At 32.0% G+C, this 144,179-nt stretch overlaps 2 protein-coding genes across 6 annotated transcripts; one reads left to right on the forward strand and one right to left on the reverse strand.

Moving 5' to 3' along the window:
• Positions 1-5,709: 5,709 nt before the first annotated feature.
• On the reverse strand, positions 5,710-89,020 carry LOC139499559 (FMRFamide receptor-like). 4 transcript variants are annotated; one of them, XR_011658212.1, is made up of 3 exons: positions 88,775-89,020; positions 65,563-65,698; positions 5,710-7,478 (listed from the first exon to the last, which is right to left on the reverse strand). XR_011658212.1 is itself a non-coding variant. In XM_071288288.1 (2 exons), the coding sequence occupies exon 2, from the start codon at positions 7,432-7,434 to the stop codon at positions 6,358-6,360; it is 1,077 nt and encodes a 358-aa protein (XP_071144389.1). In that variant the 5' UTR covers positions 7,435-7,478; positions 88,775-88,886; the 3' UTR covers positions 5,710-6,357. The 4 variants fall into 4 exon arrangements, 3 of the variants coding, with proteins under 3 accessions (XP_071144389.1, XP_071144388.1, XP_071144390.1); XM_071288288.1 differs by lacking the exon at positions 65,563-65,698 and having other exon boundaries at positions 88,775-88,886; XM_071288287.1 differs by lacking the exons at positions 65,563-65,698; positions 88,775-89,020 and adding an exon at positions 84,916-85,047.
• LOC139499558 (uncharacterized) lies at positions 54,274-61,453 on the forward strand. Of its 2 annotated transcripts, XM_071288285.1 has the most exons (5): positions 54,274-54,724; positions 57,037-57,164; positions 57,483-57,549; positions 58,154-58,224; positions 59,330-61,453. In XM_071288285.1, exon 5 carries the CDS (start codon positions 59,342-59,344, stop codon positions 61,067-61,069), a length of 1,728 nt encoding a protein of 575 aa, XP_071144386.1. In that variant the 5' UTR covers positions 54,274-54,724; positions 57,037-57,164; positions 57,483-57,549; positions 58,154-58,224; positions 59,330-59,341; the 3' UTR covers positions 61,070-61,453. The 2 variants fall into 2 exon arrangements, with proteins under 2 accessions (XP_071144386.1, XP_071144387.1); XM_071288286.1 differs by lacking the exon at positions 54,274-54,724 and having other exon boundaries at positions 58,157-58,224.
• Positions 89,021-144,179: the final 55,159 nt, after the last annotated feature.

Here is a 144,179-nt window from a genome sequence, read left to right on the forward strand (position 1 = left end):
GGCAGAAATCAAATATAATAAAATAATAATAAAATCACAAAATGACCGAACTCAAAGGAAAGTTAAAAACGGAAAATCCTTGATAAAATTCAAACACATCAAACGAATGAATAAAAACTGTCATATTCTAGACTTGGTACAGTCATTTTCTTATTTAGGAAAGAATATATTTCAAATAATGGACCAAAGTAGCATTTTCCATAAGCTTAAGCTATATATAGATGAATGTCAATGTCAATGCGATCAAAGCAAGATTTGAAAGTTATTGTGAAAACAGCCTATTCTAGAGGTGGCGTGAATCAGATGTGAATACTAAAAAAATCCAAAGATCTTTTAGAGTACATACAATCTAACTCTCTTTCATCTTGCAATAGTATTAAAACATTTGACTTTTCTACACTGTACACTAGTATTCCACATTCCAAACTATGAAAAAAATTGAAAAAGTTGGCATTGCTTTGTTTCATAAAAAAAATGGCCAACGTAGGTACAAGTATCTTGTTTTGGGGAGGGATAAATACTATTTTGTAAAGGATCACTCTGATTTAAACAAAAAATTCTCTGAATCTGACATTATCAAGATGCTTGATTTCTTGATTGACGATTTATTTGTTACGTTCGAGGGACGTGTTTTTCAAAAGACTGTCGGCATTTTAACGGGAACCAATTGTGTCCCTTTTCTTGCCGACTTGTTTCTTTATTATTATGAGGCTGGTTTCATACAGGAACCTCTTAAGAAGAAAGATAAGAAGTTACCAATATCCTTTAACTTTAATTTCCGCTATATATATGATGTTCTCATACTAAAAAAATCAAAATTTGGTGACTGTTGAGTGCATCTGTCCAATTGAACTAAAGATAAACGATACAACAGACACAGTTAAGTCGGCTTATATCTTGACTTTCATATAAAAATTGACAATGAGGGTCAGTTGAAAACAAAACTTTACGACAAAAGAGATGAGTTCAGATAACAAATTGTGAACTTTTCAATTCTAAGTAGCAACATTCCAACAGCACCTGCATATGGGGTATATATCTCTCAATTGAAACGATATTCCCGTATTTGTATTTCCTATCATGATTTTCTTGATAGAGAGTTGCTGTTTTCAAGGAAGCTATTTAACCCAAAATTCCAAATGTCGAAGTTAAAATCATCCCTTCGTAAATTTTACGGACGCCATCACGAGTTGGTTGACCGTTATTGCATAACCGTTTCACAGATGATATCGGATATGTTCCTTACATCGTAACTACAATCCCCTTCCCTTTCATGAATGTGACCTACCGAATTTGGCTATTTACCGGATTTGTTATAACATGAGCAACACGACGGGTGCCACATTTTCCCCAGGATCTGCTTGCCTTACCGGAGCAACTGAGTTTAACCCCAGTTGTTTGGTGGGGGGGGGGGGGGGGTTCGTGTTGCGTATTCTGTAGTTTTCGATGTTGTGTCATGTGTACTTTTGTTTGTCTGGTTGTCTTTTTCATTTTTAGCCATGGCGTTGTCAGTTTATTTTCGATTGATGAGCTTGACTGTCTTTCTGTATCTTTCGTCCCTCTTTGATGGAGAGGTTAAACGCAACTATTCCATTGAACTGGAAATAACGAACACAATATATATTGTTAGGTCTGTCTTATATGTTACTTATCAATGAATATTTCGGGTTAGTTGAGAATAAAACTTCACGACGAAAAAAACCCAGTTTTTCTAAAGTGGTTACAATATATCATCATTTCAGCAGTGCTTGCATTTGGAGTATATAATTCTCACCTAATGATTCATTTCATCGCATGCAATTCTGATCTTTTGTTATGTTTGTCTGTTTGTCTTTTTCATTTTTAGCCATGGCGTTGTCAGTTTATTTTCGATTGATGAGTTGACTGTCCCTTTGATATGTTTTGTCCCTCTGTTATGAGCATGATTTTGATAGATAATTACGTACAAAAAAGTAATAAACCAAAGGTTCATAGTATTAAAGTTGAAGTCATCTCTTCGATAGATTTACGGACGTCTTGATTAGATGCTTAACCTTTATCGAATATCTTTTTTCACATTAAATTATGTCAAATACCGTAACTACGTACTATCATATCCCGTCCGTTTTTTTCTTGAGTGTGACTTGTCATATTGAAATGAAATGTATTGCCATTTAAGGGCAATTACTATTATACAGAGTTTATTTATTCAAATTGACTATATCGAAAAAGATACCAAACGGACAATCAAAGTCATAAGTGGATTACAAACAAACTTAAGCTGTTAATTCCAGTGTCATTTGGTATCTTGTGGAGTTGTCTCATTGGTAATCATAACACATCTTCTTTTTTTAAAAAAATACTACCAAGTCAAAAATAAAAAAAATGATCAAAATAAACATCATTTTACAAAACATAACATGGAAACCTAACGACTGAGTAACATGAATCCCACCAAAGACATAGATGAAGAGTAGGCATATTATACTTATACTGAACTCATTGTGTTACTCATCTTGTTCGGTGAGAAGTCTTATTCGCTGATGTTACATATGAGTAAAAGCGGACATAATTATGTGTGACTCACATGTTATAACTATATTGTGATGTCCTTTTGGTACTGTCGTAAACTCATGAGATGTGTCGGTTTATATTCTGTGGTTTACATTTTGTGATGTACATTTTGTGATGTGCTTTTATTTTATTTAACTATGTTTTTCTCTATCCTGAGTATTATTGCGTTTATTTGTCGTGTATTCCTGTAACATAAAGTTGTAAATAAAGCGGTATTCTAATATTGCCATATCAGCCAGAGGATTGGTTAGTCATAAAATCAGGTTCAACCCACCATTTTGTTTTTCTTTAAACATTTTGTACCAAGTCAGGAATAAAGCAGGTGTTACCAAATTGTCCAGTTCTGTGTATGTTTCTCTAGATCTAAGAAACACATTTGAAAGCCAAAAATGTATATAAGTTATCAAAGACATGCGGAGCTATGTCATCATACTGGAAAAAAAATATATTCAGTCCATCTACAGGAAAACGATGCCTGATGGAATATGTGATGGCTTTCAAAATTGTCTTTTTGATCTAGAGAAAAACACGACAGACATTACTAAATTTTAAAGAGGTATTCTCATTTATACTGGGTTTGTTCTATTTGCTGATGCTTATGGTATAGTTAATAAAAGGACTAATTATGTGAAAATGAAAAAAGATACGTAACAAAAACATTTCCTCGGCCAAGACAAATAAGACGTTTACAACCTTAGTATTTTTAGTGAACGGCTTTATGAATAATCTTTTGAAAGTATTTTTATAACTATTGTATCCAAATGTTGATTTTTGTTGTTGTACAATTGCTTTATTTAATAAAAAAAGTGATGCCTTTCGAACGTGTTATGTCTGTTGGAAGTGTAAAAGTTTCAAAATTTTCCTATTACAATCTCGAACATCGATTGAGAAGGAACAACTACTAACCAATGCGTTTCAACTTCCAAAAGAAGGAGACTAATTTCTGAAACAGGGTAAAAGTTTTCTGCCATATATTAACCACTCGCAATACAAATCCACTTCATTAAATGTCACAAAAAGAGGATATGACTCAATTGATAACGATTGGAACTAACTAGTAGGTAAGGACCGCAAAAGAACTATTCACTAGTAAGTTGAGACACCGACACATCGTATTGATCAATCAATTCTTTATGTTGATAGAGGCACATTTGATTTCGTAGCAGTTTCATTCCATCTGTCCTTTGTTGGTATTTACAAATCTCAATTGATTTCAATGAAAACGATGCAATCTCAATTTTAACATTATGATTTTTTCCAACCTAAGCAATAGAATACCAGCTTCACCTGAGTAAGGAGTATACATTTGTCAACTCATACGATATGCACAAATGATGCAAGAGTCGGCGATGCTACTAAGACTGTTTGAATCGTCATAGATTTTTTGTACAAAGAATTAATGAGCCAGGGTATTGTCTAAGCACATCTCGGCAATTTCCTTAAAAAAAATCATCGGGATGAACTCAAACCTGAGAAATAAATATTCAGTGTGCTCTTCGCAGATAAAATATGAATGTCTTGAGTTAAAAATAGGTACTGAAGGTGTGCATCCTTTTAATTTGTCTTGATTTATAGATTATAGGTACTGAAGGTGTGGATCCTTTTAATTTGTATTGAGTTTTTGATTCTAGGTACTGGAGGTGTGTATCTTTTTATTTTGCTTTAGGTTCATTATTATGTGTATTTTTGCTTCTGTGTTGCTTTTTTTGTCTTATCACTTTTAACGTAACTTGGTTATTATACATCCTGTCATCGGGATTTTGATGTATTAACTTTGCGCGTTCCTGGTTAATGTGGGACCAGTGTCGAAATTTCGACATAAAGGGTTTTTACAGTGTTGTTTTTGATCACCTGTAAATCTATATTTACCGTTTTCAGAACTTGATCCAGAAAGTTTATACACTATAAACAGGACGAATGGGGCGTACTATCAACGACTTAAACTATTACTTGTTGCATTTTTAGTTGTGTAATACATGTATGTCTGTGATTTATGTTTTCACGGTTTTGACTACTGGATTACTTTGATCTATTACGTCCGTTCGCCATTGGTGCCTAACACAGTTTTGCGAATATATCCGAATTATAAGCAGTATTATGTATTAAGATATTATGTCAGTTTCGGTTGTTTTACCACATTTTGTCGATATAACGGAAGTAAAAACATATGATATACAAGTCGGTGGTTTAGCCAGCTGTAAGATATAATTCAACCTTTTTTATTTTATTTTCAATGCCTGTACCAAGCGAGTAAAATTACGATTGTTTTCACTTTGATTAATAACGTATGCTCTGTAGATTTGTTTATGAATTTCCACTTTTTGAATTTGACTTGGTATTTTTGATATGTTTTAACTCTAACGCGTTAACAATATATGGACTTCGAAGATAAGCTCCTTATACAAGAAATTCCACTTTAGAGGTATGAGGAATCGGTATTTAATTTAAATACTAACACAAACTCGCCGAAGACTCATTTTTGTCCATCATTTATATCCACCCTTTTTCACATAAGACAATGCTTGTACCAAGTCAGGAATATGATAGTTGTTATCTATTTGCTCATTTGATTAGAGACTTGGACTAACGTTGCCGCAGTTTGTACTTTTTCGGACATTTTGCTGTTCGACTATGGGCATGGTTCAAACTATTAAATTTAAGCAACACTGATAAATCTTACCTAATCGGTAAGTCAAGACGGTCACTACCTAACAGTGGACGGGCTCCATATAAGAGCAGACGAATAAACATTAAAAGGAAAATCACAATACAAGTACATTCATCTTTGGGAACTGTGTTTTGTACATTTGAACATTTGCATTACCCTGTTTTTGGTTACAAAATTCACGATTGTCATAGCATCAATATATCTGATTACCAAAATGTACTATAAAAATAATAAGGACATGATTTACTCTCAGATGTAACACCTGTCTCATATTATTTTTGATAATTTCTGTTGTTATTTCATTATATAATAAATTAATGAAAGGATTGAATGGTACATTTGATAAGTATCACTAGTGAGCTATACTTTACAGTAGCAGAATCAATTTAATCAGAACTGACCTTTTATCTGAATGGTATACGAGGACGGAAGTACATTACGCATATCGACTATAACCAACGTTAAAACATAAATCACAAAACACTCTAAAGCATTAACATATATATTTAGAAATAAATAAAAGCAACCCAATATTTTAAGTTATAATTTACAATAATAAATATTTATCACAGAACCCGGGCAATTGAAATATTTACATTTTAGATAAACATGATGAAAGCTGAGAAAAAAATATGGTGTTGTACGTTTTCAATAAATTGAAAGAGGTTGACAATTTTATTACCCATCGTCATATTTGACATTTGATAAAACAGACAAAGAAATGATTAAATGGTTAAATGGTGAATATTCGATGAAGAGCATACTAAGGATTATGTGGTGTTTTGATATTGTTCGTTAACATGAGGGATTGTGCATCATTTATCATTTACCCGTGATCTAAGAATCTTGGCAGAGTCGATTTTTTCTTGAGACAACTTGTCTTTATAGAAATTTTGTATCAAAGGCAATCAATCTTTGTCTTGAAATATTTAACATTTCAAAATTGTTAACATTTCATTTACTTAAAAAGGCGTTTAAAGTTTAACCAAATGATAATTGTGCTCTACAAGAGCAAATTTAACATAAACGAACATATTCTTTCGTGGTATCATAAATGTTTGTTCTTTTTGTTCTTGATTTTAGTTCGGGCGGATTTTTGCAATATCACTTTTAATGGGTAATATTTATAACAAAAATCAAACAGCACTACCTCTTTTTGATCTATGCATTGCTGTAGACTCCGAAAGGCGTCTGTAAGTTTCTTCCTCGAGTTCAGTCTTTTTCTTCTTCAAATGAGCACAGAATAAGGCCTCGAAATTTTTAACAAATGTTCTGCTAAATAAACAATAAATAACAAAGTTCACAGCTGCATTCAGTGCTAAAAGTGTATCGGAGTATTCTCGTATTCCCTTAACTAGAAAATCTTCCTCCTCGTGGTAACCATATCCAAAAAATGTCGTCATTATGGCATCTGGTGTGATACAGAGAATGAACGTTACCATGACGACAACCATCATAATTGTAACTCGGTGACGTGCACTGTTCCGTTTATTCGCTCTAGATTTTCGAATTGAATTTATTATACACGTATTCAGAGTTATGAGGATTAATAAAGGAATATTACATCGTAAGAAATTCTGAACCCAATTATACGCAGAAGCAAATGTTTCATTTTGCCATAATGCTGTTATTTCAACAAAGTATTGAGTTGAATTAGTATCCTGATCAACTACTAATATAGTTTTATATCTCATGGCAGAAGGAATAGCGACACAAGTCATTACAAAATAAATCAATGCACTTGTCGTTATAGCCCTAGATCTACTACAGATTAGTCTGGCTCTCACGGGATGACAGACCATTATATATCGTTCGGCAGCAACTGCCACTGTCAACCAAGAGGAAATACATGCCGACATGTTGAAAATAAAATGTGCATACGGATATATATAACCAAAGGCTTTGTTTGCTTCCGCTTTGTGAGTTTTAGACAGAAGAGTTACGGAGAAGTAAATAATGTCATTAAGTAATTTTACGCTGTCTGAAACAGCCAGTGCACTTAGAAAGGCATTTGTAGATGTCAACATGTTTTTCTTTGATAGAACGATTAAAGTGATCATGTTGGCTAATATTCCCGGTATACATATTGTCGGATATAATATAAGTCCTGTAATGAACTGCGATGTTTCGTAGAATTCTTTGTATTTCAAATCAGGCGCCTTTCCTAATGGCAAGCAATTCGTTACGTTATTTTCAGAAACTGATAGCTGCATTATCTCTTTTATTGCCGGTGTAGCCTTTGGGTTTAATATTCCATCTGAAAATAAAAATACGAGAAATATTAAATCCTGCAGATTTTGCTTCTTAATTGTTTTTTTTTATGTCATTAACAAGACTTCTGAAATATTAAATTCTATAGAGTTTGCATTTTAATTGTTTTTTCTGTCATAAACAAGACTTTTGAAATATCTAATGTGACAAAGGCAAATCTAAAACATAAACACGTTATTTCATCTAATGATGTAAATTGGTAAAACTTATTGATTTTCTTTGAAATGAAGGAGAATAGAAGTGTTTGGCGGTACATACTAATTGCAGTATTTAGAATAATGATTATAATGTTTCTTTACATTTAATGGAAATAACAACATCATTTATAGAGCAAGACGTTACACAATCTTGTCATTAAGAACAAAGGATAAATGAAGATAATTGTACATTGTATCAATGGAAACTTTGATGAATATAATATAATTGATAAACCCAGAGAGCTTACAGAAATATAATTGAATAGCTTCAGACATTGGACAATTATTTATAAATAGAAAACGCATAATAACAGAAGCATTGATCAAAGTCCCTTTGGTATTTTGCATGGTTAATGAGTATACGACCACAAAATAAGTCGTCCAAGTAGTTTATTTGCGAAAAAGGCGGTATATATATTCAATAAAGTACAAATACAAATTTATGAATTTCATTCGGTTTTCTGGATTGTTTAGCAATAGGTATATTTGAAAGCCAATAATGTTAAAGAACCATAACAGTTAACGAGCTGTAGTACGAAAAAGCGCTCACAATTTTCATCGAGAGTCATATGAGGTAACCCTTTGTAAGATAACACTTCTTATCAAGTGTGTGCGTCGAGCGCTTTTCTGACTTCATCTTCATAAAAAATGCACAAACTAAAAAAAATGCAAAGCCAAGTCTGTATAAACTGTATTCACGCTAAGAGTGATATGACAAAAAAAAAAGAAAAATGAAAAACACAACGTCGTTAAAATTTTACTTTTAGCAGTAACAAAATACATTCATCCAAGAATATACATTGTATTTAATAATGGAAATAGTTAACATAAATACATCTATTTGACTACAATACGTATGAAATAAGCCTCGATCATAGACACGTTATAGGGGTTATATTATTTGGATGAAAGAAAACAAAATTGCAAAAGTGTAAGAAAATGAATTCATTATTTACAAAATAAATGTATAAAAATAAAAGAATAAAAATTAAATAAGAAAGCTTCTTTTTGTAGTATACAATTAAATACATTGTGTATGAGATAAATTAAAGTTTTTCAAAGTTAAAGAAAATATGTATTTTTTTGTTTATCAATTAATAAGCTTATTTTTAAAGATTGATTTTTACTATTAGAGACACTGTCATGCGGACGATATATTATTGCCATATTTAATACGCAGGTCTCGTGTTAAACAGGAAATCAATCTTTTAGCACTGAGATAAATAAAATATACTTTTCCACTCTACTCCAACTAATCAAGTATATTGCGGTACGAACTGTCTGTCTGGTATGGATTGAAATATCTTATTAAGTTGAAATAATATTGCTATATTTAAAAGACGTTTATTGCCCAAAGACGTTATATCATACACCGATCTTAAGATAACTTTAAACATTCGATAGTAGTTCAGTTCACCCGATTCACCCAATTTCATTTGTTGCATAATCAAAGACATTGGCAATGCTCTAAATTATTTTAAAGCTTAGACCTCACTATTGTAGTCAGTTAAACCTCTAACTAAACGTACATAATTGTTTAATCTCTTACCAAACGTTCAGAATTGTTTAATCTCTAACCAAACGTACATAATTGTTTAATCTTTAATCAAACACATAGAATAGAACATTATATTTACATTAACCGTTTATTATAATTTTATGTACTATCTTTGGACAATTATTATTAATTTTATAACATTGGAAAATCAAAATTCTCACATGATACAAGATGTTCATCTGACCACGGGTGAACACATGAATCGTTTCGAGCTGTTACCTCTACAGGAAACAAGATATGTATTGTGTCTCGGCGAATGCCTCACAAGTGACACTATGTATAGCGTCGTATATACCACATTGGACAATATATATATTGTATCCCGTCATATTGACCATAACGTAGAACTAATGTATTGTATAGAATTTAGCTGGAGACATAATGAGTATTGTTTCGTGTCGCCACAGGTGGTACTATAAATATATTTAGATTCGCGTCGTTTGCGCAAAAGGGGACAACACATGTATCGTATCGCAATATTTGCACCACAAAGAATCAGAAATGTATCGTATCGAGTTGTATACGTCACAGGGGAACAACAAATAAATCGAGCCGCATCGTTACCCCCTCAGAATACTATGTATTGTATCACATCGTTGACGGAACACCATACATATCGTACTGCATTAAATACGCCATAGGGAAAAGGTATGAACCGTGAATGGGCAAGATGTCCAAGTACATGAAAGCTTTAATATTATTTCAAATGAATATAAAAAAGATTTGGTATAATTTCGAATGAAACAATTTTTCACGAGAGACCCAATTACATTAACTTAGCAACTATTTTAAAGTCACCGTTAACCCTTCACCAATGTTCAAACCGATACTAATATAGCAAGATTTAAAACGCCTCGAAACGACGATGTAAATTAAACATTTTCAATATATTTAAGATCTTAGTGGTTTTGTTTCGTTTACACTTTATCTAAAAGGTTAAATTAAAATAAAGTATGCATTAAACATTGTTAAGTGCTGCTTCTGTATCAATTTAAAATTACCATATTGAACAGCATTGCACAGACTTTTCAAACACTAAGGGTATTTAGTCTAAGTCTAATCAGTCGGATATTGATAGTTGAATAGAGAATGATGTCTAGACATGTGATATGCACAGTAATATGTATAAATTGTCTATTATTGGTAGTATTAGTCCGTTCTTCTATGTTGTAAATGGTGAAAGTAGTTAGTGGTCATGCTAACCTTTAATAGACAATATTGTCCTCAGTATTAAAATTGAGAAAGAAAATGAGGAATGTGTCAAAGCGACAACAACCCGACCATAGAGCAGACAGCAACCGAAGGCCACCAATGGGTCTTCAATATACAATGTAGCGAGAAACTCCCGCACTTTGTGATATAATACTATGTTTGAAATATAATACTATGTTGATACAAACATTGAAAGAAGTTTTCAATCCAAAAATGTTTTTTCTCTAGAAATAACAGTATCAATAAATTAGTTTCCTTTTATTGAATATTTGAAGTCTCAAAGTGTTCATGCTGGGTGATTACAGTTACCGTTATATTTCAAAAATAAAATTTGTACGAAGAAAGGAGCTCAACTCTTCGTCCAATATATCGGATTATTGATATTTTATAGATCTTTATACCTTTATCCTTTCCCTTTAAAAACAGAAGAAAACCCAATCTGTAAACAATATACATGTACAGGAATAGACGAAAAAACACAACATGAGAGCAATGTGATCTTGCGTGATCCTGCTGATAATCGTTAATGTACTACCGATATTGACTATCACCCCGTACAAAGAATAAATGCTAATAAATAAACGATTCAATATATACCAATGAGTTTTGTCAACCTTGACAATATCTTAATAATACGGTCAATGCATCACTTATACATTTTGTAAATATGCATATAATTCCAGAGATTTCTTTTGATTACTTATACCCAGGAAGTGCAATGAACGCGTCTACTTGTTTCATTAAAGATTTGTCAATATTTAGTTCTGATGAAAATAGACAAGAATCCATAGGATTTCCAACTGTTGTCAGTCAAAACAGAAAACCAATAGCGGATTAAACTTTCATGTGATCTGGAGGTGGTGTCTATTATGTTAGTTTTTTTTAACTTTTCAATCCAATTTCTCCATATTTTTTATTTATTTTGACCCGTATTCTCTTTTCGTCATATGTCAGCATTACCTAAATAAAGAACACAATCATGTGCTCTAAACCCCATGTATATAGACCTTTGTTCTTCGTATTGCTTCGAAAGGTACAACTCTATTTGATTTTCTAGAAATGATTTTAAAATGCGGGTTTAAAACTTAAAACAATAAACATTTCTGTTTAACGTGTGTGACAACATCAAACTCAACCTTTTTAAGATTTATAGGATGAAAACTTAAGCTCATAATCTTATTGTTTAACATTTGTGACAACATAAAATTCAAACTTTCAAAGACGTATAGAACGAAAACTAAGACAATAAATATTTCTGTTTAACATTCGTGACAACATAATTCTCAACCTTTTAAGGAGGTATAGGATGAAACTTAAGCTAACAATCTTTTTGTTTAAAATTTGTGACAATATAAACTTCAACCTTTTAAGGATTTATAGGACGAAAACTAAGACAATAAACTTTTCTGTTTACCGTTTGTGTCAACATCAATCTCAGCCTTTTAGGGATTTATAGGATGAATCTTAGTGTTAATGTCTTCTTCAATATATCTAAATCGAAATAACTAGTACGTGTCATAAAACTGTCCTAGGCCATGCTTCCATCGATAACATTTGATTAAAGTAACGTTACGACCGACAACGTTTTAATAAGGTTATCAACATACATTGTTATATTATATAAACTTTTTTTGCAGTTTAATTGAAGTCAAGACGAGGCTGACACGAAGTGACAATCAGAAAAGAGAATTAATGACAAATCAAAGTACATACAAACATAAGTAGTGATAGATACAGTTTTCGTCAGTCTTTAGTTGATTTGTTTCATATATATTACGTAAAGTATGTTTAGTGACTTTTCTCTTTTTTGAAACCCCCTAACACACACTCCTTTTTTTTGCAGCCTGGATATGGTAGGGGTAATATAGTTACCAATTTGTGTTCCGCCGTTTGAAGTCATAATTGTTTAACATAAACTAAAAAAATACGTTACAATGAATATAATTTTGTACAAAAGACTTACCAGAGACGCTCATAACATGATTGGTAAGGAGACTATCCACCGAACATCAAATGAAAAAGTAAAATAACAAAAATACTGAACTCCGACGAAAATTCAGAAAGTCCGTAATCAAATGGCAAAATAGAATAATAAAACACATCAAACGAATTGACAACAACTGTCATATTCCTGACTTGGTACAGGAAGTGCACATGAGCAATAATAAACAACCGCACGTAATTTCAAATATGTATGATGTAATATGTGAATAACCTCAGAGAGTCTTGTCTTAAAAACGTGTTTTTTTTCTAACTTACATGACTGTGTATGCCGATTTCAATTTTAATGTTGGGCAGATATCTATTTCAAATTATAACACAAAAATGTCAATATCATCGCAGGATTCCGTCTGCAGACAAAAAACAATAGCAAAATTAAGGAATAACAAAATAATCATTTTATGATTAAAATAAACTTTGATTTCAATACTATTGGATGTTTCCTGTCTAATTTTATTTGTCAAAAATAGATCATGCTAAATTAAGGATGGTATGAGTTCATATTAGCAAATTGAGCTGTATATGTCACGTGGTATGCTATCGTCAATTTGTTTTCATTCTTGTTACTAGTACCTACCATACAGTAATATAGAAATAAGACCTTGCTATCTTTTCGTTCTTTTCATACTATTAATTATCTGTCTAATATAGATAAAGAGGATTACAGCGCAGATCTCTTTAAGATTTTATAATGGTCAAAGTCCCAACATAATGTTCAGCCTTTAGTAAGACAAAAACGACTCGGTGTGAAATGTATTATGCTATATATCAAATAAAAGATGTATTTAAAATAACTTATGACGATTTGGTGCTTGTTGCTTTTTATAATCTTGGTGTTTGTTGTGTAGTCTTTTTCTCTTTGTACGAATGAAGTGACTTCTTTTTGGTTCGTACATAATTTATCTAAGCCAGCGCCACTAGTTAATGGCGTTTGCAGTGGTATTATGTTAGATTTTTGTTGCTCATACTTTTTGATATGTGTAGTGCTTTATGAACTGTTTGATGTGTGTTTTTTTAAAGTGGAACAGGGAGTCCGAATATATGATCCCATACGAAATTCAATTGGGAAAATAGTATTTGTAAAAAAGGGAATGTCTTACCCAAAAATACTCTCTCTTTGAATCCGCCACTGCATGAAAATACTGCTTATTGCACCCTTAGTAACTTCTCAATCAATTTAAAATGAATAATTTGGGACTTCTCTTACTTTGTCCCTTTGGTATTTTCTCATTCATTTCAACCGGAATAGTTCGGGACTTCTCATACTGTGCTCCCTTTTAATCGTGTTGTTCAATTTAAAGGTAATTATTCTGGACTTCTTTAACTTTGTTCCCTTGGTATCTTCTAAATCAATTAAACGGAATCGTTCGGGACTTCTCTTGATCCCCCCTTACTATATTATCATTCAATTTAAAAGAAATCATTCGACACTGCTCTCACTTTATCATAACGGTCTTTAAATGTAATTATCCTCTGCGTATCTAAGGCAATTTCATTAAATGAAAAAGTCTAACATAGAATATTCTAGTTGACAAAACCTTAATCTATTTTCTAACACAATTCATACAATTTAAATATAAGATGTAAATTAGTATTCAGTTCTTGTCAACAAAGAATCTGGTACCTTTAGTATTCACTACATAAAGTTAAATTTATGGATGTAAAATATCAGTTTGTTTAACGAAATGTTAACATTTATCAATCAATGCAGACTTTACAAAATTACTGTAGAAACTCCCAGATAGTTTATTTGTGAAATTATTCAATCAGTGAATTTCAAAGCGAACAAAGGCTTGGAGATTAGAATAAATGTCGAAAACTTGAAAGAGAGAGATTAAGTAATACTAAAGAAAGGACCATTCCTTCTCATCAACATATGAAACGAAAAACGATTTATTTTCACCGAATTTTGTAAACGTTTCATCAAGAAACCATTCACTAAAATATAAAAAAAGTAGAAAGTAATTATTGAATATGGCTTACGCTCTTTAGAAATTTGAATTGCTATTTCAAAACTATTAACCGAAAGCGTGCAAAAGGTTACAAAAAAGAAAGAAAGGGGAATGAAACGGAGATTTCACGGAAATGAAAAAGATGAAACAATTTGTTGTAAAACTTTTCTAATTATCAACAAACAGCATGTGACCATCAGAAGATATACAGACATAAAAGAAACCGAATGGTCAGACGATACCAAACATATGTGCGTGTTAACCTTATGATTACTTAACTACGGGAGTTATCTATATATTTTGGTATGCTTCATGTAAAAATGACAGATGACGATTGGTCAATACGAGGGAGTGCATATACTTTTATCCCATGGCTTCTATTATTATTCCTTCTACTGTTCCGCTTGATTAAATGTTATGCTTCATTTAATACGGATAGTTTCTACTTATTGGAAATTGAATAGACGGTAGAATCAGAGAATTCAAATAATAAATTTAATAACATAAAGCTGAGAGGGTGCTCGAGCAGATTGTTACCCAGAAAAAACATTGTCAACCTTGTCTCCATCAAACGAAATCAATGCGATGTTAACCGATTAAATGTTGTGTGCAGTCATAAGAATCGAGGTCAAATAGTTTAATATTTTTCAATTTTAAAGTTAATTTTCTAGCTGATTTGTTTTACAAGTTACAGAACAGTATTAACCCAATAAACCAGCTGTTCCCTATCTTTACATTACACAATGAAGATAGAATGGAAGGACAAACTATGTTTAATATGAACGTTAACCCTACAAAAATGTCTTCAAAATTGAAACTCTCTTTTTAATTGGTTTTTCGACAAATTGAATCACATTTAAATGCCGTTCTCAAATTATATATTGTATATTCGTTTTTATTCAAGACTTTTATGTATTATTTATCACTTGACAATGTAATAATTATATTAGAAATAAGTAACTTTTTTATAATTATTATAACCTAAAAGATGTTATTTGTTTGTTTATGGTCTATAGAAATGTCGTCCGGAATTTTATTATGACAATGTCCAGACTTGCTAGAGGAAGTAACCTCATATCCATGATTTACACTTAAAATCATAATTTAGAAATACATCAGGACTGTAAACAAGAGAAGCAGATAAAAGAATTTTGTTGATTTTTTTTTCATGATCATCATTCTTAAACGGCGAGTTTTTAAGTTATATGTACACACATTGGTCACTTTTAATTTGAAAGACACTGATTTGCAAATCCACGCCGCCTCTCCTTAGAATTACCGTGTCATGTTTATAACCATGGGATTTAATAAACTTATTACTTTTCTGCTGTTATTATTAAATATATTTTGCAATTTGAAAAACATGGGATTGTCAATATTCAATGGGACAGGGCAATCCCATGGGATTTTGACTAAAGTGTTTACAACTGCATGATTATGAAAGACGCAAAAACAAATCACTTGTCTCGTTCAAATTTGATTATGTAAACATAGTGCATCAAAATAAATAAAGCATTTCACGATGCTCGTGTGTCTGAAGAAGTTTTCTTGATAAACATTCACCAGGAAAGCTAACACAAAATCATTGTGAGAACCAATGAAGGTTAAACTTGAAAATACGAAGATGTGATATGATTGCCAATAGGGAAACTCTCTACCAGAGACCAAATGTCAAGAAAATTAAAACATATAGGTTATAGTGCGACCTTCGACAATGAGCAAACCCATTACCTGAATTCCTTGGGATCTTTATCACCACAAGTGTATACACAGAAAAGCCAAATGCATCATCTGTCAGGTTTAAGGCAACCACTTGATATATGACAATCTGCTAGAATTTCCAATTTTTGGAGGTTCATAAATGATATTTCTATAAAAGGATTCATTTCGTTCACACCTAACGATTAGTAAGGACGTACATAGTTAAGAAGCCTTTCCCAAATTTGATTGAAAAGCTGAAACTTAAAAACATAAAACACTTTTAAAAAAAGCTATATTTCATGACATTATCAAAGAAAATAAGTATTTGAATACTGTGAATTTGTGTACAACATAATTCTTTTATACATTTCTTTTCTTTTCTTTTCAGTTTTGTTGAAGGAATCAGCCTTAGATTGGGGGGAGGATATAGCTTATTTAATCTTTTAACTATTGGAAGTGTGATAAGGTCTTTTGTTCTACCTTAGATACAAATGTTTGAATTATTTTTTTTTTTTTTTTTTTTTACTTTTGTTAGAAATATCTAACGTTCCCAACAATTATCTAAAACCTTTTAGGGTTGCAATGATACGGGTGCCACATGTGGAGCAGGATCTGCTTACCCTTCCGGAGCACCTGAGATCACCCCTAGTTTTTGGTGGGGTTCGTGTTGTTTATTCTTTAGTTTTCTATGTTGTGTCATGTGTACTATTGTTTTTCTGTTTGTCTTTTTCATTTTTAGCCATGACGTTGTCAGTTTGTTTTAGATTTATGAGTTTGACTGTCCCTTTGGTATCTTTCGTCCCTCTTTATAGCAGTAAGATATGCACAATTTATGCACTTGACACATCGTATTGTTACAATGTTATGCCTCCTCGGGACACGTACGTTCACGCGTACATTCGAATCATGAAATGAATAATACTCATTTTTTTATTTCAATTTCAATTTTATGGCGATGTCATGTGCGTTGCTATTCATATTTAACAATATAGTTATGGGTTTTAGGTGTCAAAAAGAATCATTGCTCTCGTACTATGCACTTTTTAGGTAATTATAACTGAAAGTACAACACTTGCGTACAAGAAAACTCTCAATGGCTGTTAAAATATCTTTAACTTGTAAACACCGACGCGATAACAAATTTAAAAATTCGGTTAAAAATAAAAATTCAATTTTCCCAGAGAATGAACTAAATGTCATTGTCAGAAGTGATAAATTGATCAAAACAATGTGCTTTTATCGTGCAAAATAACATAAAAATATTACCTGTGCAACAGTCGTGATGTTTTGTAATAATTTAGTTTTTATTACAGTCACGTAATCGGTGATTTAAATCATAGACTTGAAATTTGGATTCTCCAATTAGCAAGCGGCATTTGAGAGTAAGAGAATGGACTGGTCGAGTCATGTCAGAATACTGTTTTAGGAGAGTGATTTTTTCTCGCGTCCTGTAACTTTGTAAACAAGCACGTTTAAAATCCAACTCTGAGGGTCGGTATAGAAGAAAGCAGGGTTTATTTTCATATTACATTATCAAGTGATAGTCTTAAATGTACATTTAATTTGCAACTGGACATTAAACAGCCCAATCTCCATCTCTCCATCTCTGTTGTGTAAGGTTCGAACAACAATGTCATGATTGTGTACAATAAAGAATAAAATTGTCAACATACCAAAACGGAATCACGGGATGCGCACTGTGAATTGTAAAAAATGAAAATGGTCTTTAACAATTTTGCACTACCAATGTCTTAGAAACAAAATAAAATGTTGTTTTTTTTACTTTCACTATTTCAATGCGGTCAGTTTTTATGGGTTGAGGAGTGCCCAGTGAAAACCACCGACTGAAAATTCTAGTAAATTTAGATTGGAGTTTAGCTTGGTTCGAACTCACAACCTCAGTATTGACTGGCTAGTGATTACAGTAGTATAACTACTTCGACCACTTGCATTGGCCACAGAAGCCCCCGTCAAGTCAAAGAAGCATACAATATAGACCTACATTTTAAATTGTCTCTAATATAGATATACACGTGTTAGTCATATGACTTTGAGGAGTCTGTAATTGATGAAACATGTCACATGTATAATTTTACTATTTTCTCCCTAAGATAATGACACAATGGTTCCAATAGTCTTGTACATGAATGAAACTACCTGTATTGTCAATAACTCATTCAAGCAAATACGTATGTGTGTACTACACTAAAATATTATTAGAATTAAAATGCGCTCGAAGGTTACTTGCGTTTTATTTTCAATTTGAAAAAGGTTAATCATTTCTCTAGGCACGTAATAAAATGTCTAAACCTACACAGATTCTTCAAAATAGAAATGACAAATATAAAATATAGCAATGCATCGATTTACATTTTTTGTAATACGGATTAAATTTATTAACAGATTAGTCATTAACTGATAATTGATTTTTTTTAGACAAAAAATGTTAATGAATCACGACAATAAGCTAAGTTTCTCGTGTCTTTCATAAACATATAATTAATAACGCCCGCTCTTCTGAAGCCATTTACAAGACATAAGATGCACCTGTACCCATGCACTATTTAAGTTATAAATACTCATCTACAGAATCGTCTCATGGTAGTCAAGAAGTACTTCATGTTCCGTAATTATGATATCTCTAATCTCTATTCCAATACGACTTAAGAGAGGATGACTAACTTAATAGGTTTAATTTTTCAAATATTTCGTGCAGTATAGCACCGCACTTTAAAAGATAGATATAACGATATACCATAGACTTGTGTATCTTAAATGATATAAGTTCTATTTAATCAAAACAACTAAAAAAACGTATCACAGGTTGAGTAATTGTTCTGCTATCATTTTAAAATTGTTTTTTATTCCTTTTAAATTAAATTTCCAATTGCATGTACCTCCATTGAAGCAACGTTAGTTGATATGTAAAGCATAATGAACACACTATCTATGAGACTTTGATTAAAAAATAATTGATGCCAGCTATACTTTATTGTAGTTATAACATGGGTAGGCATTATATTCGTGATTATTTTTGCCAGAGCGATAGCAAGGGCTAAAATAACACGAATATAATGCCTACCCATGTTAAAACTATAATAAAGTATAGCTTGCATCAATTATTTCGATTCTGATTAGGACAATTACGGTAATTTCTATGTTCGCTGTGTACATAAGTGTACCGTATTTGTGAAGGCTCTTCCATCTACCTTCCTGTCGATTTTTATCCAACTAGTTCAAACCAGTTTAATTTCGCAAAGTTGTATTTCCAAAATTCAAAATTGAAACAGAAAATTAACAAATTAATTTATTAAATAAAACAATATTTGTGTCACAATATAACAGAAAAGCTATATTACAACAGTCTTTTCCTTTGAGGTCAATTTCTGACACGCACATTTTCAAGTCAGTTGTCAATGGCGGTGGACGCACAAGGAGAATCGGGTAGGTCTATATTTACTAAATCAATCGTAAATAGTCCGCCGGTTAATATTGTAGCATTGGTAAATATGTTCATATCTGATAGAGGATTCCTTGATAAAGTTGTGCTGACATTCGAGACTTGGCAGGAGGGGCCCTTTGACAGAGATCCATTTATACTTGCGGTGGCTACACCTTGTAAAGTTGATCAAAGCCAAAGGGCACGCCTTTGTACATCTGACGATTTCAAATGCTGTATTACATGATGATTAAAATTAATACTAGGTGACAATCTTGTTGCATTTGTAAAATGGATTGGAAACCTTGGTGGTATATTGGTAATTACGACTATTTTTTTTTATAGGAGAATGGGGTTCGATTCCCTGCTGGGGTCAATCCATTTTATCAGAAATATGAAACAATTTTGTCATTTCAGTACAACAGTAACTAGATATCATTGAGATGGGAGCCATCTCTGTGGGCCCCGCTGTGAATAATGTGCATTAAAAAATTGTATCTTTACCATAGGACATGGGTTTGTCAACTGAAACCAAAGTTTTTGACCTTGACCTTTGACCTAGGAAGTTGCACATAAATTATGACACACCCTTTGGTGTTGGTTTATATACATGTCAAGTATAAACTTTGAAATGATAACGGTTCTCAAGATATAGAGCGGACACGATCTTTACCATAGGACATGGGGTTGTCAACTGAAACCAAAGTTTTGACCTTGAACTTTGCCCTAGGCAGTCGTTCATAAATTATGACACACCCTCTGGTGCTGGGTCATATACATGTCAAGTATAAACTTTGAAATCATAACGGTTCTCAAGATAAAGAGCGGACACGATCTTCACCACAGGACACAGGGTTGTCAACTGAAACCAAAATTTTTTTACCTTGACCTTTGACCTAGGAAGTTGTACATACATCATGACACGCCCTCTTGTGGTGGTTAATACACATGTAAAGTATAAAGTATAAAATCATAATGGTTCCATAGATATGGAGCGGACACGAAGTGTTACGGACGGATGGACGGACAGACGGACAGACTGATCACTATAGGGCGACCCGCCTTTGGCGGGGCCCTAATAATAACCTATACTTTATTTTATATTTTATAGTCGGAACATATGTTTCAATGAAATTATTATATACAATTGACATGCCTTTTTAACGGGAGAGATGAAACGTGTTTTTCAGAGGGAGGGGTTTTGAAATAAGAACAGCCAACACGAACGTTGTTGTATCTAGGTCAAATATGTCAATTACGAATTGTAACACATTGTTGCCATTGTAAAAGTATTACTAACAAAATGTGTATCATTTTAGTGTTTGAAAGTGTTTTAATTTAAGGAAATACATTAAATGCATACCAATTTGACGAAATTCATTTTTCTGCCGTAGTCAATATACACATGTGCAAACTAATTTTATTGGATAATAAAGTATGGTTTCTTTACAAAGCTAAAAAAGCACGTCATATTAGAATTGGTAATAAAGCATAGGTATTCTTTTCTTTTCGAGATATCATCACGTTAATGAGACATCAAACAAGTTAATTGGACAGCAGCACAGTAATGCGATAGCAACACAGAAACAAAACAGCGATACGTCAATGAGACACCAAAACAAGTCAATTGGACAGCAGCACAGTAATGCGATAGCAACACAGAAACAAAACAGCGATACGTCAATGAGATATCAAACAAGTCAATTGGACAGCAGCACATTAATGCGATAGCAACACAGAAACAAAATAGCGATACGTCAATGAGATATCAGTATGTCAATGAGACATCACCACTTCAATGAGACAGAAACACGTCAATGATACAAGACAGCAACATGTTAATCAGACACCACCTTGTCAATGAGATAACAGTAAATCAATTAAATGAAGAAAAAAAACGTTGCAGTTTTCGGACTTGCTTGCTCTTATGTGAATATTACACGTTTTTTGGGAATCTAAATACTAGATACTTAAGATGAGACAATAATACTCTGTAAACATGAGACCAAGTGATCAATATTTCAGCTTGGTACAGTGTAAATGATTTTATGATATATGAATTGCCTTATATCGTTGACTATAAAAAGTAGCAAGATTCTTTTTTTTTTAAATGGGTTGTATTTTATTGCTTTATATACATACATGTAAACAATGGAACACATATTCACAATAAAGCTGTCGCAGGAAAACAATGTTTCAAAACTTGTGCCTGGTTTATAGATTTTCCTCTCACATGATAATGAAACTTACACGACATAAACACGTGTATGTCATGTGACTTTTGGGACTTTTTAATTGACGAAACATGTTACATGTATTATATTACTACGTTCTCCGATATAATAAAACAACGGTTTCAATATCATTGTGCATGCATGATATATCCTGTTTGATTAATCATTAATTCCGGAAAAACAATTCAACGTGTAGTACATTCATATATTTTTAGAATGTATATAACCTGTAAGGATCTTCTGGGTTTTTTTTCAATTTTAAAACGGTTAATCATCTCTCCAGGCAAATAATAAAATGTCTAAACCTACACAGGCTCAGAATAGAAATAACAACTATAAAACAAAGCAATGCATGCATATACATTTTATGACTACTTTGCTATATGGATTAAAGATGTAAACAGATTTGTCATTAACTGGGAATTGAAATATTTTTTTGACCAAAAATGTGAATGAATCACGACAATAGTTTTTGACATATCGACTCGTGTCTGTCAGAAACATATAATCAATAACGCCCGCCCTTCTGATGCCATTAAAGAAGATGCGCCTGTAACCATGCACTATTTAAATTATAAATAAGCATCTACAGGATCGTCATTCTACATGTTAGTCTAGAAATACTTCATGTTCCGTAATTACGTAGTCGCTTTTCCTGTACGAATAAGGGGAGATTAACTAACTTATTAGGTTTAATTTACCGAATATTTCGTGCAGTATAGCACCAAACTATAACACTTATTCGCTCTAAATGTATGCCTACAATTTGGCTACGTAGGGTAGGAGTCATATTACAGATATAACTATCTATCGTATATCGGAACTTTGTTTTAAAATGGTTTTTTTTTAAATTCCAGTTTCCATTTGCATAAACTATTGTAGCAATGCTTGTTGATACACAAAGCTTAATGAACACTATCTTCGAGACTTTAAATCGTAATAAACCATTGCTTTACATTTTGTAATATTTCCTATTCACCCTGGTCATTTGGTTTTATTGCGCACGCACAGTTTCGTGTATGTTTCTATCAAAGTGTAAGTACTGCATTATTACAACATCAACCAAATTATGTATCAAGTTTTATGACTAAACCTACTCAGATTCAAACTGCTCAGCTGTAATGAGCAATTAAATTTCCAATACTTTCTCCGTGCGTAAATTTGATTTCAAACCAAGCCAACATACATACTGTAAATTATTAAAAAAAAATACAATTTAGATAAAACGAATATTCTATGAAATTCTTATGTAATTTTACATCCTATTCACAGCATGCAGTTTAAAATTGAACTGCATCGGTCATTTGTCACGTGGTAGCATTTAATTTCCGATTGGACGTTAACCAATCCTAAATCAATCACTGTACTTTGATTATCATGATTTTAATTTATATTGTACTATTGATTGTTTTCAAAATTTTCATTGCGAGGTCCATATAGCCAACAAAACGATACGGGTTTATCTCATTGTTGCAAGCCGTTTGTATGCCTATATTTTTTTAACATATATTTTAATCGACTTTTGGTGGATATATGTCTCTTAAGGGTTGCTAAAAAATTGGTCGTTTATACATTATTAAAACACAATGAATATTTTATGTAAATGCAAATGGTTTCTCTTTTAAGCACTGTGTTACATCATGTACATGTCGTTATTATACATAGATATGTGAGTTACTTAAGCTAGCAATTTAAACCCTTTTAGACATCACATCCTCCGATTTAAATCTTTACTTAATACTGTAGTTACAATTCAATTAATTTAAAGTTGAGTCAAATAAACAAAAACATATAAAGCGCGGACTACATACAGTTTTAACATATACATTACGTAGTCTTATATGACTCTGAGTATTGATATACATATGTTTGTAATTTACCTTAACGAACTCAGCAATTGATGAGCAATGCTACATGTATCATTTAGTACTTTTTCCCAACGAGATAAAAAATAAAAATTGTTTCAATAGCATGTATGATATTACTTGTTTTATCAATTATCCATTCAAGCAAAATAATTCTTTTCTCAAGGCTCGCCATAAAAATGTATAAACCTACACATATTCAAAATAGAAATTACAACTATAAAATAAAGCATTGCATGGATATACAATTTATGAATATTTTATTTTACTGATAAAAGATATAAACAGATTTGCCATTTATTGAGAATTACGGGACATGATAATGAATATCGACATCAAGCTTAGTCTCGGTTTAACGAATTATGTCTTTTAATCGAAAAAAAAATTCATCAATTAGAGCGCCCTTATGACGGCATTTCCAGATAGAAGGCTCTCCTCAATCCCTGCACTATCAATGTGTCAAGCTTACCATCTACTGTGTCGCATTCTGTAGAGAGTCTAGAATTATTTTAGTTCCGGATACGACTTAAGGGTGGATGATAAACTTTTTAGATGTTAATTTCTAGAATAGTTTATGGTGCAGAATACCATCAAAAAGTAAAATCACAAATATACTGAAATTCAATCGGAAAGTCCCTAATTACATGGCAAAATCAAATAACAAAACACATCAAACAAATAGACAACAATTGTCATATTCCTGACTTGGTACAGGCATTTTCAAATGTAGAAAATTATTGGTTGAACCTGGTTTTATAGCGCTAAACCTCTCACTTTGTACGACAGTCTCATCAAATCCGTTTTATTTACAACGATGCGTAAAACAAAACACACATAATTAATAAAACAAAAGTCAAAATAAGGGTACAGACAAAATTTATTTTAGTCATTCACTCAACATGTTTGCCTACAATTTGGACAGGTGTTGATGGAAGTCACATGATATATATAACGAACTATCCTCTCTCGGAACTTGCATATTTTAAATAACACAAGTTTTACAGAAGTAAAACTATACTTACACGTTTGAAACTATTTTATGTACAGGTATTAAAGGTTGCGTTCATGTCTTGCGTTTATCTTTAAATGATTTAATAAAATTCAATTTCCAATTGCATTCACAACTATAAAAGCAAAATGTAGTTAATATTGTAAGCTTTATAAACACGCTATCTATGAGATGATTAGTCGTAATAAACCATTGGTATTCTTTGCCTAATATTTCCTATTAAACCCAATCCCTCGGTTTTATTGCACACGCACTATAACATGCATGTTTCTATCAAAGCTTTGTTATTGCTTTATTGTTGTATTCAGCGGACACATATATCAAGTCTTATAACAAAACCTACTTACATTTAAAATGATTCACAGGGATCGGCAATTGAATTTTCAACACTTAAATACATGCTTCATTTCAATATCAAATCACGTCATCAAAAATACACTGAATGATAAAAAGAAACGCACTTTTAATCTCATTTATTTTTCGAAATTTGAAGAACAAATACTTTACAAATATACAATATATTAACCAATTTATAAAACCAGTCCTCAAAAGTCGACGATTTTTAAGAATGACCTAAAGGAAATGACACCTGACACAGAAAAACACAAATGAGACGGCATCGCGACCAGGTGACAGGAACACGTCATGAGACAGCAACATGCCAACGAAAGACTACACATGCCAATGAGACGGCAACACGTCAATGACACATCACAACGTTAATGAAATATCAACACGTCAAAAAAAAACTGCCACACGTCATACTACAGCAACACGGCAACGAGAGAGCAACCATGTCAATGAGACGGCAACTGATCAATGAAAAAGCAACACCAAATCGTCACTAAAACGTCAAAGGAGTGATTTGTTTAAACATGACATACCGATTCCAATATAGTTTCTTACTTTTGAGGAATTAAGTATCATTTGTTATATCACAAAATGTATCTAATTTGTGTATGGATATTTATTTAACTATAGTTTAAATGTTATTTATTTGCCTTTCTTTTAACTTCTTTTTCCAATGTAAAAATGTCACGTGTTTACTTGAATAATAAAATTAACGGTACCAATTTTCTTGCACCAGATGCGCATTTCGACAATACATGTCTCTTCAGTGATGCTCGTGGCCAAAATATCTGAAATCCAAAGCTTGAATCAACACCAATTTAACAATTCTTAAGTCTGGTATCGTGTACACAATTTCATTATATATGGGAAATACATTGCTTTATATCATTGACTAGAATGGGATTTCAATATTTTTGTTTTTAGGTAGGCAATATTTCATCACATCATATACAAACATATAAACAATGGAAAAAATATTTATCATAAAGCTGTCGCAAAAAACAAGTGCGCACTAAAACATGTGACTAGTTGACAAATACCATATGTTAAACCAGATTAATTCTAAACATAATATCATTTTATGTTAAAGTATATTTAATTATTTTTAATTACATTTTGTTATCCTTTATACGTTTTTGTTGTTTAGTAAATATGTTTAGAAATGTAATACACTGCGTTTGGTGGTGGAGATTTTTTTTTTATTTGCAGGCATATAACATCTGTTTATTTTGTATAGCATAGATATTCGAGTTTTCTCGGCGCTTTCTACTACAATAACTGACTGAAATTTGATTAGAAGAGAAATGAATGCATACGACAATACCAAATATATATGATTAAGATTTAAAGATTAAAAGTTCAAAAAATTCTAATGACTGCATAACTTTGTCATCTCCGCTCCTGTTATCTATAACATAATTCGTTCAGCCCACACTCTTGTTAAATTTGTCAAGGCACCTTAAGTTAAATTTTGATAGCATTTTTACAACTTTGTCTCGCTGTTTTGGTTTGAAAAGTTAATTTTTACAATTGAGCTTCTTATGATAATTGTCACGTTAGCAGTAACAAAGAATATCGTAAACTTAAAATGTTTCACTGAAAGAACCCATTAAAATTGTAAACTTCATTTACAAGAAGGTAAATTAAATTTAGAAACACAAATTATAAATTGAAAAACAAATATGACCATGTTTTCCGTTAAAAGAAGACTTCATTGATGTTCGCTGTCATAGACGTAGTAAATGTACCAAATCCATCTCATTAGTCGCGCGCATGGACACCAAATACATCTCATTAGTCGTGCGTATGGACACAAAACCCATCTCATTAGTCGTGCGTATGGACATCAAATCAATCTCATTAGTCGTGCGTATGGACACAAAACCCATCTCATTAGTCGTGCGCATGGACATCAAATCCATCTCATTAGTCGCGCGTATGGACACCAAATCCATCTCATTTGTCGTGCGTATGGACACCAATCCATCTCATTAGTCGCGCGTATGGACATAAAATCTATCTCATTAGTCGCGCGTATGGACACCAGATCCATCTCATTAGTCGTGCGCATGGACACCAAATCCATCGCATTATTCGTGCGTATGGACGACACATAAATGCTTGATGTAATTTAAAATGATTTGAAATTCAAGAACTACAAAAAACAAAATATTCCTTATAGTATAATCAAACATGATATAAGTAAATATATTAATCATTATAAGAACACTTTTTTATCTTTTATTTTGCGTTTTTTTTCTCTCTTTCTCACATTGTGTATAATTGCCTCTATTGACATATATCTTTGAGCAAATGAAATAGTTTTTAACTTAAGCAAATGTCACGATGGACAGATTAAAAGAGATTCATTGTAACATTTATGTATGAGAAAAATTTCCTGAGAGAGAGGAAACTTTTATAGGGACTTAAACGAATGAACAGTTAAAAGAAAAAAACTTAATGTCAAACGAATGTAAGATATTTCAAATCCATAAAAGCACAAAACCTTTATCGAAAATATATCGCACTTGATATTAATAGACATTTACAATTTGCGTAACACCAAACCTCGCTTTATTCTTTGCTTTCATTTGCATAGTGTCTGAACTAAATCAGAACCGTCACAGCCGTTCACTAATTGTTCAAATTAACGTCATTTCAAGGATGTTTTTACCAGTGTACCATGACGTTATGAAGTTGTTATGTTTAAGTTGATAACAATACATTTGCAACAAAGTTGTGTTTTTTAAATCCACATTAATACACTACCAACAGGAAAGACAAACATTACCAGCAAACAAAAAGTACAAAGGATTTAATACAAAACTATTACTTAATAATGCATTTATTTTAGCTATATAAAAATGTGAAGTATTCAGCAATAAGCATTGCTCTATTTAAACGTTAAGGCAATATTACTTTGACTTTTTTATTTTTCTTAAATTAGCAATTTAATATTCGTAACATATAAGTATATTTGAAGCTGATAATATTAAGGGACCTTGTATAGTATGGAATAATGTCTAAAGCTGTATTTGTAAGCAGTGTATTTAATATTCTACGCCAAGATGGAACCACAAATTGGTTGCTAAACTGAATTATTATAACTAATGATTTTTTTAGTTTATCAGCCTCGTAATGAATTCATAATTCTGCTTTTAACATTAATTTGAATCATTTTTCCTTTTTTAAGAGAGATCATGTAAATACTCAACGACACATGACTTCTAAATTCACAACATTAAAACACTTGGTCTACGCTGCGTAATTTGAGAGACGGCACCAAACATCAATCTATTAAAAGTCCCAGATTAAAAGGTTTGTTTTTCTGTCATAAATCAGATTTTGAAATAACTAATGTGACAATGGCAAGACTTAATCATTAACACGTTATTACATCTAATGATTGAGATTGGTAAAACTTATGGTTTTCCTTTGAAATGAAAGATAATAGTAGATTTGGCGGGAAGGAGAATTGAAGTATTTTGCGGTACATACTAATTGCAATATTTAGTATAACGATTATAATGTTTCTTTACATCTTATTGAAATAATAACATCATATATAGAGCAAGAACTTACACAATCTTGTCATAAAGTACAAAGGATAAATGAGGATAATTGTACATTGTATCAATAGAAACTTTTATGAATACATATAATTGATGAACCCAGATAGCGTACAGAAATATAATTGAATAGCGTCATTGAACAATTATTTATAAATAGAAAACGCATAATTACAGAAGCATTGAACAAAGTCCCAACGGTATTTTGCATGGTCAATGAGTATACAACCACAAAATAAGTCGTCCAGGTATTCTTTTTGTGACAAAGGCGGTGTATATATTTAAAGTACAAATAAATAAAATTTTATGAATCTCATTCACCGGAAAGCGCTTTTCTAGACTTTTTAGCATAAGTTTATATTTAAAAGCCAATAATGTAAAAGACCCATAACAGATAACAAGCTGTAGTATAAAAAGCGCTCAGAACTTTCATCGAGATCCATATTAGGTCAACCTTTGTAAGATTAAACTTGCTATTAAGGATATGCGTCGGAAACGCTTTTCTTAGTTCATCTTCATAAGAAATGCATAAACCAAAACATGTCAAAGCTTATTATGTATAAGCTGTATACACTTGAAAAGTTATATTAAAAAAAAAAGAAAATAAAAACACAACGTCTTTAAATTTTTTAAATAGAAATAGAATACATTCATCCAAGAATATACATTGTATTTAATGATGGAAATGGTTAACATAAATACATCTATTTGACTACAATACGAATGAAATAAGCCTCGTTCATACATACTTTATCGGAGCTTAATTATTTGAATGAAAGAAAATAAAATTGCAAAGATGTCAAAAAATGAATTTATTGATTTAAAAAAAATGAATAAATATAGAAGCATAAAAAGTAAATACCATAGATGTATATAGAAAGGAGTATAAAGCGTCTGTTTGTACTCTTAAACAGAATATTTTTTTTTTAGATAAATAAGAAAATCAAAGACAATGTATTTGTTTTTATTGAGTAACAAGCTTGTGTTTAAGGATTGATAGTTACTATTAGAGAAACTGTCATGCGGACGATATCTTATTATCGTAACTAATAAGTAGGTCTCGTGTAAAACAGGAAATCAATCTTTTAGCACTGAGATAAATGAAATATACATGTATTCTCTACTTCAACTAATCAAGCTTATAATGGTACGAACTGTCTCTCTGGTTTGGATACGATTGTAGTGAAATTTCTTATTAATATGAAATAATATTGGTATATTTAAAAGTCGTTTATGTTATAGATAATGCATATTTTAAGGTTTTTCTTTTCGTAGAACACACCGAGGGGTGTCAGGATTGATCAAATGAAAGACCGACCGGAGGGAGGTCCTTCTTTGAACAATCCTGACACCCCGAGTTGTGTTCTACGACAAGAAAAACCTTAAAATATGCATCATCTGACTTATATACCGTCAAAAAATATTAATTTTATAAAGATTTGAAAAATTAAGTATCATATTTTACCGACAACACTAAAGTGGGATATTTCTTTCTAATGCGTTCAGGTTTTAATACTCCCTACGGCTCATTTAGAATGTGAAATAAAACTCACTTAATAATTTAGATATAAACCTTTTAATAATTATTATCCATACACAATAAAAATATTACTGTTACTGCATGAAGTAAGACACAAATGTATTGTTACCATCCGATAACGGTAAATGACAAATACAAGACACATTGTAAGTAATTTATTAAATCACTATGCTTATAGAAAAGGGGGAGGGGTATGGTTTTTTTCCTATTTGTTATGTTATTTCTATCGCGGAAAAGGGGTTATTATTTTAACAATTCTACTTGAATCGAATGAAAAAATCAGAAAGATTGTCTTTTGAATAGCAATACATTTTATTAAAAAATAATCAGTATATAACTATATACCCTCCGCACCCGACCCTTTCGTGAGTTACGTTAATGTTGTTCAATAGAATATAAGATTATCTTATAAGTTGATCATTTGACAGAGTAAAAGGTATACATAAATTTTAAAAAGTTAAGAACTGACACGAAGACGAATTTAAATACATGTAGGTCACAGTGTGATTTTCTATTCAGGGTGTATCGTTCTGAACATGCATGAAATATTTGCCACTGGACGTTAAGCAAGCAACTAAAAATCAATCAACCTATTTATTTTGACTCAATAAGATTTTCAAAATCTTACACACGAATATGTTGAATCTGTTTTATTTTATGAAAGTCTACATTAAAATTCATCTGACATATATGATAATGTTTCTTTATTGTAGCGATAATTTAACAAAACATCACGTTATTTGTTTCTAGAATTAAAATGCAGGACTACAATGACGGTTTTCTTTTACACCTATCATCGATTGAACTGTAAAAAGTAAATTTCCAAATCGGCAAAAAACTATTAGACGAATAAAGTTTTGAAGTAAATCATAGATTGTATGTTTATCAAGGAAAAATAATGCCCTCACACTGGTCATTATTTTATGCCTTGGAGCATATATCATTGAAACATGGTATCGTCCGGGTTGATTCTGAAAAAGAATGACCTGTCGTTCTGAAAGAAAATAACTCCTTCTAGGTATATAATGCCTGAATAAGCTATATCACACACCGATATTTAGATGACTTTAAAGATTCAATAGTAGTTCAGTTCACCTGATTCACTCAATGTTTCTCAATTTATTTGTTGAATAATCAAAGACATTGGTAATACTCTGTAATATTTCATAGCTTAGACCTCACAATGATAGTCAGTTTGATCTCCAACCAAACGTACATCATTGTTTAATTTTTAACCAAACATACAGAATTGAACAGTATATTTACATTAACTGTTTATTATCAATAAATGTACTATCTGTGGACAATTTTTTTAAATTCTAAAACATTGAAAAATCAAAATTTCTCACAGGAAACAAACTGTTCATCATATAAACAACGGCGAGGAACAAATGTATCGTTTTGAGCTGTATCCTCTACAGGAGACGAGATTATGTATGCCTCACAGTGACACTATGTATACAGTTGAGCGTCGTATGTGCCACAAAGGACAATAAATATATCTTAAATGCGCCATTGGGAACGAGATATGAACCGTGTCGCATTGAATGGACAAGATGTCCCCGGCATGAAAGCTTTAATCTGATTTCAAATGTGTATAAAAAAGAAAATTTGGTATAATTTTCAATAAAAATAATTGTTTACAAGAAGATGAATGACATTAACTTAGCAACTCATTTAAGGCCATCGTTAACACTTCACCAATGTTAATATGGCAAGATTTAAAACGCCTCGAAACGAGAAATGTTAATTTAACATGTTCAATATATTTCAGATCTAAGTGGTTTTGTTTTGTTTACATTTTATCTAAAAGGTAAAATTTAGATAAAGTTTGCATTAAACATTGTTAATTGTGGTTCTGTATCAATTTAAAATTACCATATTGAACAGCTTAGCACAGATTTTCAAACACTAAGGGTATTTAGTCTAATCAGTCTTTTTTGTTGTAAATGTTGAAAGAAGTAAGTGGTTATGCCTACATATTGTACCTTTAAGAATAATGGACACTATTGTCCTCAGCATTACTATGTTTGAAATATAATACTATCTTAATACAAACATAGATAGAACTAATTGATCCAAAAATGCATTTTCTCCAAAAATATCTGTTGCAATAAATTAGTTTCCTTCCATTAAATATTTGAAGACTGATATATTCTTTTTCTGGATAAAGATAGCTACTATTATTTTTCAAAATGAAATTTGTTGGACGAAAGGAGCCCAGTATTTCGGATTATCGATATTTTATAAATCTTTATACCTTTATCCTTTTTCTTTTCCTTTAAATGCAGACGAAAACCAAATATGCAAATAATTTACAGAAATAGAATAAGGAGCACAACAGGAGAGCTACGTGATCCTACGTGATTCTACTGACAATCGTTAATGTACTACCGATATTGACTACCCCCCCCCCCCCCGTACAAAGAATAAAATGCTAATAAATAAAGGATTCAATCTAGATCAATAAGTTTTGTCAACCATGACAATATTTAAATAATGCGATATTGATATGCATCGCGTACAAAGAATAAAATGCTGCTAAACACAGGATTCAATCAATACCAAATAGCTTTGTCAACCTTGCAATATCTAAATAATCCGGTCAATGCATCACTTTGACATTTTGTAAACATGCATATAATACAAAAGTTTCTCCTTTAATTACTTATACCCAGGAAGTACACTGAACGCATCTACTTGTTTCATGAAAGATTTGTCAATATTTTAGTTCTGATTAAAACAGACAAGAATCCTATAAGATTCCAACTGTGGCCGGACAAAACAGAAAAAAAACCAAAAGCGGAATAAACTTTCATCTGGATCTGGATGTTTGTATTTCATTTTTGTTTTCATTAACGTTTTAAACCTGTTTCTCTATATTCTTCATTCATTTTGACCCGTATTCTATATTCTTCATATGCCAGTATTACATAAATAAAGAACACACTCATGTGATTTAAAGTTGTAGCTCTATTTTCTCTATTTTGGTTTTTGCAGTTGTTCATTTTATTTGGTATTTGACCATTAGTCTTTATAATGTAAACCCCATGTATATAGACCCTCGTTCGACGTATTGTTCCCAAATGCAAATTGCAACTCTATTTGATTTTCTAGAAATGCTTTCACAATCTGGGTTTAAAACTTAAAACAATAAACTTTTCTGTTTAACGTTTGTGACAACATAAAATTCAACCTTTTTAATATTAATAGGATGAAAACTTAAGCTCACAAACTTTTTGTTTAACATTTGGGACAACAAAAATCTTAACCTTTTACGGTTTTATTGGACAAGCACTTAATCTTAGTGTTAATGTCTTCTGCAATATATCAAGTAAATCGGAATGACAAGTACGTGTCATAAAACTGACCGAGGTCATGCTTTCATCAATAACATTTGATTAAAATATCGTTACGACAGGCAAGGTTTTAATAAGATTATCGACATACATTGTTATCTCATATAAACCATTTTGCAGTTTAATTGAAGTCAAAACAAGGCTGACACGACGTGACAGTCAGAAAAGAGAATTAATGACAAATGAACGTACATATAGACATAAGTAGTGATAAATACAGTTTACATCATTGCATATTTGTTTCATATATAGATAAAGTAATAGATCGTTGTGATTTTTGTTTACCGTCTATCCTCTTCCGATGTAAGATGGTAGGGGTAACATGGTTTCCAATTTGTGCTTCCGTTCTACCGCCCAATTTGACGTTTTAATTGTTTACCATGTACTAGTAATACATTTTTGTACAAAATACTCGATCTAATAACAAAAAACAAATGAATATGCATTGGAAGGGTTAGAATTAGGGGGGAGGGGGGTGTTCTCAAAACAAAATAAAAATATGGGTATGTGATATATTTGCCTATGAAACAACTAGCCACCAAACTTCTAATGAAGAAGAAGAAGTAAGCAATAACAGAGAACCGTATGTCATTTTATATACGTATGCAATTACATGTGAATAAACCAAGAGTCTTGTCCTGTTTAAACGTGGGTATTGTGTAATTAACACAACTGTTTCAGGACAGATATAAAAATGATAGGCAGATGTATATTTCAAATTATTACGCAACAATGTCAATATCATCGCAGCATTCCGTCTGCAGACAAGACATCAATAGCAAGAATAACAATATAATCATTTCATGATTAGTATACACTTGGATTTCATTACAAGTCAATTTTTTCTGTCTATTTTAATTTGTCAAAAATAGATCGTGCTAAATTGAGGGTGGTATGAGTTCATATAAGCAAGTTGAGTATTTTATGTCACGCGGTGTAAATTTTTTGTTCGTTCTTGATTCTAGTATCTACTTTACCTTTTTTTTTTAAAGTCCTTGCTATCTGTTCGTTCTTTTCATACTATTAATTATTTAGCTAATGTAGATAAAAGGGATCACAACGTAAATATCTTAAAGATTTAAAGATGGAAAAGTCCCATCGTAATGTTAGTAAGACAAAAACGACTCGGTGGAGGGTGTCTTATGCTGTATTTTAAATTCTAGATGCATGTCTGACAACTTGTGATGATTTGTAGCTTGTTCATGTTGTTGCTCTTTATAATATTGGTATTTTTTGTTGTTGGGTTGCGTACTTGTCGACGTATACCTACATGTTTCTTTATTATAAAAATAGATTTAAAGAAAACAAATCCTTTTGTGTAGTTTTCTCTCGTAGAACAAATGAATTGATTGCATTTTGGACGGTATAGAAATCTATTAGTCAAACGACTGTTGGTCCAGCGACACTAGTTAATGGATGTTGGTATTGGTATAAGGTTTGATTCGTGTTGCTCATTCTATATTTTCATGTGTAGTGTTTTATAAACTGTTTGTCATAGGATTGTTTGTATTTAAAAGTGGAAGAGGGAGTCCAATCATACGTTCCCATACGAAATTTATTTGGGAAAATATTAGTTGTCAAAAACCAAAAGGGGGTTTTCTCACCCCAGAAAATCTCACTCTTTGGACCCGCCACTGCTTGACAATACTATTTATTGCACCCTTGGTACCTTTTCAATCAATTTAAAATGAATCATTCAGGACTTCTTTTACTTTGCTACCTTGGTATCTTCAAATTCAATTCAAAAGGAATCATTCGGGTTTTCTCTAACTTTGCTCCCTTGATATCTTCTTAATAAATTAAAATGAATATTTCGGGGCTTCTCTTAATTTTCCACCTAACTATATTCTCAATATATTTACAAGAAATCATTCGACACTGTTCTAACATTATCATAACGGTCTTAAAATTTAAGTATTCTAGGCAATTTCATTAAATGAAAAAGTCTAACATAGAATATTCTAGTTGACAAAACCTTAATCTATTTTCTAACACAATTCATACAATTTAAATTTTAGATGTAATTTAGTATTTAGTTCTTGTCACCAAAAAACCTGGAACCTTTAGTATTCACAATATAAAGTTAAATTTATGGATGTAAAAGATCAGTTTGTTTAACGAAATGTTAACATTGATCAATCAATTCAGACTATACAAAATTATTTTAGAAATTCCGAGATAGTTCATTTGTGAAATGATTCAATCAGAGAATTTCAAAGCGAACAAAGGCTTGGAGATCAGAATTAATGTCGAACACTTGAAAGAGAGATTAAGTAATACTAAAGAAAGGACCATTCCTTTTTCAGCAAAATAGAAAACGAAAAACGATTTATTTTCACCGAAGGTTGTAAACGTTTCATCAAGGAACCATTCACTAAAATATAAAAAAAAGTAGAAGTCATTATTCAATATGGCCTAGGCTCTTTAGAAATTTAAATTGCTATTTAACCTACAACGTGCAAAACCTTACTAAAAAGATGGAACAGGGATTGAAACGAATATTTCGAGGAAATGAAAAAGATGAAAACAATGTGTTGTGACAGCACTAGTGATGTTATTATAGTCAACAAACAACACGTGACCTTCGGAAGATATAAAGACGTAAACGAAACCGCATGGTCAGACGATACTTCATGTAAAAAGCCAGATGCTGATTGGTCAATACAAGGGTGTTCATATACCTTTACTTTACAGATGTGCGAGTTTACCAAATGATTACTTAACTATGGGGTTATATATGTATAGGTAGACTTCATGTAAAAATGTCAAATGATGATTGGTCAATACGAGGGAGTTCATATACTTTTATCCCATAGCTTAATTCCTTTCACTGCGACGTTTCATAATATTTTACGCTCTATTAAATACGGATAATTTTCTACTATAAATTTGAAATTGAATAGACGATATTTACAGAAAAATTCAGAACGAAAAATTTAATAACAAAAAACTGAGAGGTTGCTCGAGCAGATTGTTACCTCAAGAAAGAACCTTTTCAACCTTGTCTTCACCTAGAAAAAGCAATGCGATGCTAACTTTTTAAAGGTTGTTAATTGGCTAGCTAATTTAATTTGCAAGTTACAGAACAGTATTAAGCCATTAAACCAGCTGTTCCTGGTACCATTGATAACTATTTACACTACTGGGTCTATGCCACTGCTGGTGGACGTTTCGTCCCCGAGGGCATCACCAGCCCAGTAGTCAACACTTCGGTGTTGACATGAATATCAATAATGTGGTCATTTTTAGAAATTTCCTGTTTACAAAACTTTGAATTTTTCGAAAAACTAAGGATTTTCTTATCCCAGGCATAGATTACCCTAGATGTATTTGGCACAACTTTTTGGAATTTTGGATACTTAATGCTCTTCAACTTTGTACTTGTTTGGCTTTATAAATATTTTGATATGAGCGTCACTGATGAGTTGTATGTAGACGAAACGCGCGTCTGGCGTACTATAATTTATAATCCTGGTACCTTTGATAACTATTCCATACCTAACAATTAACACAATGGAGAAACAGTTGTAGTACGCTTAATTATAACGAAAACCCCAAAGAAATATCTTCAAAATTGTAACTCTCTTTTCATTCGTTTATCGACAAATTGAATCACAGCCAATGCACATTGAAATGATTGTATATTAGTTTTTATTTAAGACTTTTATCAAATTGAGAATTGAAATGGGGAATATCTAAAAGAGAAAACAACCTGAACGAAAACCAGATGAACAGTTGAAGGCCATTAATATCGAACAATGTATCATATAGAGTCGAACGCCCCACATGTTATCTTTTATATATAGATTCGCCTCGTTTGCGCAACAGTGGACACTATAATAACAGGCGACTTAATATGTATCGTTTCGTCATAGGCGCCACATAGAACCAGAAAAGCTTTTATATTGAGTTTTATGCGCCACAGTGGAACAAACATAAATCGAATCGCGCCGTTAACCCCCCCCCCCCCTTTTAAGAATACTATGTATCGTTTCGCGTCGTTAGCGTTACCCCATGCACATCGTATTGCATTACATGCGCAATTTATAAAAAAGTATTAATCGTGTCGCATTAAATAGACAAAATGAAATCTTCAATATTATTTCAGATCTGTTAAACGAATGAAAAGATGTGGTATAATTTCCAGAAATAAACTTTTTACAAAAGACGGTATTAACAAATTTAAGGTCAACGTACGTCCTTCACCAATGTTAAACGTATATCACTACGCAAGATGTAAAACACCTCGAAACGACAAATGTTTATAAAATAAGATCAATATATTTCAGAACTCAGTGGTTTTGTTTCGATAACACTTTATCTAAAAGGTTAAATTTAAATAAGGTTTGCATTAAACATTGCCAAGAACTTCTTCTGTGTCAATTTAAAATCACCATATTGAACAGCTTAGCACAGATTTTCAATTACAAGGGGTATTGAGTCTAATTAGTTGGATATTGATGGTTAAAAATACATTGGTGTCTAGACATTTAACAATGTTTAATGTGTACAGTAATATGCATAAATTGTCACTTATGGCTAGTATTAATCCGTATTTCGCTGTTGTAATGTTGCAAGTAGCTAGTGGTTATGCTTACCTTCACGTAAAATAGAAAAACTTATCAATCCAAAAATTCATTTTCTTGAAAAATAACTGTATCAATAACTTAGTTTTCTTTCGTTTAAATATTTGTGGCCTTGCATTTTCATTCTGGACGATTACATTCACCGTTGTTTTTCAAAACAAAAAAAAAAGGTGAAAAAAAAACCAGCTCCTTTTCCATGATATCGGTTTATCAATACCTTATACGTTTACCCTTTCATTAAAACAAATAAACGAAAACTGGTCGTGAAAGTAAACTACAGGAATAGAATAGAACACCGCATGATATCTACGTGATCGTACTGACAATAGTTAATGTACTACCGTTATTAATTATTATTCCGTACAAAGAATAAAATGCTAATAAATAAACGATTCAATCTATACAAATGAGTTTTGTCAACCTTGACAATATTGAAATAATCCGGTCAATGCATCACTTAGACATTTTGTAAATATGCATATTATAATTCTAAAGTTTGTCTTTTGAATACTTATACACAGGAAGTACACTAAATGCGTCTACTTGTTTAAGGACAGATTTGTCAATATTTTAGTTCTAATTAAAAATAGAATGACACTTTAGCTAACAATCTTTTTGTTAAAGTCATAAGAAGCCTCAAATTAAAAAAAAAATGCATATGTCTTTATAACTCAATGGATAGTTTTCATTATAAAGCTTATGTACATATACTTTTTCCTGAAGAAAATTCTTCAATTTGTTCATATTTAGAAGAAGATTTTCCGTATGTAAAGTGACCTCAGTGTGACCCATCTCGTAAAATACGCAATACGCATGGATGTCCTTAAAATAAACTAGTATATGATTGTACATGTTAAACACGTGCTCAATATCCATGCTTTTTTGTTGTTTGTTGACGAACTTTACTTCATATTTTCACAACAGCACTGACAGATTAAAAAAAGGATTAACGATTACACAAAATCTATGCGAAAAAAATGATAAAATCGTGCACAGAAGACTAAGTTTATGCTGTTTGTATGCATTGGTTCAAGAATTGGAATAACATTATGTGTCACACCGGTCACTCGTTTCATATGACTTTAAACATTTGACAACATAACATTCAACCTTTCAAAGACGTATGGAACGAAAACTAAGACAATAAAATTTCTGTTTAACATTCGTGACTTCATAATTGTAAACCTTTTAAAGATGTATAGGATGAAACTTAAGCTAACAATCTTCTTGTTCAACATTTGCGACAACATAAAATTCAACCTTTTATAGACAAAAACTAAGACAATAAATATTTCTGTTTAACGTTTGTGACAAAAAAAAATCTCAAACTTTTAAGATTTTATAGAATGAACACTTAATCTTAGTGTTAATGTCTTCTGCAATATATATTAAACGAAATGACTAGTACGTGTCATAATACTGTCCGCGGTCATGCCTCCATCAATAACATTGATTAAAATAACGTTACAACCGGCAATGTTTTAATAGGATTATCGACATACATCGTTATATTTTGTAAACCCTTTTGTTGTTTAATTTGAGGTAAGATAAGGCTGACACGAAGTGACTATCAGAAAAGCGAATCAATGACAAATCAAAGTACATACAGACATCAGTAGGGATAGATACAGTTTAAATCATCGTTTAATTGTTCCATATATATGAAATAATGGATCATTGTGTTTATTTGTTTTTGTTTTGTTTTACCCCTTCTCCTTTTTAACATTAGATGGTAGAGGTGACGTGGTTTCAAATGTGTGCTTCCTTTCCACCGTCCCGTTTAGAGTTATAGTTGTTTAACTCAACCTATAATATATATTTAGCAGGAATAACATTTTGTACAAAAGATTCATCAGTGACGCTCGAAAAAAAATTATTAAAAAAGACCACATAAATATGCTTTGTAAGGTTTGGACTAAGGAGTGTTTTTATTTTCTCAAAACAAAATAAAAATAAGGAGATGTAGTATGATTGTCAATAGCCAAACTTCAAATGAAGTGCATATAAGCAATAATGGACAACACACGTCATTTCAGATATGTATTCAATAATACTTGAATAACAGCAGAGTCTTGTCCTTCTTCAACGTGGATAATTTGTATCTACTACAACTACTGCGCAGATTTAAAATTTAATGTTGGGCAGATGTATATTTAAGATAATTACGCAACAATGTCAATATCATCGCAGGATTCCGTCTACAGACAAGAAAAACAATACCAAAATTAAGGAATAACAATATAATCATTTCATGATTAGAATACACTTGGATTTCAATACAAGTCCGATGTTTTTGTCTATTTTAATTTGTCAAAAAATAGATCATGCTGAGTAAAGGATGGTATGAGTTCATTTCAGCAAGTTGAGTATTTTATGTCGTTCATTTATTTTTTTCATTCTTGTAACTAGTATCTACTGAACTGAAAAAAGAGGTCTTATCCCGGTTAACCTCCTTCTTTGGATCCGCCACTGCATGTAAATACTGTTAAGTGCACCCTGGGTACCTTTTAAATCCATTTAAAATGAATAATTCGGGACTTCTTTAACTTTACCCCTTGGTATCTTCTTATTCATTTCAAAAGGAATTATTTGGGACTTCTCTAATTTTACTCATTTTGAATCATGTTGTCAATTTAAATGCAATCATTCTTGACTTCTCTAATTTGGTGTCTTTAAACTCAATGTAAAAGAAATCATTCGGGTTTTCTCTAACTTTGTTCCCTTGGTATATTTTTAATCAATTAAAAGGAATCTTTCGGGACTTCCCATAATTTTCCACCTAACTATATTCTCAATATATTTAAAAGAAATCAGTCGACACTGCTCTAGTTTATCACAACGGTCTTTAAATTTAAATATCCTATGCGTATCTAAGGTAATTTCATTAAATGGAAAAAGCAGTCTAACATAGAATATTTTAGTTGACAAAACCTTAATCTATTTTCTAACACAATTAATGCAATTTAAATTTAAAATGTAATTTAATATACAGTTCTTGTCACCAAGAGAATCTGGAACCTTTAGTATTCACAATGTAAAGTTAAATTTGTGGATGTAAAGGATCAGTTTGTTTAACGAAATGTTAACATTTACCAATCAATTCAGACTACAATAAATTATTGTAGAAATTCCGAGATAGTTCGTTTGTGAAATCATGCAATCAGAAAATTTCAAAGCGAACAAAGGCTAGAAGACCAGAATAAATGTCGAAAACTTGAAAGAGAGAGATTAAGTAATACTATAGAAAGGAACATTCCTTCTCAGCAAAATAGGAAACGAAAAACGATTGATGTTCACTGAATGATGTAAAATGAGTTTCATCAAGGAATCATTCAAAAATATATAAAATGCGGAAAAGTAATTATTGAATATGGCGTTTATTTTCTTTAGAAATTTAAATTGCTATTTCAAAACTATTAACCTAAAACGTGCTTAACGTTACTAAACAAAAAGAAAGGGGACTGATACGAATATTTCTAGGAAAAAATATGGAAACAATTTGTTGTGACAGCAAAAGTGGTGTTGTTTTAGTCAACAAACAGCATGTGACCATCGGGAGATAAAGACACGCGTAAAAGAAACCAAATGATTTCGTAACTATGGGGGTTATCAGTGTATACATGTATTGGTATACTTTATGTAAAATTGCCAGAAGTTGATTGGTCAATACGAAGGAGTTCATATAATTTTATCCCATGGTTTATATTATAATTACTTTCACTGTATGTGACGCTTGATTAAAATTGTTGCGCTTTATTAAATACGGATAGTTGTCTACTTTTTTGAAATTGAATGGAAGAAAGTACCAGAAAAATCAGAATGAAAATTTTTTATAACATAAAGCTTAGAGGGTGCTCGAGCAGATCGTTACACCAGAGTAAACATTGTCTTCATTAAACAAAACAAAAATGCGAAGTTTACCGATCAAAGGTTGTATGCATCAAGGTCAAATAGTTTAATATTTTACTATTTTCAAGTTCATTTTCTAGCAGATACATTTTACAAGTTACAGAACAGTATTTACCCAATAAACCAGCTGTTCCCTATCTTGACATTACACAATGGAGATACAGTTGACGGACAAACTATGTTTAATTATAACGTTAATCCTGAAGAAATGTCTTCAAAATTGTAACTCTCCTTAAAATTGTTTTATCGACAAATTGAATCACAGCCAATACACATTGAAATGCCATTCACAAATTTATATGGTATATTAGTTTTTATTTAATACTTTTAATACATGTATTCTCAATCATTTTACAATGTTCTAAATAAACAATAGATAAGTAATTTTTTCACATTTTTATAATCTAAAAGATGTTGTTTGCTTATTCATGGAGTCCATATAAATGCCGTAAATAATTTTATTATGGCTATGTCCAGACTTGCTAGATAATCATATATCTATGATTTGCGCTTAAAATCTTATGTAGAAATACATCGGGACTGTAAACAAGAGAAACAAATAAAATGAGTTAAGCTGATTGTTATTTCATGATCCTGATTCTTAAACGGCGAGTGTTTAAGTTAGATGTACAAACACAGGACACTTTTAATTTCCAAATACTTATTTGCAAATCTGCCGCCGCCTCTCCTTAGAATTACCATGTCATATTTATAACCAAAATGTGTATAACTACATGGGATTTAAACAAAATATTACTTTTCTGCTATTATTATTAAATATACTCTTTCAAATTGATTTAGAAAAACATGGGATTGCCCATTATCCCATGGGATTTTGACTTAAGTGCTTTTATGAAAGACAGAAAAACAAATCACTTTTTTCGTTCCAATTGCATTTCACAGTGCTCATTTGTCAAACGATTTTTCTTGATAAACATTCACCAGGAACGCTAAAACAAAACTATTGTGAGAACCAAGGAAGGTTATACATAAAATTAAGAAGATATGGTGTATGATTGCCAATAAGGAAACTCTCTACCAGTGAATGAATGGCAAGGAAGTTAACAACTAGAGGTCACAGTGCGACCTTCGACAATGAACAAAGCCCATACCTGAATTCCTTGGAATATTATGACCACAAGTGTATACACAGAAAAGTCAAATGCATCATCTGTCAGGTTTAAGGCAACCATTTGATATATGGCAATCTGCTAGAAGTTCCAATTATTTGGAGATTAATAAGTTATATTTCCATAAAATGATTCATTTCGTTCACACCTAACGGGTGTACGGACGTATATAATTTAGAAGCCTTTCCCAAATTTGATTGAAAAGCGGAAACTTAAAAACGTAAAACACTTTTAATAACGATATTTCATGACATTGTCAAAGAAAATCAGTATTTTTATATTGTGAATTTCTGTACAACATAATTCTTTTATACATTTCTTTTCTGTTCTTTTCATTTTTGTTGAAGGAATCAGTCTTAGAATGGGGGAGGGTATAGCATATTTAATCTTAAACTATTGGACGTGTGGCAAGTTCTTTTGTTCTACCTTTGAGACAAATGTTTAAATAATTTGTTTTTTTATTGTTTTTTTCTAATCTTTTTTTAGGAATATTTAACGTTCCCAACAATTAAAAAGACCATTTATTATTGCAAAATTACCAATAACAGCAGTTAGATATGCACATTTTACGCATTTGACACATCGTCTAGTTACAAAGTTAAGCCTCATCGGGATACGTACGTACATGACGTTAATTATCACTGTACTAGTATACATATTTTTTAAGGACGCCTATGGGTGCTGGAGTTTCTTGCTACATCGAAGACCAATTTTAAATTCTATGGCGATATCATGTGCGTTGCTTTCCAGATTTAACACTATTATTAGCTATCGGTTTTAGGTGTTAAAAAGAATCATTGCTCCCGCACTGTGCACTTTATAGGTTATTATAACTGAAAGTACAACACTTTCGTTCAGGAAATCTCTCAACGGCTGTTAAAATGTCTTTAATTTGTAAAAAACCGACGCCATAACAAACTTAAAATTCGATTAAAAATCAAAATTCAATTTTCCCGGAGAATGAACTAAATGTCATTGTTAGAAGGGATAGATTAAACAAAACGATGCAGTTTAATCGTGCAAAATAACATAAAAGAAATATTACCTGTGCAACAGTCGTGATGTTTTGTAATAATTCAGTTTTTATTACTTTAAATTATTAAGTTTCTGCATTTTTTTCAATTTCATCAGTAGAACGGCATTTTTTTTTCAGCGCCAGACTAAAGGCATCAATGTAGTTCGGTCAGTCACGTAAAAGCCGATCCAAATCATAGACTTGAAATTTGGATTCTCCAATTAGCAAGCGGCATGTGAGAGAAAGAGAATGGACTGGTCGAGTCATAGTCAGAATAGTGTTTTCGGAGAGTGATGTTTTCTCGCGTTCTGTAACTTTGTTAACTAGCACGTTTAAAATCCAACTCAGAGGGTCGGTATAGTACAAAGCAGGGTTTATTTTCATAATCATTATCATGTTCTAGTCCTAAATGTACATTTAATTTGCAACTGGACATTAAACAGGACAATCTCCATCTCTCCATCTAATGTTCGAACAGCAATGTCATGAGTGTGTACATAAAATAATAAAATTGTCAACGCACCAAAACGGAAATTATGGGATGCGCACGGTGAATTGTAAAAAATAAAAATGGTCTTTAACAATTTTGCACTACTTATGTCTTAGAAACAAAATAAAAACCACCGACTGAAACTCACAACCTCAGTATTGACTGGCTAATGATTACAGTAGTATAACTACTTCGGCCACTTGCATTGGCCACCGAAGCCCCCGTCAAGTCAAAGACGCATTCAATATACAGTTGTATTGGTCTCTGAAATATACTGTATATATATATATATACACGTGTTTGTCTACAATGTATAGTTTATTTATCTCTGAATATAGATATAAACGTGTTTTTCATGTGACTTTGAGGAGTCTGTAATTGATGAAACATATCGCATGTATAATTTTACTATTTCCCCCCAAGATAATAACAACTATGAAATATATATATCTATATATACACGTGTTTGTCTACAATGTATAGTTTATTTATCTCTGAATATAGATATACACGTGTTTGTCATGTGACTTTGAGGAGTCTGTAATTGATGAAACATATCACATGTATAATTTTACTATTTCCCCCAAAGATAATGACAACTATGAAATATATATATCTATATATACACGTGTTTGTCTACAATGTATAGTTTATTTATCTCGGAATATAGATATACACATGTTTGTCATGTGACTTTGAGGAGTCTGTAATTGATGAAACATATCACATGCATAATTTTACTATTTCCCCCCCAAGATAATAACACAATGTTTCCAATAGTTTTGTACATGAATGAAACTACCTGTATCATTAATTATTCATTCAGGCAAATAGTTATGTCTGTATTACATTGAAATATAATTAGAATTGGTTTGCCTTGGAAGGTTTATTGCGTTTTATTTTCAATTTGAACAAAAAGTTAATCATCTCTCCAGGCACTTAATAAAATGTCTAAACCTTCAAAGGTTCAGAATAGAAATGACAACTATAAAATATAGCAATGCATGCATTTACATTTTAGGACTACTTTGTTATATGGATTAAAGATATAAACATATTTGTCATTAAAAGAGGGACGAAAGATACCAAAGGGACAGTCAAACTCATAAATCTAAAACAAACTGACAACACCATGGCTAAAAATGAAAAAGACAAACAGAAAAACAATATTACACATGACACAACATAGAAAACTAAAGAATAAACAACACGAACCCCACCAAAAACTAGGGGTGATCTCAGGTGCTCCGGAATGGTAAGCAGATCCTGCTCCACATGTGGCACTCGTCCTGTTGCTTGTGTGATTACAAATCCGGTAAATAGTCTAATTCGGTAGGTCACATTCATAAAAGGGAAGGGGATTGTAGTTACGACGTAAGGAACATATCCAATATAATGGCGTCCGTAAAATTTACGAAGGGATGATTTCAACTTCACCCTTTGGAACTCTTGGTTAAAATAGCTTCCTTGTTAGCAGTGACCCTCTATCAAGAAAATCATGATAGGAAATGCAAGCACGGGAACATCGTATCAATTGGGAGATATATACCCCGTATGCAGGTGCTGCTGGAATGTTGCTACTTAGAAATTGAAAGTTCACAATTGGAAAGCTGAAATCATCTCTTTTGTCGTAAAGTTTTGATTTCAACTGACCCCCATTGTCAATTGCTAGATGTAAGTCAAGATATGAAGCCGACTTAACTGTATCTGTAGTATCCCTCATCTCCAATTCGATGGGATAGATGAGTTCCACATAGTCACCAAATTTTGAATTGTTTAGTGAAAGAACGTCATCTATATAGCGGAAAGTAGAGTAAAAGGATATTGCTAACTTCTTATCTTTCTTCCTAAGAAGTTCCTGCATGGAGTCAGCCTCACTATACTAAAGAAACAAGTCGGCAAGTAGAGGGGCATAGTTTGTTCCCATTGGGATGCCGACAGTTTGTTGAAAAACACGTCCTCCGAACGTAACAAATATGTTGTCAATCAAGAAATCAAGCATCTTGTTAATATCGGTTTCAGAGAATTTTTTGTTTGTATCAGAGTGATTCTTCACAAAGTATGATTTATTCCTCCCTAAGACAAGATACTTGTATCTACGTTGGCCATTCTTTTTTATGAAGCAAAGTTATACCAACTCTTTTAATTTGTTATTAAGTGAGAACTGAAGGATTTTTTTCTGACAAAAATTGTAAATGAATCACGACAATAGTCTAAGTCTCGACTTATCGAATCGTGTCTTTCTGTACATGTAACATATAATCAATAACGCCCGCCCTTCTGACGCCATTTACCAGAAAGAAGATGCGCCTGTACCCATTTACTATCTAAATTATGAATAAACATCTACAGGATCACAGGATCGTCATTCTACAGGGTAGTTTAGAAATACTTCATGTTCCGTAGTTACGTAATCTAAATTCCCGTATGACTAAAGGGAGGGTGACCAACTTTATTTACCGAATATTTAGTGCAGTATAGCACCAAACTATAACAGCCTTTCGCTTAAAATGTATGCCCACATTTTGGCTATGTTGTATAGAAGTCATATTACAGATATAACAATCTAACGTATCTCGGACCTTGCGATTTTCAATGACTTATGATAAGTTTTACAAAAGTATATGCAAAACAACTAGAAATTTTGCAACTGTTGCACATAGCAACGGTTTCGTTAATGTCCTGCTTTTGTTTTTTAAATGGTTTTTCAAATCCATTCTCCATTTGCATAAACCACCATTGTAGCAATGGTAGTTGATATTGAAAGTGTAATGACACACTATCTATGAGACTTTGAGTCGTACTAAAACACTGCTATACTTTTCTTAATATATCCTATTTATCTCAATCCTTCAGTTTTATTGCGCACGTACATTTTCGTTTATGTTTCTATCAAAGTGTTGGTAAGGCTTTATTACAGCATCAAGTAAATTATGAATCAACTTGTATGAGAAAACCTACTCAGATTTAAAATGCTTAGCTGGAATGGACAATTAAATTTTCAATACTTAACTCAATGCGTAAATTCAATTTCAAATCAAGCCGTCCTACGTACTGTAAAACAATATAACAAAAACGCAATTTAGATTAAAAGAATGTTCTTTGAAATTCTGTAGAACAAAATATGTACTGAGTATGTAAATCATATAATCAATTTATGATAACATATTTAGAAAATCGTCGATTTTGAAGAACATCATCAAACAAGTCAATTGGACAGCAACTTATTAATCCGAGAACAAAACGGAAACGAGACAGCAATACGTATTTATAACAGCTACCCCAAACAGATATTAACGTGTCAACGGGATATTATAATGTCAATGAGACAGAAACACACCAATGAGACAAAACAGCAACATGTCTTTCATACACCTACTCGTGAAAGAGCCAACAACAAATAAATGACACGAAAACACGTTAATGAGACAGCAACTGATCAATGTAACAACAACACAACGAAACCAATATAATACATATCTTTTGAGGATTGATTCGTAATCAGAAAACATAATAATCTTTTTGTATGGCAATTTTATTTATCTATAATAATAGTTTAAATGCATTTAATTTTTATTTGCTCTTATGTGAACATTGCATTTTTTTTTCTGAAACAAGATAATTTAGATTAGACAACAATACTTGGTCAGTGTAATCAATTTCATGATATATTAATTGCCTTATATCGTTGACTAGAACAAAATAGCAAGCTCCCTTTTTTCTTTTTTTTTTTTTTTTTTTATAAAAATTGGTTATATTTTATGGGTTCGTATAAACACATGTAAAAATGGAGAACATATTAATCGTGCAGCTGTCTCAAGAAAACAAGAATGTTTACTGGTTTATAGACCTTGAAATTGATAAACCATGTAATGGATTAAATATGCTACATGTAATTTTTACTACTTTCCTCTCACATGATAAAGAAACAGTGGTTTTAATATCCTTACACGAGATATACACGTGTTTACCATGTGACTTTGAAGACTCTGTAATACAGGATAAATGTGACATGTATTATTTTATTACTTTTTCCGCGATAATGAAACAGTGGTTTCAATAACTTTGAAAATGAACAGAATTACCTGTATATTCAATAATTCATTCAGGCAAATTAGTTATTTGTGTATAACATTCATATATTTTAGAATTTATATGCCTTGGAAGGCTTCTTGCGTTTTTTTTTCAATTTAAAAAAGGTTGATCATTTCTCAAGGCTCGAAATGAAATATTTAAACCTACATATCTACAAATGAAAGAATTGCTTGGATATACATTTTATGAATATTTTATTATATTGATAAAAAGTATATAAACAAATTTGCCATTTATTGAGAATTACGGGATTTTTTTGACAAAATTTGTTAATGAATCACGACTATAAGCTTATTCTCGACTTATCGAAAATGTCTTTTAATCGAAAAAATGTCATCAATAAGCATGCCACCATGACGCCATTCTCCTATTAAAGGTTCGCTTTAATCCATGCACAAGTAAAGTATAAAGCATCGCAGGGTCGCATTCTGCAGGGTAGTCTAGACATAAGGTATGTCCCGGCGTACGACTGATGGGAGAATGACCAACTTATTAGATTTTAATATCCCAAATATTTCGCGCAGTGTACCATTAAACTTTTTTTCAGCTTTTCATTCGACATGATAGATGTAACGTACGACCATATCTCGAAACTTATTTTAAATGACTTCAGTTTTACCAAAGTAAAACTATACATTTATGTACTTACAAGTTTGAAACAGTTTTTTTGTACATGTATTAAAGGTTGCGTAAATGTCTTGCGTTTATCTTCAAATGATTTTATCAAATTTGATTTCCAATTACATGCATTACTATAAGAGTAAATGTAGTTAATATTGTAAGCTTATTGAACACACTATCTGTGAGACTTTTAGTATTCTTTGCTTAATATTCTCTACTAAGCCCAATCCTTAGATTTTATTGCACACACACTGTGACGTGCATGTTTCTATCAAAGCTTTGTTATGGTTTTATTGTTGTATTCAACGTAAACATGAATCAAATTGTATAACAAAACCTATTCAGATTTAAAATGCCTAGCTGGAATGGGCAATTGAATTTTCAACACTGTAGTGCTTCATTTAAATTTCAAACCACGTCATTTCACATACAATGATTAATAAAAAGAAGCGCACTTTAAATGACATGAACAACTTTTTAATACAAAGAAAAGGTACTAAACACAGACCTTTTGGTGACCTTCTGTTGTTGTCTTTTCTATGGTTGGGTTGTTGTCTCTTTGACACATTCCCAATTTCCATTCTCAATTGTATTTACATACATTTTTATAATCAATTTATTAAGAGAGTAAAAAAGGTTGTCGTTTTTTTTAGATTGAGCAAAAAAGATGAAACATGAGACAGACATACGTCAATGAGGGAAAAACACGTCATTAGGACAGCAACATGTCTATGAGACAGCAACAAGTCATTGAGACAGCAATATGTCATTAAAAGAAGGACACGTCAATGTGACGGCAACACGTCAATAAGACAGCAACTGATCAATGTACCAGGACATCAAAACATATGTGAGACAGCAACTACATGATCCATGTAACAGTACCTTACTGATACCATTATAATCTCTAGTTTTTGAGAAATGAGGTTTTATTTATTATAACACAAAATTGATTTATTTGTCCATGAAAATATATTTAACTATAGCTTTCAACGTCTTGTTTTATTGTGAGAATGTCACGTGTTTACTTGAATAAAAGATACTGTTGGTGAAAAACACTTGAGCAGTTCTTAAGTCTTGTACACTGTACATACTTTAATGCGTTGCCCTTGACCCTTTGTCTAGAATAGGATTTAAATAGTATTTGTTTTAGATTGGCAATGTTTCATCACTTTATATGAAACCTATGAACAATGGTGAAAATATGTGTCATGACGCTGTCGCAGGAAACAAGTGTGTACTATAACATGTGACTGATTGATAAATAACATATGTTCTGCCAGATTAAATCAACAAATGATATCATACTATGAAAAAAGGATATTTAATTATTTGTCTTTACATCCTTGTATTCTTTATAAATTATACGTTATTTCTGTTTAGTAAATATATAGTAATAACATACACTGCGGTCGCTAGTGGAGATATATTTTTGCAAACAGCCATATCAAATTAAAGCATATATATTCGAGTGTTCTCGGTCGCTTTCGACTACTAGAACTGACTGAAATTTAATGAGAGGAGTAATAAATGCATAAGAGAATCCCAAATCTATATGATTAAGATGCATGCATAACTTTATCATCTCCGGTCCTGGTATCTATCACATAGTTCGTTCAACCCACACTCTTGTTTTCTTTGTAGAGGCATCTTCAACAAGATTGTAATAACATTTTTACAATTTTGTCTCGCTGTTTTGGTTTGAAAAGTTATTTTTTACAATTTGGCTTCTTATGATAATATTCACGTAAGCATGTTAACAAAACATATCTTAAAACTAAACGTTCTACTGAAAGAACCCATTAAAATTGTAAAATTCATTTACTTGAAGGAAAATCAAATTTTAAAACACGAATTACAAATTGAAAAACAAATATAACCATGTTTGCCGTTCAATGAGGACTTCATTGATATTTGCTGTCATAGAGGTAGTAAATGTAGCAAATCGTTCTCACTAGTCGCGCGCATGGACACCAAATCCATCTCATTAGTCGCGCGCATGGACACCAAATCCATATCATAAGTCGGGCGCGTGGACACCAAATCCATCTCATTAGTTGTGCGCATGGACACCAAATCCATCTCATTAGTCATGCGCATGGACACCAAATCCATCTCATTAGTCGTGCGTATGGACACCACATCCATCTCATTAGTCGTGCGCATGGACACCAAATCCATCTCATTAGTCGTGCGCATGGACACCAAATCCATCTCATTAGTCGTGCTCATGGACACCAAATCCATCTCATTAGTCGTGCTTATGGACACCAAATCCATCTCATTAGTCGTGCGTATGGACACCACATCCATCTCATTAGTCGTGCGTATGGACACCAAATCCGTCTCATTAATCGTGCGTATGAACACCACATCCATCTCATTAGTCGTGCTTATGGACACCAAATCCATCTCATTAGTCGTGCGTATGGACACCACATCCATCTCATTAGTCGTGCGTATGGACACCAAATCCGTCTCATTAATCGTGCGTATGAACACCACATCCATCTCATTAGTCGTGCTTATGGACACCAAATCCATCTCAGTAGTCATGCGTATGGACACCAAATCCATCTCATTAGTCATGCGCATAGACACCAAATCCATCTCATTAGTCGTGCGTATGGACACCAAATCCATCTCATTAGTCGTGCGTATGGACACCAAATCCATCTCATTAGTTGTGCGCATCGACACCTAAAACATCGCATAAGTCATGCGTATGGACACTAAATCCATCGCATTAGTCGTTCACAGGGACACCAAATCCATCTCATTAGTCGTGCGTATAGACGACACATAAATACTGTATGTCATTAAAAATGTTTTGAAATTTAAAAAGAACGGGATTTCAATATTGTATTTTTTAGATAAGCAATATTTTATCACATCATATAAAAGCATATAAACAATGGTAAAAGAACTTATCATAAAGCTGTCGCAAAAAAACAAGTGTGCACTAAAACATGTGACTAGTTGACAAATAACATATGTTAAACCAGATTAATTCTAAAAATGAAATCATATGTTAAAGTATATTCAATTATTTCTCTTTACATTTTGTTATCCTTTATAAGTTATTTTTGTTTAGTAAATATTTAGAAATGTATAACATTGCGTTTTCTGGTGGAGATTTTTTTTTTATTTGCAGGCATATAACATCTTTTTATTTTGTATAGCATATATATTCGAGTGTTCTCGGCGCTTTCTACTTTAATAACTGACTGAAATTTGAATAGAGGAGAAATGAATGCATACGACAATCCCAAATATATATCATTAAGATTTTAAAATTAAAAGTTCAAAATAATTCTTATGTATGCATAACCTTGTCATCTCCGCTCCTGTTATCTATAACATAATTCGTTCAGCCCAAACTCTTGTTAAATTTGTTAAGGCACCTTAAGTAAAATTTTAATAACATTTTTACAACTTTGTCTCGCTGTTTTGGTTTGAAAGTTAATTTTCACAATTGAGCTTCTTATGATAATAGTCACGCTAGCAGTTAACAAAACATATCATAAACTTAAAATGTTTTACTGAAAGAACTCATTAAAACTTTATTTCATTTACTAGAAGGAAAATCAAATTTTAAAACACGAATTACAAATTGAAAAACATATATAACCATGTTTTCCGTTAAACGGGGACTTCATTGATATTTGCTGTTATAGACAAAGTAAATGTACCAAATCGTTCTCATTAGTCGCGCGCATGGACACCAAATCCATCTCATTAGTCGTGCGTATGGACACCAAATCCATCTCATTAGTCGTGTGTATGGACACCAAATCCAGCTCATTAGTCATGTGTATGGACACCAAATCCATCTCATTAGTCGTGTGTATGGACACCAAATCCATCTCATTAGTCGTGCGTATGGACACCAAATCCATCTCATTAGTCGTGCGTATGGACACCAAATCCATCTCATTAGTCGTGTGTATGGACACCAAATCCATCTCATTAGTCGTGTGTATGGACACCAAATCCATCTCATTAGTCGTGTGTATGGACACCAAATCCATCTCATTAGTCGTGCGTATGGACACCAAATCCATCTCATTAGTCGTGTGTATGGACACCAAATCCAGCTCATTAGTCGTGCGTATGGACACCAAATCCATCTCATTAGTCGTGCGCATGGACTACAAATCTATCTCATTAGTCATGCGTATGGACACCAAATCCATCTCATTAGTCGTGCGCATGGACACCAAATCCATCTCATTAGTCGTGCGTATAGACGACACATAAATACTTTATGTCATTAAAAATGTTTTGAAATTCAAAAAGAACGGGATTTCAATATTATATTTTTTATAACATCATATAAAAACATATAAACAATGGAAAAAGAACTTATCATAAAGCTGTCGCAAAAAAAACAAGTGTGCACTAAAACATGTGACTAGTTGACAAATAATATATATTAAACCAGATTAATTCTAAAAATGAAATCATATGTTAAAGTATATTCAATTATTTCTCTTTACATTTTGTTATCCTTTATAAGTTATTTTTGTTTAGTAAATATTTAGAAATGTATAACATTGCGTTTTCTGGTGGAGATTTTTTTTTATTTGCAGGCATATAACATCTTTTTATTTTGTATAGCATATATATTCGAGTGTTCTCGGCGCTTTCTACTTTAATAACTGACTGAAATTTGAATAGAGGAGAAATGAATGCATACGACAATCCCAAATATATATGATTAAGATTTTAAGATTAAAAATTCAAAATAATTCTTATGTATGCATAACCTTGTCATCTCCGCTCCTGTTATCTATAACATAATTCGTTCAGCCCAAACTCTTGTTAAATTTGTATAGGCACCTTAAGTAAAATTTTGATAACATTTTTACAACTTTGTCTCGCTGTTTTGGTTAAGAAAAGTTAATTTTCACAATTGAGCTTCTTATGATAATAGTCACGCTAGCAGTTAAAGGGAAAATTCGCAAAAAAAAAATTTTTTGATATTATGTTCATGCTACATAAATAAGCATATTTTCAAAATATTAAAGGTTTATTCGTATAGATGAGTGAGTTATTCGATTTTTAAATCAGACAAACAATTCTCGACAAATCGCCATCTTGACCGGATTTCGATACTAATAACCACGTGACATCTAATTACCAAAAAGTTCTAGTTCATGGCATGACATGTCCGTTAATTAATCAGTGTAAAAATGACTTGTCAAGCGTATGGATGTTCTACTAGACCGAGTAATGGAAAAAGCCTACATAGTTTCCCCGACCCAGTGAAAAAGAAAGAATTGTGCCAGACTTGGATCTACAACCTAAACTTACAAGAAGCAAGCTTTACAAGTACCAAGAACAAGGTTGTGTGTGAGGACCATTTTGAAACATCTTGTTTCGAAGGAAATATGATGGTAATTATAACTTTTTTCTTGGTACATGTACTTATATCTAAAGTTATTTTATAGATAGTTATTGCTTCTCTGTTGTATGTCTTATTAATTTGTAAAGCTTTTTTGCCGGTTCATGTTCAAGTGATCTCAAGTGCATTAGTATAGAATAATTCCGACTTAGATTATTAAAATAAAAAGTATGAGAAGCAGACAATTTCATAAAGTCAAGTATTGCTAAGATTGATCAGAATATTAAAAAAAATATTACAAGAAATATTCAGCGTGCGATGCCTTATATATACATTTTGTATACATAGTCCGGTTTAGAGCTGTAAATGACAGATGATCGTAAATCGGTTTTGGCTCTTGTTTATTTAAAATTATATTTTCGTTCTGAGATATAGTATCCAAGTAATATTAAAAGTTTAGACTTTAACAATGTAAAGTAGTATCAATATTGGAAAGTCCGCGGATACTTATTTTGGATAAATTATAAACTAGATTTATGCTCTCATTTAGATTTTTAAATTTAGTAAATTTGAGATGCTTTTCCGATTTTTTTTTTAAATGTTTTTTTGGGTTTATCCCCTAACTTGACCAATTTTTAAAAATTAAAAAATTTAAGGTAATTTGCATGGCTTTATTATTGCCAGGGTAGTGTCAATGTGACACATGCGGGTATTCTAACGGTCAACTTCCTGGCCGGTTTGTGTTAATTTATTACACAATGAATAAGGTACATGAATCACGTGTGTGATCGCAGGTGAACCAGGTGTGCACATGTGAAATTTATGAAATATGCCATACCAATAAACTGTCCATGATATACATCCTGTATTCAGCTATGTGTCACGATTCTGATAGTTGTATATAACATATTTGTATAAAGGGATAACACATTAATCAAAGTTGTTTCCCGCGGTGCCACATTTGAAGTTCAGACTTCTTTAAGCTTATCCCCCCCCCCTTCAAAATACGAATATAACATCCACCAGTCTCAATTACAGACCATCTTGTTCAGATTGTGCTATCTAGAAATTCGGAAAATTTGGAAATAGATAAACATATGACGTGCAGGATAGAAACCCCAAACTCCATGACCCGTAAAATGTAGGACAGAAAGTCACAGTCACACGGCAGGACAAAAAAGTCATAATAAAGTTTTGAGATTATTTTTCGTTGATCAAGAACACACTAAAAAAAAACTGAAAAATTTATTTAAAAAGCAACTTTTAAATTGATTTTTTTGCAATAAATATTAACAATGTCAAATATTTGTTATGAAAACAATATTTCAACATGAAGAGGCTTGATCCTTAAATGGCTTCATGGTGTCAAGAAATATATCCTTTGCACCATTAAAAACTAATAAATTTGGATTTTTTTGGGGGCTTATGAACAATATCCTAAACTTTAAAATGAATAAATATTATGAAAGAATATATTTTAAGATCTTTCTTTTATAAATTGAATAATTACAAAGAAACGATATGTGACTTGATATGTGACTTTTTGTCCTATCAAATTTGTGACTTTTTGTCTTTTGACTTTCTGTCCGTACAACATATGCCAAAATTAAAGAGTCGTTTAGAAATTGTACAGTATAGGCCAAAATTTAAGAGTAATTAAGAATATGTATAGGCCTAACCCCCCTGTTAGTGTACACTTCTTTTTTCAATTTTACTTTTATTAATATTTCAGCACCTTATCTTCCGTTTTCTATAATCTTTTGCCCCGTTTTTTTTAATCAGAACATCCCGTTATACCCTCACAGTTGGAAAGGGATCAACAAATTAACTTGTATTGTGCGAACAATTTTTTTTAGTTTTTCAACCATGGCTATCAATCAAATTATTTTGTTCAAATTAACAGTAAAATACAGATTTTCAGAATATTAATTTTACGTTACTTGATAAGATATTCTGTAAATTATTCAGAATAATTTTGTGTTATTCAAATTATATGAAAATGATCAATATCACAGCTGCACACCCTTCTACGAAAATGTTGAATTGCCCCTACCACACACACACTTTCCTCCGATCTTCGGAAGTCAAATTAAGCTATGACTTTATTTTCACTCTTCTATAACATGTAGAAATGTTTTCAGCGACCTCGAACTGGTCCGGAACATTGCTCCAGGCAAATCCAGAGGCGGATTTAGGGGGGCGGGGCGCCCCCTATTTTGGGGGGAAATGATTGCTTATATAGGGAATCATTGAAGCGTGACTGGAGCGGACCCCCTCTTAGGTCAGTCAGTGGGCCCCCACTTATGAAAAATTTCTGGATCCGCCACTGAAATCCGCCACTAAAGTTCATTCTTTTTATTTCAGGGCAGGTTGCTAGGCTTCACATCTAAGCTCAGAAGACTAAAGTCAGACGCAGTACCTACAGTGTTTGCTTTTGACCAAAACTGCAGAGTATACAGCAACCAACAAACAAGAAAAAGGTGTTGAACGAGGTAAAACAACTGAGGCTTCTCTTTTTGTACTTATAATATTTTTAATAGTTATTGCTGATAAATGTTCAAATAAATGTATTTTAAAATCCAAAATGTTAACAAAGGGTAATTTAAAGAATTTGTGTTTCCATAATTCGTTTACTGCAAAAATATATATTCTAGTTGAGTGCGTGTTGACACATCTTTCGGAAATATTTGTTTTATATATATATATATATATTGAAGCTGAAAATAAGAACGAACCTGGCCCATAGATTTTTCAGCGCAACTACGAACATACGATTGCATTTCCTTATACTGTTCATTATTTTCTTTCAGATACATGTACCAAACAACAATGGGATCATAGATAACCAACAGAAATCAGTTTTGATAGAAAGTAAAGGTAAGCATAATCTTTCAAATATTGAAATATCAGATAAGATCATTCCCTGTGGACTGCGACTCATCCTTTTGGTCCCTCCATTTTCACTTGCTGTATTAAAATTATAACTTTGCGATATATTCCTATACATAACCGACAACCTCTTTATTTTGATTTAAAAAAATGCAGTTCCGCTTTTCATATGCATGTTGTCAGCTCGGGGTCCCCCCTGAAAAAAAAAGAAATGATATCGACGAAGTTTGATTGCAACTATAGAAAAAAGCAATTTTGTATCAAAGATATCATTGAAATATTGGCCACTGCACCTTGTCCGTTCAATGAATACTAACCCTTACTTCGCAGATAATGAGTGCGAATCTAGACTCCTATGAAAAAGTATAAGATCTGAGACCAATAGTCAATACACTTTGAAAAGTTAATCTTCGTGTCCTTTATTTTGCTGTTTGATATTGTTCCGGTGTCAGTTCTAATAAAATTAGTCTAAAAATGCACCCAACCCCTTAATGATAAGCTCATCTTTTATTATTGTTTATAAGTGTAATCTTTTTAGGAAGTTCTCAAATGTGTTTTATTCTATTTCTTAATACAGACAAATTTATTTCAGAAGACTGCAACATTCCACTAAAAAAGAAAAAGCATATTCTGAAAGCTGAAGAGGGAAATGGAAGGGGATTGGTAAGCATTCTTTATTAACACTAGCAAATATATCATAGATATTGGGTAAGGATAGGGACACTATAATCAGTAGCTGGTCTTTATTCATACTTATAACGCTTCTATATATATAATTAAAAAGGAAGATGTGGTACGATTGCCAATGACACAACTCTCCACAGAAGACATAAATGGCACAGACATTAACAAATATAGGTCACCGTACGGTCTTCTACAATGAGCAAACCCCATACCGCATAGTCAGCTAAAAAAGGCCCAGAAATGACAATGTAAAACAATTCAAACGAGAAAAAACTAATGGCCTTATTTATTCGAGAAAAAAAAAACCAACCAAATATGTAACACATAAACAAACGACAACCACTGAATTACAGGCTCCTGGCTTGGGACAGGCACATACATACATGCACCCTTACTCTCTTCATTTTATTTCACTACCAAGTTAGAAAGGACAACAAAGAACAGCAAACTCTGATAATATTAGACTATGTTAGTGTTTCACTGTTCCGACAAGAACAATTAAGTCTCAGTGACCTACATTTCAAATTATTGTATGAGATTTCAGTAAAATCAATGAGTTTCATGTTCTTTCATATCCAATAGTTTATATGTAAATCCGTCTGTGTTAAGATTGACTCATGGCTGATCGTTGTCATGTTTATGTGTACAGTAAACAGGATGTTTTATTATCTACACGAAACTCATTTTAGTTATTTCTAAATGGAACACTTGGCTTTAATCCTATAAGAAATCCAGTATCCCAGTATTTCATTATTGTTTAGTAATTGAAAGACAGTTATATACAAAAATGTACAAACAATTCACTATCCCAGTGTGGAAGGAGCTTGTTACAAAAATATAATTGTATCCCCCTTTCGCAATTTTTGGACAAAGGAAAAATTTAAAAGAAAGATCACAACTGACTGTTAGACTATTCTAGATTCGCAATGTTTAGAGAAACTTTTATCTCGAATTCAGGATTTTAATTACTTCATCCGCCCCAACCCTCAATTGTAAACTCCTTCGTCACTGAACCCTGAATCTATACTCAACTGTACAATCTAAATTTAAATGGTCAATTTAATTCCCCCATTTTTTTTTTTAGTTAAAACCCATAATGGTTGACGTCGGGGTTCAGACTTTATCACCACAACAACTTCAGACAGATCTCAGTACATCATCGACAGACCACAGCTACTTTCAGACGGCCTTATTGACACAACCACTGGATACAGCTTTTATCAGTTCCCCCCAGAAAGACCCGAATGCATCTGATGAGTCTAAGCCTTCGCCACCACCTAGTCCCGAGAAGCCTGACAGTGACTACTCTTATATACCAAGTGATGAATCCCATGAGTCCAATCAGTCCACCTCTTCCGACTCCTCACAACAAATCAGCACAGAACCAAAGTGTTTGGCTTTTGAGAGCTCCATGAGGTCATTGTTTACACGAGTCGTATGCTCAGAATGTGGAGTTGCAGTTTCTGCGGACGAATCCATGATAACCTACAATGGGACATCAATGAAAGTAAAATTCCTCTGCATGGAAGGTCATCAGACATTTTGGGAATCCCAGCCTTTAGTAAACAGCAAACCAGCTGGTAATTTGATGGTGGCAACAGCAATAGTCCTGTCCGGTGAAACATTCACAAGAATATCCCATTTTGCAGATATCCTTTCGCTGAAGTTCATTGGACCTACCCAATTCTACAGTATACAGAAGCACATAACCATCCCTGCAATTGACCAATTTTACCACATGCAAAGAGACGTTATTCTCCAGCAACTACAGGGTAAGCAGCTCATACTTGGTGGAGATGGACGCTGCGACAGTCCCGGCTTTTCAGCCAAGTATTGCACGTATACCTTCATGGACACAAAGACGGGAGTTATTCCCGATTTCAACTTAGTTCAAGTTTCAGAAACAACATCATCCAACAAGATGGAGTTGATAGGCTTCCAGCGGTCCCTAGCTAGCATAGAAGCAGCAAATCTAAATGTCGGAGTGATTGTAACAGACAGACATGTACAGATTCGCCGGGCAATGAAAACAGACCACAGCGACAAAGCCCACCAGTTTGATGTTTGGCATATGTCAAAGTCCATAAAGAAAAAAATCCTAGCAATCAAGCCGAAAAAACTTCTTGCCGAAATCAAGCCATGGATACCATCCATCTGCAACCACATTTGGTGGTGCTCCAGGCAGGCTGACGGTAACCCAGACAAGATGGAAGAGACTTGGAAAAGCCTGCTGTTCCATATCTCAAACAGACACTCCTTTCCAGGAAAGATCATCACTAAATGTGGACATCCCCCACTGACTGAAGATGCACTAAGAAAGAAGAAATGGTTAAACAAAGACAGCCAATCTTATGCAGCGTTGGAAAAAGTCCTTACAGACAAACTTATCATTCGGGACATAAGTCATCTTGATCTTTTCTGTCACACTGGGGCCTTAGAGACTTACCACTCCATGATGCTAAAGTATTGTCCGAAACGACTAGAATTTGAATATGCCTCTATGGTGGCCCGAACACAGCTTGCAGTTGTAGACAACAACCTGAACATTGGACGGCGACAGAAGACGAATGCTAACGGGGAGCTATCCTTTTCTACAAGATGTCCAAAAAGCACCGGCAGATGGACTGCACGTAAAGTTTATGAAAAAAAAGACTACGGCTTTAAATCAGATATTCTTCAGTGCGCAGTCACAAGTCAAATGGAGGGAATCAAGAAGAAAACGACACATCAGCTTAAGTCGCTCTCCTTGCCAGCAAACATAAGTAAGGACCCTGCACCGTGTAAAGAGGACTTGGTGGACGACCACAGATCACGTTTCTCCTAAATTGAATTTGTATATCGGACACTTACCTACACTTCATATGTTGATTATTTTTTGTATTGAAGTTTTACAATTTCTATAGAGAGAGAGAGAGAGAGAGAGAGCCTGGCTGGTTTTCGATTGGATATCAGATTTTCTTATAATATCTCTGCATAATGATATTTCAGAGACAATGAGAGAGAGAGACAGAAAGACAGAAGAAGAGAGAGAGCGGAATATTTTGTTAATATTTTCTTTTTAAGTTTCTGTATAGTTTAAATGGATTTATCATTATTGTTTTATATACAAAGTTCATTATATTATACCGATTATGTCATGGTCTGTTATTGTGTAATGTTATTCCGCCTGTTTTTATTGTGTAAATAAGAATAAATCTGTATAAAGATATTACACTTTTTTAGTCTTAATCAGATACTAAAAGCAATTATACATCTATGTTTTCGATTATATAAAAAAAAAGAAGATGTGGTATATGATAGCCAAGGAGACAACTCTCTACACGAGACCAAAATGACACAGAAATTAATAACTATAGATCACCGTACGACCATCCAATACAAGCATAGCCCTACCCCAAAGTCAGCTTATTGACAATATAAAACAATTCAAACGAAATTTAAAAAAAAAAAGCCTAATTTCTTTTAAACGAAATAAATTTATGAACGAAAAACAAATAGGTAACACATTAACAAACGACAACCACTGAATTACAGACCACCGATTTGGAACAGGCACATACATAGATAATGTTAAACATGTCAGTTGGATCCCAATCCTTCCATAACCTTGTACAGCGGTGTAACAGTACAACATAAGAACGAACTAAACAAACCAGTTCAAAAAGGCTTAACTCGTCAGATGGATAAAATTACAAATACTATAAATACAAGTGGAAGTTTTCGTTTTGGCAATTTGAGAGTAAATGATGTATCAAACGTTCAAGAATATGCGTGTAATATGTGTCACTGGATAAAAAAAAATCATCCTCAACACCTATTTCCGTATCGGACTTCCCCTTTCAGTGACCTGCAAATTTAAAAGATGATACACTTTCTAAGATTTATACCTCCAACAACGACCCACTGCTCTACATGTGTTACTAACAGCCTAAGATAGCAATTCTTTTGTTAGGTCAATTCTCTTTCGTACAATACCAGAAAACATGGAAAATAAGTTCTCTAAATTTTTACTCTGGAATTATTACCATTTTTTCGTGCGACAAACTTTATTTCTGGAGATGAGCAGACATGGGCGGAAAACAATAAAAAGACAGGTTTAATATTTGTTCATTCATTTAACATGTATAATATGAATAGCATTTAGTACACTTCGGTCTATACAAATGCAGAATATACCATGAGGGTTTGATTCGGTCAAAAGATATAAGAGATCTGACAAATAGATTATCACTTCGATATTGCAAGACACCCATTTATAACTTTGTACTTTACACATCAAACTTTCGCAAAAAGATCAGTCATTTGATAAAATAAGAAGTTGTGGTTTGTTTACTTGGGAGACACGCACCCAAATGAAGTGGACTAAAGCAGATATAAAAATCACGGTATGGCCTTCAACAGTGAACAAAAGTAAAAGTATATACTTGTATCTTCTATTACCAGAACAGAAAATGGAAATGAATGTTATTTTTGTGCATAACTACATATTATGAACTGAAATCAATGTAAATGTGAACATGAAAGAATTAAAGCAGACATACATATATTTTATCGATACATTTAAAAAAGAATATTCAGCCTCAAATCTAGCATATGTATATTTTACAACTATTCTGAATCAGACGTGTCACTTTCACATTCTTTGAAGCCTTCATAAACACCATCTTGTGACGGAAATGCTTCCCTGATAATGTTAACAACACAAGCTGGAATAGTCACTCTGTTTCTCTTGCTAAGTGGTTGCCCTTTTCTGACCCAACAAACAAACTGACGATAAGCCATTAGTCGGCTTTGGCTGTGCGTTAGTACGTCTGGAGCTCTCCCTCTATGGCGCTTGTACCTCAAAAAACTTATATAGCTGGTTTCAAGAACAACCGGGTTCAGACAAACTGTTCTGAAATCGATATTGTCACTAATGCATTCACCCAATTCAATATTACCATCAAGGAGAGAAAAATCGTGGCAACAAAGACATTCCGTCAATAACGGCATAACTATGCATTTAGTACACGAACACCAATCTGTGTTAAACTGTCGAGGGTTGCTAAGGATATCTTGATTTCTGGAACTTTCTGCAGCTTCCATGTCATGGAGCTCTTCTTCAGTATACTCTGGCTCTAGAGCGTACCCAAATTGACCATACTCGTCAAAATCTGCCTCTCTTGACGGACTGGAACCACTGTTAGTACTATCATTCTCCGAACAAGACATTTTTAGTTAAGAGTTTATGATTAATTTTTGGACCATATATACACTGTCCTATAAAAACAAGCACGCACAAGTCAAAAGAAAAATATATGTGAGTAAAAGTTAATTGAATCATCAAAGTTACTATCCTTTGGTCTCGAATGTTTGTTAACTAATTAATGTGTTTTTATGGGCAAGCGCAAATCCTCATCCAAATAATAAAACCTATATGTAATAATCCCTTCCTACCACACCGAGATTAAATGCCAAGCGGTAGACATATTTCAGGTACTGATTAAGTAATTAAATGAACAATAGATAGCAATAATTAATCATAAATGTCCAAAGATTTAAAAACAAAAGTATTTTTTCTTTATTCGTACATATTATATTCCGCTTCGGTGGAGTTATTTTCAGATAGTTTCATTTATTTATTAATAAATGGCTTTCAAAAGTCTAAATGTAAGTGTTCTCGTACATTTTTTTGCCTAATAAAGACAATCAAAATGCTTTGGTAAAGTTTTTTCTAGGTTCATCTTTTTATGAGACATACATCAAGGACAAGAAATGTATATCATTTTATTCTGACACATAAATTAAGTTTCCCGTCTTTAACCGAAAATTGTTTATTTCTTAGTAAATTAACTTATTTGAATTCAAATAAATAATAGCACCAAATATAATTAAATAATTCCACGGCAATCTATTTTTATTTGTTACCAACTGGAATATGTATTTTAAATGTGTTTATTAAATGCTCCCTTGTTATATACATAATCCACTGATCCGAATAGACAGTCACACCTGGCAAGGTGTGCCCTAGAGGCGTGGTTAATACCGATTAAGCGCAAATAACAATTTACCTTTCACCAAGCCATCTACGAGTTTTGCCACAGAACCGTGAATACACACATCGTATAAACCTCGTCAGAGCAGAGATAGAAAAAGGTGAATAATAGTACACCAAAATATTGTTTTTACAGATTATTATACTTAAATTTGTTCACCTTATCAGTCCGAAAATGCATTAATTAAAAATAAATTTATAATTTTTTGTGTTGTCTACAAAAATAAATCGAATATATAAGTTTAACATAGGAAATTTATCTCATGAATGTGTACAATTACACGTCTGTGCGTTTTATCTTCTTATTATCGGATGGTTATTAGATAAAGCATAAGTCATTGGCGCGCTTACGTTTACGTTAAAATATGATTAATAAACAAGACTTTTAATGATTATTTTTTAAATCCCGGCATGCAAAAACCAGGAGAAAACGTCACGACCTACAGGAAGTAGTTAATATTTTTTCATTAATTATTGAATTTCTCCTTTATTACTGCATATATATCGATAAAACTTTGTGAATATATATATTATGTCATAATGAACATATTTAAACCATAAGTAAAAAATCGCGAATTTTCCCTTTAACAAAACATATCATAAACTTAAAATGTTTTACTGAAAGAACTCATTAAAACTTTATTTCATTTACTAGAAGGAAAATCAAATTTTAAAACACGAATTACAAATTGAAAAACAAATATAACCATGTTTTCCGTTAAATGAGGACTTCATTGATATTTGCTGTCATAGAGATAGTAAATGTACCAAATCGTTCTCATTAGTCGCGCGCATGGACACCACATCCATCTCATTAGTCGCGTGTATGGACATCAAATCCATCTCATTAGTCGTGCGTATGGACGACACATAAATACTTTATGTCGTTAAAAATGTTTTAAAATTACACACTAACAAAAGACAAAAGATGCCTCTTAGTATAAATCAAACATGATTTATGTAAATATATTTATCATTATAAGAAAACTTTTTTTATTTTGTGTTTTGTTTTTCCTCTCTTTTGCACATTGACATATATCTTTTAGCAAATGGAATTGTTATAAACTTAAGCAAATGTCACGATGGACGGATTAAAAGAAAATTCAATGTTATATCTATTAATGAGAAAGTTTTCCTGAAAGACAGGAAACTTTGCTAGGGACTTAAACGAATGAACAGTTAACAGAAAACTTAATGTCAAGCGAAAAACAGATATATCAAATCCTTAAAAGCACAAAACCTTTATCGAAAATATATCACACTTGATATTAATAGACACTTACAATTTGCGTGACGCAAAACCTCGCTGTTTCCCTTCCATACAATTGAAAAATGTGTGAACTAAATCAAAACCTTCACAGTCGTTCACTTATTTTTAAATCAACGTCTTTTGAATGATGTTTTACCAGTATACCATGACTGAAATTGTATCAATGGAAACTCTTATGAATGTAATATAACTTATAAACCCAGATAGCCTACAGAAATATAATTGAATAGCCTCAGACATTGGATAATCATTTATAAATAGAAAACGCATAATTACAGAAGCATTAATCAAAGTCCCAGCGGTATTTTGTTTCGTTAATGAGTGTAAAAGTACTCACAACATTTTCCTGACAGTCATTCTTCGGCAAGGGCGATATATGGAAAGTAAAAATAACACTGTATATGTACATTTAATGTTATGCACCCAACAACGCTTTTCTGGATTTACCTGCATCTTGAACGATAACAGCCGAACATTTGAAAGCCAAGGATATAAAAGAACCGTTTCAGTTAATGAGCTGTATTATAAAAAAATAAATTACATTTAAATCTATCTTAAGTCAACTTTTTTTAATGTGCTCGTCCGAAGCGCAAATACAAAATTGCAATTTTACTTTCAGTTTTTTTTCAAAGCCAAACAGTTATAAGCATGTTTTGCCATAATATTGCTAATTTGTGTTTCATGTATGAGTTTAAACGACCCTTTGGGCTAATATGACATGTATATTACTATGAATTATGACTCTATTCTACTCTTTTGTCTAATATTTTCATTTTGTTCGTCTGCAATTTGGTTCAAAAGTACTGGAAAAGAAAATTTCAAAGGGAAGTCCCTAATTAAACAGCAAATCAAAAGTTCAAACACATCAAACGAATGCGTGGATTACAACTTCTCATATACCTGACTTGCTTTAGACATTTGGTAGCATACTAAACCACTCTCAGGAAAGGACTATACCACTTCTTTTTATATTCTTATATTAAATACTTTGTATGTATATTAGATATATAAGTATTTCTAAAAGTTAAAGACAATATATTTTTGTTTATTGAGTTACAAGCTCGTTTTAAAGGATTGATGTTAACTATTAGAGAAACTGTCATTCGGACGATATCTTATTATAGTATCCAATACGCAGGTCTCGTGTTAAACAGGAAATCAATCTTTTAGCACTGAGATAAAAAAAAACTTTTACACTCTACTTAAACTTATTAAGTTTATTACGGTACGAACTGTCTGTCTGATATGGAATCGTTTGTATAGAAATTTCTTATAAAGATGAAATAATATTGCTATATTTACAGGTCGTGTATTGAATGAAGAAGTTATATCATATACCGATGTTAAGATAAGTTTAAAGATTCTATGGTAGTTCAGGTCACCGGATTCACTCAATTTCATTTGTTGAATAATCAAAGACATTGTTATGCTCTGTATTATTTCATAGCTTAGACCTTGCTATGATAGTCATTTGAATCTCTATTCAAACGTACATAATTGTTTAATCTTTACCTAAACGTACAGAATTGTTTAATCTTTAACCAAACGTATATAATTGAACAGTATATTAACATTTACCGTTTATTATCAATAAATGTACTATCTGTGAATTTTTTCATCAATTTTTATAACATTGAAAAATCATAGAATTTAACACAATTCAGCGGCGAATAAACCACAACATATAACACATATATCGTTTCCAGCTGTATCCCATTGACGAAACACCTATGTATTGTTTTGCGCATGCCTTACATTTGACACTATATATAAAGACGAGTCGTTTGCGAAACAGGAGACAAGATATTAACCACACCATGTCTTATTAGCCACAGCGCAGAACAAAGATATCGTATCGAGTTGTAAATTCTACAGGAGACCAGATATGTATTGTGTCTCGGCGAATGTCTCACAGGTGACACTATGTATATAGTATAGAGTAGTATGTGCCACAACGGACAAGATCTATATCGTATTCCGTCATATAAACCACAACGTAGAACGAATGTATAGTATAGAGTTGAATGCATAAGAGGAGATATAATGTGTTCCGTGTCGTATCACACGCCCCACAGGTGAGACTATATATATAAATTGGCGTCGTGTGCGCAACAGGGAACAGCATATGTATCGTAGTGCGTCTTTTGCGCCACATATAACCAGAAATGTATCGTATCGAGATGTATGCATCACAGGGGACCCAACATAAATCGAATCGCGTCGTATAACCCCACACATCGTTTTGCATTAAATGCGCCATTTAGAAAAAGTTATGAACCGCGTCGCATTAAATGGACCTAAAGGAACACACTTCCTATATACAAAGTGATAGGACCTGTCGCTTTGATAGGTATTTTTTCAAGCTTGAACACATGTTTATAGGTCGGAAAAACTATTAGAAATATATGATAAGGTCGATTAAGTTTCCATAACTTCGTCTGTTATCTTTCTTGATGTTCCCGGTTGTGTTGTATCAACAAATTTTCTCTCTTTTGGCAATTTGGTATTCCACTGTTGCATTACACACCAAACAAAATCCAAACAATATCGGAAAAGGTAACATTTTTACCTCCGTTAAATATGAAAAGGTAAACATTTTTACCTCCGTTATATATGAAAAGGTAAACATTTTTTCCTCCGTTATATATGAAAAGGTAACATTTTTACCTCCGTTATATATGAAAAGGTAAACATTTTTACCTCCGTTATATATGAAAAGAAAAACATGTTTACCTCCGTTATATATGAAAAGGTATTATTTTTACCTCCGTTATATATGAAAAGGTAAACATTTTTATCTCCGTTATATATGAATAGGTATTATGTTTACCTCCGTTATATATGAAAAGGTAACATGTTTACCTCCGTTATATATGAAAAGAAAAACATGTCTACCTCCGTTATATATGAAAAGGTATTATTTTTACCCCCGTTATATATGAAAAGGTATTATTTTTACCTCCGTTATATATGAAAAGGTAAACATTTTCATATCCGTTATATATGAATAGGTAACTTGTTAACCTCCGTTATATATGAAAAGGTAACATGTTTACCTCCGTTATATGTGAAAAGGTAAACATTTTTACCTCCGTTATATGTGAAAAGGTAAATATTTTTATCTGCGTTATATATGAAAAGGTAAATATTTTTAAATCTTATTTATTATATGAAGGGGGTAACAAGAACCCAGCCACACCCCCTGTCAAGTAAGTATTGGAATGCAAGATTTAAAACGCCTCGAAATGCCTCGAAACGACAAATGGAAATTAAACAAGTTCATTTTTTGTCAGAACTTACTGGTTTTGTTTCGTTTCAATTTATCTAAAAGGTTAAATTTAAATAAAGTTTGCATTACAAATTGTTAAGTGCTGCTTCTGTATCAATTGAAAATTATCATATTAAACAGCTTAGCACAGATTTTCAAACACTAAGGGTATTTAGTCTAATCAGTCGGATATTAATGGTTGAAAAGATTGGTGTCTAGACATGCTATATGCACAGTAATATGTATAAATTGTCTATTATGGATAGGATTACTCCGTGCTTCTATATTGTAAATGTTGAAAGTAATTAGTCATATGCCTTCTTATTGTACCTTTAAGTATAATGGACAAAATTGTCCTCAATATTTAAAAGTTTGAAAAAATATACAAACATTGAAGGGACTTATCGATTCAAATATTGAGTTTTGGCTGAGAAAAGCTCTTTCAATATATTAGTGTCCTTCCATTAAATCTTTGAAGACTTGTAATTGTTGTTCTGGATAAAGACAGCTACCATTAATTTTAAAAATAGAATTTGTTGGAAGAAAGAATACTAACTCTTCGTCCAATATATTGGATTATAGATGCTTTATAGATGCTTTATACCTTTATCCTCCCTTTAAAAACAAACGAAACCCCAATGCGTAAACAATATATAGAAATATGATAAGGATCACAACAGGAGAGCTACGTGATCATACGTTATCCTACGTGATTCTACTGACAATCGTTAATGTATTGGGGATATTTATATGCATCGCGTACAAAGAATAAAATGCTACTAAACACACGATTCAATCAAGACCAAATGGTTTTGTCAACCTTGCAATATCTAAATAATCAGGTCAATGCATCACTTAGACATTTTGTAAATATGCATATAATTTTAAAGTTTGTCTTTTGAATACTCATGCACAGGAAGTACACTGAATACGTCTGCATGTTTCAGGAAAGTGTTGTCAATATTTTAGTTCTGATTAAAACAGAGAAGAATCCTACAAAATGTCCAACTGTGGCCAGTCAAAACAGAAAAACCAATTGCGGATTAAATTTTCATGAGGATCTGGAAAGGGGGAGGGAGGAGTCTATTATTTTTGTTTTCTTTTACTATTTTTACCAGTTTATCTTTATTCTTTATTTATTTTGACCCACATTCTCTTTTCGCAATATACCAGCACACCATGAATAAAGAATACCATTATGTGCTCTTAAGGTTGTAGCTCTTTAGTCTTTTTTTGCAGATGTCCATTTTATTTGGTATTGGACCATTAGTCTCTATTATGTAAACCCTATGTATATAGACCCTCGTTCGTCGTATTGTTTTCAAATGTAAATTGCAACTCTGTTTGATTTTCGAGAAATGCTTTCAAAATCCGGGTTGAAAACTTCAGACAATAATTTTTTTGTGTGTGACAAAATAAAAAAGATTTATAGGATAAAAACTGAAGCGCACAATTTTCATGTTTAACATTTATGACAACAAAAATCTCAACTTTTTTATACATGAAAACTAAGACAATAAATATTTCTGTTTAACATTTGTGACAACCTTTTAAGGTTTTATAGGACAAACAATTAATCTTGGTGTTACTGTCTTCTGCAATAAATCTAAATCGAAACAAATAGTACGTGTCATAAAACTGTCCTCGGTCATGTCTCCATCAATAACATTTGATTAAAATAACGTTACGACCGACAATGTTTTAATAGTATTATCGACATACATTGTTAAACCTTATAAACCATTTGGAAATCTTGGTTTAATAGCTTCCTTGTGAGAAGCAACCCTCTATCAAGAAAATCATGATAGGAAATGCAAGCACGGGAATATCGTATCAATTGGAGATATATACCCCGTATGCAGGTGCTACTGGAATGTTGCTTCTTAGAAATGAAAAGTTCACAATTGGAAAGCTGAAATTATCTCTTTTGTCGTAAAGGTTTGTTTTCAACCGACCCTCATTGTCAATTTCTAGATGTAAGTCAAGATATGAAGCTGACTAAACTGTATCTGTAGTATCCTTTATCTCTAGTTTGATGGGATACATGCGTTCCACATAGTCACCAAATTCTGAATATTTAGAAAAAAGAACATCATCTATATAGCGGAAAGTAGAGTTTAAGGATATTGCTAACTTCTTGTCTTTCTTCCTAAGAAGTTCCTGCATGAAGTCAGCCTAATAATAAAGAAACAAGTCGGCAAGTAGAGGGGCACAGTTTGTTCCCATTAGAATGCCAACACTCTGTTGAAAAACACGTCCTCCGAACGTAACAACTGTGTTGGCAATCAAGAAATCAAGCGTCTTGATAATATCAGTTTCAGAGAAGTTTTGTTTGAATCAGATGATCCTTTACAAAGTAGGATTTATCCCTCTCTAAGACAAGATACTTGTATTTACGTTGGCCATTCTTTTTTATGAAGCAAAGCAATACCAACTCTTTCAATTTGTCTTTTAGTTTGGAATATGGAATACTAGTGTAAATAGTTTAAGTTATATGTACAAATACTGGACACTTTTAATTTCCAAACACTTATTTGCAAATCTGCCGCCGCCATTACCATGTCATGTTTATAACCAAAATGTGTATAACTACATGGGATTTAAAAAAAATTATTACTTTTCTGCTATATTCATTAAATATACTCTTTCAAATTGATTTTGTAAAACATGGGATTGCCCATTATCCCATTGGATTTTGACTCAAGTGTTTACAACAAATTATGAAAGACAGAAAAACAAATCACTTGTTTCGTTCAAATTGCATCTCACAGTCCTCTTGTGTCAAAAGATTTTTTCTGGAAAAACATTCACCAGAACGCTAAAATAAAACTATTGTGAGAACCAAGAAAGGTTATACATAAAATTAAGAAGATATGGTGTATGATTACCAATAAAGAAACTCTCTACCAGAGATTGAAAGGCAAGGAAGTTAATAACTATAGGTCACAGTGCGACCTTCGACAATGAACAAAGCCCATACCTGAATTCCTTGGGATATTTATGACCACAAGTGTATACACAGAAAAGCCAAATGCATCATCTGTCGGGTTTAAGGCAACCGTTTGATATTTAAGAATTGAATGCTTCTTTTTGTAACTTCATTGGGGTGTAAAAGCGTTGACCGAAGTACATTTTGTATGAAGCGCGGAAGCGCTTCATTCTAAAAATGTGCGCACGGTCAACGCTTTTACAACCCTATGAAGTTACAAAAAGAAGCATTCAATACTTATAATTACATTTTTTTAGCTAGGATCATGAAAACACGAAATTTGTCATTTTTTTTTTTCATTTAGTTCACCTGTGCGCTTTTTTATGAGACATCGTGTTATCATAAATGACAAGTTTTATTGGGTAATGCAATTGCTTAAGGAATAACACTTGATGTGCAGTTAGCCAATCAGAATAACGTATTGTGATGAAACATACATGTAATTATATGACAATGTGCTAGAAGTTCCAATTATTGGAGATTTATAAGTGATATTTCCATAAAATGATTCATTTCGTTCACACCTAAAGAGTGTAAGGACGTACATAATTTAGAAACCTTTCCCAAATTTGATTGAAAAGCGGAAACTTAAAAACGTAAAACACTTTTAAAAACGATATTTCATGACATTGTCAAAGAAACTCAGTATTTTTATATTGTGAATTTCTGTACAACATAATTCTTTTATACATTTCTTTTCTATTCTTTTCATTTTTGTTAAAGGAATCAGCCTTAGAATGGGGGAGGGTATAGCATATTTAAATTTAAACTATTGGACGTGTGGCAAGTTCTTTTGTTCTACCTTTGAGACAAACGTTTAAATAATTTGTTTTTTTATTGTTTTTTTCTAATCTTTTTTAGGAATATTTAACGTTCCCAACAATTAAAAAAACCTTTTATTATTGCAAAATTACCAATAATAGCAGTTAGATCTGCACATTTTACGCATTTGACACATCGTCTAGTTACAAAGTTAAGCCTCCTCGGGACACGTACGTATATGACGTTAATTATCACTGTACTAGTATACATATTTTTTTAAGGAGGCCTCTGGGTGCGGGAGTTTCTCGCTACATTGAAGACCCATTGGTGGCTTTCGGTTGTTGTCTACTCTATGGTTGGGTTGTTGTCGTTTTGACACATTCCCAATTTCCTTTCTCAATTTTATTTGTATGTTTAAATTTTATGGCGATTTCATGTGCGTTGCTTTTTATATTTAACACTATTATTAGTTATCGGTTTTAGGTGTAAAAAAGAATCATTGCTCTCGCACTGTGAGGTAATTATAACTGAAAGTAAAACTCTTTCGTACATGAAAACTCTCAACGGCTGTTAAAATGTCTTTAACTTGTAAAAAACCGACGCCATAACAAATTTAAAAGTCGATTAAAAATAAAAATTCAATTTTTCCCGGCGAATGAACTAAATGTCATTGTTAAAAGTGATAAATTGAACAAAATGATGTAGTTTAATCGTGCAAAATAACATAAAAGAAATATTACCTGTGCAACAGTCGTGATGTTTTGTAATAATTCAGTTTTTATTACTTTATATTATTGACTTTCTTCAATTTTTTTCAATTTCATCAGTGGGACGGCATTTTTTTTTCGCCGCCAGATTAAAGGCATCAAGGTAGTTCGGTCAGTCACGTAAAAGCCGATCCAAATCATAGACTTGCAATTTGGATTCTCCAATTAACAAACGACATGTGAGAGAAAGAGAATGGACCAGTCGATTCAGAAGAGTGTTTTCGGAGAGTGATGTTTTCTCGCGTCCTGTAACTTTGTACGTTTAAAATCCAACTCAGATGGTTAGTATAGTTCAAATCAGGGTTTATTTTCATATTCATTATCATTTTCTAGTTCTAAATGTGCATTTAATTTGCAACTGGACATTAAACAGCACAATCTCTACTTTCCATCTAATGTTCGAAGGGATGCAAACGGTGAATTGTAAAAATAAAAATGGTCTTTAACAATTTTGCACTACTTATGTCTTAGAAACAAAATAAAAACCACCGACTGAAACTTGCAACCTCAGTATTGACTGGCTAGTGATTACAGTAGTATAACTAATTCGACCACTTGCATTGACCACCGAAGCCCCCGTCAAGTCAAAGACGCATTTAATATACAGTTGTATTGGTCTCTGAAATATATATATATATATGCTGCTTTTAAAACTCTTTTTGTGTACTCAATTTTTAATATATATATATACGTGTTTGTCTACAATGTATAGTTTATTTATCTCGGAATATAGATATACACGTGTTTGTCATGTGACTTTGAGGAGTCTGTAATTGATGAAACATATCGCATGTATAATTTTACTATTTCCCCCCAAGATAATAACAACTATGAAATATATATATATCTATATATACACGTGTTTGTCTACAATGTATAGTTTATTTATCTCTGAATATAGATATACACGTGTTTGTCATGTGACGTTGAGGAGTCTGTAATTGATGAAACATATCACATGTATAATTTTACTATTTCCCCCCAAGATAATAACACAATGGTTCCAATAGTCTTTTGCATGAATGAAACTACCTGTATTGTCAATAATTCATTCAGGCAAATACGTATTTGTGTTTTACTTTGAAATATTATTAGAAATTAAATGCCCTGGAAGGTTTCGTGCGTTTTATTTTCAATTTGAAAAAGGTTAACCATTTCTCTAGGCACGTTATAAAATGTATAAACCTACACAGATTCTTCGAAATAGAAATGACAACTATAAAATATAGCAAGGCATGGATACATAATTTATGACTACTATGTTATATGGATTAAAGATTAACAGATTTGTCACTAACTGAGAATTGAAGGATAGCAATGTCTTTTCAATCCAGTTTCCATTTATATAAATCACCATTGAAGCAATAATAGTTAAAGCATAATTTACACTATCTATGAGACTTTGAGTCGTACTAAAACATTGTTATACTTTTCTTAACATTCCCTATTCACCTTAATCCCTCGGTTTTATTGCGCACGTACAGTGTCGTGTATGTTTCTATCAAAGTGTTTGTACTGCTTTATTACAGCATTATGTACTACGTTGTATGACAAAACCCTACTGAAATAAAGAATGCTAAGCTGGAATGGGTTATTAAATTTTCAATACTAAACTTGTCAATGAGACAACAAAACGTCAATGAGACAACAACACGTAAATGAAACAACAACACGTCACTGATACAACAACACACCAATGAGATAACAAAACGTAAATGAGACAACAACACGTCACTGATACAACAACACGTCAATGATACGACAACACGTCAATGCTACAACAACACGTCAATGATACAGCAACATGTCAAAGATACAACAACACGTCAATAATACAACAACACGTCAATAATACAACAAAACGTCAATAATACAACAACACGTAACTGATACAACAACACGTCAATTATACAACAAGTCAATGATACAACAACACGTCAAAGATACAACAACTCGTTAATGATACAACAATACGTCAATGATACAACAACATGTCAATTATAAAACAACATGTCAATGATAGATCAACATGTCAATGATACAACAACACGTCAATGATACAACAACATGTCAATGATACAACAACATAATAATGATACAACAACACGGCAATGAGATAACAAAACGTCAATGAAACAACAGCATGTCAATGATACAACAACACGTCAATGATGCAACAACACCTCAATGATACAACAACACGTCAATGATACAACAACACGTCAATGATACAACAACATGTCAATGATGCAACACCACGTCAATGATACAACAACATGTCAATGATACAACAACACGCCAATGAGATAACAAAACGTCAATAAAACAACAATACGTCAATGAGATAACAACACGTTAATGAGACGACAACACATGAAGGAGACAACGAAACGTCAATGAAGCAACAACAGATGACGGAGACAACAGCACGTCAATGAAACAACAACACATCCTTGAGACAACAACTGATCACAGAAACAGCTATCCACTTGTATTTTTGTACATCTGATGGGTTAAGCCTTTTACAACTGATTTTTACAAGTTCGTTCTTATGTTGTACTGTTTTACCACTGCCCCAGGTTAGGGGAGGGTTGGGATCCCCCTAACATGTTTAACCCGCCACATTGTTTATGTATGTGACTGTCCGAAGTCAGGAGCCTGTAATTCAGTGGTTGTCGTTTGTTTTTGTGTTACATTTGTGTTTTTCGTTCATTTTTTTATTTAAATAAGGCCGTTTGTTTTCTCGTTTGAATTGTTTTACGTTGTCATATCGGGGCCTTTTATAGTTGACTATGCGGTTAGGGCCTTGTTCATTGTTGAAGGCCGTACGGTGATCTATAGTTGTTAATGCTTGTGTCATTTTGGTCTCTTGTGGACAGTTGTCTCATTGTCAATAATACCACATCTTCTTTGTTATATAGATATGTGAATATCCTTTGAGGATTAGAAGTATCATTTGTGATACCTATCCATTATTTACATTGAGATTGTATTATACTTTTAAAGATTTAAATCAGTCAATAATACTCTGTAAACAGGAGACCACTTAAGTAATTTGGTATAGTGTAAACAATTTCATGATATATGAATTGCCTTATATGGTTGACTAAATTAAAGTTGCAAGTTCCTTTTTTATTTGTAAAAAAGGTTTATATTTTACTCGCTTCGTATAAATACTTGTAATCAATAGAGAACATATTAATCATACAGCTGTCATAAGAAAACAATATGTCTAAAAAAATGTGACTGATATATAGACTTTTCTCTCGCATTATAATGAAACTTACACGAGATATACACGTGTTTGTCATGTGACTTTGAGGACTCTGTAAATGATGAAACATGTCACATGTATAATTTTACTACTTTTCACCCCGAGATGATAAAACAATGGTTTCAATAGCCTTGAACATGAATGATATATACTGTTTGATTAATTATTCATTCAGGCAAAATAGTTATGTGTGTATTACATTCATATATTTTAGAATTTATACGCCTTGGAAAAATTCTTGTTTTTAAAAAAAGGTAAATCATTTCTCTAGGCACGTAATAAAATGTATAAATCTACAGATATTTCAAATAGAAGCTATAAACCGATGAATGGATATACATGTTATGACTATTTATTATATTGATGAAAGATAATAATCAGATTTGCCATTTAATGAGAGTAACGGGATTTTTTTTGACAAAAATTGTTAATGAATCACGACATTAAGCTTAGTCTCGACTTACCGAATAATGTCTTTTAATCGAAAAAATATCATCAATTAGCGCGCCCTTATGACGGCATTTCCAGATAGAATGCTCGCCTTAATCCCTGCACTATCAAAGTGTCAAGCTTAAGCATCTACAGTTTCGCATTTAGCAGAGAGTCTAGAATTATTTATGTTCCTGGTACGACTAAAGGGTGAATGATTTACTTTTTAGATTTTAATTTCTAGAATATTAGTATCTGGTGTAAAATTATTTTAGTCATTCACTCAACATGTGTGCCTACATTTTGGAAAGGTGGTGATGGAAGTCACATGATTAGATATAACGAACTACACTATCTTGGAACTTGCTTATTTTAAATGACACAAGTTTTTCCAAAGTAAAACTATACTTTAAAGTTTAAAACTGTTTTACGTACGATCATTTAAGGTTGCGTAAATATATTGCGTTTATTTTTAAATGATTTTTATCAAATTTAATTTCTAATAGCATGCACCACTATAAAAGCGCAATGTGGTTAATATTGTATGCTTAATAAACACACTATATATGTAACTTAGTTTTAGTCGTAATAAACCATTGCTATTATTCATTTAATATTCTCTAGTAAGCCAAATACTTTGATTTTATTTTATCAAAGCTTTGTTATTGCTTTATTGTTGTATTCAGCGGAAACATGTATCAAGTTGCATAACAAAACTTACTCGGATTTTAAATGTTTAGCTGGGATGGACAATTGAATTTTCAACAATTAAATGCATGCTTCATTTCAATGTCAAACCACGTTATCAATAATACACTGAATGCTAAAAATAAGTGCACTTTAAATTAATTAATTTTATCTGAAATTTTAGGAACACGTATTTAACAAATATATTATAATTCAAGAATAAGGAAAAGAAGATGAAACCTGAGACAGAAACATATAAATCAGACGGTAACCCGTTAATGAAACGGCATCGTGACCAGATGACATCAACCCGTCATCGAGACAGCAACATGTCAACGAAAGAGCAAACATGTCAATGAGACGGCAACACGTCAATGACACATCAAAACATCATGGAAACATCAACATGTCATTAAAACAGGAACATATCATACGACAGCAACACGTCAACGAAAAAGCAACACATCAATGTGACAGCAATACATCCATGTGACAGCAATACATACATGTGACAGCAACACGTCCATGTGACAGCAACACATAAATGAGACAGAATTGGATCAATGAAAAAGCACACCATTTTGTTTTCCTTTAATGTTATCTTTGTAAAGTAATTATTTATAAATGTGATGCTCTGCGTTCGCTGGTGAGAATAGTACTTTATTTGCAAGTATATCACATCTATTTATTTTGTAAAGCATAGATGTTCCAGTGTTCATGGGCGCTTTATACTCCTAGAACTGACTGAAATATGATTACAGGATACGAGAATCCCAAATCTTCATGATTAAGATTCTAAGATTAAAAGTGAAGATGATTATAATGTATGCGTAACTTTATCATTCCCTCTACCTTTGTCAAACTCTTGTTACGTTTGTAAAGGAATCATAAACAGGATTTTAATAACATTTTTACAACTTTGTCTCGCTGTTTTGGTTTGAAAGTTAATTTTCAGAATTGAGCTTCTTATGCTAATAGTCACGCTAGCAGTTAACAAAACATATCGTATACTTAAAATGTTTTACTGAAAGAACTCATTAAAATTGTAAACTTCATTTGCTAGAAAGAAAATCAAATTTTAAAATACGAATTACAAATTGAAAAACAAATATAACCATGTTTGCCGTTAAATGAAGTCTTCATTGATATTCCCTGTCATAGGCGTAATAAATGTACCAAATCGTTCTCATAAGTCGTGCGTATGGACACCAAATCCATCTCATTAGTCGTTCACAGGGACACCAAATCCATCTCATTAGTCGTGCGTATGGACGACACATAAATACTTTATGTCGTTAAAATTGTTTTGAAATTCAAAAATAACAAAAAAACAAAAGATTCCTCTTAGTTTAATCATTATTGGCTTTGCTCACTAGAAGGCCGTATGGTGACCTGTTAATAACTCTGTCATTTCGGTCTTTAATGAAGAATAGTATCATTAGCAAGATATTGCTATAGGTAAGTATAATCATCGTTTCAGTAATATTTTTTAAACTATTTTATGTGAATTTTTAACATTGTGTATAATTGCCTGTATTGATATATATCTTTGAGCAAATGGAATAGTTATAAACTGAGAAAAATGTCATCATGATGAACGGATTAAAAAAAGTGAATGTAATATCTATTAATAAGACAAATGTCCTTAGATACAGGAAACTTTTTCGAAGGACTTAAACGTATGAACAGTTAACGGAAAACTTAATGTCAACCGAATTGATATATTTCAAAGCCTTAAAAGCACACAACCTTCATCGAACGTATTTCTCACTTTTCATTAATAGACACTTATAATGTCTTATGTAATACAAAACCTCGCTTTAACCCCTTCTTTCATTTGCAAAGTGTCTTAACTAAATCAGAACCTTCACAGCCGTTCACTAATTATTCAAATTAACGTCGTATGAAGAAGGGTTTTAACAGTTTACACTGACGTGGTTATATTAAAGTAGATATTTTAATTGGAACATTTTTATGAACTATTCGTTCCTTTGATTGACACTTATATTGAAGAAAAAAATTAACCAGCTACCAAAATTAATTACCATAATTAACAAATTCTTGAGAGGTTATACATCATAATGTTATCCCCAGAAATACATATTGATGAGAGAGAGAAATTTGAAAAACAGTCCACAATGCGCTAACAAGAGTAAAGAGATTCTGTATTCTACAGATAGGAATTAAACATCAAGCAAACCATCATGTACATGGAATTTAACACACACACAAAATCAGCTTTTATTGATTAATAATCGTAATATGTATGCATCTGTGAGGCTAATAATCTTCAGGAATATATCATAGAGTGTAAAAGTATCTAAAGCTGCGTTTGTACGCAGTGTATTTAATATTCTACGACAAGATCTTACCACAAATTGGTTGCTAAACTGAGTTATTATAACTAATGATGTTTTTAGTTTATCAATTGTCAAAAAGCTTTTTACTTCTTGATTTGATTCGCGCCATAATTACACTGATGATGGATAAATCAAATTTAAAAAATATCTTTAGCTTCGTAATCAATTCTTAATTCTGTTTGATTACATTAATTTGAATCATTTTTCTTTTTTATTAAGAGAGATCATGTAAATATTCAACGACCCATAACTTCCAAATTAACATTAAAACACTAAGTCTACGCAGCATAATTGGAGAGACGGGACCAAACATCAAACTATTAAAAGTCCCGGATTAAATTGGCGGCAATTTTATATATTTCAGAAATTCATTTACGTAAATAATTAGTACAACTGTTATACAAATACGCTTGAATTTGATTATTAATTATAAGATAAGTCTAGACTGGTTTTAAAAGTGATTTAATCAATCTATATGATTATTTTGTGATACTTATGATATCGTTGCTAAATATGTGATGTTAACAGCAGTAAACTAGTGTTAGCGTTGCTCAATTTAAGGATGTTTACAAAAGTACATTGATTATAGCTTTGCTGAATTTGCGATGTTTACGACGGTATACTAGTGTTCGCTTTGCTAAGTTTTTGATGTTTCTCTGGTGTGAGCGTTGCTTTGTAAGTGTGCCTTTGCTTAAGATGTCTGCCGTACACAACTTAATTTAACGTACTTTGTTAGTGTACACATGCATGTGTATGTATTATGGCATTAAATGGCTTACCATTTCATTAACGTTGCAAGTTTGCCCGTATTACGATTTTTAATATTTATAAAAGGTGAAAAACAGTAAAAGTAATAATCAGTTTTAATTAAATTTTGTAGGGAAAACAATCATCTGTTAAATTAAAATCTTAAAATTTATGTGCTTGATTTTATTAATACTCCGTTCCTTAGCCTTGGTTTGAAATTAATTGCCTACAGATAGCTGAGTGCATTCAAATGGAATTATGCACTTTTCTGTGACAATTTTCAAACTCAATATTGCAACACTGATTTGAAATTTGATATAAAATATTGCAATGTCGTTTCCACTCGATATTATTAATGTTTAGTCGTTAAATTTGATATTTCATTTTTTTAGAATAAAAGTTGTATAATGAAATCCTTAAACTCTTCCTATTTCAAAATGTAGTGCTCTATAAAATTCGATCATCTAATCAGAACTGAACCCATTATGAGAATAAAATTACAAAAGAACATTACAGTAAAAGGGTGTAATTCACATAACAAAATGACTGTACTTAGTCAGGTATATCACACTTGTTGTCCATTCGATTGATGTGTTTCACCTTCTGATTTTGCCATTTGGTTAGGGACTCCCAATTTGAATTTTCAGTATAATTGTGATTTCACTTTTCAAAACTTCTAGTATACCCTCATACTTTTCGATACATTCACTGAGATCATAACAACGACTAGATAACAGTTTTTCCTGACTAAACATTTTTTTACATAAATAAGACCGTTAGTTTTCTCGTTTGAATTGTTTTACATTATCTTATCGGGGCCTTTTATAGCTGACTATGCGGTATTGGCTTTGCTCATTGTTGAAGGCCGTACGGTGACCTATAGTTGTTAATGTCTGGGTCATTTTGGTCTTTTGGTGGATAGTTGTCTCATTGGCAATTATACCACATCTTCTGTTTTATATAGTAAGTATTACGTTTTATAAAGTGATGTACATGTAGTTAATCACTCCAGTATCAGCTGTTTTTCTTATTGGTAATAAACATGTGTTGTTTGAGGTATTTTTGGCTCATAGTTTTTTGAAATCCTCTTCGCCATCTTCTCTTTTCTTTGATAAATTTAAATCATTTTATCAAATTGAATACTTATCGTTTAAAAATCTAACTTTCAGAAACAAACTACTAAGCAATTGCAATAAAAGCTGCACATATTATAAAAATAAAAGTCAAGTTTTTTATTTCGTTAATATGTGCATGATGTGTGGACAGCACACCATGACTGAAATTTGCATTTCTACATTGTCTTAGCGATTAAGATTTGCATCTTTTCCTTTATAATGTTAAATTTGTTCGTTGGTATTGACTTACTTAAATTAAATCAGATATTGATTATGATTTAAACTAAATTAATGTGTAACGCTCAGTGTCAGATAGCATAACAGGACGATGCCATCTTAATGTTGTGCTTAACACTAAAAAGGAAATAAATCTGTAAAATTCAGTGGTACTTTTTAATCAGGTTCTTTTGTTAAGGAAATATTTAGCCCCTCAATGATTAAATTGATGTTTGTCAAACTGCTATGTACTAGTTTCCAATGAATTTTTTCCGATAAAATGTGTTTTACAAATTGTTTGAAATTTTTATATTTTTGTCAAAGGATCAAAGTAAATATTTTGTCCAAATTTTATGAAAATTAAACGAGCGAAATTAATTTAAGTCCTGGTGTTTAGTACCATCTTAATTTGATTTAGAATTGACGGAGGAACCGAAACAACAAATGTTCCCATTCAATTTCACACCTGAGGTGATCGTGGAACAACGGGTTCATCGTGGTAAAATAAATTATGAAAAAAAATCAGTGCTTTATTTCATACATTATTTCTTTTTCTGAACTGATTATTACGTGGCGAACATTTATCTTGTTAATACGTGTCCATGCGTTTATGAAACTGTCGTAGTTCCTTATCTTCATAGTCTCATGTTTATGTATAGAGATATTTCGATAATATAATTTTTTTTATGCTAATCAGTTTTAATTTTCAATTATTATCGAACTTTTTTCTTCCATGCTATATGGTCGTTTCAATTCACTGTACAATTTACAATAAATCCAATGTTAAAATGAGCATTTATCATGGAATGAAAGAATTATTGTTTTCAATCTAAAACGAAAGCCTTCCATTCCGATGACTAACTTAAATTTTCATCATGAATTACTAAACCAATATTGAAATCGAATTAATCTTAGCTTTTAAGAGCACTTTGAAGAAAGAGGGGAATAACAATTCTTCACAACAAATGCTGGTGAAATAATAATGGTTAATCCGGCTGACTGCCATTGGCGATTGCCAAATAAAATTGATCACAAGATGTAACAAAATGGATCTTAATTTAAATTTAATACTAAACATAAAAATATAAACTTGTGGCCCAGATGTTATGCCAAAAACATAAGGTGTCAATATCTTATTTGTACACCAGATCCGGATTTCGACAATAAATGACTCTTCAGTGATGTTAGGGATCGAAACGGTATTTGGAAGGCCATTTACTCTCAATTTTAGATAGACTCATATATATATATATATTTACGAGGAGTTCTTAGTTACACAATTCAATTCATTTCAAGTTGAAAGTACACAATTTCCCCTACTTGAAAGCGGTGGGATTAATTTCACGTTACTATAACATGAATATACGAAGAGTGTATTCATAGAGGTAACTTAGTTAAAAATTTAATTCATTTCAAGGTGAAAGTACGCGTTATCTCCTACTTAAAGGCGGTGACATTAATTGTACAGTACACTGGATATATTTACGAAGGAGTTCATTCTTAGAGGTAATATCGTTACAAAGTTCAATTCATTTTAAGTTAAAAATTCGTGTTACCCCAAACTTAGAAGTTGTGACATTTATCGTGCGGTACTATAATATAGGTTAACAAAAATTTTCAATATTGGCCACGAGCATCACTGCAGAGCAATGTATTGTCGAAATGCGCATCTGGTACCGTTAATGTTACTAATGGTAATTTAGTAAAAAAAATATCCATTAATTTCAATGTAAATGTACGTGTCATCCCAAACTAATAAGCTATGACGTTTATCTTACTGCACTACAATTTACATTTCCGAAAAAGTTCGTTCGTTGATGTAACTTAGTTACAATTTTCAATCCATTTCAATTTCATTGTAAGCATTATACCTAACTTAGAAGTTGTGACATTTATTTAACGGTACTATAGTATGAGTAAACAAATAATTGGTCCATTCTTTGTGGTTGTTAAATAACAAATTTCAAATCATTTTAAGGTGAAATGGTGCGCTGTCCAATTAAAGAGGTGATTACATGTAAATAACTCTAATATAGTATAAATGTATGAACGTAATTCTTTGAGGTAGTTAGGATACGAAATTCAATTCATTTTATAGGTTACGTTACACATTTGGCCTTATTAGAATAAGCGTTGACATTCATCTTAGAATACATGAAAATAATAATGATAATAATAATTATGATCAAAATTACTAAGTACACTCATTTTTATTGTTAAAAATATCTTGATTCCAAATTGCATTGTGAAGTGTTGATTTTAAAGAATATAACAATCTTATTGCCATATCTGCTTTTCTAAATATCCGGAAATATTCGCACTGATACCTTTTTGACTTTTGTCAGTCTTAAAATAAATTCACTAAAATTTAAGATCATTTGAAAAAAGTTTACGTTGACCCTATATGAATTAAAGTATTTTCAATAAACAGCTTTTGAATCATATATCTCCTTATATGTTAGGTATTTATAATGCCTGGAACGTTGTTTTGTAAGAATATTCTTGATGAAAATAATTTAAGAAAAACTTTCGTACGTTACAAATTCATATCTTTATTTTATTTTTTTCAATAACTATAAAGCTTAATTTTTATTTTAGCATATATTGAAAATACTTAATATATGATATTTTCTGCAATATATATAAGTGAACAATTTTAAAACCCGGTCTTAATATTAATTAAAAAAAACAAGATAAAAAATTTAGAATATTCTTACATAAATATATTTACATGTAAAACAAAATGTATTACCTTTGCAGTTACGTCCACAATCCAATTTTATCCTTGATAATCACGGCTTGTCACAGAACCATAAAAATAGTTCTAATAATCAACAAATAATTAAATACTACTTTCTATCAGAGTTATCCATTAACGGAGTAGATTCCCAGTAGACATAAGAAACAGTTTCGATTTAATGAAAAAGTACAAACATTTGTGCAAGCTAAGCACTAATTGTAAGCCTCGTATCTTTGATGAGTTTATAATAAGGTATATAGGAGAAATACATTAAATATTATCGACGGAATATTACTCCTTGTTTTCACAACTGGCACTAATCGGAATATAGATATCGCTATCTACAGCTATTGGTTAAATGCTTCTGTCACTGATTCCGCTTACTACAGCAGTAGATAAGTAAGATAAGAGATTTGATATCATTGATGTTTGGTAGTTTCAAAAGCATGATGATGTAAGAGGAGAAGTGCTCACAAACAGTTTTAACAATGTTAACAATTGTTTCCCAATATTAAACACAGATTACTGATTGAAGTTACTGGTTCCTTATGTAGGACAGTAGTAACTGGTTCCAAATGATGAACATAAGTTACTAGTTCCAAATTTTAAACAGTATAGAAATTACTGAATCACAATGTAAGACTGCATTTCTAAAGCTGATATTTGACATAATAACTGGTTCCCCATGTTGGACACAAATAACTGGTTCCCATTTTCAGATAGACGTGATATATGGATTTATATGCATCCAATTGTAAGATAATAATTGGTATTTTTCTTAATGAGATTTTAATATTTTCTTATTCCTTTTTGCAGTACATAATCACGTTTTAACTTTCCAATATGTTGCAAGTCATATTGAACACGATAAGGATCAAACAGATTTATTTTAGAAGAACAATATAATTCACCTTCATTCTTTAATGACAACCATTTAAATTGAAATAAAAGGGAGAACTCTTTATAAAACAGATTTGGTTATTGCTAAAAGAGTTTTGAATTAGATATTTTGTTTCTGTGTCAATCCAAAAAATGCAATACAAGTCAGTGTTTTACACAAATGATACCCGATTGTTTCTGTTCAGTATATCTATATTTGTTGCATTTATATAATCATAGATTCTAGTGCATCCAGTGTGATGCGATATTTATCACTCGGGACAGTTACATTTTCATATATAAAACACTAGGCTCTCAGATCGTTTTAAATATTTAGAATTTAACTGTCAAAGGTTATATTGCACGAAATAAAAGGTGAACTGTAGTTTGTTTTGTAGGTTTCGTATAACAACTCAATTTACAAAAAGTTGCAAACGTTGCACATTTTTTTTTCAACCCAAAATAAGATATCATAATTAGATGTATTGATATTTAGTTACTTAAGGTTGATGTTTAGCCGATGCAGATCGACCTTGTAAGTTATGTAACCAACACCAAACATCAAATTCTCCATATAAACTATCATCAAAATGATCATTATACAACAAATACCCTGAGAAGTTGGTATATTGCTTCATGATAAAAGATCAATTTCTAAATAATTTAACTTGTTTACGTTCTTTCAAAATATCATGGATTGTATTGGTGCAAACAAATAATATAACGTATTAAACATGTAGTTATAAAACTCTGATGTTTATACAATATGTAGTTATTATGTTAACATTTAAAAAAAAAAACCAAATGTACCTTTACCAGCTATTGTTACTTGCATTCAGTTTGTATTCTAGGAAAAGTGATCGTGGTTTCTATTATATCATGACATACGACGAACATGCATGCTACATATAGTATACAAATTACCTGACATTTTAATGTTTACTTTCGTGAAAACCACATGAGTATATAATGGTGATTTATTACTTGAACGGGTTCTTTTTAGATGAAAGGAGTTGCAATGACAATTTATTACTTGATTTAATTCTTATAAGATGAAACACTATTAACGTCAAGGCAACAGCTGAAGAATCTTGTTTCCTCAAATCTATACGAGGCCACGCAGTGCTATCAATATTTTATGTTTTCTCGTGTAAACGAATTCACGCACCTTCGTGAATTCTATATTGAAATATCTGAAGAGGTTTGCCGACGCCACATGGTTCACATTTTGGTTTTATAGATAGGTATTTTACAAAGATTGAAAAAGTCTAAACTTCAATTATCTCTAATTTTAGGAATAGAAAATGAGGCTTTAACTAGTTTACCTTTCAAACCACGAACATTTTATACTGAACTAAGATATTACAATATTTATCGTAACTATACCTACAATTAAAATAAATCAAAGACCCACATGGTTCAAACAATTTTTAAGGTTAACAATATTATACTAGTATTTTAGTTGGTATTATGACTTAGAGCATTAAGGTTGTACAATTCTTAACTAATTTGTTGAGCTATCACTGTCAATTCAAAATGCCAATGCAATATTTATGTAATAATATTTTTCGTTGGCTAAAAGTCACCATCAAATCCACACTTGACCAGTCTTAACTAAGGAGGGACCAACGATTTTAAATTGATTGGATAAAAACATGTCTGATTACTGTAATATAATCGAAAATTTAACAATATCTAACTCAAAAGTTGATGTGATTTTATTCAAATTTGAATCATTGGGGTAACGCAATACCTTACGATTGTGAGTTTTCATGCGTATGACGTCACGTTTAGCCTTGACGTCTTTGTGCTTTAATCCTTCAAGAAATTTTGCGGAATTTATTATTTTATTTCAAATGTCTGCATTTTTATAGCTCAAATGTTATGTTCTTTTTTTTGTAATGCATTATCACAGAGTTGGAATAACTTTTGAAGTGTTGCCATTGTCAACTATGATTTGACGGTCGAACAGTAATATATCCGCTACGAGTCGCCAGTAAAACTGCAATTGCGACCGTCAAATAGCCAATTGATGGTAGCAATTCTTCAATTACAGTACTGTTATACATTTATTCGAGGGTCGAAAAAGCAGGTTTGTGGTTGATAAGGAGAATCAATGTCATACTTGATAAGAATTGTAACTTAATGCATAGAAAAAAAGGAATAGTAAAATACGTGAATCAGCAAGCTCAAATGACTATTACATTTTTAGATGATTTAAATTTTAAATATCAAATAAAATTTTAAAAAGGTTACATATAAAAATAAGGAGATATGATTGCCAATAAGACAATTCTCGACCTGACACCGAATCACGTAGAATATTAACAACGAAATCAAGTTGTCAATACAATGAAATTTTTTGCGACTGTCATACAAGTGGACTGTTGCGCTGGCCATAAAAACAGGTTTCATCAACTTTTTTCTACATAAGAAAATGATTTTACCAAGTCTGGAATATGACGTTGTATGTGTTTGAGCTTTTGATTTTGATATTTGATAAGGGACTTTCCCTTGAAACTCCTCAGCGTTTTTGCGATTTGACTTTTTACCAAGACTTTTAGAAAATTGAGCAACCTTTTACCATCTTATTAAAAGTCAGAAGGAAATAAACAAGAACTAATCATAAAATTAAAAAATACCAGAAAACATTCCTATGTGAGAACATAAAAAAAACAGTATGTAATTTGCAGACTCTAACCTGCGTTTTGTTAAGTTTAAAAAACAGTGCATGGTGAAACGTTACCATAATAGTATTTAAAGTAATGTTTTTTTATATAACACTTACCCAAACAATCTGCTATAGATTTTGTTAAGATACACACTTTATGATGTTTTAAGTTTTCTTAGAAATATTGTATAGTTCTCTTTTTTATCGTTGATCTATACAAATTTAAAAGTCACATTTACCTAATACATCGTTTCACTGTGGCACTGATAAATGTAACACTTTTATTTCAAAATAAAATAAAAAAAAAATCTTAATTCTTACCTGTCTACGTATAAACAAAAATATCCAATAATACTTGATATTGACGTTTGTTCTAATTACATAACACAAATCAGGCAATTATAACCTTATCAAATAATTGCGTAAATATTTTCCTAACATTAATTCATAGCTCGATTGCAAGAATGATACTGAATTGAAATAGTATTGAAAATACTTTTCTTGCTATTCCCAGTTCATTAGATCGATAATAACTGACACCTGCCATAGATATGAAATACTATATATAATCTTGTTTTATTAATTCATATACATATATTTATTAGCCCAAACAGTAGGCAGATCCGATCATTACAGATGAAGATGTCAGTCAGAGGGAAAAAGATCTTGTTTAATACCAGTGTAATGTACAGTGGATTAGTTTTGGTTATTTTTGCGCCAATTGAGGCTTGATATTTTATACCTATGTGGTGATTTGTTTTACTAATATAACAACATATGTTCTACAATAATCTTCACAGCAAGGCTAATGTACTGAAATAATCTACACAATAATACAGAAATAAGTTCATTTATTCAAAGGTCATATAAAGTTGTTTTACCACAACATTCACATTTCTGCACTATTAAATGAACTAACATATACTTTTTTTCTATTCTCTTAACTTTTTTATTCGAACGTCACTGGTGACTCTTTTGTAAAACGCTTGTCTGGCGTACACAATTGTATTATACTGGTATATATGAAGAGAGTTTGATCCTTAATTTCAGAACAATTTTAAACTAATGATGAAAAAAAATGTGATCAATCGACGTTTTTTGCGTCAGCTTATTATCACGAAAGATTAATAAACCTACCAAAATTTCAAAAATCAATGCATCATTTAACGCGTATATTAATTTGTTATTCTCATAAGATTTTGTCTAATGCTAAGTCCATTTCTGTGTGTGTTACATGTTAATGTTGTGTCGTTGTTCTCTTATATTTAATGCGTTTACCTCAGTTTAAGTTTGTTACCCCGATTTTGTTTTTTGTCCATCGATTTATGAGTTTTGAACAGCGGTATACTACCGTTGCCTTTATTTAATGCAATATGATAGTACAAAAACAAACAAACAAAAAAATTTAAACGTTGCACAAAACTACGCAATAAGCTAGAAATGTAAGCCTTCTAAATTTAAAAAAACAGTTACAACTGCCTAAACGCAGCAAAGTGAGGCGGACTTAAATTTAGTCTATATGACACATTTTGAAGACGAATCGTCATAGAATAACAGAAATAATCACTTTACTCTGTAACGACAAGATAATATTAATATAAAAAAATGGAAAACATAAATAAGCACCAAATGTACCTACAGTATATACAAAAATAATACTTGAATTAAACAGATGTGCGTATAACCTCCAACACAAGTGTTCAATGAAATAATCAGTTATAGATCGTCACTTCATAAATTCGTGAACTCTCAACGAAATAAACATATGAACCACATTGATTTCCCTCTTATCATGTTCTTTTTTTTTTCTAATCCGTATAAATGATCAGACAAATAATCAAATAGACGCTCTGATCATAATATTTCTTTTTTTTCTTCGAGCATTACAGAAACCACTTTAAACTCATCAAAGATATCAGGGTTATAGTTTTGTACGCTAGAAGAACGTTGCACCTACAAAAGCCTCATCAGTTCGGGTAGATTAAAATAAAGTACGAATTTGAATAACATCGAAGACCAACACGACGTTAAAACTGACGGATGAAGCAATGTTACTAAACAATCAACAACTCCTGTAACACGTATAACAAATAAATTGGCAGTCCTTGCTTACTAGGTATTAGAGGAAAAATGAAAAGAGACAAACAGTAAATTAAAGACTAAACAATTACTCTTAGCAAAACGTGTTAATATATTGCATACGGCAGAAGTAATTTCTTACAATCAATTTATAATGTATATATTGTATATGTACACAATGACTCAATCATGTACTAGCGATTGAACAGGCAACTTTTATATTTTAGTAAGTAAACAATTTACTTGGATTCTAGTTCTTTATAGTTTGCACAATTTCTGGTATTTTCTCTCATGGATGCATTAAAGGCGACAGAAGAATTAAAAAATGAATTAAAAAAGAGAACAACAAGAAACCTATTATATCACTTTTTGAGCAACATTAAGAAACATGTGGATTAAAACTATGACACGACACCCTCAATACACAATTACTCAAATGCAATCTTCTTTTTTTGAAGGGAAGAAGTAATCATTATACTTACAGTTGTAATTATAAGACAGTTATACTATTTAGGGTCGCATTGGAAGGCAGAAATCAAAATATTCTGATTGATACATCTTGATTCAATATAAAATCAGTAATCACATCTTATCAGATGTTTGCTTGTAATAAATTGTTTTCTTATAGTGTTAAAATGGTTTTTTCTATATTTAAGACAACTATCCTTTTCAGCGACGAAATGTTTCTGTCAGATTATCAAAACAAACCATTTTAACCGCGAATATTAAATGTCTCAGATCAAACATGTACTTAACAGATATCAGAGGGAATGTCCAATCCTAAATTGAGCGTAGTTAAAATGTCCCAGGGGAAACTGTTGAAGAATCATCGGTAGAAAATATCATTGAAATGTTTCATAGAAGTGAGATAAAAGACATCAAAGGAACATTCAAACTCAAAAGTCGGCAATAAACTGACAACGCAATCGCAGAAAACAACAGCGGCATTTCTGGCTTTCAAATACGGTATGTTTTAGTCACACTTCGTAGTCAGTATAATGGAATTATATACGACTGTCATTTAAATGAGAGGTTTAGATAGCTATAAGACCAGGTTAGAGCTTTTGACATCGCATTTAATTAGAGACTTTCCGTTTTAATGTTCCTCTGAGTTCAATATTTTTTGTGATGTTTATTTTTACTTTTTGGTTGATTTTTTAGGATCGTACTGGTACCTGTAGTTCTTTTTTGTGAATAATTGTCCGTTTATAGATCCGTAAACTAATAAGAAACTAAAGTGTCAACTCCGTCAGGCAAAGTTGACCTTCAATGGTTTTTAGAATTATATTTTGCTCGTATACTGTTTCTGTTCTTATACATCCTTGGCTTATATACATTCGGCATTAGGCGTTCTTAACGAAGGTGTATCCAAAAAAGCACTTCGAATGCATGAACGTTTAAACGCACTGTTTTCATATTTTTTGTCGAATTCGCAATCAAACCATATATATTCTTTAAAGGGAAATTGAATCATTGAAACTATAATCAATTGCATCATCAAAAAATTATTATTAACACATTCTTACAATTGAACAGATAGTGAGTTTTTGTAATACATGTCTTCTTTTTGTTCTTATTTCATTGACATTTGTCCCTTATATCTCCTGTTATTTATAAAAAAAAAATAGACGCTTCGATCCTAATGATATTTTTCCCCGAGCATTACAGATCCCACTTTACCTTGCTTATAATTGTGTACACCATACGCCCGTTGTCCTACATAAGACTCACCAGTGAAGTTAGATTCAAATGAAGTACGACATTGAAGAATAACGAAGACCAACACGACTTTCAAACCAACGGATGAAGCAATGTTAGTAAACAATCAACAACTCCTTCAACATGTATAACAATTAATTGTCAGCCTTTGCTTAATAGATATTAGAGGAAAAATTAAAAGAGACAAACAGGAAATTAAAGACTTAACGATTACTCTTAACGAAACGTGTTAATATATTGCATACGGCAGAAGTATTTTTTTACTATCAATTTATAAATGTATAAATTGTATATGTACGCAATGACTCGATTCAATCATGTACTAGCAACTACACAGGAAGTTTTTATCTTTTAGTAGGTAAACATTTACTGGTTTTCTGGTTCTTGATAGTTTGCACAATTTCCTGTCTTTTCTCTCATTAACATGATTCATGCCTAAACATGCCCCAAAGACGACAGAAGGACTAAATGATAAAAAAAAATGAATTAATAGAGAGAACAACAAAATTAGAGAAGCTTCATGGAAACCTTACAAGTCTCTTATTTTGCAATCATCTAAAAAAAAAGTGGATACAAACTATGAAACGACAGTCCCATGACACAATTAATCAAGATAAATATTCTTGGTTTAGCAGAGAAGGTGTAATTATTATACTTAAAGTTGTAATTTTAAGACAGTTATTCTATTTAGGGTCGCATTTGAAGTCATAAATCAATATATTCTGATTAAATCAACTTGATTCAATATAAAATCAGTAATAACATCCTATCAGATGTTTCCTTGTAATAAATTGTTTTCTTATACTGTTCAGATGTTTTTTTTCTATAATGATGACATCTATCCTTTTCAGCGACGAAATGTTGCTGTCAGATTATCAAAATAAACACTTATGACCGCGGATATTTAAGTCTGACATCAAAAATGTAATAAACATATATCAGAAGAAATGTTTAATCCTAAATTGAGCGTAGTGAGAATGTACCAAGGGTAACGATTGAGAACAATCGGTATAAAGATGCCATTGAAATATTTCAAAGAAGAGAGGTGAAAGATATCAAAGGGACATTCAAACTCATAAATTGAAAATAAACTGACAACGCAATGGGAGAAAACAACAGCGACAGTTATTGCTTTCAAATCTGATATGGGTTGAGGTGAAAGATATCAAAGCTTCATTTAAACTTATATGTTGAAAATAAACTGACAACACAATGCGAGAAAACAACAGCTGCAAGTATAGCTTGCAAATACGGTCCGGGTTTGTTCATTGTTTAAGATTGTACTGGTATCTACAGTTCGTTCTTTTGTTAATAACGTGTCTGTCTATATATTAAGAAACTAAGGTTTTAACTCCGTCAGGCAAAGTTGACCTTCAATGGCTTTTTGAAATATATATTGCTCATGGACTGTTTCTGGTCTTTGGCTTATATACATTCGGCATTAGGTGTTCTCGGTGAAGAAAAATAAAAAAACAACACTTAGAATGCATGAAAGTCTAAACCCATTGTTTTCAAACTTTTTGTCGATATCAAAACCATTTGACTTCTATCAAGTGAAATTAAATCATTGACACTATAATCAATAGCATCAACAGAAAATAATACATTTAGTCTATAATTGTATTTCCAAAAGCATGGTCGAACATGTCAATGGGAATTCAAAATATCAGACAAACGAAGAACCGTTTAGACAGAACAAACATACGTTTAGACAGTATAAACAAACGTTTAGACAGAGTCAACAAAATCATAGTTATCTTGAATCTATATTCACGTAAATGTAAGTAAAGCAAATATGTGTTTCTTGATAAAATAAGATGACGAGTGAAATATGATTAACAAATGATATTTGTATAAGCTTAGGTTATTTGTTTTATATGTTATTTGAAGAGAAGACCAGGAATGCATGTATAAGTCTGTAAAAAGCAGACTAGCATGATTTATATTAGTTCCACACAGGTCAAATCAAGTGCAACAACAATTAAAATATCAGATTGAATTGCAGTAAGAAAGAAACACCGTATACAAACGATGTTTTTATCAAGTAAAAAAAAAACACACAATCATACTGAACTCCGAGTACAATTCAAAACGGAAAGTATGTAGTTAGATTACAAATTAAAAGCTCAAACCCATCACATTTATTAATATCGACTGTCATATTCCTGACTAGGTACAAGCATTTACTTATTTAGAAAACGGTGGATTAAAAGAGGTTTAACAGCTAGCTAAACCTAACACCTGTATGGATGTCGCATTAAATTCCGTTAGGTAATACAGGTCATGACGCGATAATATTTCTGTAGATTCACACTATGTTAAACTCATTGAAAATGCTATGGGTTTAATATGGTGGTTGAAAACTGGTTTGATAGCTAAATAAATGTCATACGTGTATGGCAATTGCGTTGAATTTCAATATATTAACTGCAATGTCTGAGCAAAACATACCAACATAATAGAAGAAACGTAATAAAATTAAGGTACAGCAGTCATCATTGTAGCATACTCTTAGTTTATATTCATTTCGCTTAATCGCAAAAACACACACACCAATCTTGCTTGTTTACAATCAAGTCTTATATTGTGAATGCATTATACAAGAAAAGGCACTATAATTTGACTTGAAATGCATAATTACAAAATAATTTATGCAACAATCGCTTTTTAACTCATAATGTCAGATTACAAACGAAAACGATTGGATCATCATTTTTTTTTTGATTTCATGCTACATAACAAATAAGATTCATTTGCTGAGTATGGATTTAAAATTACATGAAAACAAAAACAATTAAAGGATACACTTCCCTCCTAGATAAAAAAAATAGAGAAAAAAAAAAGAAAATAGTTCCTGAAATATATTCCGTTTCAGCATTTCAATATGCAAAACTTCAACAATATCGAATCAAACATTTTGATCGATGCGATCTAAAATATCGGAATTCTTTTGTTTTATATTGCTTGAAAGCCACCCATAGTGTTAACCAGTATATCTTTGAATATTATTCAAATTAAGTCGTTTCAATTGAGGTTCTCTCTTTCGTTTCCATGATATTTGAAGATACAAATACGCTATGTTCAAACATATCAATCTTACAAATTTAGAAGTTAAATTTTCTTTCCTTTTGAATGAATAATATAAAGTGAAATATTTTGTAGTACGAAAAAAAAAAATAGAAACAAAGCTCCTCAGGCAACATTAAATATTTAGATAAATTAAAACTGAATAACATTTGTTTTACTAATTGAAAAACAATACCGCATTTATTCTTAGAAATGATTCGCAATTCCATCTGTCGTTTTATTTCTATCATGCAATCGAATTTCTCATTATTTTGAGCTTTCGGTTTTTTTTTAACACAAATTTTTTTTTAAAGGTAAGCGACAGTATTGTTTGATTTAAACATCTGGTTAATCGATTTAAAAATATGAATTTACATTATCATATATTTCACAAAGTTGATATTTTCGTCAGGTATAGAAATCATTAAACAGTTAACTTTCCCTCTACATTGTACCGATTGAATTTAATTATTTACGTTGCGAGTACCAGGATGTCCAACCCCAGAGAAGGTAACATGTCGACAATATAAAAATTTCGGAGTCTTTTGTCGGTTACATGAAAATTTATTGTGCATTGATTCGAATAAAAACAATCTGAATATGACACATAATAATATTTTATAAAATTCAAATATATTTTTTGAAACTTACCGTCAACAGTATCTCGGCTTTATCAAAGACCTGAAATGTTGTTGAATATGAAACTGAATGGATATGATAACCTACAACGAAAATATTAACTTATATTTGTGAATGGATCGTTGCATAGAGGATTTGTATTGTTGCAATTGTTATATAGACTTTAAACAGTCTTCACATGATTCTGACAATTCAATTTATTAAGTATTCGTTTCACAGTAGACCTATTGATAATAACTCGTGTCTATATACGCATATCAATTAATAACTTGCCTATAAGGAAGTTTAATTGAATTTATGACATGGGTCAGGTACATACACATGATACAGAATGTGCCAAGTTGGACGTAGCGCGTAACCTTTTACCTTTTGACGGCTATTATTCGTTTGTTTTTCCATCCTATATTATATCCCATTTATCTGTTTATTTATTGTAAATAGTTATCAAAAGTACCAGGATTATAATTTTATACGCCAGACGCGCGTTTCGTCTACATAAGACTCATCAATGACGCTCAGATCAAAATAGCTAAAAAGCCAAATCAATACAAAGTTGAAGAGCATTGAGGATCCAAAATTCCAAAAAGTTGTGCCAAATACGGCTAAGGTAATCTAATCCTGGGGTAAGAAAATCCTTAGTTTTTCGAAAAATTCAAAGTTTTGTGAACAGAAAATTTATAAAAATGACCATATAATTGATATTCATGTCAACACCGAAGTGCTGACTACTGGGCTGGTGATACCCTCGGGAACGAAACGTCCACCAGCAGTGGCGTCGACCCATTGGTGTAAATAGTTATCAAAAGTACCAGGATTATAATTGTATACGCCAGACGCGCGTTTCGTCTACATAAGACTTATCAGTGACGCTCAGATCAAGATAGTTAAAAAGCCAAATCAATACAAAGTTGAAGAGCATTGAGGATCCAAAATTCCAAAAAGTTGTGCCAAATACGGCTAATGTAATATACTCCTGGGGTAAGAAAATCCTTAGTTTTTCGAAAAATTCAAGGTTTTGTAAACAGAAAATTTATAAAAATGACCATATAATTGATATTCATGTCAACACCGAAGTGCTGACTACTGGGCTGGTGATACCCGCGGGGACGAAACGTCCACCAGCAGTGGCATCGACCCAGTGGTGTAAATAGTTATCAAAAGAACCAGAATTGTAATTTTATACGCCAGACGCGCGTTTCGTCTACATAAGACTCATCAGTGACGCTCAGATCAAAATAGTTAAAAAGCCAAATCAATACAAAGTTGAAGAGCACCCTGTCATGTAATGTTGTCATTTTAATGTTATAATTAACACTGTCATTAAAGTGGAAGGTTTGACATGCCACAAAACCAGGTTCAACCCACCATTTTTTCATAAAATGCCCTGTACCAAGTCAGGAAAAAATGGCCATTGTTACATTATAGTTCGTTTCTGTGTGTGTAACATTTCGTTGTTGTGTCTCTGTTGTGTCGTAGTTCTCTTATATTTGATACGTTTCCCTCAGTTTTAGTTTGTAACCCGGATTTGTTTTTTCTCTACCGATTTATGAATTTTGAACAGCGGTATATTACTGTTGCCTTTATTAGACATGTTTGGTGGTGCACAAAGTGTACTCCTTACCTGCGACAGTGGTGTGATAGTACAACTTAAAGATAATGTCGCAAACAACAGTCCTAAAACAAAATGTTCATTTTGAATAGTGTTACTCTATGGTGCCGAAAGATGTATTGAAGTAGTAAAGAAGTGGGTAAAAACATATCCAAGTCTGTATTTTTATCGTACGTTGGTATGATTAGAATATATGAACCAGTGAATTTTACTAAATCATTGTGTGCATATATTTGTTGGATTACGTTCAACGACTTTGAAAATGAAGTTTTATGTAGTGTGTTGTCTCTTATTTAGTCTATTCGTCGCCTTAACATTGGCAGTGTCATTTGAATTGTGTAATCTGAATGTCTTCTTGATGTTTTCCGGTTAATTGTATGCAAACATTAGAAATGAGCGCAATGAACGTAAATAAATCACATCAACGTCAATGTATTCTCATGATACAAATATCTAGTTTAATGTTTTAACATGATAACATCATCACTATTGCAACAAATATAAATGTATTTAAGTTAGTGGTTTTTTTTTTTTTGGTATACTGTGTAGTTTACAGTTCGTATTGTGTTTTTCAATTAATTAATAACCACCGAATTGGACTATCTACCGGATTTGTTATCACATAAGCAACACGACGGATGCCACATGTGGAGCAGGATCTGCCAACCCTTCCGGAGCACCTGAGATCACCCTTCGGTTTTGATGGGGTTCGTGTAGCTTATACTTTAGTTTTCTATGTTGTGTAATGTGTACTATTGTTTGTTTGTCTTTTTCATTTTTAGCCATGACGTTGTCAGTTTATTTTCGATTAAAGAGTTTGACTGTCCGGGGGGCCCTCTGGTATCTTTCGTCCCTCTTTTACAAAACAATAGTCACAACACCTGTTTGTATCTTTTTTGACAGTCTCGAATCTCATTAATTGTTGTCTGTGTCTATTTGTTTATGTGTCGCCTTAATTTGTGTTAGTACTAGAATCTTAATTGTCTAGGATGGTTAGAATTATTTACACATCCTTACAATTGAACAGATCCAGTGCTTTTGTTATACATGTCTTCTTTTGTTGGTTTTTTATTAATATTCGTCCATTATCTCCTTGTATTCGCATGACATTAAGTGTTAGTATTTTATTATTCAATGTGTTTTGCTGTGATACTTTGTCATTCTGGAAATCAGATTTATTGTTATTATAAAGGTACACATTGTCTAATGTAATGTACAGAACAATGTCTTACAGCCATACAAAAGAAATAAAACAAGCATTGCAAATAACATAACATTTAAAAGGTGTCCTTTATATCTGTTTCTTAACTCAATGTTATCACGATCGTAAATCTTTAGATATCAGAATAATGTCCTGACATTTTTTGGATCTGCAATAAGAAACATAAAAACCGATAAGACAAAACGACAAAATCAACAAAACACTACTTAGAAACAAAAGACCTAGCAATAAGAACTTTACCAAAACATGCATTCACAATAAAAGTACGGAATAAACGGAATAGAAAATATTTAAAAAATGTCTTACTGACTACGAAATACTGTACATGTTGTACAATTGTAAAGACTTAAAAGACAACAACGTTCACAACATTGATTTCACCACGATTTGTTTAGTCGTTAAGGAAATTCAACGTTGCCGCTTTATTGTTCTACGGAAGCAACTGTTGAAATTCATTCAGATATTATATTTGGATTGAAGTACGAGAAAAATTGTGTACGTTTATATAAGAATGTTATTTCTCTATTTCTCTATTGTTTTGCTCTTTTCACATTGCTTGGGCGGTGTGAGCAAAATATATTTCTACTCACTAGTGAAATGTCTGTTCTCGGCAAATGATTAGTCAAAGTTGATTATGACGTCAACATGTCATAATTCTTCTGAAAATTCCTATTGTGACGTCATGAAAAAACGTGACCATGCCTGATGACGTCACATATTAAGGGAAAAAATTTCTGATAATCTTTGGAAAAGAAGAGAACAATCATTAGAGAAACAGATTATGACACTATAACTCGTGTATTACGATATTTCTAAACCCTTGACAGTTAAATTCGAATTATTTAAAAAGCTCGACAAGCCTCGCGCTTTAAATAATAAAATTTTACTGTCTCGTGTGTAGAAATATCGGAACATACTTGCAGTGTATGAATCTATATAAGAACGGAAATGCCAATGTTTCACCCTCCTTAAAAGGGGATAGTAATTTAATGCATGATCTCCACATTTTAAAAAATGAAACAAATAATATTCATCTTTAAAGGTTGCATTTCTGTAAATGTTGACAATGCAATATCCCATAGGACCTCTTTTTACGGCTAAAACTGTACTACTTTTACTATGAAGTTTTGACAAAAATCTTATTCTAGAATTGAAAGTTCATATGCACCACAATTGTTTTTCAAAGTTCAAAATATAGGGCTGTGTGCCATATGTTCAACGTTTATACATGTTATATACCCTGAACTTCTCAGAGTTTAAACTTACACTAATTTTCTTAACTACCCCTACCTCGAATGAAAGGTTACCACATATTTCAATGTAAACACTATGGACATGTTTTATATTTACTGGTAACATTCCCAAGTTATGTCTCTGTGCGATTGAACACAGAGTGCATAACTGGTAACCAGTATGTAAACAAAATTAATTTTCTATGAATATTCAAGATCTCCTCAAAAGAGGCGTGTTTTGAGAAACAGCTGTATTTACAAAGTGCAACCTTAAAGTAATCAACTGTTATTTTTTGGAGTATGAAATCATCTGGTTAGAAACTAATTTTAACTATGTTTAAATGAAAAATTATAATGTAATAACGTGTATACGTTCAAATTAAGATTTTCTAAAAAAAAACTTATATAAACTTTGGACACTTTTAAGCTATCACTGACAATACTGCGTTGAACAATGTTGAAAAGTGTTTGTATCAACATATCAAATTATCTTTGAATACATTAAGTGAATTAAGGTTTAGTTTTATTGTCGTGTTTTTTCAATACACATTATCATAAAGTCTTCAAAAGTGTGTGGTAAATGTATTTTTTTTCTTTATCTCATTACAGATATAAAAAAGCAGTGTTCTAACTTAACTGTTCCGGGTTAACAATAAAAGTAAAATAATAATTAAAAAAAAAAGAATCCAAAGAATATTCAAAACGAAAAATTCCTTACAAAATTGAATAAATAAAAATCAAACATATCTAACGGATGAAAGGGAGGGAATGGACCCATCAAACATGCTGAACACCATTATTTAGCGGTTGTCTTTTTGTTACTGTAAATCATATTTCTTTTTGTTTATTGTTTGCACATAAACCAAACTGTTAGCTTTTTTGTTGGATTTAGTTTACATTTGTGATTTCTGGTACTTTTACAGGTGATTATGCGATAAGGGTTTAGAATATATTGCTGAAAACCACACGGTGACCTACATGCGTATATTTTTTTCAACCATACCTTATCTTCTTATTTTTATATTATTTTTCTATTGATGTCATGTTATTACGTTTTAACTACATGTACGTGTGGTCATATTATACAATTTTACAATTTCAATCAGTTAATTAAAAGAAAAAGAACATGTCAGAAATGAAATATTGATTTCAAAACTTTTTAACTTCAGTATTTATATGGCGCTCGCTGAGACGATTATTTTATAGTTTACAATATAAAATAATCCTCAAGACAATATGAATTAACTACCGTTTACATAAAAATAAACACACCCGTCTAAGATCCCTACAGATTTACACCGGTGTAAAAAATCAGATTATTTAAAATAATTGTAACAGAAATAACTGCCACAATATGAGTTTTATAAATGGTAAACAATTATCGTGTCAACATTTGACAGGTTATCATCTGAATTATATAATTAAAGGGTAAAATCACTGATTGTTAGTATGTGTACAATGTGTTCTGTCGTTTTAAGAGCCAGTCTGTGATAAAACCATGCAAAATGGTCCAAATCCAAAATATTCCAATCAGACTGATATTTTGTATTTTAGATACCTTATATGTAATAACTATTTGTGCAAAATATTTTGAAAAAATATTCAGCCATTATTTGTGTATGCCGAACATTCGATAATTGTCTATTTCTGTACTGACAAATGGCCATTTCAAGCCTATTTTAGGGTATTTTGACCTGATTTTTTTTTGTTTTATAGAAAAAATACAGCTTAATGATAACAAATATCTTAACTAACAACTTAAAATGAAAGGAAATTATGATAATTCAAAAAGTTGTGAGATTTCTCAATACCCCTACTAACAGGTTGAAATTGCATGGTTTTAAAAAAGTGCCGATTCAGCAAAATTTGTACATTTTTAAAGGCTTGAATCTTGTAAGATCATGTTTTATTTTCAATAAAATGTAATATTTCATGAAGCTTATATATTTATCTACAAAATGCAAGAAAATGGTGCTCGGCAAATGATACCTTCTTAAGAGAAAATAATAATTAAAGATAGGCGTGATGGCCATTTTGCCGATTTTTTGATTTTTTGATCTGTTTCATTAGAAACTTTTTAAAAGTATGTAATAGTCAAAATATAAGAAAAATAATGACTGAACTAATGTTTACTGGTTATATTAATTGAATAAACAAAGTTTAACTTAGTTTAAATTATAAAATATACTAAAGGAGTAAACCCGGGAAAACCGCTCTTTTGCATTTTTTGGCCCCTAAACTGAGCATTTTACCATATGTTTAAAATCTTAACTTATTCAAAAGTAAATTACTTTAGTAACTTAAAATGGGCTGTTTTATTTACAATACTATGCACACTCATCAGGTAATATCATCATGAGTTCTTCACAATTTTAGCATTTTATAATAGTCTAGTTTTTAGACGCTTTTTTGTCTAAATTCAAAGTGGCCACAATTGAGTTCAGTCTTAAATTTTTAAAACATGTTGTATTTGATAATGATTCATAAAACTGTTTAACATATAAGAGATAGAGACTCAACATGAATGCAACCCCTTGCAATTTAGACAAAAATACTATCATAAAAAGTACTAAAAATTCTAAGTACGTCTCCTTCAGATGAAATCGAGGTATTTTCTTTTCTAAAATAGTATGAAAATGTAGACAAAATTGTACAAACTGCGCAGCCTTGTACATCCATGTTATCTATTTCCAGAAAAGAGGAAGATTTAATAGTTTTGTGAATTTCATAGAATTGTGTCTCTTACCTAGAAAAGTGCTATATTTTGTATATTGTGATAAAGCTTTATGTCAAATATAAAGAGACTACTCCTAGTAGTTCCTGATAAAACTGAAACTGAAATTTTGTGACGCTGACATGAACCAGTTCGTTATCCCTATGTCAATTCTGGAAGAACAGTGGACATAACAGTAATGTTAAGTTTCCTCCTAGAATGTAATCTCTAGCAATTTGAGGCTTGGGAATAAGACATGTAAAATACAGATGGCCTATTACTACCAGCTGAGACAAACACAAATATTTCAAATTGCAATAAAATTTATTTCATAACCACATGTAATAACCAGATAATCCGCAGGGTGCAGCTTTATATGACCGCAGAGGTCGAACCCTGAACAGTTGGGGCAAAGTATGGACACAACATTTAAGCTTGATATAGCTCTGAATTTGGATTGTGCTTAAATAGTTGACACAACAGAATGAGTGTGGTCTAAGAACTTAAACTTAAAAACTTAAAAAACATTTAATTTGACATTTACCTATTATGGTCCAATATCCAAAATCTAAATACATGGTTAGATTCAGCATATCATAGAACCCCAAGAATTCAATTTTTGATGCAATCAAATAATGTTCAATTTTAGACCCCATTAGACTTCAATGTGGACCAATTTGATAACCGGGCCCAAATATTAAAAATCTAAATACATGGTCAGATTCAGCATATTGAAGAACCCCATTTATTCATTTTTTTTTAAATCAAACAAAGTTTAATTTTGGACCCCGATTGGGACCAACTTGAAAACTGGGCCCATAATAAAAAATCTTAGTACATTTTTAGATTCAGCATTATCAAAGAACCCCAAGAATTAAATTTTTGTTAAAATTAAAATAAGTTTAATTTTGGATCCTTTGGACCTTAATGTAAACCAATTTGAAAACAGGACCAAAAATTAAGAATCTAAATTCACTGTTAGATTTGGCATATCAAAGAACCCCAATAATTCATTTTTTGATGAAATCAAACAGTTTAATTTTGGACCTTTTTTGGCCCCTAATTCCTAAACTGTTGGGACCAAAACTCCTAAAATCAATCCCAACCTTTCTTTTATGGTCATAAACCTTGTGTTTAAATTTCATAGATTTCTATTTACTTATACTAAAGTTATAGTGCGAAAACCAAATATCTTTGGATGACGACGACGATGTCAACGGCAACGTCATACCAATATACGACCAAAATTTTTTCATTTTTTGCGGTTGTATAAAAACAAATATACACAGATAAATGGTTAAACTGTTGAGCAGACATACAATTACCCGGCCATATCCACTTGTATTTTTGTCCATCTGATGAGTTAAGCCTTTTTCAACTGATTGTTATAATTCGTTCTTATGTTTTACTGTTATACCACTGTCCTAGGTTAGGGGGAGGGTTGGGATCCCCCGCTAACATGTTTAAACCCGCTACATTATTTATGTATGTACCTTTCCCAAGTCAGGAGCCTGTAATTCAGTGGTAGTCGTTTGTTTATATGTAACATATTTGTTTTTCATTCATTTTTTAAATACATAAGGCCTTTAGTTTTCTCATTTGAATTGTTTTACATTGTCTTATCGGGGCCTTTTATATCTGACTATGCGGTATAGGCTTTGCTCATTGTTTAAGGCCGTACGGTGACCTTTAGTTGTTAATGTCTGTGTCATTTTGGTCTCTTGTGGACAGTTGTCTCATTGGCAATCATACCACATCTTCTTTTTTATATTGTCATTAAAATGGTAAGATTTTACTGTTTATATACATGTAATATTATGGTGGTCTACCGTAAAGAAAAACGTGCAAAATTGTCTAAATACAAGTTTTTAATCATGAATGAACATGATGAAGGTATTAGCAAAAAAAGTAAAAGTTTGATAGATCTGAAAAAATTTAACATAATAAAGTCATCAATATCTATTTTAACTTAATATTAAACAATTTTGCAGCATCAGAATTTTTTTGGATAAAAACAAGCATTCTGTGAGTAATACATGACAATACATAGTCCCCAACCCGTTACAAATTCATTGTAATGGAACAAAATTTTAACTTTATCTATAATTTGTCATGGTGTAAACTACATAAAAATATCGAGACAAAATCTTCAAGCAAATGAAAAAAAAACTTGTTGAATTCTGACTATCTAAGTGAATTTCCTATGTCCAAAGACCACAACTCTGCACACAAATATCAGACTGGAACAAAACTGAATCACTAAATACCAAAGAAAAGGAAAAACATTCAAAATGTCATTTTTGTCTTTAAAAAAATTAGTTATTTCCGTTTGAACAGAAATCTTCTAATGAATAAGTATTTCATCAAATTTAATTCTAGAGAAAGGGCTTCAACTGAACAAAGAGAAAAGCTTAAAGCGTGAATAATGAATTCTACCTGTAACTTGTCATGATAAATCAATAAACCAAATATCAAATCAAAATCTACAAGCACAAAAAGTCTTGATTTGCCGAAATGACAGATAGACAGACTGACAGACAGACAAACGCAGTGCAAACATAAGTCCACTTAGACATTAGCCGTTAGGGGACTTAAAATCAAAATCTCAAAGTATCAACAAACAGGAAAGAGATGTTCTTTGGAGAAGGAACATTCAAGATAATTTTGGAAAAGCTTTCGATTTTTGAAGAAGTACAGATGGGTGCACTCCTAACCTGTACAGCAAGTTAACTTGATAACCAGTCATTTGGACTGGTCAAAGTTAACCTGTGACCGAATATAGGACTGCTCTGACCAGTCCTAGGACCAAAATCTAGTTAACTTGAAAAGCAGACTTGGTCCTAGGACTGTTTTTATGTCTGCCAAAAAGTTAACTTGGAAACAGCTCCGCTATTGATATAAGTTAACTTCGAACCAGTCCTGTCATAAAGTTAACATAAGTTAACTTTGGAACGGGTCCTGTCATAAAGTTAACATAAGTTAACTTTGGAACGGGTCCTGTCATAAAGTTAACATAAGTTAACTTGGAAACCGGTCCTGTCACAAAGTTAACTTCTGCTTGGACAAATCCGATCAAAACCAGACCTGTTCCCAAGTTAACTTTTGACTGGTCTGCTCAACACTAAGTTAACTTGTAACCAGGACCGCTCTTCGTTGATTTAAAAAAAAAATTAATATCTTTGTTTCGTAGTATAAACATCGAAAATAAAGTAATTTGAAAATTAATACTTCCGTTTTATGAACAGGATTAAATACAAATATTTGAAAATAAGTACGCACAGAACTTAACACAAATTTATCTGTGATATGACTATCTATCTATTATAAAAACGATCTCGGTTACAATGATAACAGGCACTGAATATATATATATTCCGAGATCAAATTCAATCATATTATGTATATTTTTGAAAAGAAGTATATTTGATGTTAGGTGTATACGTCCTTGTTAGTTATACATCCTTGAACTATGCAGCCACAATCAGCAATAGTTTAATTCATTTAAATAATGACTACAAATTTTTGTTCGCCTAAATTAAGGGTGCCAGCATGTCCTCTTTTTACTCAAAATACTGATACGTAACAAAATTTCAGTAGTTTTGATGCCTCCAGTTGACTTGTACAACAAAACAATTTGACCGCATCCACCAAAACTGACCATATATGCACTTGAATTTGTAAATCTATATACCCGCATAGTAAATCAGCCATATTTTTTATGTCAGGATTCAATGTATAATACAATCATGACAATGGACAGCAAAATTGCAATATAATAACAAAAAATTTTGGTTCGCATTAATTTAGGATACCGGCATGTCCTCATTTTATTCAAAATATTGATACGTAACAAAATTTCAGTAGTTTTGATACCTCCAGCTGACTTGTACAACAAAATTATTTGACCGCATTACCAAAACTAACCATATATGAACTTTAAATTGTAAATCTATATACACGCATAGTAAATCAGCCATATTTTTTATGTCAGGATTCAATGTATAATACAATCATGACAATGGACAGCAATATTGCAATATAATAACAACAAATTTTTTTTCGCATAAATTTAGGATACCAGCATGTCCTCATTTTTTCAAAATATTGATACGTAACAAAATTTCAGTAGTTTTGATACCTCCAGTTGACTTGTACAACAAAATTATTTGACCGCATCCACCAAAACTGACCATATGTGCACTTTAATTTGTAAATCTATATACCCGCATAGTTAATCAGCCATATTTTTTATGTCAGGATTCAATGTATAATACAATCATGACAATGGACAGCAATATTGCAATATAATAACAACAATTTTTTTTTCGCATAAATTTAGGATACCATTCATTTTATTCAAAATATTGATACGTAACAAAATTTCAGTAGTTTTGATACCTCCAGTTGACTTGTACAACCAAATTATTTGACCGCATCCACCAAAACTGACCATATATGCACTTGAATTTGTAAATCTATATACCCGCATAGTAAATCAGCCATATTTTGTATGTCAGGATTCAATGTATAATACAATCATGACAATGGACAGCAAAATTGAAATATAATAACAAAAAATTTTGGTTCGCATAAATTTAGGATACCAGCATGTCCTCATTTTATTCAAAATATTGATACGTAACAAAATTTCAGTAGTTTTGATACCTCCAGCTGACTTGTACAACAAAATTATTTGACCACATTACCAAAACTGACCATGTGTGAACTTAAAATTGTAAATCTATATACCAGCATAGTAAATCAGCCTAATGTCAGGATTCAATGTATAATACAATCATGACAATGGACAGCAATATTGCAATATAATAACAACAAATTTTTGTTTGCCTAAATTAAGGGTGCCAGCATGTCCTCTTTTTACTTAAAATACTGATACGTAACAAAATTTTAGTAGTTTTGATGCCTCCAGTTGACTTGTACAACAAAATTATTTGACCGCATCCACCAAAACTGACCATATATGCACTTTAATTTGTTAATCTATATACCCGCATAGTAAATCAGCCATATTTTTTATGTCAGGATTCAATGTATAATACAATCATGACAATGGACAGCAATTTTGCAATATAATAACAACAAATTTTTGTTCACATAAATTAAGGATATCAGCATGTCCTCATTTTATTCAAAATATTGATACGTAACAAAATTTCAGTTGTTTTGATACCCCCAGTTGACTTGTACAACAAAATTATTTGACCGCATCCACCAAAACTGACCATATGTGCACTTTAATTTGTAAATCTATATACCCGCATAGTTAATCAGCCATATTTTTTATGTCAGGATTCAATGTATAATACAATCATGACAATGGACAGCAATATTGCAATATAATAACAACAAATTTTTGTTCACATCAATTTAGGATACCAACATGTCATCATTTTATTCAAAATATTGATACGTAACAAAATTTCAGTAGTTTTGATACCTTCAGCTGACTTGTACAACAAAATTATTTGACCGCATCCACCAAAACTGACCATAATGCACTTTAATTTGTAAATCTATATACCCGCATAGTAAATCAGCCATATTTTTTATGTCAGGATTCAATGTATAATACAATCATGACAATGGACAGCAAAATTGCAATATAATAACAAAAAATTTTGGTTCGCATAAATTTAGGATACCAGTATGTCCTCATTTTATTCAAAATATTGATACGTAACAAAATTTAAGTAGTTTTGATACCTCCAGCTGACTTGTACAACAAAATTATTTGACCACATTACCAAAACTGACCATGTGTGAACTTAAAATTGTAAATCTATATACCAGCATAGTAAATCAGCCATATTTTTTATGTCAGGATTCAATGTATAATACAATCATGACAATGGACAGCAATTTTGCAATATAATAACAACAAATTTTTGTTCACATAAATTAAGGATACCAGCATGTCCTCATTTTATTCAAAATATTGATACGTAACAAAATTTCAGTAGTTTTGATACCCCCAGTTGACTTGTACAACAAAATTATTTGACCACATCTACCAAAACTGACCATATGTGCACTTTAATTTGTAAATCTATATACCTGCATAGTAACTCAGCCATATTTTTTATGTCAGGATTCAATGTATAATACAATCATGACAATGGACAGCAAAATTGCAATATAATAACAAAAAATTTTGGTTCACATAAATTTAGGATACCAGTATGTCCTCATTTTATTCAAAATATTGATACGTAACAAAATTTCAGTAGTTTTGATACCTCCAGCTGACTTGTACAACAAAATTATTTGACCACATTACCAAAACTGACCATGTGTGAACTTAAAATTGTAAATCTATATACCAGCATAGTAAATCAGCCTTATTTTTAATGTCAGGATTCAATGTATAATACAATCATGACAATGGACAGCAATATTGCAATATAATAATTACAATTTTTTGTTTGCCTAAATTAAGGGTGCCAGCATGTCCTCTTTTTACTTAAAATACTGATATGTAACAAAATTTCAGTAGTTTTGATGCCTCCAGTTGACTTGTACAACAAAATTATTTGACCGCATCCACCAAAACTGACCATAATGCACTTTAATTTGTAAATCTATATACCCGCATAGTAAATCAGCCATATTTTTTATGTCAGGATTCAATGTATAATACAATCATGACAATGGACAGCAAAATTGCAATATAATAACAAAAATTTTGGTTCGCATAAATTTAGGATACCAGCATGTCCTTTTTTTATTCAAAATATTGATACGTAACAAAATTTCAGTAGTTTTGATACCTCCAGCTGACTTGTACAACAAAATTATTTGACCGCATTACCAAAACTGACCATATGTGAACTTTAAATGGTAAATCTATATACCCGCATAGTAAATCAGCCATATTTTTTATGTCAGGATTCAATGTATAATACAATCATGACCTGATGACAATGGACAGCAATATTGCAATATAATAAAAACAAATTTTTTTGGCATAAATTTAGGATACCAGCATGTCCTCATTTTATTCAAAATATTAATTTGATACGTAACAAAATTTCAGTAGTTTTGATACCTCCTGCTGACTTGTACAACAAAATTATTTGACCGCATCCACCAAAACTGACCATATGTTCACTTTAATTTGAAAATCTATATACCCGCATAGTAAATCAGTCATTTTTTTTATGTCAGGATTTAATGTATAATACAATCATGACAATGGACAGCAATATTGCAATACAATAACAACAAATTTTTGTTCGCATAAATTTAGGATGCTAGCATGTCCTCATTTTATTCAAAATATTGATACGTAACAAAATTTCAGTAGTTTTGATACCTCCAGCTGACTTGTACAACAAAATTATTTGACCGCATTACCAAAACTGACCATATGTGCACTTTAATTTGTAAATCTATATACACCATGATGTACCCGCATAGTATTAATCAGCCATATTTTTTATGTCAGGAATCAATGTATAATATAATCATGACAATGGACAGCAATATTGCAATTTTATAACAACAAATTTTTGTTCGCATAAATTTAGGATACCAGCATGTCCTCCTTTTATTCAAAATATTGATACGTAACAAAATTTCAGTAGTTTTAATACCTCATGCTGACTTGGAAAACAAAACTAGTTGACCAAAACTGATCATGTGTGCACTTTTATTTGCAAATCTATATACCCGCATACCATTGTAGCGAGCGCCTTAATGTCTTCTCCTGGCGCTCCTGTTCACATTTTAATAGGACCGTAAATGTACACATTATCAATAATATTGGAAAACTATTAATGCAAAAAATATTCCGATTAATTTGAGAATGTCAGAATTTCATCTCTTTATTCATAATAACAGTCAGATCATATATAGGAGTTCATGATGGTGTACGTGTAAAACAAAACTATTATGCCACATCATCAAAGTACCAACACTGACATGTCTGAATTCATTTGTATTATTTACAATGATTTAATAAAAAAAGTATACGAGGTTCTCTTCTTGGAATCTATTATGTCGGTTGATTGATTTTGTTTATAGTTAAACGTCAAGTGGCAACAGTTACTATTCTTTCTTTTCTTCGTATAAGCTTCCTATTATAAGGAACACCCCTTAACGGGTAATATTAAAAATATCAAAATATTTAAAAAGGGGGAAGAAACAAGGATAAAATATATTACATTAAGGTAAAATCCAGAGGTGGTGCACTATACATAGACAGTGAATTGCATAAAAAACAAAATCATATCATATAAAATATAAAATTATTTACATAAAAATGATAAACCGATCTACAGAAGTCATTTAAATCAAACAATTAGTCAATCATTTTACCAGTAAATAGGTTCTTATAGTTTTATAACAACACTGAATATTTGTTATAAAATATAGTGAAATAACTATATATACTATAACATTAGTTTATAAAATTTAGTCTTCTATTTGAATTTTCCATTGTCTATATTTCAGTATCTGTATCTTAATGATAACTGTCATTCGTCTAGCTTTTTCAGTAGAGATATCCTCTTGTAATGAAGCTTGAAACAGAAGTGTCTTGAAAGCGATTCCAGTTTAAGAATTAACTCTTCTTTGAATCCAAGTTGTTTCGTATATTTTGTACAATCCAATACCAGTTGTGTAACTGCTAGTTTATTGTTAAATAGCAGCTCCCAAGTTCCAGGGGGAGAGTTTTCAGTCACAAGTTGTTTAATGGGAGTGAAGTATTCTTTTCTCTCATTGCATAGAACTGGACACTGTGTAAGAATATGCAGTATATCCTCTATTTCCCTGTGGCATAGCAGGCAGATGGGGTCAATTGTATATTGGCTGAACTTGTGCTTGTCGGCTTGCACCATGTAAGTCCCTGTGAGCATCCTTACTTTAGTTGAGGCTTTTCGAATTTCTATCAGATTCTGCTCTACTGAGTCCCATACTGGATGAGTTGAGTCTGCATTGCCAAAGTTGAGGTTTAGAAATTTTAAAGAGGACATTTGTTGAGCTTCCTCTTTGAGTTTGAGGGTCCAGAGGGATGTGATTTCTGTTTTTACTAGTTTCTTCCAGGATAGTTTTGATGGAATTGAGATGTTTTTGTCAAAGATATCTGGTAGATTATATTTTGCTAATAATAATGCAGTTTGGAAGAAGAAGCTGTTGTTGTTGTCAAAGTTCACTGCTATTTGTCTGTTGATGATTTCTTTTATTTTATTGTTGGAGCAGGTTGTAAGAGAATGTAAGAATGTCAATTTTCTCTTGTGAATTTCTGCTTCTACCGGGAGAACTCCGAGAAGTAAGTATACCGCAGGTTTTGCTGTTCTTGTGGCAAGAGTTTGTATTGCACGCAGTGTACCAATATGGAACCTCTCCAAAATCTGAATCTGGGTCTTTGTTAAACAAAGGATTTCAAGACCATATAGAAGTCTTGGTAGCACATATGTCCTATATATTGTGTAGGAGATTTTAGGGCTTAATCCATTTGTACCATGCAGTCCTGAATTCATAAGGGCATATTTCGTTCTTCGTGCAGATTTTATACGGTCTTCTATATTTACTTCATTTTCCTTTTTGCTTGATCTTTTTAGGCCTAAATGAGTAGTTTCGTTTGAGAGTTCAATTGTATTATCTGATAATTTCCAGGTGTTTGTTCTGTGATTCATTGCAGATCCGTAGCAGATAACTTTCGATTTTGTTGGGTGGATATTGTAATGATGTTGATTTGCATATCTTCCAATGGTGTTTAGCATAATTTGTAGTTCTGCTGGATCAGAGCTTATCAGGGCGATGTCATCGGCACAGGTAGGCGCTCCACAGTAAATATCTCCCAGACTGAATCCTGTTGCATTTTTCTCTAATTCTACAAGGAGATCCTCTACAAAAATTTTATACAGATGAGTTGATAGTATACCTCCCTGTCTAACTCCTTGGAGTATATTAAAGCTGTCACTAAGTTCTCCTTGCCATTTGACTTTGGAAGTAAGGCCAGAGTATAGGTCTTTGATGACAAACCATAGATCTGGGTGTATATTCCTATCTAGCGTTTTGTCATGGAGTATCAGATGCTGGACTACATCAAAGGCAGATTGCACATCAACAGTAGCCAGATAAAGAGTGTTGTTTTTCCGTTCACATTTGCATTCTGATATAATGAGACTAGCTATAAGTGGACATAACCCTTCTGTAAATCCATATTGTAGATCAGTGTTAGGAGTAATACTGAGTTTGCCAAGTATACAGAGTTCATGGAGTTTTGATATCACAGGGGTTACCGTGATTCCTCTATAGCTGGAGACTAGGCATTGATTTTTTTCCTTTTTAAGTACAGGAGTTAGAATTCCAGACTTGAATTCAATTGGGACAGTTCTGTGAATGAGTATGTCATTAAATATCTTTGTAAGCGTTGGCGTGACTGTTTCTTTAGCAAGTTTTAGATGTTCTGCACATAGTCCGTACTCATCAGGTGATTTGCCACTGTTTAAATTGTCAATAGCTTTGGAGACGTCATCTTCTTTGTATGGTTCTATTGTTGTTTGTTGGTTATATAGAACTTCTTCCACGAGATGCTGCCTTATTTGGCATAGTTCCAGATATGAGTTATCAAATTTTGATTCTTTTGGTATACTAAGATCTTCATAGTACTTTGCGAATGCCTTTCTCTGTATAGCAGGATTAAATTCTAGTTCGCCCTCTATATCTATACCCGTTGAATTTGTTCTAGGTTTAGATCTATTCCTGTTTATTAATTTGTAAAATAAGTCTGTGGAAGGATTATCCATAATTTGCTGATATAAATTCAGTCTATCTTCAGCATGTTCCTTTCTTTGCTGACTGCGGAGATTTTTCTTTTCTGCTTTTAGTTGTATCCTAACTGGGTGGTCTGCTTTTTTGCCTTCGGATTTCCATTTTGAGTATAGTTGTTTGCAGTTTTTTAGATGTTTTTTTACTCTAGGTGATGCCTTCCATTTTGGACCTTTCAGTTTGATGGGTTTGGTTGGTACTGCTTTGTTTGAGGCTGCAAGTAAGGCTTTTGTGATATTTTGGATACTGTTAGATGGTTTTTGAGTCAATTGCAGCTTTGAGATTTCAGTCTGAATAGATTCTGTGTAGAGAGGGAGGTCGGTCTGGTCCCATTGAAGTTTATGAACTGTTTGGATTTCTTTATTGGCTTTGGTTACATCAGTTGGAATGGTAATGTTAGTTGTTACTGATACTGGCACATGAGCTGAGACATTTGAAGATGAACTATTCCAAATTGTATAGTTTTTAAACAGATTTTCTTTAGAAGAGAAGATATAATCTATTTGGGAACTTGATTGTCCTGAATGGTGAAAGAAAGTTTGCTTGTCAGATTTATCTTTATCAGCAGCAAGGTCAAGTTCTTGAATGAATTCCTTTAATAATTGATCATGCTTATTATTTCTGGTTTGTAGAATTGTCCCATTCAGATCCCCGCAGAGTATAATAGCGTGAGTATTTAGATATTTTGTTGCTATGTTATGAATGAGGTCGAGACATTCTCCATATTCGTAAGACGAGTCTTTGTCCATAGTTGGCATATAGACGTTTATAAGACATACGTCAATGTCTGATGAAATCAGAATAGCTATCACCCTCTCATTTCCATCAGGAAGTTTTTGAATTTGGCTGTTCCATTGTTTTGGCCATAAGATAGATACTCCTGCACGCCCTCTAGGAAGTTTAAAGCCTGATAACGGTTCGTTTGTGTCATGGCATCTAGTATGATTATCGTGGTCAGGGAGAATTGAGTGTAGCATATTTGCTTGGCAATCCCAGAGAAAATGTTCTTGCAGGCATACAATGTGCGAATCTTGAGATAGGAGCTGAAGAAAAGATGTATTTGATCTCACTCCCTCTATATTACAGGTTGTTATTCTGATATTCTCTCTGTTAGAAGTAGTTCCTCCTGAAGAAGCTGATCCGGTGGCTGTTCGTTGAGGCTCATCTTCTGAAAAAGGTGGTTCTTTTCCTCTGCTGTGATGTTATCATCTTTGGGCGGGGTAGATAAGTGTCCCCGTTGTTGACGTTTGTCAGATACCACTGTCCTGTGAATAGACCCTTTGTTGTTCCGAGCCGTTGTACCATTTGTGCGATGAACTGGCTTCTCTGAGGTAGAGGAAGACATAACATGATGAATCTGATCGTGTACGATTGGATGAGAGGAGTGTATAATCTGTGGTGCAACACTGTCTTGGTCCGATGATATGTCTCCAGGTAGTTGGGAGCATTGTCCTGCGAGATGTTGGTTCAATGGATCATAATTGAGTACATTATGGATCTTACTTGGGACAGCTTTTGGATGTTGTTGAGCAGATGCAGTAGCTGTAGTCATGATGTTAGGATGAGGATTTCGTTGCTGTTGTGGGTATGCATGTGGAGGATGGTTGCTCCTTAATACAGGGTTGCCCGTATTGATTGTTCTATTCTGGACAGATTGACTATGGAGGTAAAAGGCGTTAGGATGACTTCTGTGACCTTGAGTTATATCTGGAATTGTTCGAGCCTGAGTATGTACTCCTGTTAACAATTGAGGTGGTTGTCCATGATGAGGTATGTATGGTTGATTGAAGTGATTGTGAGGATATGGTACAGAGGTATGGTGATGCTGGTTATGGACCGGATAAGATGAATATGGTTGGTTGTGCTGAGTGTTGATAGGATGAGGTACATAATGTTGATGCACTTGATTTTGTCCATTGAATGGTATATATGGATTTTGAGCATAATAAGGTGGAGATGGATAAGAAGATGGATTCTGATGTAGAGGTCTGACCTGTAAAGAGAGCTGATTGATAAGTGAAGAGTTGATAATCATGTTTTGTACCATTTGACTTTCCAATAGCTTAAGTCTAGTTTCTAGGAGGTCTTCCCTGTGATTGCATTGGACAGTTCTTTTGGGGCAGCATGTTTCTTGTTGAGGTAGTTGTTCTCTGAGTTGAGCTCTAGGTGGTATATTAAGGTCTCCGTCTCTATTTTGTGTATTTACTTCCGTTCTGCCATAGTCCTTGAAAGTTTGCAGTACATTCCGGAGTTGTTTAACCTCATTTTCCAAATTTAAAATTCTTGTTTTCTGAATGATATTAATATGTTGTTCAGAGTCATATGGTTTAGCTTTTGGTTGCCTCTTGTGTTCTTGTTTCCCTTTCGTTCGAGTGGTTGGATCAAGGGATCTTTGTTTAGGTGCATCTGCCATAGGAGTAATATCAGACACAACTGTAGCTTGTATATGTTTTGGTTGATCAATTACTTTTGGTATGCTTGGGGAGTTTATGATGTTGATCCCATTTTGAGCTTGTTGGTTTTCTAAATCATAGAAAATTTGCTTTGGAGTTGTATGATCTTCATTCTCCTCCTCAGTGTGTTGATCTGTGTAAGAACGAGGTAGCTCCAGGTCAGCTGTTGTTATTCCTTCATTATTATTGTCATTTCTTTCATCTAGGATATTGGTTTGTTCTGAATACAATAGGTCGTCGTTGCACTGCTGGCAGTGATAGTCAGAACCCTCATAAAGTTTCAAATCGTCTTCTTTGATGTTTGAGCATATGTAATGGTACCAGTTGTCACAGGAATCACAGGCTATGCCTTCGTTTTCTACTGGATCCTCACATTTAGGACATAGAACTTGGCGGGTTTTCTCCTCAGTCTGAGTACTAGAAGTTTCAGTGGCATCCATGATGGCGGGTATTGAGGTGGTTTTTCCTTTACTCTCCATATTACTTCTTACTTTTGTTGGTTGCAATGAAACTAATTGTGAGTTGTTCTTTCCATCCTGAAGAATGACTGTTGAAGAACAATCCTTTAAATTTGTGAGTTGTGACTGGATAGTGTTGTTACAGATGTTTAGTTCCTTAAATTTACTTTTGATTTCAGAGCAAAGACTGTCAAAGATCTCATTGATAAAGATATCAACTCTGTTTCCATTAACTGTCATTTTGTTTGTAGTGTGGAAAAGGTTGATAGTAAATTTGAGCAGGTTTCCTGGTTGGTTATTGTTCTTTCTGTTATAAACTTTGTAACAGGAGTCAATCTGGAGATTAGAGAGTTCCACTCCGTGTTGCTCGAGTACAGTATAGTTGGTAGAGATATCCCTTGATTGTAGTAACGTTAATAATCTAGATTTTGCAAGTTCATATGCTGCTGTACTAAATTCTACTACAAAGTTTTTACCAGCTTTCATCTCAAAGGTTAGATGTTGGTAGTTGCATTTCGCAGTTTTGGTCTCCATAGCCTTCTCTCGATTGATAGCATAATTTCTGTTACTCTTTGTTGTCTGGTTAACTTGCCGTAAATTGCCCGTTGATAGAGCCCTTTTGTATGTTCTTGTCTCCATTGATCTATCCATGATGTTTATCTGATTCCGTACTGAGTTTACTGACTGTTAGAATAGAACCTTGATTGAAGGATTATCCAAAGAAAAAATAAAAATCACTAGTGTCTCACCTGGCACCACCACAATTCACCCTGCTATTAGTAACAATCTGTGTTAAGTGTTTGGTATAGCGCGGAAAAACCACACTGACCAATGAGGGTATACTCTAAAGCGGAAAACTGGCAGTATAGTATAGCGCGGAAAAACCACACTGACTAAGGCTGCGAGTAGACTGAAGCCCAGCTGAACCAGTATAGCGCGGAAAAACCACACTGACCAGTCAGAGGGGTGGAGGAGTAACTGGTAATAACCTGGTGAATTATGTTTGTGCCAGATAGATGACCAGAGCTGATGATTTGATATTAATATATATAGCTGTACTACTGGATATCAGTACGCAATAATATAATTAGAAATAAAAAGACAAAGTACGGAGACGGTTAAGATACAGAGTGAGTTTTATGTAAATCTCCTTGTAGATATTTAAGTTATGGATATTAAATGTAGGACAGATTACAGATCTAGAATTAAATGACTCTGTCAAGAAAGTTACAATGTACTTCTTTTAAAATTGTTATCTACTTACTAAAAATGTCTTTTAACTGAGGAAAAACTTTTAAAATAAAATGAAAGTTTTCTCTAATTTTAAGAAGTGGATCTGATTAAAATTAATAGTAAATATAAATACACTGCACCAAATTAAAAGACAAGCAATATCAGAATTAAAGGACAAACTATCAAAATACAAGTACTATAAGAAAGTTACAATGTACTTCTTTTATATTTATTATGTACTTAAAACCAAATAAAAAACAAGTAAATGAGAGCTGTCTCTAGATCTAAAATTTGGGTATATCTAAAAATAACAGTGGAGACAAAATACAATGCAGCAAATTAAAAGACACCCAAGATGACAGTTAAAATGGCAAACAATATGAGAATACAAAGAAAATAAAAGGATTTTTTTTTATTTTTTTTTTTTTAAGAATACAAGTATAAAATTGGTATACACTGAGGTTATAACACAGACACTGCAGATGTATCGTAGTCAAATATTGTAATTAAAATCTAAAATAATACTAAATGTCAGATTACAGCATGTGATATATTGCAATAAGAACCTATTGATTAAGATCTAAAAATGAGAAAAAGTCGACTATAACCTGTATATGTATTAATTTATATCTCTCTACAACTGTATTGAGTTATCTTTTATTTAGTCCAACAGTCACGGAAGATTTGCACTACAAGCTTCTTTAACCAGACTTTGGCCAGAACTGGGTCAGGGTGTATTCCGTCTGGATAGAGAGCGACGTTGAAGTATTTTCGTTGTTTCTTTCCCTTGTGGTTTGCTGTTTTACAGTTTGAGGTTCTATACAAGTCGTAGGAGAAATCCGGGGAGTGTGTGCCAAGAGAGGAGTTGATGTTTTTGACTTCTTTGTTTAATAAAATAACTTGCTGTTCGAGTAGATGATCTTGTTCCAGAAATGTTGAAGGGTTTTTGTGATTTTGTTTTGAATTCCAGTTGACAATCGAATAAAATGGCGTTTCCAGAAAGGTGAGTTTACAATTTGGGTATTTAGCAAATAATTGAATTATCTCTTTGTATGTTGTCGTGACTTGGTCTACTGTTTCTTGAGATTTTGAAGATGATAGGCAGATGTATCTCGTACTGCGATCAAATGACGTAAGATTGCAAGTGCCGACCCAAATGTACAGCCAAATATCTCCAATGAGTTGAATTTCTGTTTCCAGATTTGTTTTTAACCAGTCAATAGCCTCATGTACTTTCCTACCTCTCTTGCACCACCAGATGATGTTACTCTGGTCTTTGTGAATGAACTGTTGTTGAAGTCTGACGCCCTTACTATCTGCTAGTATAACAGGTCTAAGAGTCCTTTTTCCTGTAGGTCCCTCAATATGCTTATTTCCAAACTTGGTTAATTTTATCAACGACATAAACCCAACAATAGTTTTAATACAGATAATACACACAGAGAGGAAAAAGATTTCAAATGTTTCAAAAAATGTACAGAATTATGCCTCACTTAAAATGCACAGGATAATATATACCTATAGTCGGTGTAGCGCGGGAAAACCACACTGACCAACTGAGGAATTAAACAATGACTGGGGGGGAAAAAATTAAAATTACAAGATGTTAATTATATTAAATAACATTTAACAAGTTGACAAGAATGAGAGGCTACACACCTGTACTAATAGACAACAACACCCTAGTTAAAATGAGAATACAGTTTCTCTTTATACAATTCAAAGTACAATGGCAGTATAAATAACAGATGAGAGTGTTAAGTGTCAAGTTAAAATGCCGGTATTATCCGGGAGTGACACCACCACTGGATTTTTTTTATTTTTTTATTAACCTTCAATAAATTTAACAAATTTACCAGTAAAAATGTAAAATCCTGTCTAAACCAGTTTAGTTAAGTGAAAAAGACAAAAGAAAATAAAAAAAAAAAAAAAAAAAGAGAAACAAAGACAAGATGTCTTCCCCTTATCAAACAAAGATGGCTACTTGCCGGGAAAATGTGAGACTAACTATCTGGATTTGTCAGATTTCTCGGGTTTATCAGGGATTTAAAATTGTGTATGATACAAAGGGACTAAAAGTGAGCGTGTAGGGATGATTGTGCTATACAAAGGTTTCGAAAACCAAGTGAAAATGCAGAAATGTTGAAAAATTTTCAGCTGAGCTCAAACAGTGCGTCCTTCTTCTCGGCCTCACTTTCAAACTCTACTTTACTATTTCATTAGAGTGCGCATTGCGTGGCGCATTGAGTATAATTTTAGGACGTCCCATATAAATATCGACAATGACAAATATCTCGATAAATCTGACGAATTTGACGAAATTGTTGATAATTTTAACACACCGTATGCTTACGGACACTGTACAATTTCTGTTAGAATATTCTGCGGGAAAAATAGTAAATCCAATGCAAACAAGTTGAATATCAATGAAATATCCATGCAAGTATAAATTTATGCATAAAGTAAAATTTAGGAAGGGACAGGTAAACAACGGGGAACGAAGTAACGTAGACAATGTTACCGATATCCCGTGATATAAGAATATTGTTCCGATGCGTTGGATAACCTTTTCATCCGCCTTCTAATAAAAAAAAAAACTCTGTGTGATCGTATAGACATTTTTTATTTATATAAGAATACATGTATATCAAATAAAAGAGAGCATTTGTATAATATCTAGTAGAGTCTAGCGAGTAAATAATAAATGATATCTGTGGAAAAACAATGCGAATGTTGTTTACATATTTTAATCACGCGGAAAGCTCAAGGCTGATATGAAAACTCTTATAACGACAATCTGTCATAAGCAGACCTGTCCTCAGGTCTGGTCAATAGCAGACTTGTCCACAGGTCTGGTCAAAAGCAGACCTGTCCTCAGGTCTGGTCAGGAGCAGACCTGTCCACAGGTCTGGTCTGAGGCAGACCTGTCCTCAGGACTGGTCAAAAGCAGACTTGTCCACAGGTCTGGTCTGGGGCAGACCTGTCCTCAGGACTGGTCAAAAGCAGATTTGTCCACAGGTCTGATCTGGAGCAGACTTGTCGATAGGTCTGCAGCAGTCCTAAAAAAGCAGACCGTAGGTCTGGTCCACCAACAACGAAGTTAACTTGCTTGACTGCTTAAAAATTCTCAAGTTAACTTAGAAAGCAGTCAACAAGTTAACTCTAAGTTAACCTTTGTCAAGGTTAGGACCGCACCCATCTGTAGGGTCACCTCAAATGTCTTTCTTTAATCTTTATTTAATCTGAGATATAAATCAAACACTTTTATATGGCACATTATATATGCACATGTAAACTTTTTTCGTAAATGAAAAAAAATGGCCACATTTTTTACATACGCTCTAATAGAAACAGATTTCGAATCTAGACACTCAATGAGTGATTGCCCCTATAATTGGTTGCATTCCCATCAAAAGTTTCAAAGAGGAAGATTTTTTGAAGTATAAGTATGTTCACAACTCTGTTTCATATAACAAGCTTTTTAAATGACTGTCATCAATTGAAAGTATGTGAAAATCAGGTGCTCCGCAGGGCGCAGCTTTATACAACCGCAGTGGTTGGACCCTGAACAGTTGGGGCAAATTAAAGTTGGTCACAATGTTCAAGCTTGATGCTGTCTGAATTTGGATTGTGATTGCATTTTTGACAAAATAAAGGTTTTTGTTACAAAATAAATGTGGTCAAAGATCAACAAATCTATTGCACAATACTGTGCAATTGAAGATTTCTTCTTGAAAATTTTCAAAATTTGAATTTTTCAAAGAACAATTTTGAAAAAAAAAATTCCCTTAAAAAATTGTTTACAAATCCCCCCCCCCCTTTATTGAAACCCCCTTTAAGGAATAACCCTTAAACACAATCCCATCCTTTCCTTTTAAGTATATAACCTTGTAGTACAATTACAGAGAGATCCATATACTTAAACCCAAGTTATTCTTTGGAAACTAGAAACATGCTTTTTTTTTGCCCTTTTTTGGCCCCTTATTCCTACATATTTTGGACAATTAATCCAAAACTAAATCCCAGCCTCCCCTTTGTTATATGGAGCATTGTGATACAATTTGAGAGAGATCCATACAATTACACACAAGTTATTGTCTTGAAACTAGAAAAATGCTTGTTTTTTGGCCCCTTTTTAGCCCTTAATTCCTAACTTTGAACCCATGACCCATTTAAATGAATCCGAACCTTCTACGTGTGGTTTTAAACATTGTGATACAATATCAGAGCAATTGAAATACTTATACACAAGTTATTATCCTTAAACTATAAAATGCTTGTTTTGGACCCCTTCTGGGCCCTTAATTCCTAAACGGTTGGAACCATCATCCCCAAAATTGATCCAAACCTTCCTTTTGTGGTATTGAACCTTCTGAAAAAAAAATCATAAAGATCTATACACTAAAAACTAAAGTTATTGTCCGGAATATAAGTCTACTTTGATCAGTTTTAGTTAAAATATTAAGGGGCAAAAACTATTACAATTAGTGCATTTTATAGATATTTGGGAGCATTTTTTTACCAATTTCCCAATATTTGCCAGGCTAAATTTTTTTACCTGTCTTAGAACTGATATGCACCCTTAAAAAAATCCTAAAAGTTGAAAAAAATAAATATGATCTTGAGAGAAAACACCTACTGAGTACATGTACTACATGCAAGTTATCTAATACATCTGTTGCACGAACCTCTCTGGCAACCTGCCAAAAGGTAAAAAAAATGTCATAATGCATTTTTTCTTTTTTTTATATAATGTTCTTTGCAAAATATAACAAGACAATGCTATATTTAAGAGATATGTCAATTATCCAGACCTTTATAAAGTACCTTAATATGGTGATTTTTTTTGCATTTTTTTTTTAATAATTCACAAATATGCAAATAAGGCTGTTAAATGAAAAATAGTGTGAATTTACAAAAAAATTGTTTTTATCTTAACTCCTTAATACCCAAAGATTTTGGAAATATATATAATGTTGCCCAGTTATAACTACCAATTTGGACGAAATTTGAGATTTTGCATGGTTTTATGGCAGACTGGCTCTTAAGAACTCCTCATAGACCAAGTTGATGACAAGTACATGGTTCTGATGTGATTTGTATTTAATACGTTACAGTTAGTAAATCAAATCATTTGTGAAGATCGTTGGTTCAATGGTGTAGCAATCTATTTTCGACATGATTTTTACAACATAAGCATTTGAAGTAGGTCTTGAGTTCAATCCTGGGTCAAATTAAAGACTTATATAATTGGTATTTGGTGCTTTTACACTACGTACGCGTCGTTTTGGCAAGATGAAAGACTTGCCGGCCTGGAGTCAAAAGAATTGGGCTTGTCTAGGTGACATATTCTCCTGTGAACTGCTACCTTGTGATGTAGCACATACAAATCAGGCTCCTTGTGTCGGTCTTTTACAACACAAGGATTCATTTTGTATCACATAAGATACTCTTAATATATAAAAATATCATTATCAATATAAGAAGGGCGAAAGATACCAGAGGGACAGACACACTTATTGATCGTAGATAAAATGACAACGCCATGGCTAAAATGAAAAAGACAAACAGACAAAACTAGTACACAAGACACAGCATACAAAACTTAATACTAAGCAACACAAACCCCATAAAAAACTGGTGGTAATCTCAGGCGTTCTGGAAGGGAAAGCAAACCCTGCTTCAAATGTGGCATTCGTCGTGTTGTTCATGCTATAACAACCCAGTAATTAGTACAAAATGACATTATATATAAATATATGTCAATATAATATAAATATATTACATTATAACTACTGTTTAACATTAAATTTGGGTTTAAAGTCAGTCGGAAATTACGATGGAATCAAATAAGCTAATAACAATGTTGTCTAAGAAGTACGTCAGTGTTTGTAATCAATGAAAATAAAATAATTCCGTTTTTAATTTATCAATTGTCTTTCTAAGGTATGATTAACAGAATTACCATGAAATTGTTTGTAGAATGCTTTACAAAGAAGATATCGAAGAGATTAAAATATAATTATTATAGTTTATTACTGTTGCACACACTTAATTATATCATGCTTATAAATTCAGCGCAGTTTTAAAAAAAAATTTATAATTTTTGTGGCAGTTATTTTATTTACTGAATAGAGAAATCATTATCATCAAAACGTTCGTAAAAAGCAACGGTTTCTGAAATTTTGAACTTTAGATAAGATTACATATATAAAGACTTAAAAAGGGGAGTAATCGAGCCTCGTTCATTTCTATAAATGTAAAAGTATGCACTTATCTAGTTTTTTATATAACAAGAAAACAAGCATAACACTTTTTATTTGTTCCATCTCTATTCCTAGATGTATTATAAAAAAAAAATCTGTTTCAATATTCAATTTCGAAATGTTATCGTTTATATTTGCTTTTAGTCTGAACCTAACGTTTTGTCTATATAATTTTGAAAGGAATCTGATATAATTTTCATTGATCAACTTCATAATTTAAACAAAAATCTTTACAATCTATCATGCCTATCGTCAAAGACAAACTGTTTCTCTATCTTATCCCAATTACAATATCGTTTAAAGTTTTAGGAATGACTGTAATATTTTTTCTGTCTTTTCGAAATAACATAAAAACAATGTTGTGCACATCCTAAAATAACACGCTACGCGGGTTATTTAGAATTAGTGTGCAACACATGTTTATGTTTTTTTTCAAAGACAGAAAAAATATTACAGTCAGTCCTTTAATTCTTAATTCCATTCTTAAGTTGGTACCCAACACTTTCACTAAAATTAATTTGGCTCGTTTAATTTTCATAAAATTTTGTCAAAGTATTTACTTTGACCCTTTAACAAAAATATAAATATTTCAAAAAATTTGAACCAACCATTTTGTCAGAAAAATTACACTGGTTATATAGCAGTTTGACAAACACCAATTTTGATCATTGAGAAGCTTAATATTCCTTTTACAACACAACGTAATTAAAACGTCTAGCTGACTTTACATAATTATCTCCCTGTAGTGTTTGGTACCACCTTAACCGGAGACAAATCGTAAAAAATCGTTGATGACGTCACAGTCATATGACAAAATTATGTCTTTGAGCTGATAGACAAAACACTGTCAGCCTCAGAAGACGTGTTACACCCGAAATTGAATTATACGTTAATAAATACCCTATGCTGCTTTACACAGGAGCTAGGTATTGTCTATTCTCTTAGAAATCTAACCTATACCTCGAGGACACTTTTACAATTGAAAATCTCGTTTATTGCTCACCAAGTTTTATAAATATTTTGATATGAGCGTCACTTATGTAGACGAAACGCACGTCTGGCGTACTTAATTATTACCCTGGTACCTTCGATAACTTTTTAAACTCACATGAAAATTCTTCGTAACTTCGAAATTGTATCCAATACGGATAAATACATCTACTACGTTAAATCATATACTTTGTCATAAGTCTTGAAGAATTTGATATACAAACGATCCATTTTAGAATTGTTTTGCGGAATGCAGATATTAGTGTACCTTGGTTAATATTTTAGAATCAAGTGTAAGTGTGTTTATCTGAAACATTTTGGTTTCCAAGCTTTTGGAGTGGTTCGTGTTTTTCATACTTTTTAATTTCTATGTACAGTGTTTTGTACTGTTGTGTGGCTTTTTTTTTTAGCCTTAGCCTTATCGTTTTTTGTTCGACTTAGAAATTTAAAAGGCAATTTGGAGTTATGACCCAAATTTAGTACACACTCTTTTTTTTAAAAGCTTAATGTTCTTCTTTGTTTTTCTCATGATATGGTCGATTTATTTTTATTCAAATTGTGTTCTTATTAAATAAAGAAAATAATAAAACATAAAGAATACGCTGTTTCCTATTTAAATGTTTATAAGGATACTTGTCATGTATTTAAACTGCACTAATAATTCAATGATCAATATAATCGAATTTACAATGTGTTGTAATTGCTCAGACCTAATTTCATAATTGTCTGACCTTCATGGCATTCAAGTTGAATAACCATGCATTATTTCAATTTGTGTTTATTCTATCTGGTGTTTAATAACGTGACCACGTGATGTCTTTAAATCAATTTTGTCTCACATTTGGCAAACAATCATTCCTATAAATGAGATATAATTCAAAGATACACCTTTTTGTCTACAGCAGATATCTGGTCATGTTTTCCAATTTAAAGAAATCAATGAACAGTTATCAGGATTTGATTTAGTACGCCGAACGCGCGTTTCGTCTACATACGACTCATCAGTAACGCTCATATCAAAATATTAATAAAGCCAAACAAGTACAAAGTTGAAAAGCATTGATGATCCAAAATTCCAAAACGTTGTGCCAAATACGGCTAAAGTTATCTATGCGAGGGATAAGAAAATCCTTAGTTTGAAAAAAAATCAAAGTTTTGTAAACAAAAATTTTAGAAAATGACCACATTATTGATATTCATGTCAACACCAAAGTGTTGGCTACTGGGCTGAATATTGATTCGATTTGAACTTCGAGTAAGTAGCAGTCATGCTATTGTGAAACTATGAACGAACCAAGAAATTAAGGTTAATAATTGATCAGGTATAGTTTGCATTAAATATATTTGGTGTATCTTTGTTGATGTTTGAATTTTTCTTCCTTTTCAATAACTTTTATGTCATGGAGATTCCAACGTTTAAAAGTAATGTACATTCCAGCTCTTAATTGTTTGTGTAAAGCCTTAAGATAGATAAATCCGAAAAAGTACTTTAAATAATTGGCTTCTTTCTAGTCTGTCTATGTGTCCGTTCCTAAAAAGTATGGTTAGATTGTTCTCAAGAATGGAATGTCAATATTTCAGTTTAAGGGGATATTTTGAAATTTCCCTGATTGTGATAATAATGAGTTCTAGAAATAAAGTATCCATATTTCAGTTTTAAAAAAGAAAACCATTACATTTAGCCATTCCTCAATAAACTTCATTGGTTCGATTGTAAAAAACATAGTTATGTACAAGCAAATTGCAAAAATTGCAATATTTGTGTGACCTTTATAACTGAAGTTAACCAAATAATGCAGGCTCCTAATAAAGAGTTATAATAGGCACATTTCATTACTAATAATATTAATGTCCTCATGTGTATCTGTCACGCTATCAGTACAGAAATATAATTATGAATATCAATCAAATTGTCCTTTCTATTTTAGGTGGGCGACAGAGTGGCACTGTGCTCAATTTCTCCTTATTTTTCGTCAATGGTGACACACTTTAAAACAGTAATTCGATACTAGAGTTATTTTGTATGATCAAATGTTCTTTTTGACTCGTTATTCGGAAAACGTTTAAAGTGTGCATCGCCATTTGATAAAGGTGAATGATGCTTCAAAATTTAGATTAAAACAAGGATTTTTTTTATTTATAAAATATAAATTATAGCAAATACTCCAGCAAAATAAATGAACTTGTAATACTGTCATGTAAAATAATGGGTTTTCCATAACTGAAAAGGCTGCTACTGAAACAAAATCATTCTGTAAGAACAATGCATGTTTCACTTTTTTCATTTGTTACAAGACATCATTTAATATAAAATAAAATACAAATATTTTTTTGATAACGAATGAGACAACTATTCAGAGTCCAAATAACTTGCCTTTGAGAAACTATGGGTCACTACAGAACCTTCGTTAATAAAACAAGATACCACAAAGTAACCTCTAAGATGCGCCGATACATCAGAGTGTCACACAATAAAGCCAACGGTAACAATAAACAACAACGATGTATGTTTTTGAAATAGAAAAAACAATATTACTGCACAATCTTTTAGAATCAATAAAAAGTTTTCTAATTCATTAACAGACATGATTTTGTTTCAATGATACAAACCAATTACAAGTAACGTTTCTCGGTCGACACACGGTTTTGAATGCCTTGTATTGTTTTAGTTTTTTTGGCTCTTTATTTCTATATTCTAAATTGATTAATGAGACTGGGACATTATTAAACTATCGTTAAAATTCAAAAATAAGATGCAAGAAATCTCACATACTTTTCTACACACGGGGAATCTTATTTTATAAAATCCAAGCTGTAACCATGGTGTCTTAAATTTGATTTCACTTTCATCTGGCTTAAAACGTTTGGTAAAAAGACATTGTCATCATAGCCCTAATGGAGCGTTATAGATATTCGGTAACTGCGGGTGTGTTTCTACTTGATTTGTGGTGCGATTCGATTTAAGCAAAAGAATCAGTAAAACATTGCAATATATTCTAATAAATGTTCAGTTTGTGAATAATAACCTTATTTTATATCCAATCAAATATCAACTGCCAATACAATTAAAATAATGCAGAATCGACGCGTTTTTCTCTTAATGTAATGGCATGGAAAACCCAGATGTGATAAATATCACGCTTTCGGCAGAATATGACGTCAACAACTTGAATAAATGCTGATTTCCTTCCATTTTTATTTAGTGCAATGATGCTTTAAACATATTATGTGAACCTTCATTGTATAAAGATAAGTTAAATGTACAATTAATACTACTGTTATCGTTAACATGTACGGCCGTAAAGCATGATTTATAATAATTATGATTTGAATTATTCTGTTTGTGCGTTTATTGTACAGAAAAAATTGTAATCAAATATAGAAATCTATGTAAAATGCCGCAAACATTTTTATAAGCGATGGTCTGAAAAAAAAACGATAATAAAATCTTTGAACCATTTTATCATTTCAATACGCAACTACACTGTATTTTGTCTGTTGTATTTATCCTGGTCAAACTTTGTTTAGATGTCCCCTTTGCCCATCTATCAGACGTTAACACTGTAATTTTTCTATTGGATTTATCCTGATCAAACTTTGTTTAGATGTCCCCTTTGCCCATCTATCAGACGTTAATAAATATTAAATGGTAAATAAAGGCAACAGTAGTATACCGCTGTTCAAACTCATAATTCCATGGACAAAACACAAAATTGGGTTAACAAACTAAAACTGAGGGAAACGCATAAATATAAGAGGAAAACAACGACACAACACTACAATGTAACACACACAGAAACGGACCAAGCATCAGATTGAAGTTATTGAAGTTTTTCATATACAAAATATCATCTTAAACAGACTGACTGTATTTATTCTGCAACCGATTTAGATGTTCTGATTATGTTAGGTCCCATTTAAAAGATAAAATTAATAAAAAAGAATCAAATCAGTAGATGAATTGTACATTGTATCAAGCTAATTTAATTTGATAAATGAATTAAGTATAATTATATAATGATTTGTTAATGTCATTATAGCATTTGGCCTACAACGTATTTGATGCATTTGTAAAATACATATGTAAGAAATATAAGAACCAAAACTATAGTATTTCTAAAAAACGGGGTTTAATGGTTACAAATATTAAATCATGATTAAAGCATATTGTAGTTGGACGTGGCATTAAACGCTTATGGTACTATCGCAAAACAAACAAATGTTAAAATGCAAACTATTGGTCAACAGCAACCCAATGAGGGATTCTTAAATTATCCGTGAGCCTTAAGTAAGCAAAAAAAAACAACGTAATTTTGTCCGGATTTATTTCATTCAAAGTTTAATAATGAGAGATAGAAAAGTCTATTAATTTAGGTTAAACTATCATTAACCCATCAATTGTATTATTACAATACATAGCAACTAGATTGATACATAATCGGAATGGTTTAAGGATAAAATTTCAAAACTACCCTTGTAATATTTATATATGTATATATATCAAAAGACAATTTACATATTATACAGATAGAGCAATATGTTGGTCATTGAATTAACCTTATGCTTCAGACGATTTAAATATAAATTGCATATCTTGAGTCATATCATATGATGAGAGAAACAAAAATGAGATAGAACAATCTCATGAGTATGTTGGACGTTCTCTGTTGTAACTTTATAATTCAAATCCCTATCACAAGTATATTCCATCGAGCACGACAATAGGGAAAACCATTATTATACATTAACTGTTCACAAAAGTTTCACTTTTTCGAAATACGAAGAATGTTCTACCCCAGGAATAGATTACTTTAGCTGTATCTGGCAAATTTGTTTTAATCTATTGGTCATCAATACACTTCAAATTTGTACTTTTTTTTTCTTTTTAAACTTTTCTTATTCGATCGTCACTGTGAATCTTGTATAGACCAGAAACGCGATTTCAATCCTAGTTTTCATGAGTGGCTTACTTTTTTCATCATTACTATTTAGTGCAATAATCAAGCAATATAATTTAACACAAGTTATCACAACTTATATCATGTATATTAAGTCACATCTGTACATCCGTATACACATACACATATGTCAAGGCAGAAAACACATACATTATATAACCTTCATTATAAAAACTAAAGGAAGAATTCATACATTGACATGGTAGTCCTGTATAGGCTTCAGAAAGTGTACATTATAGAGATAACTATCACTGCTTGATTACTTTGTTGACAAAAGACGCTAAACATTTGTTTAATGTACCAAGTGTTTCTCTATCTATTTTAAAAACAAATACATTAAGCGTAATTACATTTGGGCTATGACGAACTCATTCTAATACAAACTATAAAACGAAAAATACTGGTCGAACATTATATCTTGTATCAGCATTAAAAAGAAAAGTCATTACCGGTAAAATAATAACGGGATGTACAAGTACCCGGCGACTTCCACTTGTATTTTTGTCCATCTGATGAGTTAAGCCTTTTTCAACTGATTTTTATAGTTCGTTCTTATGTTGTACTGGTATACCACTGTCCTAGGTTAGGGGAGGGTTGGAATCCCGCTAATATGTTTAACCCCGCCACAATATTTATTTATGTGCCTGTCCAAAGTCAGCAGCCTGTAATTCAGTGGTTGTCGTTTGTTTCATGTGTTACATATTTGTTTTTCGTTCATTTTTTTTTTATATAAATAAGGCCGTTGTTTTTCTCGTTTGAATAGTTTTCCATTGTTAATCGGGGCCTTTTATAGCTGACTACGCGGTATGGGCTTTGATCATTGTTGAAGGCCGTACGGTGACCTGTAGTTGTTAAAGTCTGTGTCATTTTGGTCTTTGCGGACAGTTGTCTCATTGGCAATCATACCACATCTTCTTTTTTATAATCAATAACTGTAACCGTTATAACAGATAACTTCATCATAAAAAAGATAAACGTAAATCGGTTAGGAAGTAAATGAAAAAATGATGTTTAAACATTTTTAATCTGATCAATATAAAGGACATCACAAAACCAAACAAATGTTCAAGTACAACTCATGGTCAACAGCAGCCTAATGACGGATTCAAAAAATGATCCGTGAGCCTTTAGTTAGTAAAATTCCTTAAGTTAATGAAATCTGGATTTATTTCATATAAACATCCAAGGATTTAGGTTAAACTATCATTAACCCTTAAATTGTATTTAAGATAATATATACTAGATTGATATATAAATTAATAGGTTTAAGAATAAAATTATCCTTGTAATATTTATATCAACTTTGTACTTGTTTTGGCTTTCGAAATTTTTTGATCTGATAGCCACTGGCTGTTCTTGTTTGGACGAAACGCGCGTCTGGCGTTTTATATTTTAAACATGGTATATTTTGTTAGCTATCATTTGTGTGTACTTGTGTGTGTTCTCTGTCCTATATGTTCTCCAATTTATTTGTATTGTAGTCCTGTCATGTAATGTTGTCATTTTAATGATATACATAGCCTTGGCATAAAATCGGGAGGTTTGGCATGCCACAAAACCAGATTCAATCTCTACATCCATATAGTGGAAGATATTAACAAGCAAAATCGACATAATTCTGCAAATGATGATACAAGCATGAAAATTAACATTTAGCATCATTTTTATATACTTCTTAAGAAAAAACTGCTGGCCATAAAAAAAATTCCTTTTTTCACGATGGCCACAACCTTTTCTAAAATGGCTGTTTTTTCCATGTTTAAAATACAAATTTTTCTGGAAAACGATTTCTTTGGCCTTCTTTTAGAACAAAATCTTATCAAATTTGATGGCTACCTTCTTTTCATGTCACATATATACTAGAAATTAATATTTTACATGTTCAGGGTAAGCGCATGCGTGAAAATGTTACAAAATTAGCACACAAAAAATGAACTATTCATTATATACTTAGAGCTTTGGTATTTTTAATTACGTTATGAATTTGTTTAATTCCATTTTTAGGGTTATGATACACATGCGTTTAACAATTTCGCGCATGCGCAGGCTTTTTATAGACATGGAAAGTGATTTGCACGCACTACAAGGGCACAATGATGTAAATTGTAGTTCATCAAACAGATGAGGATTTGGATTTTGTTAACATATCTTTGTCATCTTTTCATTCCTCTACACATTTAAGCTCTTCTGTTCAAGTACGTGCAACTTCTATGATGCCATTGTTTGAAAACACGTCCTTGCAGGTTCAATGATCAAACATTCATTGGACAAAATGAAAAGGTGGTTTCCTTTCTAAATCCCGGCCAACCATAAATTATCAGCTCCTGGGTCAATGCCTGTGCTGGTGGACTATTAGTCCCCGAGGGTATCACCAGTCCAGTATCCAGTACTTCGGTACTGGCATGAAAATACGGATTTTTTGTGTTATTAAAATTTGCTGATTCAAAATATTAGAAATGATTATAAATTAAGGAATGTATCTCCCTCATACAAAGCTCTGATTCATTTCCCGGATTTGGCTATACTTTTTGGACCTTTTGGATTATAGCTCTTCATCTTTTATATAAGCTTTGGATTTTAAATATTTTGGCCACGAGCATCACTGAAGAGACATGTATTGTCGAAATGCGCATCTGGTGCAAGAAAATTGGTATCGTTAATTTTATTACTACCACTGGGTCGATGCCTCTGCTGGTGGACTATTAGTCCCCGAGGGTATCACCGGCCCAGTAGCCAGTACTTCGGTACTGGCATGAAAATACGGATTTTTTGTGTTATTAAAATTTGCTGATACAAAATATTAGAAATTATTATAAATTAAGGAATATATCTCCCTCATGCAAAGCTCTGATTCCTTTCGCGGATTTGGCTATACTTTTTGGACCTTTTGGATTATAGCTCTTCATCTTTTATATAAGCTTTGGATTTTAAATATTTTGGCCACGAGCATCACTGAAGAGACATGTATTGTCGAAATGCGCATCTGGTGCAAGAAAATTGGTACCGTTAATTTTATTATAGCTTCAGATCTACCACTTTGGTATTGGCTAAGCAATTTCAGTGGGAATGGCCAGATTTGTACGGCGAAGGTAAGTTTATCGTCATGTTTGGGGGATTGTACATGTACATTGCAATGCCTTGTTTTAAGTCTGATTGAAATAATGCGTGATAGTGGATGGACATGTGCCCTCACTGAAGCCGATATTGCAACACCTAGAATGGCAGTTTCTTTTCATATATGTTCAAGTGTAATAAGGACTAAACACTCGCATCAAATGACAGCATGTGTTTAGCTTGAATTGATAAGGTCAGCTTATGACAGTATAAACGCAGAAAATATAACTCATAACCCAGTGACGTTTAAGTATTTGAGCAACTGTGAAGAGTCACCTCGACCACAATTTATAATTTCTGGCGTTCATTTATGAATTAAGAACTTCTTGTGCTGTCGGTAGTACGTCCATTCCACAAGTCAGATATCGTACTTTACAAATACATGAAATAGTCCATACCAAACATGATACCGTATTGTGTTTGTCTGGATCATGTTAATTATGCTCGATGGTTACCTATCCATATCCTAGAAATGGCATCCCGTCACGAACATCACTTACAGGTAGCAATGAAATTTGCAAGTGGTAATTTACTATGCGTAAGACCAGATAGTTGTTTTCTTAAATCACAATTGAGCAGGCACTAAAACAGAATAATACGATTGTGAAGGGCAATGTTGGTGCCATACGTTTACCCGAAGATCCCTTCAAGACGATGTATGGTAGCTGAACCAGAATTCAGTAGACTGGTAGATGAATTTTATAGATCTAGTGGTTTGAGTCATTCTACAATTGACTTCTTTAATGAGGTTGGTGATTCGGAAGCAGGTAAGATCTGTATATAACTCAAAGATATTGGGTCTAAACAATACGAAGATCTTTTGAAGCAAATACAAAACGATAGAGAATCTGCTTTTTATAACCATATAAAAAAAAACAATTCCCTATAAAAGGCGTAAAATAAAACTGGAAACTTCTTTGTCAAAAAGATAGCTGGAGAACCTGACAAACTTCTTTACCTTGATTTCTTGTCGTCAAAGTAGACGGTTTAACTTTGAAGATTTCTTAAGTCATGAAAACCAAAACGTCTTTGTCTCAGAATGTCACTTTAACCAGTGGTATTTAATTACAGCAAGTGGATATACTTGTTACATTTTGCGATTTCCCATCAACTGATCCGATTTCTGACGCATTTTTCGTTTGTGGAGCAGCAATGGTTTATTCCAGGCCACTACGTGGGGCAAAATATGTGATGATTATTGCCTTTTAGCCTAAAATCTTGCAACGATAAGTATCTAAGAGTAGACATTGTATGTGATGTTTTTAAAGTTAATGATTTTTTTTAATTATCATTTAGTCAACCTATATACCAAACTTCATGCTATTATCACGATTTGCACAATTATGTCAATAATATCGCCCACTTATATACTCATACACATATGTGATGATAGAACACACATACATAATATAACGTCAGTTACAGAAAAAAGTGAGGAGTCATACATAAACATGGCAACTTTATTTGTTATATTTTGTCCTTGATATGCTTCAGTAAGTGTACACTTCATAGATAACTATCCTTGCTTGTTCACAAAATGTCACTAAACATTGATTTAATGTCCCTAGTGTCTTCCTATCTATTTTAAAAACAAAAACATTGAGCTTAATTACATTTGGGATATGACGAACTCGTTCTAAAAACAAAACATAAAACAAAAAATACTGGTCGAACATTATATCTTGTATCAGCATTAAACAAAAAAAAGTCATTACTGGTAAAAAGTTTCCGTAATTTTATTAAAGCAAAAGATATGGTCTTCAATATAAAACATTTGTACCGGATATTTAACTTGTAATAAAGAAGACAAATTGTTTAAAGATGCTAAAGGAAACTTATCAACAGTACATCGACCTACTTCATAGTTCTGTCAAATCGCTGTTTCTTTTTATTTCGTTATAAAAATTGTAACAACATTTGTACCGTAAATGTTAATGCCGATATTGAGAGTAATAGGATAACCCATATACAAAAGAAGAATCAATAACTGTAACCGTTATAACATATAACTTCATCATAAAAAATATGTTCATCAACGTAAAGCGCTTAGGAAGCATATGTGACAATTATGTTTAAACATTTCTAATCAGACCAATATATGTAAAGGACATCACAAAACCAAACAAATGTTCAAGTACAAACTCTTGGTCAACAGCAATCTAATGACGGATTCACAAATTATCCATGAGCCTTAAGTTAGTAAAATCCTTAAGTTAATATTATCCGGATTTTTTTCATTCAAAGTAAGATAATGACGGAGATGCAAAAATCCAAGGATTTAAGTTAAACTATCATTAACCCTTCAATTGTATTTATGATAATATATAATAACCAGATTGATATATAAATTAATAGTTGGAATAATAAAATTTCTAACTATCCTTGTAATATTTATATCAAATTTGTTCTTATTTTGGCTTTCGAACTTCTTTCATCTGAGCGTCATTGATTGGTCTTCTGTGGACAAAACGCGCGTTTGTCGTATTAAATTTTAAACCTGGTATCTTTTATTAGCTATTATTCTTATGTTTCTCTCTCCTATATGGTCTCCCATTTATTTGTATTGTAGTCCTGTAATGTAATGTTGTCATTTTTTAATGATATCCATAACATTGTAATAAAAGCGGGAGGTTTGGCATGCCACAAAACCAGGTTCAATTTTTACATCCATATACCCATACACATATGGTCCGAGTACACAGTTATCGTCCCTTGATTTTCGTTGTCCGAATATAGTCCCTAGTGTGGACAGTGTGTTACTTGTCAATTTTTTTTATACCCCTTCCAAATTTATTTATATATGTTTTATGCCTCAAGTAGCAAGAAGGGGGATAAAATTACACTGTAAAAAAAAATGATTCATGAATTATAATGTAAAGTAGTGATTTGGTCCAGTTGAAAAAGGTCAAAAATTAGCATTTCGGAAGCTGTCAAAAGATTTCAAGCCCCCCTTCACATAAAATTGTCCATATTTTGAGTTAGAGCTGATGAAGTTTTCTATAATTTTGATATAATTTGTCCCAAAAGTAGTACAACACACTGTAAAAATATTATGGAGAAAGCGCAGGTGGGATTTTTTTTCCCATTTATTGTCTAAAGGAAATGCACTATGAAATGACTGTGTACTCGGACCATATGTGATGACAGAAAACACATACATATAATATAACGTCAGTTACAGAAAAAAGTGAGGAGTCGCAAATTGACATGGCATCTTTATTTGTTATATTTTGTCCTAGATATGTTTCAGTAAATGTGCATTTCATAGATAACTATCATTGCTTGTTGACAATATGACACTACAGATTGGTTTAATGTCCCAAGTGTTTCTCTATATATCTTTAAAACAAATACATTAAGCTTAATTACATTTAGGATATGACGAACTCGTTCTAACACAAACCATAAAACGACAAAGGCTGGTCAAACATTATATCTTGTATCAGCATTAAACAGAAAAAGTCATTACCGGTAAAAAGGCGCGTCATTTCATTAAAGCAAATGATATGATCTTCAATATAAGGCATTTCTACCGGATTTTTAACTTGTAATAGAAAAGACAAATGGTTTAAAGATGCTAAATGACACTTATCAACATTACATCGACCAACTTTATAGTTCTGTCAAATCGCTGTTTCCTTTTTATTTCGTTATAAAAATTGTAACAACTTTTGTACCGGAAATGTGAATGCCGATATGGAAAGTAATGGTATGACCCATATACAAAAGAAGAATCAATAAATGGAACCATTATAGCAGATAACTTCATCATAAAACAGATGTTCATCGACGTGTATTGCTCAACAAGCAAATGTAAAAATTATGTTTAAAGAGTTCTTATCAGACCAATATATGTAGAGGACTATATAAAACAACTAGAAAATACCACGTGATGTAAGAGAGAGTAGAAATATACCAAATGAACATTCAAACCCATTAGTCAAAAGTCAAATGACAATGTCATGGTTGAAAAAGAAAAAGACCAATAGATTTAGACAAACAACAGTTTGTAAAACTCAACATATAAAACTTACGACTGAGCAACTTTAATCACTCAATAATCGGTGGAAGTTATCCATGTTGGCCGAGAAAGATGAGGAAATCCTGCATCGCTTATGGCATGGCAAACATCACATTCAGTTATGTCATTCATCGAGTTTGAAATGTGTGGTCTTAATTTTTCTAATTGAAATATAATTGCCTAGTGTTATATCGTTTGACAACACAAAAGCCCTTTTGTTAATCAGGCGGCTGTTTCGATGATGAATATATCATATGCCCTGTAACCGGCGAGTGCTAAGCTTTCCTCAGGTAAAGTATTCTTAATAATTAACTCATCAAGACCAGGATTAAAATTTTGTATTTGCGTCAGACGCGAATTCGTCTACAAAAGACGCATCAGTGACGCTTATATAAAAAAAGTAAAAGGGCCAAATACAGTACGAAGTTGAAGAGCATTGAGGACCAAAAATTCTTAAAAGTTTTCCAAATACAGATATGGTAATCTATTCATCTTGAAAAAAAAGTATTTAGAATGTGTACATGCTCTTCGTGTCTACAAAATGTTTACATTCACAACCATGTATACAAGTTAAACCCATTACAGACTTGTATCTATTTAATTAACTGTAAAATATATTCTGTTCATAAATATTCATTTAATATTTGCCACCTGAAGTCATAAAAATCTAACAAAAATATGACTTCCCCTAATTGAAATTTTATTACGGAAGTGTGTTTTAGCAATGGCTTCATCGTGTCTTCACCGACTAACGTCACAAATAATCTATCATTTTTTTCTTATAAAATGTGAGTTAAATAATAATCTATATTTCGGATACATTATAGAAAAACAAAGAAAAAGGGGTCCCCATGCATGACTGAACAACAGTACATTTACAGCAAAAAAAAACACCCGAAAACAACCACACACACAAAATACAAAGGAGCAGTGCATTATTTGTTGTTCTTTCATATAAAATCCAAGTGAGGCTGAAACACAAAGCACGAAACTCGGCGGAATTCTTTGCAAATATACTTTGGATAGACTTTGTAAACTCACCTTATCGGTCAAAAATTTACATACTCGAATGAAGTACATATTTTAAACAAAATTCTTGTTTAAGTATAACTATGTGACAATAATATCTGTCGATAAATTCATTTTCAAGTTAGATATAAGCTACAAAAAGGAACAATATAATAGAGTTTATATGAATTAATTTATCAGTTTCCATTATGCTTACAAATTATGTTTACAATTTCTTAACTATACATGCCATGTTTTATTATGTTATATCATACTTGTTGTTAACTATTGTTAGATACTAATTTTTAAGCATTATACTGTGGTCTGCAATACTTATTCACTGTCGAGCTCAATATATCACGTTATTAGGATTTAAAATGCTCAGTAAATATCGAAATTCATGGAGAAAGGTGGTATTAGGACCCTTTATTTTATTTTATGAAACACACGAGAAAGAAACATCCTTCCACATTCTATCTTTGACCGTCCTAAGTCAATAGATCGTTACTCAGTAGTTGTCGTTCGTTAATGTTTATCATATTTGTTTTGTCAATATTTATATCGGTTTTTTTACATTTGTCAGGCGTAATATTTTATAGCTTACCATGGGGAATGGTTTTTGGTGATCTTTAAAAGTAGAACGGTGACCTAAAGTTGTTAACTTCTACATCATTTGGTCTGAGGCCAAAGTTGTTCCATCGACAATCATTCCACATCTTTTAAGGATGTATTCTTCTGACGTTTCAGTCTCATTCAGTCTCATTGAAATCTCGTTCTGAAATTATTTCCAAAACATGAGTCACAAGTGGAAAATAGCAATGAACTTGATGAATTTCATTATCAAACTTAACTCTGTGAACAAATTGTGTATTTCCAATAAGTTGTTTTCGAGTAATAAAATTTTCAAATTGTATTACTAATATAGTCAGTCTTTTTAGCCAACATTTAGAGAAAATGGATGAGGGGTACACAAAATGATTTTAACTGAAACATGAACATCCCATATAACTTCTTCTTTTCAAATTTCCTTGATTTGTATTTTTTCCAATCATTTATAAACAAAGAAGTTGAAGCAGTATGCATTTTGTTTTCTAAACTGAGAAAAAAACACAAATTTACAAAATTGACAACATGGTAAATTTGACACGAAAAAGCATCAAAATATGACAAAGCTTTCTTATATGATCACCTATCTATAGTTCTTTTTAGTTGAATTTATTCAGATTGGTCCACTTTATCTTTATTATGAATATGACAAAAAAAATAATTGTGGAACTGGGATTTTTTTCACGATAATAGCCCAAAAATGGGTAAAAATTGATGAAAAATGGTAAAATTATCAAAATTGTGTCCTTTCAAAGGGCCGTAGCAGAAAAAGAAGTGCACCACCATATGATTTTTTACAGTCAAATAAACCCAAAAATCAGGTTCTAGAAATTGTTAGCTCCTCAAAGGTGTACATCCTTACGGTGGCTTTTTTCACACATATGTTTTTTTTAAATAATGTAATATTCAATGTGGTGAAACTACCACAAAAAATCTAGCAGCAGCGTTGTTTTTTTTTACATCGATCTAGATTATTACAGCTGTATACTGTAAGACTTTTTTTTTATGAAATGGAAAATGTTGTGTGTTCAAATATTAACATGAGCAATGGCAAAATCTCACACAAAATCAGCGCTTTTTTAAAAGTTAAATCGAGCTCCTAAGATAGTTAAAAACCTTTATTCTAGATTTTGTCAAAATGAATCAAGATTTAATGTACAATGATAAACGGAACAACGGAAACAAGGCATTTCAATACTCAAGTTCTGCATCGCGACAGGAACAAGATAGACACAAGGTCAATAAGTTCGGAGCAAATATTACCAAGGCATATTCAGGCGTAAACTCAGTTGAAATTATAGAACAAAAGAATCAAGGCTTTTTTTTAGAGATTGCGATGAATGCTTACTGTAATGTTTACTATAGTAACAAATATTTTTAAAGTTAATAGAAACGAATTATAACGACAATTTTCTTTCAATTATGAAGTGTTTTATTTTAAAAACACAATTTGCATAAGTTTTCAATTTATCTATTACATAGTAATGCAGAACAATTAGATATCAAGTCGACGACATGGGTATCTATCAAGTTGTATGTAGAAAATGTATAACCTACGATTTAAAAAAAAACACGGACGGAGAACATATCAAACTATTAGTTCAGTAACTTTTATGTATGCCCTTCCATTATGTGACTCAAGAAGAAAATCGAGTGCACATTTTTATGTTAGGGTGTGTTTGAGGTGTATACTTTGTCTTTGAAACGTACAAAGCAAGAGTATTTGATATATCATCTCGCTTCAGATTCTATTATTTTTTATATATCAAAGCTACAGTTTGACTTTGTAACATAAAAAAATTACAGTACGAAAAGATAGAATATATGGGTCAATTTAAATACCTATCTAATGAATCACAAAAACAGTGTAGGTATGTTCGAATAGCTATGTTTTACTAAAAGTACTTGCCGACAGTCTTTTAATTTGGATATGAGAATGCATACCTTCGAAAAAAAATATTTTTGTGTGTGATAACTAGGGTTTATAATCTTCAACCACTGACATTTGTTAGTCTGCCCTTCAACAAAATATTTAATAAGATTTTTTTTTTAAATGTTTAAGAATTTTCGAAAATTCCACCTGATAACCGATCAGACAATAGTTTTTAGTTGAATCAATGCAGAAAAGATCATTACATTAACTGATGCTCATTAGTTAGTAGATACATTTGTATTTTAAAATACAACTAACATATAAGGATCGTTATGGTGCTATGTGGATAAATTTATCGGCTTTCAAGAGCAAAATTCGCAGCGCGTCATCCCTACAATGGCTTCCCTTTCTGCGATTCTGAAAATGAACTGGCGTAATGGGGAGATAATTTTGAGGAAGTAGAATCCTGACTGTATTGGCTTTAGATCATTGTATTATTGATAAGATCAATTGTACTGTTTGTATACAAGTTTAGTAGCTATTTCAGAAAATTATTAAAAGTGCAGATAGCATAATAAAAACAAATTCAATAAATATACCTTCAAGGACACAGGAAACAAGATAACATATAGCTTTGAATTTCCTGCAGTTATTTGTCAAGAAAGTTTGGTTTAAACATTTCTATTAATTAACGCCAAGGGCAAAGCGTGTTTCTAGTTACAGTACATAACAAGAACTCTATCCATTTGACTATAAAACCTTGTCCTTCTAATAACATTAGATAAAATAAAGATTTATAAGATATCTAATCAAGGAATTGAGAGATAAAAACATATTTAACGATTGACCGAACAGTAAACTTAGTTATTCTAAAAAAACACGTAACGCTGTTGTTCGGTCAAGGGTTATTCTTTTTATTAACTTGCATTTTCAAGTACTAGTAGTATGCCGTCGTCTTCGTTCTTGAAAAGTCAAATAGCAAAACACGATTTGGTTATAGGGATAATTATCTAAACAAAGTTTGATTATATTAGATTAAATAACGATTAGTAGAATCAAGGAGTTTAAAGATCGACCATATTAAACGATTGACCAAACAGTCAACTTAGTAATTAATAAAAACACGTAACGTCGTTGTTCGGTCAAGAGTTACTATTTTTATTTACCAAGCATTTTTGAGTAGTATGCGGTCTTCCAATATCTTGAATCGTAAAAAAAAAAGCAATACACGATTTTTTCAATATTGATAGTTAGTTAAAAATAAAATTAAAATCACAAAAATACTGAATTCCGAGGAAAATTGAAAAACGGAAAGTCCCTAATCAAATGGAAATATCAGAAGCTCAATAGATAGAAGAAAATGTTGTATGAGTGCCAATCAAACCAATCAAGCTAACATATAACAACTGTCATACTCCAGACATTTACTTATGTAGAGCATGCGGGATAACAGCTGGTATTATAGCTAGCTAAACCTCTCACTTGTATGACAGTAGCACAAATGTCATTATATTGAACAATAGATGCACTCTGTGTGTTATCCATCTCCTTAATACTCTTACTGCCGCTTATTAGAAATGTTTATATTTATGGTAGCCAGAAAATACGGACTTTGGAAGTCGAATACCCAACTATATAATAATGTATTCGATATGACCGTCACTTCATATAAATAATGTTATGTAACATTGAAAAATAATAAGCGTTTTATGTTTCATGGGTTTTTGTATGAGATACTGATATTATAGCGAATATTTTTTTTACATCAAGAACATCAAAATATGTGTCCCTCCAACACAGCATTTTAGGGTTTACGCTTATATGATTGATAACGTAGGATTTTGGTAGGTACTCTTGACGTGCTTTGTTTTTCGATAGACGACGTTGACGGAACAGATTTCGTAATTTTATGTAAACAAGATGTCGTCGACGTTATAAATATTTATTTTAACTTCGCGTTCATTATTAAATCAATATAAAAGCATTAATTGTAATCATAATTAAATATTGTTATCGTTTACTTTTTATCAGATAGCAAATTACCTAGAATACATTTTTTTTTGCGCTTACCAAAAAACATATTCATGCACCAGTCCAATTCAATGACACAACTATACATTTTCCGTGTGATAGCTGTTACGAGCGGGCAGATTACATTCCTTATCTTCAAGTTTAAAGAATTGTAAGGATTCATGGCCTTTAGGGAGGAATTAATTTGTGTATACACTTGACCAGTCACAGCCATATCATTAAAGTCCTCGGATATTTTATTTGTTTGAGAATGAATCGGTCAAGTTTATACACCAACAGAATCTTCTCATGCTGAGTTCACACGAAATTCGAATTCTATTCGCATTAACTAATTCGAATTAGTTTAATTCGCATTCGAAACGTTTAACGTCCTAACGTCAATTCTAATTCGAATTACAATGCGCGTCAAATTCGCTTTACTGTCCAAACGACGTTAACTTTTAATTCGTATTCCTAAAAGCGATGGTTCATAAAAGAAATAGATCAAAATAAATACAATTATGACGTCACTGGACGCAGACAAACACATCAAAACCCATTTAAATTGGAACGAAGTTGTTGTCCACATTAAAAATAGTCGGAGTCATCTTATATTACTTCTTTCTGAGGGAAATTAATAGAAATTAGTTGTAATTTGACTTTGATTACGAATAAGAGAAATGATTTATGAACTATGAATTATGTGAATTTTCTTGATATATTTCATTATTGGACTTTTCTATGACAACCCGGAAGATTGGCGTATAATTTCATTTGATTTGAACAGAAGAAAAAGAACGACTTATTTTCTACGGGTTTATAAATAATATAAATATATTGTTAATAACACAGCATTATAATATCCGTCTGTGGGTTTTAACAGAGTTTGAAGTTATTTTTGTCTACTCGGATTTTCAAAGGACAATTTTTGAATTAGATATATATTATATAGATGTAAGAGTGCCAATGAGACAACTTTCAATCCAAGTCACAATTAAATGTCTGTTTATATACAATTCAATTTCTATTGTACTGTAATGTAATCCTGATGAACTGAAGTTGAAGATAATAACTGTTAGTTTCATAATCAAATATATTATAATAGCTAAAAAAGAATTATCTTATCAAACAAACTTATTTAATTATTTAACTGCACGTCTGGGCAGTTAAATTAGTATCGTTAATGTTATTTTACAGGGGAGATATAATTACATACTTTGTAAACATGTTAAGGACAAACTTATAACTTCCTTAGTGTGGGTTGGTTTTTGCTGTCTGAAATGAAAAAAAAACATCCAGAAAAAAGTTTTAAGAAAACTAAGTAAAATAGTAAAATGAGCACGTATACTTAGACAATATACGTATAGTGTCTTGAAATATGAAATTTATTTGTATGAGGCTTAGAAACGGGAAAATGCGAGGTTCTACCGAGCATTTCCTCGTTTCGTGCCGAATACAAATAAATTTCATATTTCAAGACACTTTACGTATATTGTTTTTATACTGAAATCGATAAAAAAAATAATAAAAATATGAAACAAATATTGTTAAAAAAAAGTGTTTGGAATTTCCCCCTTGGGGTACCATTTTGGGGTATTTCCCTATGAGCGTAGTCTAGGCGGTAAGCATTGGCAATTTAAGGATTTAGAAAGGGAAAATGAAT

Source organism: Mytilus edulis, chromosome 12, assembly GCF_963676685.1.
Source record: "Mytilus edulis chromosome 12, xbMytEdul2.2, whole genome shotgun sequence".
Lineage (NCBI taxonomy): Eukaryota > Metazoa > Mollusca > Bivalvia > Mytilida > Mytilidae > Mytilus > Mytilus edulis.

What these genes read in the sequence shown, in the direction of transcription:
- LOC139499559 (XM_071288288.1), bottom strand. Translation starts at nt 7,434, where the DNA reads ATGCAGCTATCAGTTTCTGAAAATAACGTAACGAATTGCTTGCCATTA.
- LOC139499558 (XM_071288285.1), top strand. Translation starts at nt 59,342, where the DNA reads ATGGTTGACGTCGGGGTTCAGACTTTATCACCACAACAACTTCAGACA.